General features: G+C 36.9%; 4 protein-coding genes across 6 annotated transcripts; 2 read left to right on the top strand and 2 right to left on the bottom strand.

The window, feature by feature from the left end:
* Positions 1–26,141: 26,141 nt before the first annotated feature.
* TRAPPC11 (trafficking protein particle complex subunit 11) lies at positions 26,142–49,970 on the bottom strand. The gene is made up of 28 exons (XM_072406848.1): positions 49,748–49,970; positions 47,135–47,359; positions 46,889–47,058; positions 45,983–46,053; positions 45,284–45,398; positions 44,973–45,072; positions 44,245–44,318; positions 43,289–43,385; positions 43,059–43,192; positions 42,446–42,593; positions 41,762–41,855; positions 40,993–41,072; positions 40,692–40,770; positions 39,337–39,391; positions 38,848–38,993; positions 37,750–37,811; positions 37,516–37,664; positions 35,795–35,992; positions 35,549–35,697; positions 33,771–33,892; positions 32,888–33,007; positions 32,308–32,373; positions 31,331–31,487; positions 29,923–30,034; positions 29,091–29,182; positions 28,052–28,185; positions 27,713–27,880; positions 26,142–27,008 (listed from the first exon to the last, which is right to left on the bottom strand). The coding sequence occupies exons 1-28, from the start codon at positions 49,751–49,753 to the stop codon at positions 26,964–26,966; spliced, it is 3,168 nt and encodes a 1,055-aa protein (XP_072262949.1). The 5' UTR covers positions 49,754–49,970; the 3' UTR covers positions 26,142–26,963.
* Positions 49,971–50,333: 363 nt separating this feature from the next.
* Positions 50,334–61,122, top strand: RWDD4 (RWD domain containing 4). The gene is made up of 7 exons (XM_072406119.1): positions 50,334–50,484; positions 51,933–52,013; positions 53,304–53,413; positions 53,497–53,647; positions 55,471–55,588; positions 57,509–57,702; positions 60,928–61,122. The coding sequence occupies exons 1-6, from the start codon at positions 50,461–50,463 to the stop codon at positions 57,613–57,615; spliced, it is 591 nt and encodes a 196-aa protein (XP_072262220.1). The 5' UTR covers positions 50,334–50,460; the 3' UTR covers positions 57,616–57,702; positions 60,928–61,122.
* A 150-nt stretch (positions 61,123–61,272) lies between these two features.
* On the top strand, positions 61,273–121,286 carry LOC140327003 (uncharacterized). Of its 3 annotated transcripts, XM_072406117.1 has the most exons (33): positions 61,273–61,818; positions 70,278–70,451; positions 71,965–72,152; positions 78,425–78,496; positions 79,284–79,397; positions 80,492–80,569; positions 82,607–82,708; positions 83,030–83,456; positions 84,071–84,270; positions 84,430–84,836; positions 85,477–85,631; positions 86,582–86,790; positions 88,509–88,648; positions 89,190–89,297; positions 89,756–89,914; positions 90,024–90,147; positions 90,689–90,895; positions 93,244–94,121; positions 95,342–95,481; positions 97,659–97,787; positions 98,525–98,856; positions 99,833–99,966; positions 103,254–103,382; positions 107,186–107,433; positions 108,247–108,415; positions 109,301–109,502; positions 110,649–110,779; positions 111,916–112,076; positions 112,857–113,011; positions 115,819–116,025; positions 116,853–116,947; positions 117,596–117,720; positions 120,012–121,286. In XM_072406117.1, exons 3-33 carry the CDS (start codon positions 72,018–72,020, stop codon positions 120,269–120,271), a joined length of 6,132 nt encoding a protein of 2,043 aa, XP_072262218.1. In that variant the 5' UTR covers positions 61,273–61,818; positions 70,278–70,451; positions 71,965–72,017; the 3' UTR covers positions 120,272–121,286. The 3 variants fall into 3 exon arrangements, 2 of the variants coding, with proteins under 2 accessions (XP_072262218.1, XP_072262219.1); XR_011919960.1 differs by lacking the exons at positions 111,916–112,076; positions 116,853–116,947; positions 117,596–117,720; positions 120,012–121,286 and having other exon boundaries at positions 61,273–70,451; positions 115,819–115,956; XM_072406118.1 differs by lacking the exons at positions 61,273–61,818; positions 70,278–70,451; positions 71,965–72,152; ... (3 more) ...; positions 82,607–82,708; positions 83,030–83,456 and having other exon boundaries at positions 84,135–84,270; positions 84,440–84,836.
* Positions 121,287–123,777: 2,491 nt separating this feature from the next.
* Positions 123,778–128,399, bottom strand: ING2 (inhibitor of growth family member 2). The gene is made up of 2 exons (XM_072406116.1): positions 128,031–128,399; positions 123,778–124,573 (listed from the first exon to the last, which is right to left on the bottom strand). The coding sequence occupies exons 1-2, from the start codon at positions 128,212–128,214 to the stop codon at positions 123,906–123,908; spliced, it is 852 nt and encodes a 283-aa protein (XP_072262217.1). The 5' UTR covers positions 128,215–128,399; the 3' UTR covers positions 123,778–123,905.
* Between the last annotated feature and the right edge of the window lie 15,780 nt (positions 128,400–144,179).

The following is a 144,179-nucleotide window of genomic DNA, read 5'->3' as shown; positions in this document are numbered from 1 at the left end:
TGATCTTATCCAAAAGCCCCAGAAGCAATTCCAATTGGCAAATGTTTTAGGTTACTTGGGCATCATCGGTAATAAATGGAAAACATGGCTTTAAATAGGGGTAAAAGGGAATCAAAAAATCCCCTTTGAAGGACAACACATCCTTCCTATCACATATTCCAAAATGAAAGGATTATCCCTAGTTTGAGGATAGTGGACATGACCATTCAAATATTTTTTATTATAAAGTAAAACAAATAATTACTGATGACACTTGTCCTCCAAATAATCAAGCATTAATTATTTAATAGGATCAAGAGAACTGATTAGAAAGAAATTAACTGTTTAATGTGAAGTCCCATGATCATCCTAAAAAGTAAAAGGTGGTTCTTTTTTATTCCTTCCAGAATTGGCCTACATGGTTAGTATTGGCCCATAAATGTAAATGCATATATTTATTTAATGTCTTCATCATTCCATAATAATACTATAACAACAGTAATTTCATAGGCCAATGATGTTGAATGTTTATATGGGCACAGCATAGGTGGATGCTAAATAGATTGACTCTACCTGACATTTGTTAACTTGACATTTGTTAAAATATTTTTTTATTAATTACAACATACTATATTGCTTAAAAAATACCAATTAATAACAATTTTTTTGCATAAATACAGGTTTGGCACACAGTTGACTGTTTGGCACACTGTTGTGAGGTTGACAACATGAAAACAGCTAGCTAAACCCTTGAAATAACTATATGTGTGCTATTTTATATGCAAAATTATTTGTATGTCTGACCATCAGTCCTGGGATATGCACAGTTGTAGCGGACAACAGAGCCAAATTGTCACTTACTTGTCCTCACCATCTGATTGGAAAGTGAAGACACTGCAGCCGTATAGTAATGAACCATCCCTATATATTCTCTCTACTTCTGTTGGAATATTCCCTTAGAGTGCTTGTGGACTATAGCACAAGTGATCACACTCTTCTTAGAGTCCAAGTACTGCCATATAGGGGACTACAAAACGTTGATACCAAAAGTACAAATTACATTTAAAAATATCTTTATTGAATTTTTAAACAAAAACATAAGATTTTTGATTTATACCTTATAGTTCATATATAAGTATTTAAATTTCCCCCCTCGGTGTGTCATAGATTTTTTAGTGCAAACACTTTGGAAAGTGAACCCTTAACTGAGCAGAAAATTATCTTTGAAGTTGACATTCTTGATGAAGAGATTGCACTTCTTCCCTTTTAATGACTACTTAAGATAAGGGTCAGCTAAAGAAGCATTGTTTAAATATTTATCTATATTTCTTTTCATAAAAAGTGTTGAGAGTTTTTACAGGAAAATATAAATAAAATACTCACCAAGATGATAAAGAATTGTATACACATATAAAAATGGAATGAGCTGTATATTATAAATTTGAAAATTCATTTCCTGGCCACACTCTAATAGTCTGCTGATCGCCTTTAGCTTTGGCTACAGCTTGCATTTTCTGTGGTATCATTTCAATAACTTTATGCAATGCCACAATACTTATTTCCATCCAGGGTTGCAATATTTTTTGCCAAGATCTTGTATTACATATGGGAGAGATAGACAGCTGTGTAATGTCTTCTCCAGTACATTCGAAAGATTATGAATGGGATGTACTGGTTAAGGTATGGAGTCTGTGAGGGCCAATCCACATGTGAAAATGATGTTTCATGTTCCCTAAACCACTCCTTCAAAGACTGGGCCTTATAATTGGAAAATGCCTGTGCCATTCAGAAAGTAAAAATCCATTGATGGAAAAACCTGGTCACATAGAATATATTTAGGTAGTCGACTGACTGTACTGAGTTTTGGACCCATAATTTGCTGAACCTCAACCTTTTTCATCTTCTGAACACCAGCTCCTCCATGCTGCGGAACTCTGCATAACTTTTCATTATTGAATTTTTTCTCACTCTGAAGAAAGAGTATTTTCAACCATTAGCACTACTTATCTACCATCCCTGATATATATCTGGGGTCAAACAACTAATACATATCTGCTAGCGATCTCTAAACATCCCCTGAGGAAGCAAGGGCGAAACGCGTTGGGGCAAGAGAAGTTATACTTTCACCTATTGAACCCTCTAATACTATACAGCCAGGGATTTAAACTGTCTAGCTAATTGGTCTGACTATACCCATGATGCTAATGGGTTAACACTTTTTCTACTTTTTTGTAAATTCTTATAATTGTCTGTGACAAAATATCACAATATAGGCTTACTTTGCCAGAAAAAAACAGCTTTCCTGCTCCTCTTATTTATATGCATATATTTAAACTATGGGGTGGCAATAATTATGCTTTACCAGGTGCTATTGCTTTACTATCGGTACCTGTAACGAACCTCAACCTGATCAACTGAAGCAACTCCAGATCCGGGGGGGGGTCTAATACTCCATGGTTTAAACCACTAAGCAGAGAATTCCTAACACTTTCTAAAAGTTTCATTGCCTTATAGATATTGAGATGATTAGTTGTCCAGTAGTATTGAAATGTTTGCTAACATTTGGCTAACTGTTCCTAATGTTTTCAAAGTGTAATTTTAATATATTAAATCATTATATGCCATCAAAGTCCCATTTTTCTTTTACTTTTAGGCATTCAAAATTATTTTGAATTTTAGGAGATGGAGCATTATATTAATATTAGTTTACAAATTATACCATTGACCTACAAAATACATGTATGATACATATTTATTGTGCAGTACAGTATGCAAGAGTTTCACAGACACCAAAACTGAATGGATCATTTTTCAAAAGATAACAGAATATATGCTTTGGAGTTAGCTTCAATAAAAATTACTTCTTGCTCGTGCCAGTAAGAGAAAATAACTGTTTAGTGTAAGTGGTCAGTGTAAGCAAAAAATGTTTTGGCATTGGTTGTCAGTGAATGGAAAACTTTTTGTTTGTGGTTAGAGGGAGGAAGGCTTACCAAGCATCAGTGATCATGGGGTGGTCTGTGAGAGTGGCCCAGTGTTGGTGTCAAAAGGTACAAAATGATGTACTGCTACAAGCGTGGGGGTGCCAGACAGCAAGCATGGTCACAGACAAAACTGAGGTCAGGGCACACAGCTGGCATAGTCATAAATAAACAGTTGGCAGGTAGTCAAGAACAATATGCGGGTAGGAACTGCAACTCAATATGCACTCAAGATCCAGCAATGCCTACCATATCAGAGGGGAGGCCTGACATGTGCACTTAAAGTTCTGCACAGGATTAGTTTCCATGAATAAAAAGTACAAGCACAGAGAGCTATTGCAATCGGGAGAGTAGAAGACACAGGAGGTGAACACAGAGGGAGTGCCTGAAGCATAGCCAAAATATCTGTACTGGCATAGTCAGTTTGCATCCCCATATTGGACATACAGTGCCCCTTGCCTTTGTATTCCTTGCCCTCATCTCTGTAGTCTGAATACAGGTAGTGAGTTTACATATAAGCTTCCTGTGGAAACAAGCCACGTCTCGAAAAGAAATTGTTGGCCAAGAAGATAGATATTTTCCTTTTTGCACAAACCAAAGTAACATTGCAAAGATCCCAGTGAAGATAATTTAAACAATTAATTTAATAGTATTAACAACATAAAAGTAATAAATTCATAACGTTCTTAGAAGTAAAGAACTTGTATAGCCAATGGAGACTGTGCTTAACCTTCCCATGGGCAATAAAAATTTTCCATGGCAATTTTTTTACCTTTGTGAGAAGACATGTTAACATTTGTCGCTGTGTCAAGGAGGAGTTCAAAATTGAATTTTTGGATTTGTATGTCAGGTTCACACTTCTCGTTTATTTGGAGTGTTTTAAAGCAGACAGCAAAGTAACTCAGACTCCTTTTTCACTTGTACCTTTTGTTAACCTGCTTACCATCTTGTATTAACAGCAAACACATTACAATGCATGTACTGCAGTGCTGCAATTGAATGTTGTCATTCAATTTGATCAGTACGTTAACACAATGCACTGTAGTGCACCAGGAACACACAAATGTGAATAATTTGGGTGATGCATTCCTTAAAAATGCGTGGCATGCAGCATTCTTGGTGCGTTGAGGACCATTCAAAATGAATGGAATTTTTACACAAAACACAACCTATGGGAATGAAAGGAGCCTGGTAAAAGAGCAAAGATTGGATTGTAGGGTTAAAAGTGCATATTTCATATTCTTCACATTTATGAGATAACATTTAGGCAGAAGAACAGAGACCTCAGTAAGCCTAAGTAGTATATTGTAATAAAGAGCATACACTTTATGCTGGAGGCTTGTGAATGTCATCTGTACCTTTTTTTTACACCCAATATACTTTCTAAAAATTTTGCCTTATTTGTGTCCAATTGTACACTGAAGGATGATATACAGAAGGTTGTGTTATGCAGGCGCATACACCCATACATACCTTAGAATGAATTTCCTAATTGGGTTCACTAAGACAATATTTGGATCTTGTATGGCAAAAGAAATAATGCTAGTTTCTCACACTTTTAAAAAACAGACTAAACAAATGTGGAGTCATCATTGTTTTTAATTATGCCTCGTTTTATTAGTGGCCTTTGATTTTTGGGATTTTCCCATTGTTATAGACAAAACATAATACAACATGCCCCTAGTTAGGTCATTAGACTAAAGGCTGATTTGTAATTTCCTATGCAGCAGGCAAGTAAATGTCTAAATATTTAGGCACTTAACTATAGTTTTGCAGAACCTCTTCATGTCAAAATGACATTTCTTTTAGGTGCAATGGAAGTCTGCTACTTATCCCAATTAAAGGATTACCAGTGTAAGTGGCTTGTGCTAACATGTTCATAGAAAAGGTGAGAAAATGCACCCTTTTTTTCATTGGATTCTTTAACTATTGTAAGTAGACATGGGAGGACAAGCAGGAATGATCTGACAAATATTGGATTGCTGAAGAATGTAAATTTATGTTAGTGGAAGCTTGAGTAGTATAGCAAGACCTTTTTGGAACTGACTTATCTTGAGGAGAAGGAGGTGCAATAATATCTAGGTCATTTATTTATAGTATCATTGCGTATTGATTCAATGATAATAATTGGCTGCAGAAGTGAAGATTAGTCTGCTAGTACCAATACACAAGATCACTGAGCACCTTTGAAAGTGCACCCTTAGCTGCAGTATTCAGAGTCCACAATCTAGGTATTGAAATGTTAGGTTTCTCTATGGAGAGGATCTGGACAGGCTTCCTGAACTCCAAAATAAAATATCAGCTGTTAGAAGCTGCAAGCCATTACTCTAGTGTGTTTTTTGTTGTTTGTTTAGGGGTTTTTATGAGTGAATAAGGGCTTAAGGTGCGTACACACTTCCAATTTTTATCGTTCCAATCGAACGACGAACGATCGATTGGGCAAAAAAACGTTCGTAAAAAAGTAACCAACGACGCCGACGAACGAGGAAAGTCGCTGGAAACGAACGACCCGACCGTCGGATCGGATTGGACGACGATCGTTGAACATCGTTCGTGTGTACGGTCGTTCGTTGATCGTCCATGTTCAGAGCATGCGTGATGAACGAACGTCCGTTCACTTTCCTGTCGTGCACATAGTTCCTCTATCGCTCAAACGATCGTATCTATTGTGTGTACAATATCTATGAACGATCGTGTCGTTACCTCTATGTGCAGGATCGGTGCTATACGATCGTTCGTGTATATCGTGCAGGAACGTTCGTCGTTCGTTTTCCGACGATAATAATTGGAAGTGTGTACGTAGCTTTATTCCCACTATAAAGATATAATGTGTGCTGACAACTGAACACACCACATTGCACAAAAAATGTAGTGCATGCAGCATTTTGTAAAGCCCAAAACATGTCAATGCAGCTAAGGTGTGTTTGGGGAGACAATAACAATGAACGTCTTGTGCATTGCTTTAACTCAGTCTAATGCTGTGCATTAATGGAACAAACAAGAATTTTACATTATAAGCAGCCAGGAAGGTCAGAGATGCCTTTTTTAAAGCTCTTTAACTGCATGCTAAGAATATAGAAATAGTTCAAAATACATATTCTAAGCACAGAATTGGGGCTGGTTTACGGGCACTGTGCATACAATTGAATTCCTGTTGTTCAAATGTAATATTCTAGTGTTAATGAAGGGTTACCTGGCTGTAGTCTTAACCCAAGCTCAGGTAACCTATAACAAGTGTCAGATTATATGTACATTGTAAAGTGTTGGACTAGAAATGAGGACCCATGACACAAGCAGTGCACTTAAAATGCAAACTAATACTACATGATTTTAAGTGTTTTTTCCCTTTCGGGGAGCATATAAAAAGTAGCCTTTAAAATACATACAAGCATTGAGCACCCACAGCTGAATTTAATGTTTTTTTCAATCTTAGAATGTTTGTGTTAGCAAGGAAAAGGGTCAACTGGATCTGGTCTAAAACTAAATTCAGGTAACCCATAAAAGGGATTTAGTCTTTTTGTACTTTTTACCAATATTGTCCTTGGCCGTTACAACCTCTGTTGCTGCACCATAGTGCTAACCTTTAATTTCAACATGAGATTACTGCTATTTAAGGGTCACTGCTGCCAAAAGGTGACAAACATGTCTATGTAAGCAGCAGCATTGTCAAAAATTTAATCTGCCTGTATAAAGATGACATTGGAGATAATTTCCTGACAAAGTGTAGTCATAGAGAAAGACTGCTGCAGGCTCTTATCATGTGTACCATTCTCAATAATCTGTCATTTTTAAAAGTAATATTGCCATGACACAATGATGAATTGATGTATTTCCTGACATTCTTGTATATTACACTGTCCATCACTTGTAAAAACAAATTACGACTATTTTAATAACCAGTCTAGTCCTGGGGCGGTTTCTTTCCCCTTTTACCACTGTTAAGCCCAATAACTTTGATTTTAGTTTTTTTGTTTTTATTTTGTTTTTTTCTAGCAGATTTGAATACCTAATTTTTATTTTCTTAAATTTTATTTTTTCTTAAAATTATACCCCTTGGTTACCAACCTACATTATGCAGTGTTCAGGATGACTTAGATCCTTTCCTCAGGCTCCCCTAGAAGGTCTACTTATGTCATCTGGGCCCCTTGCTCTTTTCAGACTATAAATAAGGGAAAACATACCTGTAAAGTGAAAGTTAGATTTATACCTATTCTATGTCCTCTCACAGTTAGGTCCATTGCTACCATCCTTCTGCGTAGAACCCTGTTAAACGCAAAGCAGAAAAATGTTGTCAGTAGACACCGTACTCCACTGCAAAAAGCTTCCACTTGCAAGATTTCACTTCTGAATTTTACTAAACTTTAGCCTAAGAAAAATTTCCGTTTGATTGAAATGTTTTCTTTAATATCATTATGCTTGGCAACAAACGGTATCAGCTCCAAACTTTATGCATGAATCAGTTGCTAACATAATATATCACTCTATGTCTTTTTCTATCTAATTCTATCCGATGCAACAAGGATATCAGATAAGTATGATTTGCATGTAAGAGTAGAAAGGTAAAGAGCAAAGTTAAATATTGTGTTTTAATTTTAGGGAATTTCTTTCCCTCTTTTGAAGCTGTTTTGTAATGCATGCAGGCAAAATGTGTACGTGTTGTTATAACACATAACATCAAGGGCTAAGCCACACAGCAAAATCTTGTTTGCTGACATTACTAGTTCCACTTGCACTAAAACACATAGGTGTGAATCATTTTACTGTGTTAGAAAAAAACAACAGGGCCTGTCTGTTACTAGGCTTATCATAATGTATTGGTGGTGAAGGAAAGAGTAGAGTATTTTTTAGTCCTTATCCAGTTTATCCAGATGCTTAATTTCTTCATTTGAATGCACTATGATGATCCATAAACCTTCCATAGTGGAAGAAATGATTGATATGATATTAATGGTGATGAAAATGTTTCTATTGTGATACTCATACACAATAAGAACAGAGTTGTAGGATTAGTACTTGAATTTATGGTGGGTTAGTAATGGCATAATATACAAAACTTGCTTCCCTGTAAGTATTCCATCATCACTCAGTAATGTAACAAAAAAAAGGATCTGAAAAAAAATTCAAAAGCAATGGGAGTTCCTTGGTCCAAAAAGGGAATTTGGCACATGATATATGGACAGAAAATATTAGAAAACACAGTAAGTAATAAAAAAGCAGATTAGAAAGTGCACAAAATAAAATATTGTTTCTGTAAACTAAAATAAAAAGACTCACTTTTTTAAATGACAAATATTCCAGTATTAAGGCAGAACACAAATAGTACGTATACTTATGAGGGGATACTGAAAAATCCACTTCTGAAAAACTTCTGAGTGTAATTTTGCCACAGTAGCTATAAGGGGTGTTAAATTTTGTAAGGTGGCAGTTTGCAGAACTGCATAGCTACTTTTATTTTTTGTAGATTATTTACAGAACAAAGTCAATAAAAAGTGTACAATTTTAGGTGTTGCACTTTGGGATGTCATGAGGTGGTTCCTGTTCCCACATTCCCACCTCTAAAGGTAATCCATGAGTGTAAGATATAAACCCTGAGTGACAAGTGCCCTTCATACTCATCTGCAAAAAAGTGATGTGCCAACTCTCAGCATTGGGATTTTCAGGCTGAAGTTGCAGCAAGATCCGGAAGGTCTTCAACAGTGTCAGCTCCTGAAATTGTTGATCATGTTTATGACCTGATTTTTGCGGATCAGTGAATCCCATCTGAAACAATTGCCAAGGCAGTAAAGATATCCAGGGAATGCATTGGGTTAATAATTCTGAGCATTTGGGTATTCATAAACTGTCATGTATTTTTGAAAGTTTTGGTGTTTGAGGTTACAGATCATTCACCCAATTTACTTAACATATTGAGAAACAAGACATTTTTGAATGATTCTGAGGTGATATCAGCAGCTGAGCAATATACCAGTAATACTATATACATCACTATCCAGATGTCAAAAATGTTTTTCTGGAAGGGTTAAAGAAACTTGAGAAATTGTGTGGCAAGCGTGGAGCTTTGGGAGGAATATGTGTAGCAGCATGCAAGTTTCATGGCTCTAAGCCATTCTCTTCTTGCTTGAGTCTAGAACATTTCACCACCCCTTCAAATACATTCTATATTCATGACAAAAATAATTGTTACATTGGTAATTTATATAAATTTGTAACCAACATATATACAAATTTGATTTATATTTAGCATTACATCATGTAATTTTATGTACAGAAATATTATGAACTTGATTTAATAAAACTCTCCAAGACTGGAGAATTTAGACTGTCATGGGGGAACCATGTGATCCAGCAAAGCAGGAATGTTTTTAAAAAAAATTGCATTTCAGGTTTGCTGAATCACCTAGGTTCTCCCATGAAAGTCTTTCTTTTCTCCAGTCTTTGAGAGCTTTAATAAACCAGGCCCAATATGTTTATAAAGATACATTTTACGCATTGGAAATTTCTTTTTGAACCGTAAGAACTACCTTAAAATTAACTTAATACAAAAGCCTGATAGTTTCCTATTTAAAGTCACTGTAAATTATACCTTCTTTTAGAGATAAACTACAGCCATGCCCCTTTCCATATACATATCCAAGGGCCATTTGCTAGAAAATAGCCAATGACTTTGAATGAATCCATTCCACGTTTGCTGGATCACCCAGCTTCACTGATGAAAGTGTATCCTCTCCAGCCTTGGAGAGCTTTAATAAATGAGGCCCAATGTGCTTGTTCCCAAGTTGACACTTCCAAAGAGGGGACGGCCTTATGTAACCACAAATGTTTCCCTCATTATACTAAGCAGAACCTGAAGGGATTAAGATGACAGTCACTGAAATAGTAATTTACTGCTCATGCTAAAGTGGATGGTTGATGCAACATGTCAGTTACAGAGATCATGAACAGACAATGACTGACAGACCAAATGTTACTAAGCTTAATCTCGTAACTGCTTTGTCTAAGATATGTGTCAGATATTGTATAATAACCTAAATCTGATGTAGTAAACCTGAACATTTTCAGTAATACCTAACTAATCAGATAGTGTCCTGGCTGGGATTTGAACCTAGGACCTAGCACCGCAAAGGCCGGAGTGCTAACCCCTGAGCCACCATGCTGCCCAGATGCCCTAAAATGAATGCCATAAAACCACAGAAATGTATTAAGCTTGGTCAGATTCCCTTCATGAACTTATCTCCACCTGTGTGTGTTTAGGGGCTCTTGTCTAATCTGCCAGCATTCACAGTGTACTTGCACATTATGGCACACTCCCCTACTATGTGCCCTTCTCCAGTACTGGCAGGCCCCCCACTTGCTGTTGTGTCCCCCAAAAAAATCTATGCTTCTTTTTCCAGGTCCTTCAACAATTACTGCCCTGGGTGGTAAAGAAATCTTCTAATAGAAGAAATTTGTAGGCTACTATTAAAGACCTTTCCTTCTGATGTTGCAAATTCCCTGTCATGTTGATGTGTTTAATTGAGAATTTTCTGTTACTGACCTGGATCAAGCTTAGAGATAAGGGTTACCTATTTTTGTGAAAGTTTTATATTCTTTATCCATGTTCAATGTCTGTGAATTAGAAGTATTCACCGGCATTTTCAGATGGCCAGAAATATCATCTTTGAACACCCTTCAGATATTTCCTCAATGTCCTATGCATATTAGTTGTTGAGAAAAAGTTAAAAGCCAATGTTTTCCTCGCAGGCGATAACCGACATCACAGTCCATCAGAAAAATAACTTAAATTTCAGCCTCCTGGCTTTCTCTGATACACTTGTTCAGTATTGTTGGTCCAGCAGACCCACCTTTTGAGATACCTCCTTGGTTCTCTAAGTTCCCATGCTTCACACAGTGTTTATTTTAGTTTTTACAGGCCTCAACCAGACTTTCAGCCAAAGCTACCTGGCCTCAGGCTCCAACTCCCCCAGTCTAAAAAGCCCACTACCTAATATTATCATCCACCAGGTGCTGCTTCCTAGTCACCTCCACTTCCTGGCCTGGAAGAGGGATGACGTGTTTGGCCCAAGACACCCTTGGCCTGGATCCCAAATAAAAAGCTGCAAATCTGTAGTGCCGCACTTACTTACTGCTTTATCCAGGCCCTTTATTTAAAGTTGAGGAAAACAGAAGCGCCTTCTGGATATTCCTTGATTTGTTGTTTCATATTGATTTTAAGGATTACTTTAGTAAAATGTTATTAGTTTTACCAGTACCATTTTAATTTAAATATAATTCAATCTTTACAAAAATTGAGACTAATTTCAAATCTTGTTTAAAAAGTCGCTCTGATACCTTTCTATTTTTTCAGTGTTTCACTTTACATCGAGATGTGGCTCGTAGACACCAGTCAAAGGCTCTACTATATTTAATATACTTTGTAAACATTTAATAAAGGTAATGCTTCAAACTAACATTTTACACTTGCTTCCAATGTCAGTGGGCCATTGAAAATTCTCAGAACACAGTTACACAGTTGTGTATAACATTCAATGATCAAATTGCTAATTTGCCTAGGAATAGTCAATCAAGCACATTTTGCCCAAGAGCTGACTATTTGATGCTAAAAGAAATTTCCAAGAACCCTAACAATTAGTTGTAGAATCAGCAGGTTACTCTTGCAATAGTTGTTGTCAACATGTATGCATCTACAATCAGAAATAAATTGCTATGATTTAATCTGCATAGTATGTGTCCAAAAATAACTTTTTGACCAGGGCTTCTGGACCAATGCTCTATGGAATATTGAATTAAAAATATACTTGTTTTGGACATAGTAACAGTTGACATGTTTGGGGCAAACTAAAGACAGCATTTCAGGTGAACAACCTTGTACCAAATGTGAAGCATGTTTTTGGGAATGTTATGGTTTGGGGCTGTTTTGCTACTTTATGCCCTGAGCAGCTTTTAGCCATCAAGTCAACTAATAATTGCGTATCACAACAAAGTGTACAAGATGAGACTGTGAGGACAAATGTCCTGAAATTGAACTGAAATGGATTGATCTAAAGCACACTAGCAAATCAACCAAGAATATATTTCTAAGGGAATAAATACAGGGTGTGGACAGGCCTGTGTAAAGCATAGATGTGAAATCTATTAAAATTTTGTGCAGGGATTTCAAACAAACATGCTGAAAAATCTTTATCTGTAGGAACTGTTTAAATGAAGATCTTCTGTTTGTTTAAATATATTCTTTATATAGAAAAAGTATTTTAGATGCTTACTTGCAGTGTTTTTTTACTGTTCATAAATTCATTTTCATTCATACGCAATGTACAAGTTACATTCATGGAGTTAAATTTTTAATGATACTTAATGAAGAGTCAATTCCCTAGCACAGCCCCCTCCCTCATTTACTTTATAGACCTTTTCTCTTCTAGGAATCTCTAAGTACCTTCTGTGTTGTCCCAGCTATTCCACCTTTTATATAGCTGCTGATGGATGAGCAAGGGGAACAACTATAGTGTGCCATTTGCATGACACCTCGGACCATCTGCTGACTTGTCGATCCAGCAGCATTCTTGGGGCTTTTGGATGTCTACACAAGGGAGGCTTTTACAGGTAAATACCAAGTGTAAAATCTGATAAATGCCTTTATTTTTTAAATACTTAATTAAATTACTGAAAATACAACATGTACTACCTGCAGGAGAATGTTGTTACCTGTGCAAATGAATATTTAGGCAGTCATTGTGAGAACAATCATTTTAAATATCCTTCATGGTAGTTATTTAGATGTTCAGGTCTTCAACAAGAACTCTGACCTTTGAAGACAGCAAACATCTATCAACACTGAAAGGATGTGGACACACAGGTGTCCAACATGGCCTGAATAGTCGAATAGGTTTTCTTTAAAGCCAAAAAAAAGATCAAATAACAGGCATTACTAATAAACCCACAGGCTAATGCTGACAACAAGGCCTTTAAAATGGTGTGCACATTTGTGTGTCAAAACTGTCATTAATACTTCCTGTTTGCAGAAACATAGCTATGATGGCTTGTGCAGAGCATGGAAAGATTACAACCTTCCACAATCTCCTTACCTTCATTTCACCATACATTACCCATATACCTATCTTCACACCTCACAGATTGTGTCTTTGTATGAAATAAAATAAGAATTCGCCATTGCTAGACCTCAGCCTTGCTTAACCTCAAGCTTGACCATGACTTGTCATCCATTTTTGTTTACCACCAGTCTCGTCCCCTGATTTCAAAATGTTTTTTACTGTTTACAGTTGTCCCGAATTTTCTCCTTTCAACCACTAGAGTCGAGTAAGGCAAATGAAGAAATATTACATTTATGTAACAGTCATGGCCGAATACTCAGCCGCCTAAATTGAAATATTTAAAAAATATTACTGGTATAATATTGGCAATAATCTGAGGACGCAGACCAGCATCAACACCTCTGGTGTAAAATTTTATACAAATGACAAGATTTTTTTTCTCTTAGATTTCTTCTTTTTTTGTGTTGCAAAGTGCATTTTAGGCTGTTACAATCTGTGTATGATGACAACTACAGTGGTGATGGTCTTTGTACTTAACTCTAACGCCCATACTGCAGTGCACATTTGTAATGCATGTGCTTAAACCTTTACAGCCCATTTAGACCTTAGAGGTGTATTATTGTGTTATGTAGGGTTCTAATATGCATTATAATAAAAGCAACTCATTGAAAATAAATGGGCCAGACATGCAAAAAGAACACATGATCTAATGCAAAGCACTACCATGCATTGCCTTGAATTGTGGCACTATACAATATCTTTTTATAACACCTTTTCCATTTCAACATTGTGACCATACATATTTTATGATGCTTTACCACATCACAACAACCAACAAATTGGCCCAAAAAACAGTTCCTGTGTCTTGGCAACAATATTTTTTGTGAGATTAAAACTTCCAGGTCCAGGAAGGCAATACATACTGGAATTTAAACTTCTTTAGTAGCAAGAACATCACATAGATAGTTAGTTGTGTGCTTGTAATCTTTGCCAACACTTTGGTGCTAAATGCCTGTATTTAACAAAAGTTGCTTGATACTGCAGCAAGGGGCTAAATTATAAATTAAAAAAATCTGTTCCAGCATTCTAACTAATTTTAGTACCCAGGCTGCGTGCAAAGACAACAAATTATAGTGGCAAATTGGAAAGTTTGATTCTACATGGAAAAAACCTAATGCTTCTATACAATATAAATAAATATAAATATATATTTAATATAAAAATTATAAAAAAACATTTATCTGTGTGTATTAAGATTCAAAAAATTAAATGTGAATAATGTCTTCACCTGATTGGGCACACCACTGATGGTAAGTGTAAATGATGAGTGGTCTCAGCATTTAACCTTAAGGGCTCAAGTAGAGTAGAATGATTTTTCTGAAACACTTGTTAAACTTTTTTTACGTGGTAACTGTCAACTACACCAAGACTCCCTGCTAAAGGGGCCCTCTCAATGACAAGTGTTGAGTAGTGCTATGCCTCAGCTTCCTCACCTGGACACACCTGTCAAACATCTTTATATCAGAGATAAAGGACAACCAACAAGATTTCAACCTCTGAGCTGTCAGCTCTTTGCCCAAGGGAGTAATGGATGCTGAGATGACACAGACTTGCAGTAATTGCAGAGGAAACATTGTAACTTTTCCCACTGGGTTTGTAACCACAGCTATAACCGCAGAATGCATATTTGTCAAAAGTAACCAGAGAATATTGATAATGGTATTTAAAATGTCTATGTGTATATTACCAGCTTATTTGCTTTCTACGGAAAAACAGAATTACTTTGTTCTGATTACACCAATCAAGCCAGGCAAGAAAATTGCAATTTTGAGACAAGGATACAATAACAGACTGAGTTGTAACCACATATTAATTTCAGCTATTTCCCCCATAGACATAATAATTATTGTACGCCCTACAGATGTTGGCTGCAACACTAAAACACATTCAACAACATTAGCAAAGGACCTACAGTGCAGTTCATTTGTATGGCCAGTTACAACTTATTGCTAGGCAGGTATTTAGCAACAGCAAAATACACAACTGCAATATTTTACCTACCAAATGGAGGGATTTTTATTTTGTCTATCTATTCCTGAGTTTTACATAGCTCTTACAGACATCACATGTTGGTGACCACTTTTCCCTATTGCAGCTAAGGTGGGCCACAGATGTACCTTCCATTTGACAGTGAAGGAGCATCACCAAACTGATTGCCGTCGGTCTGATTATGGTTGCCTGTGTGGGTTTATATGAGAAAAGAAAATCATCTAATAGAAATAACATTTTGGCTATAGATACACACAATGTATGTTTTTTTAGGTGGCTTTAGTCTCAGAGGTTTAGCTTAGAAGGCTCTAAGTATCTGGGTAACATAGGTTAGAGAGCTTTAGATAAGAAGTAGTTTTTTTTTTGATCACCCTAAAACAGAAACAAACCCTCTTCAAACTCACTTGTTCTTGTTCCACTGTGTACACTGCCATCTTCTTCCTATTTCTCCTTCTTGTTATGATATTGCTAACCGCTGAGCACAGTGGCTCAGTGGTTAGCACTCCAGCCTTTACAGCACTAGGTCCCAGGTACAAATCCCAGCCAGGACACTATCTGCATGAAGTTTGCAGGTTCTCCCCGTGTCTGCGTGGGTTTTCTCTGGGTACTCTGGTTTCCTCCCACATCCCAAAAACATGCAGTTAAGTTATTTAGCTTCCCTCTAAATTGACCTTACACTACATTAATGGCATATGACTATGGTAGGGACATTAGATTGTGAGCTCCTTTGAGGGACAGTTAGTGACACAACTATGGACTATGTACAGCGCTGGGTAATATGATGGTGATATATAAATACTGTGTAATAATAATAATATTAATAATCTTGGTTGGCTGGGCCAGAATGATGTAACTCCCATGCAGATGCCTGGGTATTCATTAACTCCTGGCAGGAGAACCCAGGATGTGCCGGGTACCCTGAATTGTGAGGTTGATCAGTCAGGTAAGAATGCCTATTGCAGAAGGAACATTGTATGTGTCTTTCTGCAACAAACCCCTTCCCTGACTGCAAATTTTTAAAGTTAAACTTGAGTTCTGTTTTAGGGGTCATGTACTTTGGTGGCTGTACATAAAAGGTAGGTTGAGTTTAATTACCTTAAGTGTCATGTACTTTAGAGAGCTGTAGATTAGGGGTAGGTACTTTAGTTCTGAGATCCTCAAGAATTAGGGACCTTGATTTTGGAATCTTTTTAAAGGCTTTAGGATTGGGGGCTTTGGGGGTCTGGGGTTTTAGTTTGAGGGTCTTAAAAAGTCAGGATTGGCTTACAGGCCTTTAAGGGTTTCGGACTTTAGGTGCACATGTATTTGAAGTAATTAAAGTAAAAAAGATTTAACTGAAGTTTAAAGGTCTGGAAATCACTTTAGGTGCCTAAAGCTTAAGAAGCTTCAAATAGTTAGTGAATTTACAGTAGGCATTATTGGGGTCAAGAGCTTTAGTTAGCTTTAGTTTAGAAAACTAAACCAAAATAGGCTAAGAGTAAAACAACACATACATTAATCGTGTATAGGGCTTTAGTTTTTTTTTTTTTAATTACATTTATAAAGTTAAATTTTTAATATTAACAACAACATACCTGCATAACATAACTGCATGTGTAAATTGTACCCACATTAGTATTCTACAGACAGAAGTAAAGAAAGTATTGTAGTATGCTGGGATTTGTAGCTTTATAGACCCTGGGTGGGTACCAGAGGTACATTTAAATGTTTTCACACAAGATTCATTGAGGATTTATACATATTCCAGCTGAATCAATTTAAATAGGTGCAAAACACACAGCTGTCATCTCCCAGCAGCAGTTTGGCAAACTCCACCATGTCTAATCAAATTTAATGGCAACTGCAACCATGGTGCAAATCTTCAAACACTTGGAAGGTGTGCCATTATGTGCTGAAGCAAGAAAATGCAAAAATTTTTTCCAACCTTTCCCAATGGCCTTGATTTATTAATGCTCTCCAAGGCTGGGGAGGATATACTTTCATCAGTAAAGCAAAAAGCAAATTACTTTGAATACATTTATTCCAGGTTTTATGGATCACCCAGCTTCACAGATGAAAGTGTATCCTCTCCAGACTTGGAGAACTTTATTAAATCAGGCCCATTGACTTGAAAAAGAGAAGTGGGGTTTGCTGCGGCTCACTGTGACAATACTTGCTGCAACCAGTGCTTGAAAGTCTGGTTATCATCATAACTATCAGAATTAGGAAAAATAAACCCCTTGGGCATCTTTTATTTTTATTTATATCCGTGATGGCCATTTCTTTGTGTAACAGAGTCCGAAGCAAGTAAAACAAATTACCGTATTTATTTGAATATAACGCGCAAAATTTTATACCAAAAAAAGAAATCAAAGTTTGGGTGCACGTTATAAACGAGGGCTGGGGTGGCAGTGGCGGCCGGTCCATTGAGGGCGTACGCGAATTGTGAGTTTGCACTGCGCCTTTTCCGGGCTGCAGCCGCTCACTGTACGCGACGCGGTGACGTTTTTTTTTCCTTTGCCCTCGCGTACAGTGAGCGGCTGCAGCCCGGAAAAGGCGCAGTGCAAACTCACAATTCGCGTACGCCCTCAATGGACCGGCCGCCACTGCCACCCCAGCCCTGCCACCCCCGAATTGGGTTTGCCGCTTCATTTCCTCGCCCACACGTTACGGTAAGCATTGCCGCTAATTTTATTTCGGAATTGTGTTTATATCAGTTTAAGTTGTTATTAAATGATTTTTATCATGGCCGCACGTGTTCAATAATATTTTTTGTCAATTAAAATGCTTGGTGTAAACAAAATTTTATACCGATGTTTAATCGAAAATTAGGGGTGTTATACACGAGTGCGCGTTATACTCGAATAAATACGGTAATTACAATGTAGGATTAAAATACCTGTCATAAAAATGTATTTGCATTGTTCCAGTGCAGCCGGTCTCTTTGAAGTATAATTTGCCAAACAAGTTTCACCTAGTTTTTCTGCTTTCACTATTTTGTTATAGGAGGGTTTTAGGCCCTTGAGGCTCCATTGATGCAGTAGGTGTGGACCTTGTCACCATGATGGCCCCATTTGTTTGGTGTCCATATACTTAACTCACACACCCACTGCCCTAAAGTACATGAATGGGAGCAAATGAGCCATTGTCCTGCTATTGGCAGTACTGTCTCCACCTATGATGCCTGTTAACAACAGCCGAGTGTCCTGGCCAGTAATGCAATAAGTAACAAAAAACATGAATCACAGGCATGTTGCACAGTGAGTGCTATAATATCAATCAATGCAAACAGAAACCAATTCATTTTGCCTTTGTCATTCTTGTAAAATTAAAAAAAATAGGGAATGATGACAGGTAAATCCCCACGCTGTCTACTTTGCTGATCTCCAGGTGTGTATTGGTGTAACTGTCAAACGGGACAACTATTATTCTCTTCCCTAAAACAAAAAAAGGTAACCATTCTAAACAACATTTAGAACAAACAATGCAAATGTTTTTCAGCACCCTTACCAGGTAGCTTAAAAAAACAAGCCAAACTGTAAGTAGGGTTTTAGTTGCATACATTTGCAAATATAAATGGAAGCCACACTGACACTTCTGGAGCGACTTTGATCTTTAACAGAGGAATTGGTGGCTCAGAATTATTCATTGTTTTGTATGTCCTAGGATAGGGGCTCTCATAGATCAAAGCTGCTTTTCCCCTTTTTAACGTAGGGGGAACCTTTGAAATAACTTTTAAGTATTAGAGTACCTCCTCTATATTTACTATATCCACAGTTTATAGTGCATTATCATGGTGGTCAAGGCGAAGAATGTCTCTTACATTGCTGGCCATTGTGAAGAATGTCACCCTTCGAGATAGCCAAAAACATTATTAGTGTCAGTTAAACTGACCTGAGAGGTCCAAATTGCTTATTGCTTAAGGAACACCTAGCAACCTCGGGAGGAACCCTGGTTGAGCACCATTGGATTAGTTAGGAACTACACTTTACTGAGGGTCACAGAAAACTGTGGCTTTCACATTCATTTGCAAATGTCCACATCAAAGGCTTGCTTCTTCAAAAATTGTTGAAAGAGAGGTAATTTGTTTGATTGTTACGCGAAATGTGTGTTTCTTTGTTTAGATTTAGATGTAAACTAACCAGTTTATCTACAAAATTTTATTTACAAAAGTCATAATCAACAGACACCTTTTGTAATTAATTTTACTGATCAGTATAATACAGATCTTTAGGGAAGTGTTTCTCAACCAGGGTTGCTCCAGAGGTTGCTTGGGTTTTTTTGAGCAATAAGCAATTTGTGCCTTTCAGGTCAGTTGGCACTGATACCAGTGACTTTTTTGGCTATTTATAAGGATGACATTGTTCCTACTGAGAGTTGTGGGTATAATCATTATAGCAAGGGTTCTCTAAAGACCTGAAAGTTATATCAAGTGGTCCCCCCTAAGTTAAAAATGGTCAAGAAATACTGCTCTAGGGATATAAAAATGTATCAATTTTCATATAATGGTGACGTCACACAATGATTGTCACAAGGAACTGTAAAAAAAATTGAATGGTAGTAAAATTCCTTGGTCACTTGGTGAAAACAAACAAAAATAAAGTAAGAAAGCACAACCAGAACAAAAAAAGAGGTTTTCTACTTACCTGCCACTCACTCTGGAGTAATGGGTTCATATCATTTGACAAACTTTGGAGTGTCAAATACTCGGTTTCTTTAGCACACTATGGTTCCTTTTGTCAGCTTGTAACCCACCTCAGGACACAGAAGTTGTGTAGGGAAAAAGCAATTAAAAGATTGCGCAATGAAACAGGCCTTCTTTTTATTTACCCAAGCAACAGATTGCCACTTATTCAGATAAGTATTCAAAATTATTATATTTATTCTAAAATGAATGTCTAGCTCTAAATAGAACTAACAAAAAGTAGCTTTATTCTCCTGTACCATCTGACACAAAAGCAGTTAAAGTGAAAGCAGGAGAGGATTCACCCTCCTGGATGAACTCCTCATTGTGATGCTTTTACCCTATAGCCCAGGCACAAGTTTGGGTGGACCCTGAACCAAGCCATTATGCCTAAAAGTGGAAAACACTGCAGAGAGTTGTAATAAACCACTGTGCTGTCTACCAAAGATACCTAGATATTTAACTGGGTATCTGGAGGTCCCTTTAAATTTGATGAGGTTTTTTTTCCCCAACAAATATACCCCATGGTCATTGTTAACATTAGTTTTAAAGATACAGAACAGCTAAACAGTGCTTACAGATGAAGGTGTTATACTTTAATGACAGATACAATTGATATGCTGTATTCATTCCTGTTGAGTGTTTTGTGCCTTTCCATAGGGCAGCCAATTCATTTGAATAAGCTACCTAAAGCTCCTCAGTCTCCAAAAATCAGATCTGAACTATTTTCAGGAGTGCACAGTTAATGTACTATAGTTTGTTCTGAAGAAGAAGTTGGGATGTCATCACCTTGTACCAACACAAGATGTGTTCCGTAGTAGTGCACATAGATGAATGAAACCTTAATGAAAGTGCAGAATTGTTATGTAGAAAAAAAAACACTTCTCCATTTAGCACCGCTTAAATTCTAAAAAATTAGTATTAGGTGTTCAAGATAAGCGAGTATGCTGGTGGAACCTGTCTTATCCAAACCTGATATTCTAGGGTCTGTTTCCTGCATGTGGTGTCAGCACGTCAAGATCAAAAGAGCTGTCTCAGAAAGGAGATTGTGGATACCTACAAGTCTAGCAAAGGATTTGTAAATTACTTGAACTAAGTTGTTCTACTGTAAACAAAATAATCAAATGGCAAATGACTGAACAGTACTGGCTGACCCAGAATGCAAGCCAAAAGCGTATAGTTCAATGGTAAGAGACGTCTCTAAGAACCCAAAAACTATATCATATGACCTGCATGTACCTTGTGTCAGTGAAAAAGTATATAGATCAACAATTAAAACAAATAAAACTGAAAGTAAGCAGGAAAAAAGCATTTGTTGTCTAAAAAGAGCATTCAGGCAAGAATATAGTTTGCCTTTGAATATCCAGACAAAGACTAGTCCTTCTGGAAATATGTGGTATGGAGTGGAAAATCAGAGTTGTTGTACAAAGCAAAAGTAAACATATTTGCTGCAAACCAAGATAGCTTTTTAGTAGCAAAACTCCATACTAACCTTGAAGCATGGTGTTGGAATAGTATGGTTTTGGGGTTGTTTTGTGGTTTTATGATCTAGACGGTCATACAACCAACTATGAATTATGCATAATAGCAAAGTATTTTTTTTTTTTTTTTATCCAAAGTAAACTAGCAAATCCACTAAGCAATGGATTTAAATTAAAAAAATTGAGTGTTTGATATATTGGTTTAGTCAAAGCCCTAATTTGAATCCCATTGATATGGGAAGGGGGTAAAAAAGGCAGTTCATTAAAGAATGCCAATGAAAGAATTTATGTAGGGAAAAAACACACACACAATTGCTCTCCATGGTACAAATTGGTGTATTTCGGGATCATGTGCTCCTTTGCGCTCATTTCAGGTCATGCTTGGGCACCATTGCTAATAGTAATATTGGGGTTTCAAAGACACTACAATGGCATGTGAAATATGACAGTAGGGCATGTGGATTTTGATAATTTCCTATATAATATCTTTTTTTGGCTGGGAGCATGAATTACTTCCAGTAGTTGACCAGAGTATGTCTGATAACTATGTAGATACTTATCACTTAGTTCAGTTTGAATTCCTTCCTCGCCTCCATGTGATGCACAGTTCACTCATTCAGGATTTACAAGTGGAAACAAATTTACAAAAGTGTAAATATTCACAGGATTCCAACAAAATCAGTATAGTAACTAGCAAATCACCAACTAAGTCAGTGCCTAAACCCTATACAAAACAGTGACTGACAGAAACCTTTATTCTGGCATTCGGGCTAGGGCACAGATCTGTCAGTGTTACGTGCTTTCACCATGCTGCCAGGTAGTTGGCTGTGTTTGTATACAAATGTTCCATGTATCTTACATTCAAAGCATACCATGGGTTGGTCATGCTTATTAGAATTACTGTTACAGTAACAATAATCACCAAGTAAATGAGGATCTGTCTGCAGACTTTGCTTCACTGTACATGTTGCTTTGTATTACTGTTTAGTAAAGAACACATTGTCTAATTTATAATGATTATAATAGAATAATTCCTAATGTACCTAACATTTTATTAAGCATGGGATAGGGTGCATACAGATATTTAGATTGAAAACTGTAATATTCTTGTCTGCCAAGCATTCTCATTCTATTCATAAAGACATAAACCAGCACACATAGCAAACTAAAGGTAAAAAAGGCAAATGAAAGAATGACTTAATTCTAAGATTTGTGTATCAGAACATATTAAGAAAAACAACAGCTCTTAAAATTAGGTGACTACAACCTCCACATGACATATAACACCATGTCACTATTTAACACTAGAGAGAGACTAAATCAAAGGCAGAAGTAGTATGTGAAAAAATAAGTACACTCTTTCTGCTTTAAAAGTAATGAAAAAGGAAAGTAGCAGTCAGGTGCTCCTAGTTAAATTAACTTTATTACTGATAATTAGTGTGACCAACTCTAGAAAAGCAGAACATTTGCTATTGACTGATCTCAAGCATTCATGTGTATTTTAAAACAATGAAAAAGAAAAATTATGTAAAAAAGGGAAATTATGTAAGAGAGACAATTCTTGTTTTTCAATATTTGGGAAGGGTTATAAAGCATCTACTAAACAAGTTGAAGTCCAGCATTCTACAGTGAGAAAGATTATTCACAAGTGGAAAACATTTAAAACAGATGCTTATCTTCCCAGCAAAATCACCCCAAGGTCAAATGATGAAATGACAAGTGGCAATATAAAATAAAAAACAAGAGCCACATCTCGGGCTCTACAGGCCTCAGTTTGCATGGTAAATGTAAAGAAAATGACAGTACAATTAAAATAAAGATAAAAAAGTATGGCTCATTTAGAAGGGTTGAGAGGAGAAAGCTTTCCTCTAAAAACATAGCAGCACATCTTGGGTTTGCAAAGTTGTAACTTAACAAAGCACAAGATTTCAAAAAACAATGTCCTTTGGGCAGACAAGACCAAAGTGGAGATGTTTGGCTATAATGCACAGAGCCTTGCTCAGCAAAAACTAAGCAAGGCATATCGACACAAACACTTCATACCAACTGTCAAGCATGTCGTTGGAGGGGTGATGATTTAGGCTTGCTTTGCAGCCACAGGACCTGGAAAACTTAAAAGTTTTTGAGTAAGACCATGAATTCATCCAAAGTATTTAAATCAAATGTGAGGCCATCTGTGTGACAGCTAAAGCTTGGTCGAAATTGAACCATACAACAGGACAACATCTACAACAATCTACAATGTAATGGCTGAAAATGAGAAGAATCAAGGTGTTGCAATGATCGATTCAAGGTCCAGACCACAACTTTGGGGATTGCCCAGCATTACAGTCTTTCTGGAACAGAGTGACAGATGTAATAGCAAGTTGACTGGGTTGGATATTGGAGGGAAACCTGAACCAGCCCTACTACATGTCACAAATCCCACTCAGAAACAGTATAAGCGATCCCTGGTATGCCATCTTTTAAATGCAGCGAAAGCGTGCATTCCAGCTTTCTGGGAAAAAGACACCTTCCCGGCGATTGGCTATTGGTTACTTAGAGTGGGTGACAAAATATATGGAAGAGATGATGGCAAACAGAGATAACAATTCGGAGAAGTTCACATGGATGTGGTTTTACAGGATCCATTATTGTACCACTACAGAATACAGTTTGTTACTGACTAAGCGAAATGTTGCTGACGAGGAACCTACCTCCTAGATGTATATGAACAGGAGGCACATTCCTGAAGGAGGAAGATGGCAGAATAAGACCATCCTCCTCCCTCCCCGCACCTTATCTTTCCCTGCCCCAATCCAAACCTTTTTATCTCTGTCTTTTTTCCATCCTTTCTTGATCTATCTCTTTTCTTTTATTAAAAATGAGGTTGGGTCACTTCGAACAATTGAGGCACACCGAGTTTACCGTTTGACTGTTCTCATGATTCCTGTACCTTCTTGTTTTTATGCTTTTTGTTTTCAGGCTTACATGCACTGTATGTATATTTTTTGATGTGACTCATTCAATAAAACATTATATATAATACTGTGGCAGGACCTTAGGAGAGCTGTAGATTAAGGATAGCCCCCAGACCTCTAGGAACCGTTGCAATGTTATCAAAAAGAGTGAGCTAACATTCCTCTGTGTGAGGGAAAAAAAAAGGCAAAAGAAAATGATTACTTCAAGTTATAACTGTTGAGGCTGGTTGTACAAGCTACTAAAGTATGGGGTGTACTTAGTTATTCACACATAACATAACTCCATTTTGGATTTCTTCTTGTAAATAAATTATGACTCTGTGGAATCTGCTGTGCGTTTTATATTTGGAGGTTGGATTTAAATAATTTTATAAGCTGCTAAGGACCAGATGGGATAGAAATGTAGGAGAATGTACTTTTTTTGTCATGACTCTACCCTGCTGAATAACAATTCATATACAGATTCTGCCATCTGCTGTTGAACAAAGACATTGCAGAATTTCCTTATCAGTGGTATTGGTGTAAATAAAATAATAGTCCATCTTTTACAAGCTATTCATTAAATGAGAAAAAAAAATCTTTTACACAATCACAGTAACGTTAAAATGTTTCTTAAAGTTACCGTCATTTGCATTACAACCTAACAACCATTACAAGCAGATGCTTCTGAATGTTTTGAAAGGACCACATTTCAACAAGGTATATATAGCCCGACCTTTAAATTTAAAGCAAAACAATCTTATTTGTAGGTCTTGGCTTTATATTTATGCAATGGTTCTTTTTTTTTTTTTTTAAATGAAAAAAAGAGGAGACAGCTAATTTGTCTCCTGACATTCTAATGCTTTTCTGGAATTACTGATGAGCCAGAATAATTGCTATAATTTTCCAACACTGGCTCACCTGTATTAGCCATTAGTTCTCTAAAGGGCAGAGATACTGATTTCTTACAGTCAGTGACATGTGTATAAAACAAGCTCATAAACAGATTAGCCTAACTCATAGGCCACATTTTTGGTGGTCATCTACAACTAGGGATCCTATGCAAAATTAGAAACCATGTACCAAAGAATACAGACTGCTTGACAAGACAGGGGATAAAAAGTTAAAAAAGTATTATGTTTAAAAAAGGATTATGTCACATCTCTCTTTTGATACCTAGACTCCTATGTTAATAGCTTCCTCTTTTTACTGATCTGTATCTCTTAATCCTGATCTCATTTGTATTTGATTACCTTTTTTCTATTTCCGTTTTACCTGTGTGCATAGAGGTGTGTAGTTCTTTATTTTTACAACACCATTCGTGAGTAAAACTAGATACAGACATTAGATTTCCATCGGCTGATACAAGCGTTTGTGATTGTGTGTGGCAAAAATCTAGCGTCTATAAAGCTGTTCCTTTTTCCATTACACAGCAATCCTCCTCGCTGGATCACTGTGCAATTGACATCTGCTACCATTTCCTATGATGCAACGGGGTGCCTCCAACTTATCCACCCTCCTTCTTAGGGTGAAAAGTGCCATCTGTACAGCACTCATCAGTTACTACTGTCACTGAAAATGATCACTGACAGTGATCTATTACCGTATATGTATGTAGCCAAAGATCAAAGAGTTCTCAAAAGATTGCACTACAATTCATATTTAAATAATTCAATAAGTAAAAGGAATATATTGCCTATGTTTACACTTCCATGGTAGTAATTATTGCTAACAAGTTATACTATTTTTACCAGGAGAGGAGTAGGGTAATGATATGAGAACTAATGAATCCCATAGGTGTAATCAAAACACATCTTTACACTAGGCTCCTATTGAGCAGTAAACATACAACGAGCAACTCCACTTAGAAATGGAAATCAACTTTTTTTCGTTTTTTTTTATGTTATTTTTATTGGGTTTCACATTCTGATGCATGACCACTTGCTGGCATCATCACTATGTTGGACAGTATGTTTATAAAGACATAAAAAATTTAGAAGAAAAAAAAATGTTAAACATAATTTATTATGAATAAACTCTATATAATTTAATTTATATTTAGAGATATAGATTTTAATGCACAAAAAGAAAACGGTTCTTTTTTCATCAGATGATACCATTTTTTTTTTTATCAGCATGGTTCTTTACATCCTCACAGAAGCCGCACTATAGGTTTGTTTCATCTGAAACCATTTGACCAATTACATTTTCCATTACAGTCTAAAGCGCAGCATTTTTTGTATGTTCTATAAAATTACATCACATTCTTTTACAGCTTTATGTGCTTAGCCACACTTAGCCATATTCTCATAGGAATATGTATACAAGGAGTTTTCTATGTCTTGCAGGAATCATGGGATATGCATTTTAGTCACAGTTGCTGTACCATATTCAGCCAATGATCACAAGAAGCCAAAATTCCATACAAAGGATGACTGCTTGACAGGTGACATAATAAAACACAAAGGGTTGCTGCATGTTTATGTGCATGCCAGGACCAAGATGTACATACAGTATACAGGTTAAGCCTAGCTCTTAAATGAGTTTGTGACTACTAGAAAGAATGAACAAAGCTTTGGTAGGCAAGCATTATTTTGCAGAACTCTACACAGCCATATCCTAACAATTGTTCTGGGGCTAGTGCTTTGCCGTAATCCTGATACTGCGTAACAAAATGATAAAATATATCATATAAAAAGAAAAACACATTTTCAAAGTTCTGATGATCAAAAAAAAATGTTTTCAGCATTACGAAAACATCAGCTACAAGCAGAACTTAAGAAGAGATTAACAGATATGAGTCCGAGGTAAACACTGGATTTGTCTTCCTATGCAGCTTCTATGGAGTCCTCATCCACATGACGGCCTTGAGGCTGTAACAACAAACAGGAATTTCTTAAAAGTTTGTTCTTGATGGCCATGTTTTTATTTTTGTATACAATTTTAAGACAGCTACATCTTTACAATTTTAAATGATTTTAAAAACAAAGATAATGGAAATTAGAAAACAGATTTTTAATTAAACAAAAACAATATAACAAAGTTTCATGCTAAAAGACACTATGGCCTGCTCCTAAGTACTACGGTATATAGCAGTGCCAAAACAAGCATAAGAATAATATAGTCAATACATGTATTTATGAGGATATGGGATTTGCTTAATCCTCCTCCTGCATAAGAATATTCCTATATTTATGTCTGTAAAGGTTCTCCATTATTAAGGTCATTGTGTAAATAGTAGTGGTTGCGTTGCAAGTTGCATTGAACCAGACATGTTCTTGTAATGTTAAAGACATTTTACAGCTTTTCCAAGCACCCCAGTATTTATTTCCACACAACACAAACAGCTTCATCTAATCACAATGGACACTGCAGATGTTGATTGCTTAAGACCTGCAGGGGTGAAATTTGTTGCACAACCATGTTCCAGTTACATAATTCAATCTTAGGTATTAGGAAGTTTGCAAAGGTGTTATAAATTTGAATGACATGGATGAAGGTGTGAATTGTCAATAGTCTAGGAGTAGAGACAAAACAATTTGGTAATAAAAGGATATCCCAATCTGGCTGAACTTACCTTCACAAATATATGAGTGGGTAAGAAACGCTTAAGCATATGACTGGTGTAATTTGGAAACCTCAGAAGATTGATGTTAAGAGAAGGCAACTGCTGGTATCCTGCCATAAGTGGGTAGAAATTGTACAACATCTCCTGCTCAGTTCCAGGTAGGATTTGGAGTCGAATCTACAAAACATGATGAAGAAGCCAGGTGATGCCACCACATATCCAGAATGTAGTTATTAAAGCATGATTAATTATTATTTTATAATGTTTTATGGAAAAAAAGGTTTTCAGCAGCTGAAATAAACTGTGAAAGAAAAAACTCATGAATAAACAAGAAATGACAAGGCCTACCTGCTTGAGTCCAGAAAACATGAACGCGTCACTTGGCTCCACTGCGATTTCAATATCCTGAACTAGTCCTGTCTTGTTCTGCAGATGATACTTTACTGGAAGAGACTCTCTAACTCTTCCAAAAGATGGGAGATCTAAGAAAGAATAAATGGTGAAACCTAAATCTCACACATTACGTAAAGCTGAAAACCAGAAAACGTTTCTAAGAAAAGCTGTAACGGAATGCAGGTTGTAAAAAAAATGTAATGAAACGTGACACCCCTTTTTACATCTTAAAGCTATCAGAAAAATGTAAAAATACCTTTTCATAGCTTGTGCTTTTCATTTTTGTCTGGGGTACCAATAAAAGCAGATTTCCATTTCTTATCTATCCCTCACTCATGCATTGGTCATAGGCAGTCTTAAGTCAGGAGTGAGGGTTACGGGGAGGAAAACTGTTTTTTAATGGTAGCCTAGAGGGAGAAAAGTATTAACATTTTTCAGTGTGCGTTACTTTAAGTATAGTTTTGTTATTATATCCAGGAGTTCACATTTAAATCACCAAACTGAACAAGGCAAAATCTAATTGAAGAGTAATAAGTAAATACAATCAATCAGTGTACTGACACAAAGTGGTAGACCAATATTGGTTACATGAGCCACAGCTACCCAATGGGTAAAGATCAGCTCCAAAGGTAATACTTCTACACTAAAGTAATCAACATGACAGATTTAAGGATTTGCTTGTTTAATTTAGGTTTAGTTGGGTATCAAATCGTAAAGATGGCAATCACAAGCCTTTTCTGTGCATTTGGAGGATGCAAGGCCCTTTCTCATGCTAAATGTTTTTAGTAGCCTGTGTGCCATGCGTTTTTTATATATACTTTATAGTCATAACAGGCTCACTTATAATTAAAAGGCAAATAATATACTTTTTTTGTTGTATAGATATTATACTAAGATATTTTTGAAGAAAAAAAATTAAGGCTGCTGCTCAAATGAATGTTGGGCTGAGGACAGGACAGAGATGATGTGCAGCAGAATTAATTTTGCCAAATACCTGCTTTAATATGGAGTGGAATGCTTTCTACCATCACATGTGGCAATGTTACCACAGTGTTGACAATCGGTACGTTTTCTCCAGCTGAGCTCCTTTAAAACAAAAAATATTCAACACAAAGAATGCTTGGTTAAAAAAAAAATCTCTAAACATGAGTGCTTCCCCATTTAAAAGTTCAAGGATTCTACTTATTAGCAATGGTTTTCCATACATATTTGCCAACAATGAGACTGGTAGAGAACAGTAGATGTTGATAATTAGTAAATCATGAATATGGTCTGGACTTCACATAAGCTCTACAATATAATACTGGAGACAAATAAAATCACTATTACTGTGCACATATGGACTCTGCATGTTAAACAGAAATATTTGCATCTCTACAATTACTAGAAACTAAGACATAAAAAAACTTAATCCTAATATCAACAAAAAAATGCAATCTGCACTAGTTCTGCACTAGAGTGCTCTTTCACACAAATAATTTAGACAGCATGAGCTGTATTTCTAAGCATTATGATTTCTATCATCTAATTCTGCCATTCATATCTGTATTTTAAGCAGAACAGTAAAGCAGATCTCTGACAATGTATTTATACACAATTGTCATATAGTAGCTGAAAAAAATATGTGGAGAGTTTTAAAAGACTAAAAGGGTTTTAATATTTTTAACTCAATTTACTATAGAAATCTTTGGAAAACGTTCTACTTCCCTTTTCTGGGGCAACACTCATATCTACTAAATAGCAAATTTTGTGTTTTAAATAGACAGAACCAGACCACTAAAAGACCATCACAAAAAATGTTGTCCCTAAACATTACACTCTCATACCTCTTCCAAGAAATATTATAGCTGCCAGTAGCCACAGCATTCTGAGGGTTTGCTATAGGAGGACACTGGAGGCAGAAGCATTCACTGGCACTCTCCCCAGTCTGTAAGACAACTGTAAGAATAAAAGCAGCGTTTAGAAGGATGTTGTATATACACCATGCATACAATGAATGCAACAATGAAGTTAGTTTCTTATATAAAGCTTAGGTATGAAAAAAACATGTACTCAATTGCTAAAAGTTTATTTGTATATACCTTTGGAATGTGTTGTACCGGAAGCATAAGTGACACAGAATAAAATTATTTTCGTTTTTTAACCAGAAAATTTCATAAAATCAATTTCTATTAATTGTCAAATCCTTGTCCAAATCTGTTCCATTATTGGTAAATAACCCAGGTTTACCCACGATAGGCTCTTCTCCAGTTTTAGAGCTTTAATAAATCATGCACATTGTGTCCATCTATTTTCTTAACATTTTATTTTTTTGCCTTTTTTAAAATATAAAACTAGAAAGACGATGCCACAAATATTCCGTTTTTCCCAAAGCAAAGGCACATCTGAAAAGAGTTATTGCCAAATAAATAGGCCTACAGCCAAATGGTTAGCATAACATACAATTTGTATAGTAGACCAATTACTGGGTTCAGTAACCACAAAAAAATGCAAAAGACAACAGGAAATTAAAGACTGCATTGAATGTAAATATAATTATAGGTTACTGCTTATATTACAATAAAAACCTAATAAACTTCCCAACATATTGACTTACACAGTCACGTAGGGTTGAATTCTGATGAAATAGTTTGACAAGGAACAAGCTCTGATGGCCAGACAAATGACAAGTTTTGTGTAGCACTCCCTTCATAAAGTGGTTAGTATGTAGGAAAAAAGGAAGCCCACAACTCATTCATGTGCACAGGGAAAAGAGACTAACCATGTGGTTGATCCAGAAGAAGAATTACAGTAACACAAACTGCTGTAAAGACACCTGGGTACATGAGAAAGCTTGCCATGCATGGAGGTGTGAAACAACAGATTAGTCAGAATGCCAATGCACATACAGTGGGCATTTGTGAATTAGAACTGGACCAAAAAAAAAAAAAAAAAATGAAAGAAAGTGGCCTGGCTCGATAAATTTTGTGTCACAGTGAAGCCAGTGTGACTTAAAAATTTGCTGGTGATATATACACGTGGCACTATGCCACGTACCACTGGCATATTTGAAGAGTTTTTGTAGTTTATGCCTCTGTGGGTTAGAGCAGCTTTGGAAGAACAAGGGGGGACACACAATATTAGGCAGGCTGTGGTGTGTGTATATATTTTTCTTACCAACACTGTATTCTTGCTATATGAGTGTTTCCTACAGACATGATTTACTCCTTAGCAATTCTGGTTTTACATACTAACCATTTTCCACGTGGGATTCCAGCTCATCAACAGGAGTGACAGATGAAGAGAGTTGTAACTGACTGGATAGGATGGTAAGGCCCCATGGGGAAGCACTCAAGATATCAGTCATTAACAAGAAGGGTTTATCAGCATAGACGCGATCTAAATGTTCAAACTGCAAGAAGAAAAATCATCCATCAAACACTGTTAGCATACACAATACAATAAATGTGCAATGTGGATTATATCCTGGTGTTATCAATTCATTACAAGCAGGGTAATTTTAGCACATACACTGTTGTCTATTAGAGCATACAGGGTCTGTGAAAAGTCCTCAACAACTACTTTACAATGCAATCGGAGATGCATCCAGTTCCCTGCTGTGAGGAGGTATTTAATGTAATGAAAGCAGGCAATGAGCTAACCGCTGAGTAAACAAACCATCAAGGCTATGCCTTATAGATAACCTGATCTGTAACAAAATACATTTTTCTTACTCTAAACAGAGTATGATGCAACCATGAATACCGGCTGCTCCCTGTGCCAATTTACTGTGAAACAGAGTGAACTGACACTACTTTGGGACAAAAGCAGGCAGAATAACTACATGGCCAAATCTGAGTTGTGGTAATATTGTATGTTACACCAGACTGTAATCCCACTTAGGGATTAGTGGGTTTTAATAGGCACTATATTATGTACCTTTAAGAACAAGTCAGCTCATATATTTATATTTTAACAAGCTCCTTTTGAGTGACTATGACCTCATTACAATCTACATAACAAATTGCAGGAATGCAGATTTTAAGCCTTATACCTTCTCAAAACCTACAAACTGTCACCAGACACAACAAAACAACACATTTTCTGCATTACATATTACATTATATTATATTGCTTACATATTTCTAATTGTTACTTTTTGTTCTTTAAAAGTAAATAAATACTGTTTCTCCACTTTACTATACAATTGTACGGAAATAAGCTATACTTACCTTTATAGATACAAATTTTACTGCAACATCAAATGGATACACTGTCTCAATGGTAACCGTTTCATCCTGTGGTTGAAAAAAAAAAACATTGTGCACATACTTAGATCACTGCTATATACTAATATGCAATTCCATCTTTTGCCAAAAAACATATAACATTTTTGGGAATCACAAATATACATATTTTTCATTTTAGAGAGTGTGCAGCTTTAATAGCATATTTTCTAACAAGTGACTGCATTGCAATCCGTCCTCAGAATTCTATTGATTCGTAACATACAAATTGCTGCTATAGTCTGTGCTATTGACATTAGTAATCAGAAAGAGAAGGATGTGATGATGATCGATTGGCAAACTTTGCGCTGACCTCATCCTTAAAGTGAGAAACCTTTAGAAGAAAGAACTGTTCATGTATATGGTATCTTAACTGCTCATTTGGGCTTTACAATTGGTCATACACCACTTTAATCTGCTTTGCTGGTATAACAATAACAGAATAGCAAAAACAAAGATTAATAGTAACCCATAAAAACCAAGCACTACACTGAAAAAATAGATATATGTGTGAAGAGCATCTTACCCGGTGACATCTGCAGACGATTTCCTTGCCTTCTACTGATGTATCTATCAAGTATGAAACATAAACCAAGAAAACACGTGTGCCAACAGTACCACAGCGGATGTATAGAGGCATGTCCAGCTGTAAAGAGAAATAAAAAACTAAAGCTACTGCATGGTGATCTATAAATGCATACTTTAAAACAGCAAAAGGAAAAACAGGTGTTGCCAAAACATCCCGTACTTCCTGTTTTTCTGCACGGATCCAGACAACAGATTACTGTAATGGTTATTGTACATAATAACTATTTTCTACAAGACACACGTACTATCCAAATGCTTGTTACTGGTCAGAGTAACATTTCTACATTAGGAATGCCTACCTATGTTAGCTTCATTAGTGTTTTCTGTGCGGGAAAAATAAGACAGGGACAAGAAAACATACCAAATATGGGGTTTGATTATAATATAATCCAACATGTTTCCTTCTATTAGTAAATCTGATAAAGGAAGCAATGAGGATATGGTGGCATCTTTGCCGTTTTCCTTTCAGCTACTTATAGAAATGAGGACCTTTATTTTGTTCTATATTTTGATAAGGCTGAGCATGAAATATCTTCTGGAAATAGAACTAAAGATATTTTTATTTTTTCTTTTTGAACATGAAGTGTCTGGGCATGCATGAAGATGGCATATTTATAAATTAAACGTAAAAAAAATGTTTTCGGTTACCATTTGTGTACCAGAAATAAATTACCAAAGAAATATTAGTTTTTTTTTTTTTTTACATGAATGCCACTGATTTTAAATGGGGGAAGTGTTGCTTGCCTCCCTGTGGTACAGCTGCTTGCACAGACAGAATGCACACAGCCTTAATATATGTGCTAAAAAGGTCAGAGAAGCACCTTTTCTCCGGGCTGCAGGTTTCCTACAGGGATGTCGGTGAGTAAAGCTGGGCTTGAGTCATCGCACATTTCTGCTCCCTCAAGCGTAACTAGAGTCTTCTGTGTCAGGTTGGCATCCTGCCCTGTGAAAGATATTGTTTTTCTGGGTTATAGCACAATACATACTATGCTGCAGGGTCAGTTTAGGTGATCCAAGCCTTAACAGCCCATGCCAAAAAAAATTTGATTTTTATTTAACACTATGGCTGCCACAGCATCATCAACACCATAGATGGAATGTATTAATTTAAACTGAATCAACATAAATATAACAATTTTCAGGAAATTTCCTAAATCCACAATTAAAGCGACATCGAGGAAATGTAGAAAAATGTAGAAAAATAAAATGAATGTTCACAACAACAATCTATGGGCACTGTATCTTGTTTGCCAATTTTATCAGGAGAGAGCAATCATATTCTAACAATGTTTTGTTCTCTGCAACCACAGGTCTAATGATTGGCAAATCAATAAGTCTGGTCCCTAAGTATATATCACAAACAAACCCACCAGGTAAAAAAGAAAAAAGAAAAAGGAAAAAGTTGAAGCACACAGCTGCAGTTGTAACAGTGCATTATAGTAAGTAAATAAAAAAAAAAAATCTGTTATACTGTATAAGTGTCTGCATACTGTATATACAGGTAAGTGCATGAATATTTGGACAGAGAACTTTTTTCTAATTTTGGTTCTGTACATTAACACAATTAATTTTAAATGAAACAACTCAGATGCAGTTGAACTGCAGACTGAGTTCACCAGTGCTTTGTTTCTTTCTCATGATGTACCAAACTGTAGATTTTGTCACTCCTAATATTGTAGCAATTTCTCGGATGGGTTTTTTTGGTTTTGCAGCTTAAGGATGGATTGTTTCACCTGCATGGAGAGCTCCTTTGACCGCATGTGGTCTGTTCAAAATCTTCCACATACAAGCACCTCCCCCTCAAATAAACTCCAGGCCTTTTATCTGCCTAATTGATAATAACATAGCAAACGAATTGCCCACACCAGCCCATGAAATAACCTTTGAGTCAACTGTCCAATTACTTTTGAGCCCCTGAAATGAAGAGAATTGTGTAAAAAAAAGCTTTAGCTTTAGAAGTGGAATAATCTTGAATGGCCAAGTCAGTCACCTGATCTGAACCCAATTGAGTATGCATTTCACTTGTTGAAGACCAAACTTCACACAGAAAGGCCCACAAACATCAACTGAAAGCAAAAAGCATCTGGTGATGTCCATGAGTTCAAGACTACAGGCTGTCATTGCCAGCAAAAAGTTTTCAACTAAGTATTAGAAATGAACATTTAATTTTCAGCTTTTTAATTTGTCCAATTACTTTTGAGCCCCTGAAATGAAGTGATTGTGTTAAAAAAGGCTTTAGTTCCTCACATTTTTATGCAATCTTTATTGTTCAACCCACTGAATTAAAGCTGAAAGTCTGCAGTTCAACTGCATCTGAGTTGTTTCATTTAAAATTAATTGTGGTAATGTACAGAATCAAAAATTGGAAAAAAGTTGTCTCTGTCCAATTATTTATGAACCTAACTGTACAAACATACACATATACACATACAAACTTTCATTGTTAGTGTTTAAATACACTTTAGGAGAAATTTCACTACCTGGCCAAAAGGATTGCTGAAAGACTGGTTGCTGCAAACTGTTACTCTGCTTTAGTATTTTACTTTTAAGTGTCTCATTTAAAGTTTGTTCTTTTTTTAGGCTAAAATTACAAACACACCTGGTTTAAGTCCTGCAGTCAGTTTTACATCCTTGATAACTGTGTCCTCCTGAGACTGAATCGTTATCATCAGGCAGTAGATTTCATTAGTAAGGGCAGGTGGCTCATGACGCAACTGAACACACAGCTTAGGTACTCTGGAAATAATCCTAGGAAAAAGAAAAACACAACATATAGAAGGTTAGATACTACTAGGCATCAGTTTAATTTAAGTATACATATGTGTGTTATTTATGCATTACTCACATGGTGCTGGCTTGTATTGTGATACTGTCCCAATGTACTTCAGTTTCTGGTAGTTTGGGTCTGCGCTTAAAAGAACGTGACGCCTGCACTGCCTCCTGAGCGGAGGCTGCATCTCCTCCACCCCCCCGCCAGTTCAGAATCACACAACGGCCTGTTTCACTCCCCAGGATTAAATCCACGGATGTAATCTGACAAGAAAGATATCAACTCTATAAACAGGACAATATTTTTTAAAATGGCTACGTACACACGTCAGATGATTCTCATCTGATAATCGCCTCAGGACTAGCATCTGATGTGTGTACAGCGCTCATCTGACGTCTTTCATGGATCCATCCTGGCGGATCCACAAACTACGAATGATCGTAATACAAGTGAAGGGGAGGTTCTGCTCTGTCGTTCTCCGACCTCCCCTCTCCATAGAGTTGAATGGCGCTGTATGGACAGCGCTCATTCATGTGTCTTTTAGTCTTTTGTCGTTGGAAAGGATTGTGAAAGATCTTTTCCAACGACAAAAATCTAACATGTGTACAAAGCTTTTATCAAGGCACCTAGTGGAAGGAGTCATAATATTGCTAATCCTATTAGGAAAACACAGATGTTCACATCTGAACAACCCTGATGGGCGGACCCTCACATTGTTGCTCAGGCCAAGCCAAAAGTTCATAAAGTTGTATGGTACTTTATTAATGAAACACTGGCAGCTAAATTATAGGACTGATGTCTATTGGCAAACATGGTCACCTTGGATCACACGTCACCTTATGGGAGATATTGATGTTTCATTGATAAACTTATGGGTGGTATAGTTATGTAGTGCTAATTACATGCTTACAGGACTCTTACCGTGTTTCCCCGAAAATAAGACACTGTCTTATATTTTTTTTGTAAGTCTATAAAAAAACATCTACAGATGTACAAGGTGCAAAAACCAATCACTCATTTATAAAGCACTTAGTTAGGACACCAATAAACAATGTACTTTTGGTTAACTGACAGTAACTCTTTCCTATGAAACCATTAATAAATTAATTTTTAATTACTTATTTGAGAAAGGGTCATAAGCTAACCACCCTTCAATTCTTTTGCTGCCATCTCCTATTTTTCACTTTAGCTGGCAGGAGCATAATTCACTTACAGTTTTGTAAAGATATCAGACTCCCCTTAGCAAACATTATATTTTCTGTAGAGTGGCGGACCTGTTGAATTCAGAGATGGGTCTGATAATTTTGTCTGCATTTTGATAGTTGTACAAATGTTTACCAAACAATATTTTAAAGAGAATGAACTAAAATCATTATTGGCGCACACAATTACAACATAAAATGTCAAAATGTAAATGATATAACTGTATTAAAAAGAAAATATATTAGTGCACTGTAAAAACACTAGTTGTGCTAAAAAGCTTGAAGTTTCACATCTATGCACTGAGGTAACATACATATAGTAATTTAGCTCTTTGCAGTGCGATTCTTCCTGAATGGCCCCAATGCACCTTACTAGCATTGTGGCTATCTCCACACAGCATGTGTTAAGTGTTCATTTGCCAACAACAAGGAGATTTCATCCTTTACTCCCCTAGAGACCAATGCACCTCTTCCTGGCTCTGATGCTCTATGTTGCAGGTGGGCACTCTGTGCCCCTTTACAATGCATAAATTGTGTAACAGTAAATTTACCTAAAGACTAAAAATAGCATACTGGGTCACATTATGTTAAAACCCCTTGTGATACATACCAAATGGTACAAAGTCCTGAACTTCAATGGTAAACACATTGTTACCCGCCAGAGAAACTCTGTCTGCCCACAGTCTTTGTGCTGCTTTCACCATGGAGGCATCACAATCTGGCTCTGCCTCAGGACTCTCATTCTGTACAATAAGAAGATTACAAAGTAATCTATAAACTTTTCAGTATTAGAAAACATTTTGAATTATTCTGAAGTGTTAAACTCACCATTAACACATTAATGAGGTTCTTTTCAATTCTAGACTTTTGATCATCTTTCAATGTTGAAGCTGTTTGCAAAATAAAAATCCAAAATTAAAATAGAAAAGATATGATTTTGGTTGGTTTGTTTTAGGTGAAAACTGGTTTACAAGAGGACAGACAATTTTTAGGGACTTTTTAGGGCACCAAATTCTCAAGGTTTTTGTACAAACAACCATCTTTAATTCATATATATATATATATATATATATATATATAAATCTCAACAACTCAAAATTCTTTAATAAATTTAGGATATATTAAATAAATTTAAATTATAATAAATAAATATACAAAAGTCCCATGGAATCACGGTTTCCCCAATATTTTCAGGTCCGAGACACCAGCAGGAGAGCAGTGGGATAGATCTCAGTCCAACTGATCACAACATTTTTTGTATAGCATTTGTGAATTAAAAAAATGTTGTTTGTACAAAAATATAGAGAGTTTGGTGCCTTAAAAGTCTCTAAAAATTGTCTGTTCTCTTGTAAACCTTATATTTAATATTATCAGGATGTGGCATATGTAAAAATTATAGGTATTGGTCATCACTTATTTTGCTAAATCTTGTTTTCAGTGAAAACAGAGTCACATTATCTGCCACTGTTCTCTTTCATGTCACGTGTCTACTTTAACTGGAACTTTACAGCCCAAAACATCCTACATTGCAAAACAGTACAGTACAGATACAGTTTTACTTTGCAGCATTTTCAGAATTAAGAAATATTAGGAAAAGATAAAAACATACTAGTTCAAGGTCTGTGCCTAACCATACAGTGAAAGAATAACAAGAATAAAAGCCCTGGACCTTGCACCTGCAGATCAGCCATGGGGGAGTAATTAAATTTGTTTTTTCCATGGCTCTCAACAGAGCTTAGGAGGTCTGTGTATGACAATTATTGGCAGGTATTTCCCATTTTGTTTTAGATCCAGTTTCAGATAAGCTCTGTAAGTTAAGAAAGTTTCATATAACATACTATTTCACATGTTTTTACAGTCTCACTGCGTGATTTTAAAGTGTACCATTAAGCTTTAATTGAAACAGAAGAAAAGAAAGAAAACTACCTCTTCCAAGAAGCTCCAGTGAATAGGTGATATAATCTTTAAGTTGTGCCATTAGATAAGCACATTTCAAAGCGGTGGTTAATATAGAAGTCAGCAGAGTCCACCACCTCTCACTGCGATAGTCACACATGACATAGTCCAACAACCTGACAAAACAAGACAATAGAGCCTGAAGACCAAGATCCAATATTACTTCTGCCTGTACACAAGGAACCTTATCCTTATTATATAATACATTTGTATCCAGATAGAGACCTTTCATAATATGCTAGGGAAACATGATATACAAAAAAAGATGTGTTTCACTTTTATTACACGTGAATGCACAATAATAGTGTGACGGGTTAACTGGAATAGGAGGAGCTACAATATACAAAAGTCAATTACAGCTCATTAAAAAGTTCATAATGAAAAAAAAAAAAAAAAGCACATAAGGGCTTACTGTTTAGTTTAAGTATTTAGCACAGATCACTGGACAAGGAGACTTACTTCAGGGCTTTAGTGTAGTCTTTAGCAAAGTAATACTCTTCTCCCATCTGTACCACTGTAGAGGAAAAAAAATATTTATACGCAGGAAAAAAAAATCCCCTATGGATAAAAATGACTAACCAAAAAATATTATAGAAAATAGACTTTTTTTCTTTTTGGCAGCAATGGAAGATCGCTGTTAGCAAGACTGTATAGTTTTCACTACCATTATTTTATATTCAGTGCTATGGATTAGATTATTTTCTAATGCTTTCCATTTTACTCTCATTTATCTAGGTGCTAAGGATGCCTCTCTGTAGAGAAGGTGGAGAAGGGATGATTTTTGTGCAATCATTGCAGAAATTAGCCGTTAATTTCACTTGTAATCTTATAACTTCCTGTATTCTCTACCTGGGCATAAAGATATGAAATAGAAAGTATGAGTACAGAAAGAACAAATTCCTGTGCATGTATTTTAGATGTACGGTACAATGCTTTTTTTTTGCTTTTATATTTGTATTATTTCTTTTTGTAAATACTTTTAGTAAGCCCAGCTGTGGAGTTCCTACTTGCAGTGCAATGATAAGGCATAGTGGTCTGTACATGTGCTGATATGATGAATTCATAATGCAACCAAGATAGTTGTATTTAAATTTCCAACTAAAAATCATGAACAAAAGTTATTTTAAACATTATTAAACCATAATTATTTAACAGTATTTATATAGCACCAACATGCTATGTAACGCTGTACAATAAACAGGAGTAGTTAATGACAGACAGATACAAACAACGACATAGAAGAAGGAGAGGACCCTGTCCAGAAGAGCTTACAAGAGGAGGGGGAAGTAGCAGCCAATAGGTTTTAATTGAACTAGTTTTAAACACGTGACCACGAGGGCTTTATGTAGGGAAAAAAAGCAAATGCCCATCTTACATGGCAATCATTTTTTTTTAAATATTCTGGCCAGCAAATCTTCCCCCTGACCCCCACACATTAGACTCCTGAAGTGCCGTGGAGAATCCATGACAACATTTTACGTATGCATTTTACATATAATCTGGATTTATAAACATTATGTTATGATCAGACATAGACAAACAAAGATTTTCAGAAGGAAGTTTAGGACCAATCACAAACAGTATATGAATGAACACAATAAAAAACAAAACAAAAACAACAGCATATTTTCAGAGCAATGCAAACAGAATGGATGATGTGTCAAAAGAAAAGTTCAGTTACCCATAGCAATGGAAGATTAACTTTCGTTTAGTGCATTTTTTTAAGAGACGAAGCAATTATTGACCTTTTTTTTTTTATTGTGAGACTCCTGAAAAAGCTTAATTTTAACATTAATTCTTATTGAAGTACTTACTCAAGTGACTCTTCATTCGGGGACACTTGTATTTCTTGAACTGAGCTACAGCACTGCTCAGGAGGCTGATATTAATCTCCTAACAAAGAAAGAATGAAGGAAAAGTGTTGAAAATATACAAAAAAAAAAAAAAGTATAAGATAAAGGTTCATAAATCTGTGGGTTATGCATTGCAGTTCATTGCCATGTTTCTTTAAAGTTATAGCTGGTAATAGATTTTAGGGAAATGCCAATTCACCAGATGTATACATGAGGATATTTGTGGATAGTACAGAGAAGACAAAACCAAATAGCTGCTTACCGAGTGATTGACATCTCTTTCTTTAAGTTGCAGAGCCAGAATCCCAGCTTTCTCCTTTTCTGGATCAGAAAGATCAAAGCCTGCAAACGAAACATAATATTAATTAATGAACTGTACTATGCGAGGTGATGAACAGAACTGTTGCAACATGAATGGTTGTGTGATCTTTTGTTTTGGTAATATGCACAAGGGTGAAAAACAGGTGGCAGGTTTCCTACTATACATTTGTTCAAGCCCATATTGGACAATAAACCATAAAACGTTTCAGTTTTAATTAAAAGCACTGATAATTATTCAGTTTAGCACATCCAATGAAAACTGTATATTCGTTAACTTGATGTATCAGATTTCAGGATTTATTTACACAGGGTGGTTGTGAGAAGTTGACAGGTGCCTCATGTGCTGTGGTGATATTAGACTACAATATGAATGCAAGAAGAATCACAGCTTACTGGGAGGACTGTCTGAAATATATTGAGCTGTAATGTAATGTAATCCCTATGTAATGATCCCAATTTTCAAAGTTACATGGCAAATACAACCAAAACTAAATCTCACACAAGTCAAATACAGTAGATGAGAACGGGGAAAATAAGCCCTCCTTGGTAATGGATGTACCATGTGGTCAGACCTGGAAAATCAAATGCACATATCTCTACTCCCTTATTCCCCCCACCCCCATTTTCATTTAAGGTCGGTGGGCGACTTGCCATGAAAGCTCAAGAACATTTTTACCTGTTACACAACATTGAATCAACAACTTACTTACTTAGAATTCCCTGCCTCCATGCCCTCTGGCCATAGAAATCCAGGGCTCCATTAGGGGTCTCCAGAGGGTCTGGACTAGGATATGTCACAGACGGCTGGACAAATATAAATAAAATAATTTATATACAATACCTTCCAAAAAGAGGTACATTTATCAGTAAACCTTTTAAATCAGAAAACAAAAAAAGCATAAGTTGAGTACGTAACAAGCTTCTTATTAGGATGTACAAAAACTTTCAAACATTGTTTACAGCCTGTGACAAGACTTGAGATGTCCAAAACTGTTTAGGAGACAAACATCTCATATATAATTCAAAACTTAAAGAGCAATAGGAGTATTAAAGTGGGACAACTGGAAGTAAGCCAGTTTGTAAGTGTATCTGAAGCGAATTTTGATGTGGCACTGGGTTAGAATGATATGGAAAACAGAAACACTTTTTGCAGTGACATATGTCTAAAAAAGAATTTATCTTAATTCCTTGTGTCTTGAGTGAGGATGTACAGAAAAATCTCTCCAATGGGAAACAGAAAGGTAAATAATAGCACTTCTGCTAAAAGTCTCATTCAACATTGAAAAGCAGATTTGTCATATAAAAAGGCTAGGCTCCTACAAAACTAACAAAATGTTACAGCTTAAATAGATTCAAACATTTTTAGCATGCAGAAGTTGGGACTGGAAACTTACACTATGATTACATAAGAGAGCAGCTAGGTGTTTGCGCTCCTGTGCGTAATATGCAGCTTGCTGGTAGTAGAAGCCAGGATTTTGGGTCTGAATGGCAGTCAGACCTAACTTAATTGCTTCATCAAACAAATCTCCAAAAGCCTGGAACCTTGAAAAAGGAAAGTAATTGAAAAGAAATTCAAAACAAAATATGTATTACATACAAGACAATCCGATTTACAGAACTGTGTCATCTTCTAGGACAGTCATGATGCAGACTCAAGATAATATTTAAACAATAATAGTCATCTAGGAAGAAAGCTATATTCAGGGATTGTAACTGATATTCTGATGACAAGACCCTGACTTTACTATCGTTTTATCACCCAGGATCAATCCAATACTTATATTCTTATGTCAGCATGTTTTTTCACTAGGTGTGTACTTAAGCTGTATGACAATTCATTGACAGTCTACTGGGGATCCTTACTAATAAAAAAGCATGAATACTTTTTTCTAACAAAGACATTGGAATGTAAAACTCTAAACACAGTTATCCCACAATAAGTATAACCAACATTCTGAGATAGTAGACATTTATTTATGTGCTGTAGAGTGTACAGTTTAAACATACTGTTTAGACATCCAGGCAGCATGCTCAAAGGACAGCTCAGCACTGCCTATCTTTTTCTTGCACAAATCAATGTGCTTTCTGAACTGAGCAATGGCATCTAGAGGAGTATTGTGCTGGAAACACAGGCGGCAGATCTACAGTCAAAAACGAGAAGTAACGTATGATGTTAATCAAATAAAACCAAACCTAAATATTGAACTATGCTTGTAATCAATAAGCCATGGTCTTACCTTATAGTTTATGAAGCCAGCCATGGTTTTTATCTCCAGCATGTTCGTTTCATGAGCCCTCAATTCATGTACAAGGTTATATGCTGTCCGGTAATTTCTAACAAAAACAAATGGCACATCAACAAAATTTATTTTGACCCAAGACTGCATTAACAAATCAACAAATATGTTATGTCCAATTACACTATTCCACAGATGATTTCTCAATTTAGCTTAAGCTTTTGTTTAGAATATTCTTTATTGTTAACTTAGGTTTTCAGAATTCTTGTTGTTGTATGTTAGTATTGTTCATCATATTCTGCATGTAACTCAGCCTTTCAGGACAATATTTTGATAAGACATGATGTTGTATCTATTTGGATTGGATTCCCTAGAATATATGTAACTGTATGCTCTCATTGCTTTTTATATCCCTTTAGAAACCTACATTCTAATGACATTAATTATCCTTTGTCCTTGCAACACCAAACGTTCTGATAAGTACCATGGCAAACCACTATGTTTAGGGGGGGGTAACAGTGTGACATGCAGCTGAAGTTGTTCTTGTCTTCTGTCGTCCTTAAGTTTCTATATTTGCTCTAGCTGCATTCTATGGCAAATTAACATGCTAATGAAGAAGTGTTCTATAGATTAAAGTCTTTATAAACCAAACACTTAAACTGCAACTAAAAATATTAAACAGTATGAATGCACAACTGTCCAATTAAAACAAAACATTTTATGTTTTTAAGTCATGAACAGATCGAGAGAAGTGTTTGAACATATGCCAGATTTTTAGTTGTTGGCTGTCAAACAGTAATAAAAAGGTGATGGGAGTCACAACTCTTCCCCACTCGGTCCAAACCTTTATGATACAAATTGTTTTGGGGCTTATGGATTTTTTTTTTTAACAACCGAATAAACTAACATCAATAAATTAGTATAATACTGTATATAAGAAAAGGTGATGTACTTACTTCAATGCATTCTGTGTATCCTGTTTCAATTCACTGAAGAAAGCAATTTTAAACTGATGCCGTACAAACAGCAGCTATAGAATGAAATGAAAAAAAAAAAATATTATTGGCTTCAGTTTTTAATTTTTAAATGGTAATACTATAAGGCAAAAGGACTACTATCATCCAACCAGGGATCAAGTTAAATGAAGTTGAAATTAGAGGACATGATGCATCTCAGCAGAGTGCAAGCATTCATGTCAATAAAGTGGACTGAAGAAAAGAAAAAGAAGTCCAATTTAATAACATTTCTTATCTTTTTTTAATATTAACAGCTGAATGCCGTCCGTACACTGGGGGATGGGTGCACGGCAAGCTAAACAATTTCCTCCATCTCCATGATACTGATCATTTTCCTGGAAAATACTGATCAAACTTTGATTGGGAATGGTCTGGTTTTCAATAGATTTTGATTAGATTTGATGTTTATTATTGAATCTAAAGTTTTGAAAACATCACACAGTATAAGGAAGCATTTAAAGTTTAGCTTATTCAAGCCCCAAGATAAGTCATGCAAGACCTACAAATATGACCATATCGCCCAATCCAACTGAAAACAACTGCACTGGGTGACTCATTTAGGTTGATGGGTTCCCCAATCAAAATAGAATTATGAAGAATAATAAAGTATATACGTTGTCTGCACTGTAGTAAGAGATAGAAAATCATTACAGATGATTTTACATTACCTGATGTGTGGTTTTATTTAAGAACTCTTTATGAGATTTTATTCTTCTGATTTCAGTGTAATAATAGGTCTGTGCATGCTCATAAAATGCATTTTCTAACCTATAGGGAGAGAATAATTGTAAGTGTGCAAGATCTACTCATAAAACACAAACCCTAAACTCAAGTACAAACATGTAAAATAGATGTGCACGTTCAGGTTTAGCCAATAAACTTAAAGGAAAGTGATAGTAAAAAGTGCCACACATAGAAGCCAAACAATTTTTTTCAGATTTGTGTAAAGTACCTGACGTGAACTATAAGAACTACATACCTAATAATGTAGCCCACTAAGTGATCAGTGTGTGGGAGTACAAAGAGAGACTTTCCTGAGAGATCACATGCATTACAGAGAGCAGCAGCTCGTTCTGAAGCAATCAGATCTTCACCTGGAAGACAAAGTAACAGAAATAAGAACCATTATAATTAAACATGTGTAAGAAGGAAAAGAACACAAAGAATTGGTGACTCAGCTGCAAAAGCGGTTTCCCCGGGAAGATCTTAATGGTGGGCAATGGCCCCCAGGAAAATGATGAAAAGTCCAACTATTTGAGTTGTCCCAGTAACAGAAGGTGAGGTATGTTTATGGGAGGATATCCCCTCACTTGGTCATCAGAGCAAACAGGGAGATTACTGTGATGACAATGAAGACAACAAAAGGTAAAAGAAAAGGAGGTCCTAACCCTTTACTACTCTAGTAGTAAAAAAGAAGCTTTGGCATTATATGCAAAATCATACCTTGTGAGCTACAAAAGATTAAAGATTGAACTTTATTTTTAAGTAGCATGTAGAAAAAACGAGCACTCAATAAATAACCTTTCCAAACAAGATATGAATCGGCTGAAGAGTACGAAGTAGCCATGCTATTATAACAACACATTTGAACATGTCCTTATATCAAGCCCCTGGTGAAACACAAATATTGTTATTGTCCAATAAGCTATGCAATGCAATGCACAACACAAGGAGGTACCTGGAGGTAATGGGGTTTTCTTCTGTATTAAAACCACAGCAACCTTTGTATTTCTTCCTTGCAAGCTTTGCCTAAATAAAACACAAGGTGTTACAATGCATGACACAATCATTTTCATTCACCTAAGGGGCTAAAATGCAAGTGTTGGACCTTGTCTCATTATTTGTAAATAAGATCACCAGGTTGGTGATAGATGAACCGGTAAACTAGAGTTAAACCTGGATGACTTAGGTTGTGTTGCTGGTATGGATTTAGGGTTCAAACACCTTTCTGCCTGAAGTATGTAAGGTAATATTCTCCTGCAGAGTACCCCATGTGAAAGGGAAATTGATTTTAGTTTTCTCATTTACCAGCTAAAAGCCAAAACTTTGCATTGTTCCCAGGTGTTAAATTTGTCTGCTATTGACAGTTTCAGTCACTATTACCATTACCACTGTTATCTTGAATATGTGATGTGATCTCTGTGTCTCCTATGACATTTAATGGATTTTTATTCTGCAGATGCACTGCAAAATGGCAGTGCTCCCCTTTTTAATGCTGTAACTGTAGGAAACATATACAGTATTAGGAAGATTATACTAAAAAGATGTATGTATTTTTAACGGATATTCCAATACTTATTTTACATTAGTCTCCAACTGTCAGCATGTACAATTAGGGAACCTGCACCAAATCCATATTTTACATGTGTCAAACAAATAATAAAATTTATTTAAATAGCAATCACATCTTAGGGTCAGGATGGCACAAAATTACTAATTTTGGCCTTGGCATCTATACTTTATTGCCCTCTGATTTTTAAAGAGTTAACCTTCATTTTCGACTGGAATGCACCACTAGCAATAAAATTACCATTAATTGTATAGACACAAAATGCTGCGGATAGAAACAGTCTGGGTTTTGTACCTCACAATTTCTACTCTGGTTGCACATTCTGATTGCTTCTCCTTCCACTGGGCTTCGTCCCAATCAAGTTCATAAAACACAACAACCAGAGCAGGCACCAGATTAAGATGTTTATTCATCCATCCGGTCTTCAGAATGCCTTTTGGAATGTACCATTCATAGGATGTTCTCTAAAGAAACAGAAAGACAATTTACAATTTATCCAGAATATTTGAAGGTATGTGTCAAATCACAGAATGAGCTTACCTTTGTTCTACATTTTGGATATTCATGATCACCAGGAAGGACTTTAAATGAAATGGGCACCCTGTCTGCTCTTCTGTTGGCGCAAAATGCATCCCAAATCGCCCTGTGAATGGCATTGTACGTTACGTCTAACCCAGTAAGGGTCACGAAAGCCATTGGACGACAGCATAACTCCACAGGAAAATCCCACTGTGTGGGGCTCATTTTCAAACTATGAATGCAAACCTAAAAAAGGAAAAAAGGGTGTTTAGGATACTAAAAGCACAAGTATGATCGGAGTTAAAAAAAAATCCCAGTGGGTAGCGGTCCACTATGATCAGGTAGTGGTCCTTGTTTACTTCAATAGGCTGTATCTTCAGATAATTCTCGTCCGATATGAGCTGTCAGCCTTGTCTTTGACGAGAATTGGACATGTTTACAGAGGTCTTCTGACAGAAGATGAATGACTGCAATATAAGTGAAGGGAAGAGAGAGCAGTGGGGTGCCGCTGGCCCGTTCTCACCCTCCCCTCTCCATAGAACAGAACAGTGCTCTATGTACACCGCTCGTTCATGCATCTTTCAGGTCAGTGGCTTCTGAGGACGATCATGAAAGACTATTTCTGAAGACAATAATTGAGTGTGTGTATGTAGCCTAACTCATCATATTAATAAATAAAAAAAAAAATAAAGTAAAACTCTAGGCAGAAATGACAATTAAACGCATAAAGTGACACAGCCCGCAAACAAAATACCTTTGATTCAGGCACAGCCGTAAAATGCTGAGCCACCGAGAGTCCAAAGTCAAGTTGTTGTGGGTCATTCTAGTGTGCTGGGATCACAATTTCGAAAGGCAATGGCTCTACAGCATAGGGAAACAGAAGTTGTGATCACAGCAGTTCCCAGGGTGACCACAGGACAGGAAATACGGGAAAGCCGTCTAACCAATAGGGACAAATAAAGAAAAAAAAAAAGCTAAAAGAGGATTTATACATCTCTACTCGGTCCATAATTTAAAGTTTTTTTTGGATGTCCTTTATTGTCACTTTAAGCAGGAGTATTTCCTATGTTCTTTAAAAAAGTATGATGACACCTGTAGATGTGCATGAAAACAGTATAAAAATTAAAGGGCCAGGGACAGAGTAGGAACGGCCAGGGAGAGAATCCAACAGAGGACATGCTCTGGACTTGGAGATGCTTCTTGCTTTGGAAAGTAAAAGCACCACAGATGATTTACTCATCTAACACAATCATTTATAGACCAGGACACCTTACATATTCATATTCCTGATAAATGACTCAATAATTAGTGGCGCAAGTATAAGGATGACATCTGAAGACCCTGAACCTTCCAAGTCAGCAATGTCATCCTATACTTTTAGCCTGTCAAGCTCACTGCAAGGATAATGGATATTGCTTTAAAAGAAAATACCATAGCATATGTTTGTATGTGAAAGATTTTGTTGTGAACAGACAACATGTGGTCAAAGGAGCTCGCCATGCAGGTGAAACAAACCATCCTTAAGCTGGAAAAATTGCTACAATATTAGGAGTGGCAAAATCTACAGTTTGGTACATCAAGAGAAAGAAAGCACTGGTGAACTCAGCAAAGCCAAAAGACCTGGAAGTCCACTGAAGACAACGGTGGTGGATGATCACAGAATCATTTCATTGGGGAAGAGAAACCCCTTCACAACAGCCAACCAAATGAACAACACTCTCCAGGAAGTAGGCGTATCGATATCCAAGTCTACCATAAAGACTACAGGCTGTCATTGCCAGCAAACGGTTTCCAACCAAGTATTAGAAATGAACATTTTATTTTAACACTTCTAATTTGTCCATCTACTTTGGAGCCCCTGAAATGAAGTGATTGTGTAAAAAAAGGCTTACATTTTTATGCAATCTTTTTGTTCAACCCACTGAATTAAAGCTGAAAGTCTGCAGTTCAACTGCATGTGAGTTATTTCATTTAAAATTAATTGTGGTAATGTACAGAACCAAAATTAGAAAAAAAGCTGCCTCTGTACAAATATTTATGGACCTATCTTAGTATAAACATTCACATTCCTGCCAGATAACTGTACACATTAATGTCCTGTACACATTTGCTTCGCTTGAGCTTTTTGTAGCAATCAGCTGACAACAATGCATCCAGGGTTATTACTTTTTCCACGAAACCCAAGTGTATCTGCAGAGGTCAGAGATGGCACAGAAATTTACAACTCTTCACTAAACTAAGGCTACATACACAGGTGCAATAATTGTAATTGGAAACAAACAATTAACGACTGATCGTCCCATAATCGTTGGTGCAAAGACTGCACAACAACGCCGATGAACGAGGAATGTCGCTGGAAACGAAGTTTATACCCCAACAACAGACACACAGCCTAGCAGGTGACCACTTTCCACCCTCCACAGCTGGTCTATATAGAAATAATGGATCTGTAAACTGATAAGTGACCTTAGCTCACTCTGTCCTCTCCTTATGCCTGCACATGTGTATGCAGCACAATCTGATTGGCTCTTAGAGATCCCTCTCCCACTCTGAGTGCCCCTGTGGAAGGAAGGAAGCAGGCATTTGGCTACTTCTATGTAAAACCTTTCCCAACATTGTTACAATAATACATACCTGCATTATATGGTGTTAATGGCAATCTGGACCAGGCCAGACAACACTGCAGAATGTTGCAAAATGTCCCCATAATGGCATACATTGCTTATACATCATTACCTGGTCAGACGATAGATCCTCGGTACATTATTCCACAGTGCAGGGAGGGGCTCCCCTAATACACCTCACTGAGCACCAGCTATCAGGATATGCAGCCTACTCCTCCACCGCAGCCCTGATGTCAGCTGACACAGCCGCACAGTCTGCTGGGACATCCTCCGACTCCATATTTACTTTGGGCAGAAGTCTTTATTATGTCGTACATCACTGACAGTACAACAAACTTCTTAGTAGATGTCAACTCCCATATTTCTAACAAAACAAGTATATCGTTTTTGTCGCCACTAAATAAATATTTTTGTTAAGCTTCCATTATAACTTACAGCTAATTCAAACAGACATTAGGTAGAAAGTGTTATGGAGTATACACTGTTCGCAAACGTTTCAAAGATGTACTTTTCCCTTAATAAAAATGGCTGTCTGGCATTTAACAGAACGTACATTTTTGTACTGGAACGTCATGACGTAAGACGTGTGTCCCTGGGCATGCGTAGTGCGGTGCAAATGTGGACTGGGAGCAGTGTCTGGCTATGTACCTGATAGAAGTCAGGGTGTGAGGTGTCCCCCATGCGCTAAAAAATCTTCACTGCAGCAGCCGCCTTACTCACATCATGGCTGCGAATGAGGACCAGGAGGTGAGCCCCCACACTGTGAAGTTACAGCTTCAGTAGCTTGCTATGTTGCTAAAAATAACCCTGCCAAGCACTAAGCAGCCTGCCGGACATTGCCTGTGCCAGCTTCCTGTGTGCAGCTACTTTCCCCTTATTTCTGGAGGCTGTGTCTGTCAAATCTCCTAATACACACAGCTGTCAGAGCTTGTGTCATCTCTCTTATTCTGCTTACTTCCCATTTAATCCTTTATACAGTGACAGGTTCTCTTAATAAGGCCCCAGCCCCCCACATTAACCCCTTCCCATACATTCTCTTACTTGGCATTTGGACCTTCCCAGGGCATCCAGGTGTGGAGGGTCATGTGGCCTGGCTTTCCTCTAAGGGCCCAGGTACTGGGGTCTGCGGGGCCACTGGCCTCTGCACAAAGCTACACGGGCACTGGAACCCACTGACCTGATTAGGATGACCTGGCACTTTACCACAAATATCAAAGCTGCAGATTTCTTTAGGTAGACAGAAAAATATTGGTTTCTGAGTTTCACCTTTTCCAAGCTTTGCAGAGGCAGAATAACACCTGTGGTCCATAGTGACCAGTTTTGTAGTGCTGGCCATACACTTGGCATTTTCAATTTGTTTTATTTGCAAATGGTGAAATGCTAACCGCCAATGTGAACTCTGTTTGCCTTAATCTGTTTCATTTTTAAAACTGGTTAAACCTCTTAGGGATGTTTGTGTATATGGTCAGCTGGAGGCCTTTGCACGCCTCCCCCATTCATTAGCTGCAGCTGGCATGGTATGTAAGAAGTGGGCACTTTTATAAGTTGGTTGAATGAATCCTGTGTGACTTTTTTAAAGGAAAGTTTGGTGATGGAACACATCTTGTGTTACAGAAGGATACACTTCTGCTATACTCACCGGTCTCCATTCCATTCCATTCCATTGCATCAGCAATCAGCATCTTCTTCCTTCTCTTCCTATTTGTGATCTTTGGCCATGCGAGGTTGATGTAACTCCTGTGCAGGGATGTGGGAGTTCAATCAGACTCCACAAGCACAGGAAAAGCCAGGACTGATGGGCATCCTGGCATTCAGCGTTTAGCTGCAGATGCACAGCTCACCATTTTTGCCAGTTCTACAAAGAGATCAGGCAGGTAAGAATAATTATTGCAGAAGGGACACCTGTCCCTTTCTGCAATAATATTAAAACATTTTTAAAAGTGGAACTTCAGTTCTGCTTTAAACTGATTTTAACAGGGTGAAATGAGCTGCCTTAAGGAAATACTTTTTACCCTTTACATGGACATTTTACTGCTTACCTAGTTGATGATCTGATCTGATCTTCTGCTTTTAATACTTTCTAAATCTCTTGTTTGTAGAGAAGCAGGGTCCAGTTTGCGACTCTTGTTTATGTTTTGCCTATGAGCTTTATGTCAATGAGCTGAAATTCCCCTAACCATTTTTTTTTTCCCTAGATGGAGCTGGAAGCTCTTCGGTCTATCTATGAGGGTGATGAATGTTTTAAGGAGCTTGGACCCACAGTTTTCCAATATCGGGTAAAATTTGTTTTTCTTAATTATACTAATTGGGAAGTAAAAGGAAAAAAAAGTTTAGTACATATTGCAGCTTTAAAGTTTACACATTTCTTTATTGGCTATGTAGAACAAATACACATTTCTTCCCTCTGCTCTCTATAAATCCGAATTCCTATACTAGTTTACAGATTAATGTTTGCTCATGCTGATTGCAGAGCTGTAGTAATGATAAATCAGTGAGACCACTGTAGGGGGACTGTTGCTTTGACACATCAGTCTTCAGATGCAGCCTGGAGCTGAGAAAACACCAGCAAAAAATGTAAAAAAGTGAGACAGACAGGGGTCTATTTAAAGGTGAATCTGAAGAAGAATGTGCAAATAGACTGTTATAAGTGTGGAAAGCTTTTTAGTAGCCTTTCAAATAGAAAAGTTTTTTTTTTCATGAGTTTACATTCTCAGCTTCTACTGTTTTAATTGCATTAACCTTTAATATGATTATATTTAATTTGCTGATTCCCACAGTAGTACCTATGCATACTTCAGATATTGCAACCTCTGAGGTCTATGGTAAAATCAATTACAGTTATAAACATTTGGCTATCAAATCATTGATCTAAGGCAGGGGTGTCAAACTCAGGCCCGCGTGCCAAATCTGGCTCCCCAACGTCCATTTTTTTGGCCCCCAAAAGAATTATTACAATGAATGGCAGCTGGCCCGCCGCTACTGCAATCTGTAGTAATGGCAGGCCAGCTGCAATTCATATTAAATGATGCATCTACTACAATTCCTGGCTTCACTTGCATCTATAGACCAGCGGCCTCTCTGCCTGTGCGTGGCCCTGCATTGTATAGACGCAAGTAATATCGGGAATTGTAGTAGCGGCATCACTCATGTCTGTTGAACAGCAGCCTATGCGTGGACCCCGCGGAGTTTGTACCGACAGGTAAGCTAGAGAATTGTGCCAGAGAATGCAATGTAAAACCAAATTAATGCAGCAATTCATTTGGTTTCACGTTTTATTTCCTCATTTCCCATGTAAGGAAATCCTAGACTAGTGGTGACACAGTGACAGCCATCCTCCCTGCAAAAATCTTGCTTGCTTTGGCTTTCCCCTTCATTGTCTACGTTCACTATGTAGCATTTCTAAACAGAAAGCATTAGTATATTAAAGGAACAAGTTTGGTTGCATTAATTTTATTGATTTCTGAATTGGTAATAAGCATTGCAATGTACTAATTTGATTCTTTGCATTACCTCCTCATATATACTCTATGTATAATTGTTTTTTATATTTTTGTAATATTGCATAGGTTGGTGATGTGGGGGACGGAAAGGCTTTTCTGATTGAAATATCCTGGCCAGAAACCTATCCTGAAACTGCACCAAGTATATCCATGAATGCATTTTTTAACAATCAAATGTAAGCATGTGCTTTTGACGTTCTTTTATATGTCTTTAATTGTTTTTTATATTGTTAATAATTATTTGTGAATTCTGTCCCAGTTCTCCAGCTGTCAAACAGAGTATTGCAAACCGGTTACAAGAGCAGGTGGAAGCCAACCTCGGCACATCCATGACCTATACCTTATTTGAATATGCCAAAGACAATAAGGAGGAGTTGATGGAACGTCACCAGCCATACAGTAACTCTATAGTGAGTATGCAGCACCTGGGTTAAGAGAAGTGTTCAGCAGCATGCCTGACACATTCAAGGTTTAATTTGTATATTTTCAACATGTTTGGGTTTCCTCTAATTATGCTGAGATTTCTCATACTTTGCAAATACATACTGATAGGTAATTGTCCTCTCCCAATCCTAAAATGACCCTTAGACTAAGACTATGGTAGGGACATTAAATTGTGAGCTTTCCTGAAAGTTAGTGATATGACTACGTATGCTGTTAAGCTTTTCCTAAAATGTTAAGGCTATAATAATGCTAATGATAATATTACTTAAAAGGTAAGATACTTTTCCAAATATTGAATTTATTGAGTTCTATTGGAGCAGTCTGGGCTGAAAAATGTTTTCACAAAATAGTTCCTGCAATATTTAGGTCAAAACCCTTTCATTTAGTTTTAGCTAGCAAAGAGAAAGGTTAAAACGTAGATTTATTTTTTTAAGCTGTCCTGTTGATATAAAAACATATAGGTCAGCAAAGCTTTCTTTGTAAAACAATAAACCAAAATGTTCTCCTGCTCTGCCAAATGTTTGAATTAGAATTAGCCCCCTGATGTCTGATGTGAAATCAACACTTTCAGGAATAAAAATCTCCTGGTAGATCCCTTGCAGCTCTCAGTGGTTCCTTCTGCTGACCATCAATACTGTTCCTATGTTGACATTAAGTTCCAGCACCCATATGTTATATAAAAGGTATGGCATACCAGCTTTTGATAGCCTTTGAAGCAATAATAAGCCATAGATTTTGGATTTTAGCATAGTTATTTCTAAGTATTTCTTGAATATTGGTTCTGAACTTGGACTGAACCTATTTATTGCTGCGTGTGTAAATACTGTTTAATAACAAATACCAACTACTACTTTTAACCTTGCTAGTTCTTTATTTGGCCACAAGAGATAATTATTTCTTCATACATCAGCTAGATATATTTAATTCAAATAAACAGCCACACTGGCCTGTAGCTTTGTAATCAGACACCTGGGCATTTAAATAAGGTTTTAAAATAAACCATAGTATGGTATGCAAAGTATAGTTCCCAAATTTCAGCTCATCATAGCCTGAACAGATCTCTGAATAACTGACATAATATTTGGCACTTTGCACAATGCCTTTTCTAAATAGGGTAAATATTTATTTAAAGCTGTTTAGCATATATATAGTTGTAAAATTGTCAATCACAGCTTTGGTAAAAAAAATAATGGTGATTTTTTTTTTAATTTCACAATATTTACTTTTTTATTCAACCAGCTATTATATTATGAAACCTAAAAAAAATTAGATGTTTGTGTCTTGCATGTAGGCACTCTCTGCAATCTTTGTACAGATTTATGGAAGAAATTTGACTTTCTGCTTGTGCCATTGACACAGCTCTTTTCCTACAACTCTGCTCAAAAGCTAAAGTCAAATTGCAGGACCATCTGCTATTGAAGTCTTAAAAAGTTACAAGTGGTTCTCCTTTCACAGAGAGTATTAAGGTGCTAATAAGTAGGTTACACCATCCCATTTGTAGACTATTTAAAAGGAAACCTTGTTTTTTTTTACCAGAGGTAAGAAAGAAAGTTTGTTCTGATCTTGGCTTTCCTAGCTTTTCAATCACTGACCTGGAAACAAATGATCAAAGGAGAAGTCAGTTACACTCTAAATGGTGTAGCCAGGGGTGACACCCCAAAGCCTTAATTTATAAGAACACAATTCATCACAGCAGCATCTACAGCTCTATCCTTCAGTATCCATTTAATGTAATTTGTTCAAAGGCATTGAAATAGTGTTGCATAACCTATTTTCCTTTGTTTTCCAGGCATTAGCAGGAAGTGACAGCACCATAGAAACAACAAACAAAACTTCATCTAGTAAGAAAAAAGAAAAAAAGGAGCAGTTGACAAAAGCACAAAAACGTAAACTAGCAGACAAAACAGGTACGTACCACTAGATGTGTTCATCTGGAAAATCTCACAATGACCACATAATTGCAGCAGTATGGTCACTGTACAACCTATTTTTCATACTACTTGAATGATATGATAACAATTAATTATCAAACAGAATATTCATCCATTATGCTTAACAGGGAGTCCCTTTTAAAATAATTTACATGTTTTTAGAATATGTCCCAAAACTAGGAAGTGTTAAGCCATTTTTATTTTGATATCTGCAGTCAAAGCACAGGTTTCTTTTTCTAACATTATTACGTTTTCACTTTCCTCATATCGCCTGCTCAGGAAACAATCCCTGTTTTCACTTCCAAGTAATGGTGGTAGGAAGAGTATAAACAACAAAGCTTTTGGTTACTGTAGTTATACTTGGCGCAAATTCTCTATGGTAAGTGTGGCAAAATGAGTAGAAGTATTTGGGAATGCCTGGTGCTGACTTACAATGCGAGTTGTATGTAAGTGAACCTCAACTATTTCCAAATATTCATCTGTATCTGATAAATAACATATTCCCCCAACAACCTCTGCACTGTGGAACAATTAATCCTCAAAGTTTACAGCAGAAGCACCTAAGTCATCCTGCCAGCAACTCTGCTCATCCTTCTACCTTCCCCCTTCCCAACAGCCTACTGATGTTTTGATCACACATGTGCTCAACTCACAAAGTGAGTTGATAAAGAATAACTTATATCAGTGCTTGTGTTGTATATTTATAAGGATGAATTTCTCCAAGTGCCTGTAGGTACTAAAATGGAAGGACCACTCTCATAATCTGGACTCCTACTTTCCAAATCACCTGCTAATAGTTGGTGTAAAACTCACCTAAAATGAAAAAAAAAAAATTATTACTACTTCAACTTCATCTTCTGCTTAGCTGGGTGTGATGCTATTATCCGGGGCAGACACAATCATGTTCATTTCAAGAGTGTCCTCTCATAGCATTTTGACTGTTCTGTATTTACTTGATATCGTCTTGGAAGAGTGGTGACATAGTTCTCGCCTAGGTGTTAGGATAATTGCAAGGTAAGTATATTTCCAACTTTTTGTTTTTTCTTTTCAGATGCATTTTACACCTATCAATAGTAGGTGACTGGAGAAGGGGCAGGTGGGTCCAGACTGTAAAAGAGGATCTTACATTTTAGTGGGAGTTCCAGTTTGAGCACGTGGTGCTTACCTGAAAAAATGAAGAAACACATGTAAACTTGGAAATGACACTCTTGAAAATGGCTCATTTAGAGAAGTTAAATCTGAAAATTACCATTGTTAACCACAGTTGTAAAAATGTCAATCTTCAATAATTCAAAAATAGGCAGGTGCTTATTTTTAGGTAGACAATTTTTACTTCATATTGTATAGGTAAAGGAATTAACATTAAAAAGTAATGGTAATGGTGAACCTACTGGACTTCCCAGGCTGCCACAAAACTGGTCTTACAGCAGTAATAGAGAAATACCTGTACATTCACTTTCTGCAAGTTAAAGTGAAAGCTTCTGCCTTTGAAATTAGCTATAGAATATGTTTGGCAATTGAATGTTCCGACTATGCTGTAATTACCAGAGTATACTGACTGAAGAATATTACCAAAACAAGATTTAAAGTCTCTTTTAGGCCTTGAGAGAGGGGATTACCCTGGATAGCCACTGTTTAATAAATACATAGTCTAAAAGTGTAGTACTAAAGGTTTGACTAGATTTTTGTGGGGTTTTTTTGTGTAAGTTAGAAATATTAGAACTGCACTTTGAGCAATGTAGACCCTTTTTTCTTTTTGTAGCATTTATGCAACAGCTTTAAACACTACTTGTTCACCGAAAAGGAATAAAATGTGATACGATACTTCTGTGGAATGTTAATTTTCTGTAAGATTTCTATGAATTGATAAAATAACTTGTGTGTTTCCATTTCTAGATCACAAAGGTGAACTACCAAGAGGATGGAACTGGGTTGATGTTATTAAGGTAATGACTAAAGGTTTTGTGCTGGTATTGGTTGAGGTTTTTATTTTTTGTATCTGAGTACCTAATGCAATCTTTTTTTATTTATTTTATTTTTTGGCTCACTTTTCCAATTGATGGGATCTATGATTCCTATAAATCCAGCATGTAAGTAGAAAACATTTTATTATTTTGAAAAATGTATTGTGTATTGTTGAAAAACATATGGTTTTATGAAGAGGGCTGTGGTGGAAAATATTATTTATCATGTTATTGTCAGGGGGAACCTTACAGTAGATAAATTTACCATGTTTGCTAATGAATAACACCTAGGAAATGATCATACAGACAGGACCCCCGTTGCTTGTATAAGCTTCAGTGTGGAAGACATGACGCGAGGCATGGCCACAGGACATGAATAGGGGAAATTACATCAAGAGAAGCAGTTCTGGGCTCCAAGCTTACAGGGAAATATATATTCGTATATTAATTTATACATTTTCTTGTGTGGTTGGGACTCTGTGAGTGTGCGCATAATATGTCCACATATATAAATACAAAGTAATGATAAAAAAAAAAAAAAAAAAATCAGAAATCACATCAATATCTTTTTTTTGCTCAGGCACCATCCATGGCAGATACATAATTCATAGGCTAAGATACTTTACATATATATATATATATATGTGTTTTAACATTAATATTTTGCAGAATTTATACATCGGTATCATTGTGTATACGTGTCTCCCACAGCTCGGCCTTTCTTCCTATGTATCTTCCTAATCATCCCCCTTAGTATTTGTCCTATTGGTCCTGAAATTTAAAATGTATTTTTCTTTGGATTTTCTGGTGGAAATAAAATATTGTGTATATACACCATCCCTCTCCCTCTCTCCTCTCTCTCTTTATCTCTCTATTCTTTATATTATAGAGCCGGAACTGGTCTATATACTATGAAAGATCATGTAACGTTTTGAAAACACATAGGGTAGACCCTGTGTGCATGTAAAAAATTATATACACACAGTATTTTATTTCCACCATAAAATCCAAAGAAAATTAATTTATATAACCCCTGATATCACAATATCGCTAAATAAGATGCATCAAACTGGGCAAATGCAAAGTTCAGGTGAGGTAAAGATGATTAATTGCCAAGGAGGCCATTTATCAGAGATGGAACAAGACATGAAGGGTAACATAAATGGTGTTTTTTAGAAGAATGGACCAACAAAAATACATAGTAAAAGACGTTTGGAGTTTGCCCAACAGCAGTTGGTGAACCCCACAAACATGCAGATTTTTAGATTTATTCACCTGTCAATATGACTGCATGTTCCCTGATTGCCGTTTGAATCTTCTACGTTTCTCTAAAGACTCCTTCTGCCACCCAGTGGCTAATTGCCAGCAATACACAGGAGTCACAGGAGTAAATGCTATATATTCTAAAGAATTCAGATTCAGGGGGAATCTAAGTCAGGGTAATAATTTATAAATACCCCCTTATGTGTGGTGGTACTGGCAGCCTCATGTTTTCGGGATGTTTTTTTATCAGTAGAAATGGGAAAACTGGTCTATTTTGAAGGAAAGAAAACATTTTTCAGCCTACTAGAGATTTGAGTCTGGGGAGAAGGTTTACCTTCCAGCAGTTTAATGATCAAAAACATATTCTAAAGCTACAGGGTGGTGTCTTGGAATGGCCTAGTCAAAGCCTAGACCTCAGTCCAAATAAGAATCTGTGGCATGGCATGAAGATTGTTGTACACAGCCCATGCAACTTAAAGGGTTAGAAGCCTTGGGGAATGGTTTTAAATCTCAGTGGCTAGATCTGCTAAGCTAATAAAAAAAACTTACACTAAGAGACTTGCAGCTTTAATTGCAGCAAAAGTATTGACTTTGTGGAGAGTAAATATGCAAGTGCAAACTTTTGTTTTTAGTTTTTTGAATTGCTGTGTGTATCACAAAAGTGGTAGGCATGTTGCGTAAAGGAAATAATGCTAACCCTCCAAAAATCCACTTTAGTTCCAGGATGTAATGAAACAAATCAGGACAAACATTAAGGAGAATGAATACTTTTACAAGGCATTATACATACCTCAATTCATCTCACAGTGTAAAAGTCTGTCACAGATTAGCCTCCAACGTCTTCTTCATACTCTTTGACCTGCAAGATCTCTAAACCAATCATTTTGGGAGTAGAAAAGGCTGAAAATATCTTTCCTGCTTGCAGCAGACTGATAACATCATTCTTTAGATACACTCCTCTCATGCAGGCCGTACAAGACAGTCACTTGACTGTGTTTTTTTATTTAATAACTAAAATATGAAATGTAACTCTTAATAATGAAGTTTTATACATTAAATTCTCTGCATGATAAAAATTATATGTACATTTTTTTCCTGTAAATGTAATAATTGGCATTAGATACCTGGTTATGCTAATCCTAAGCTTTCTCTTTTTTTTGAACAAACGTTTTCTGAACATACCAAGCACAAAGAAGCAGATGCATGCTGGTGTGGTTGTTTCATGTCTTAGTTTTTTGATCTGACAATGACAAGTGTACTCCTGTTAAACGATAGCAGCTTTAAGAGGGCGTGCCACTGTCAGAACCACTGCATGTCACATTGGTAAATGCAAAACTGCTAAACCACTTTCCCTGGCTAGTTATGTCTTACCAGTGCCAGCTCACTGTCTGTGTTTTCATGTGAGGACCAGCTGTAAAATGTACAATATATGTGTAACAGAAGCTTTATTTATAGCAATGTAACTAATTAAAAGACAAGCATTTTAAATAAATAGGTGTAATGTCTAATTAGTAACTTAAACTTGAAAGCTCTCTTTTCTTCTAATTATACTGATGTGTACATTTTGTCTAGTTTGTGTGAGCTTGTTTTAAATGTGATGGACAGGCCCCCAGCTTACATATAGTAACCTGATGGCTTTAAATTTGACTTATCAGTTCCTTAATTACCATGCAACCTAAAGAATAATGATATCACCAGGCCCTCCATTTTTTTTAGAAAATATATATTGTAAATTCTTATCTCTCCTGCCACTGAGACCTTCAAACACTGCTATGATCGAGCAGATTCCAGGAGTGTCAAACTTATGTGTTCCCTGCTATAGGACTATAATGGATATCTAGTAATTGTCAAAAGAAACCAGTGAATAATATAGGACCAAGACATTGAAACTGCTGGAAGTGTCAGTTTCTGAAGAGAATACAGTCTGTCCAATACTGCTGCGATAAAAAAGAAAACCATGTGGGAAGTATTTTCTCAGTTCTGTTTGCTGCTTTAGGTGAACCTGTAAATACATTTTCATGATTATATATAGCATAGTGGTGATCTGTGTTTAAGCCTTTTCTAACTAGAGGTATTTTCTATTTTTAGCTTGCTAAGACTGGCTCCCATGAAGATGACTAGAAATGAAATGGAACCTTTTAATTCTACATAACCCGGTTACTGTTCATCCTTCAAATATTTTTTATTTTACTGAAGTAATTTATTAAAGAGGCAACATTTTATAAGTGAAGCCCCTTTTTTGTAAGCTTCCTGTTTAATAAAGGGTGCAGTGTTTGTTGTAAATTCACTTGGTAAAGCATTTTGCTTACAATTTTATTGTCTTGAAACATCGGATTACTTTTTTTTTTCTTAAGGACCCATTCTTTCTCTGTACTTGTCTCTTGTCTTTATAAAATGCACAACTGTAACATTTCTTCTATATTAAGGTTTATTTAAAATACAAATACTCGTCACCATATTTTTTGTCTAGATAGCAGTTATGTGGAGCAAATGAAGATCAGGGAAAAGTCAAAATTCCTTGTCTCTGTACATGTTTAGGCTTGGTGAAAATATTAAAGCTAAAGCATCAACATGTTAGCTAGGTGAGTAGTATTTTCAGAAGGAGGTCACCACTGGCAGCCTATACATTGCATAGGTGACTTATGTAATACAACAGAATTCCTGCTGAAAGGACAGCAGTCCAATACTCTGTAAAAAGAATGGTGATTCAAATAAGAATTTCCTGGTATGTATGCCATTTTTTTCTGTAATACTGCAGTTCTGCTTTAAAATAAACTCATGGTAAGGCTGTGATAAATATTTTTTTTTTAAATATTCTTATCAAGTGGTAAGTAAGCTTTAAAACAAGCTTATAATTTCCTTATAGCAAGTAATTGTTTTAGCTCAGTTAATTAACCCTGTTTTCACCCCCTCAGGACTTCTGTTCTGAGTGTACTATAGAGATCAGAAGGCTGCTGAATCACTGGTGGGGGAAACAAGGTGAGCGGAAATATTGAAAAAACAGTTTGAATAATTTAAAATGGACCCTCCAATGAGAAATCACGTAAGCTGCCATTTCTAACCTGGTTCTAAAAATTCTGTTTGGTTGGTGTTCTGATTCTCTGTAGTTTATGAATCGCTGAACCAAAGTCCATATGCAGCTTCGGTGTCCAGATAATTATCACACTGTTCTCTGCAGTCGCACATCGGAAAAAGCATGCAGCTACTGACACCAAAACATCGGCTTTACATCCAGGCAGTTATCATTCTTTAGGATAAGTTCAAACAGACCTGCCACTGAGATTAAGTGCTTCTGCTGTAAATTTGAGGATTAAGTGCTGGCTTCAAGAACAACCATTTAGTATCAGTAAGGAAGCAAACCAACTTCCCTATATATGTGTTTTTTGGCAAACATACAGTTTTACTATTAATGAGCAATCTCTGCATTACTGCTCCTTGTAATTGAAAGATGGCCTGATAAAGAAGTCACTTAAACCACTGAAGGGGAACATTTTACTGCTACTGACACCTATAAATGGAAGATTTATTATTGCTGCCACTGACACCAATAAAGAAAGGGGAGAAAGGAAGTTTACTGCACTCACTGTCATCGAGTACTAAATCGCACTGTGCTGCAATGTGCTTGGTTTTGTGAGTTGCAGGTATGCCACAGTAGACTATTTAAAATAAATAGATTGCAATGCAACTTAATGTATGAAAAAAAGATTGGCATGCTAAATAGTGTCTGCTTTCTACTGTCTGGCCCCCAAAAAAGTCACACCATCAAATATTTTATTGGGGTGCTTGTTTTTCACACCTAAATCTTTATTGAATAAAACATGAAAACATACCATTATTACAGAGACTGGTTCTTGAGTAAAAACAAAAAGTAAAAACTTCTTGAGTAGCAAGGTAACACATTTAACAATGCTATACAAATCTCAGTTATACAGAAAGGAAAAATACCTACTTTTTGATACATTCCCAAAATAAACCAAAACATCTGGTAATATAACAAGTTCAGATTCATTTTACAATACAGACCATAATGAGTATTAATACTTAATATTGTCACAGTTAGAAAAGGGTGTATGGGAGAAGGAAAACATGTCCCTGAGATTTTAAATTCAAAATAGTAATTTTGTAAACAGCATGATACGCAGCAGTACATTTGAAAACGATCCAAGCATCCCATGTTGCAGAAAATGTCAATGTTGTCTAGGCTAATAGCTTTTGCTTCTTCCAATAAATAAACTGATTGAACTTTGCTTAACCACAGTTTTACAGTGGGAACCTCTTGAGAATTCCAAAACAACAGAATAACACTTCTCAGTGCATTACTAAATACTTTTTATATTTTTTCATATATGTGTAGGTGCAGCAAGCATACCTTGATTGGGTTGCTTTTTGCTTTGATTTACCACAGTAATCTTTCTATAGACTTATGCAATGTCGCTATATATTTTTCCAACCAGATTTCTATAAAAGTTTAAACCTTCTCAGTGGACCTAAGGTCCCGCCTCTGCGGTGGCAATCCCCATGTAAAAATGATGTCTCATGCCTCCCCAAAACTGCTTTCTCAATTTATGTCTGGCAAATCCTGGCATTGTCATCTAGGAACATATGCTTGTCCCATCAGAGAATAAAAAAAAAAAATTGAACCTAGTCATTCAGAATATTCAGGTAGTCCCCTGACCTTTTGGGCATGTAAGGTTCCCGCTAAAGCAACCCTAAACCACAATACTGCTTCCACAGGCTTGGGAACGCTTTTGTCCAGGCAGTGTAGAAGAAAAAAAAAACACTAAATCAAATGCGGCCCCCTATTAATGGCTGTTTTATGTTGAACGTCATTAATATAAATCACTCATCAAGTAATTATAAAGAGTCCAAACCTGTAGTTTTGTTACGGAAGAATAAATAGATCAACCTAAAGCTTTCCAAAGTTCAGTGTTTGTTCATAGAGGATTACACTGACAACTCTTGTTATGCTTTGTTTTTTTCCCCAAGGTAAAATACAATTACTAACAATGAATTAGAATGTTCAGAAAGCAAATACTACTCATGTCAAAGGTTTTGCTGAGATATAATTACTGTGGTTTAATTAATTTGCGGTGTATATTGCACAACATTCAATTGTTTTCTTTACATTGCACCTGTTACTTCTATACGTTTCATATGCCTCTGGTGGTATAGCTAATGCTTCAATGACTTAAATTGGTGGGCTGGAGGGATTAGAAGGATTCGTTATGTTAATAAGTTGAACATTTTCTTCAACTCAGTAAGGATTAGGTTGACAACAGGTTTAAGCACTTTGTGTAAACTAAGAAAGTACACATTTTAAAGGCATGTGCATTACGGTAGATAAGTAATATTACATGAATGTTTAGCACTTAACAATAGGAACAAACAAATACTTATATATTTATAAATACTTATAAATACAAATACAGGCATATATATATTCTAGATATTTATTCTAGTTATAGGTGTATGTGTATTACTCTTTATCATATTATCTATATGTAAGGATACAATAGGCTATCTTGGAAAATGTGTTGGAAAACTTGTTTGAAAATGTTACCCTTACTCTGTTTTTATTTTCATAATTGTGAAGTTTTGTGAAATACTTAAAGTGGACATTAACCTAAAAAGTGAAAAAAATTGATCCTTTGGGAAACATCTATAAATGGTAATTGTGCAGTACCCTGAACTATTTATCTCCTGAAGAACTTCAGTGTGATTTCATCTAAGGATGATATTAAGACAAGATTTGTTGTTTATTTTTTCTCCTTTGTGGTGAGACACTATACATGGGGACCTGCAGTGCTCTGATCTTCCTGTTTTTGCTTTATTTATATTGTGGATCTGTAATTTTTAAATTTTGTATTATACCACTCCCAATGCTTCTCAAAACAGAACTAAACCCATGATACACACCTGTTCTCGCTCTGTCATCATCTTCCTTCTCCTTCAGAATATCGTCTTTAGCCGTCTTGATGGCTTGGCCAGGATGATAGTAACTCTTTCTCACTCCTCTATTCCTGGTATTGCTGGGTATCCATAGAAAGAAATGTTGTATGCACAGTTCAGCCAAATTTGACAACTTGAGTGTTGATCAGGCAGATCACCAGTCCCTTTCTGCAATAAACACCTGCCTGATTGAAGTGGGGGACTTTGACTTACTGTGCTATGATGAATCTTGTATTGAAAAAGATTCAACCTTTTGAGCAGTGATTTATATAGTGCTAACATAGTGTAAAGCTACCCATGTCAGATGATTGTTGCCTGAAACATGCATGTCCCAGGTTGAATTTCTAGCATGTGTACAGCAGTCCCCTAATGCCGTTCTTCAATACACCCTGGTAGATTGATGAATGACTGCTGTGCTTTCCCATTTCCACATTGGCGTGTTGCTTGCCCCCCCCCCCCTTGTTTATATAAGACCGAATGACCCTGTGTTTAAAGCACTTGTTCGTTCATCTGTCACTGGACTTGATCACAAGAGATTGTTTCCAGCAATCATAATATGTCTGTAGAGGGCTTAAAAGCAATTTGCTTGTGTGGGAGGTGGAGACAATTACCCTATCATCAAAGCTAGCCACCAGGCAGACTATCCAAAATTAATGATATTTTAGCTAAATATTAATCATAGCCAGTTATATCATAGCCATAGGGCAGTTATCATACATATCTTAGATGCCCCCCTGATTATTCAATTATACAATTTTCCCCAAATGAGTAGGGAAGCACGGTGGCTTAGAGTTTAGCACCCTGACAGTTGCAGCACTTGTTCCCAACTTAGAATCTCAGACAGGTCAAAAACTTCCTGGGTTTCCATGTACTCCCTGTGTTTGCGTGGGTTTCAACCGTCATTAGACTACAAGCATTTTAGTTAATAATAGGTAGAAAATATTTACTGAAATAATGTATGTAGCTTTTAGAAACTAAAATGAACAACCTATTGTAACAGTTATGTAAAATCATGTAGGTGTCAATAAAGTCGGTGGTATTTCCAGTCATCCATCATTCTAACATGCTACATGTACAGTAATTACAGTCCTTGTCTTCAAAGATAGACATACATAGCCCTATAGGTGTTAATTAGTCATAGTACATTGTTTCCTGGTATTCAAAACTGTTTTGTACTTGAAAACTTTATATCTGCTTTGTTTCTAAGAGATGTTGGTTTTTAAGAAGGCTATAGGTGTCAAACTCTGGCCCGGCACATCCATTTTTTTTGGCCCCCAAAAGTATTCCTAATATGAATTGCAGCTGGAATTGCAACTGCAATCCGTAGAAATGGCGAGCCAGCTGCAATTCATATTAAGCTGCCGTTCTATAGACACGAGTACAATGCCGCTACTACAATTCCCAGCATCACTCACGTATCTAGACCAGGGACCTCTGCCTATGCGTGGCCCCGCATTTTATAGATGCAAGTGATGCCGGGAATTGTAGTAGTGACATCACTTGTGTCTATTGAACAGCAGCCTATGCGTGGACACTGCAGAGTTTATACTGACCGTTAAGCTCAATAATCAGGAATTATCATGGAGCTATTGCTATATTAATTATTTTACTGTACCAGAGAATGCAATGTGAAACCAAATGAATGCAGCAATGAATGCAGCAAGGTGAAATAATTAATCTCAATAGGAGGAGACAAGAACCCATGAGAAGAGCATGCATTATTATGCAGTGGATCGATCTAAAAAATTTAGATCAATCCACTGCATATTACTGCATGATCTTCTCTTGTGTTCTTTTTTCTTCCTATTGAGATTATTTGTTTTTTTTTCAATAAATTTAAAGCTTGGCCCGTGAGTTGGTCCAAGTTTTTAATTTTGGCCCTCTGTGTATTTGAGTTTGACACCCCTACTATAGATGATCAGAACCAGCTACTAATTCATAGGCTCAAGGCAATGCTTTGTAAGGACTGGGTCTATTAGTGAGAAAGGTGGACTGACAACGAATAACCTCAACTGACAAAAAGTATATATTGTCTACCACCACTTGCAGTGTGCTTTATTTAGGCAAGTTGCATAAAACTAATGGAGCTGAATACATTACAGAATGCTGGTGAATGGCTCCTTGCCACTACAGAGGCCTCATTAATTACAGCATACCTATCAGAGATTGCGATCCATTAAAATAGCTGTATTGTAAATAAGTGCTAATTAAGGCAGGTGGAAGCTTTGGTGTGCTTTTGAGGAATGTCTTGCAACTGAGCTGTCATAATTCTGGTGACTTTATAATAAACAGCGAATGGGGAGAGAGACTGTAACGCTCCTGAAAGTAAAGCCTTTTTTTCTTTTTTTTACACAATCACTTCATTTCAGCGGCTCAAAAGTAATTGGACAAATTAAAAAGCTGAAAATAAAATGTTCATTTCTAATACTTGGTTGAAAACCCTTTGCTGGCAATGACAACCTGTAGTCTTGAATTCATGGATATCACCAGATGCTGGGTTTACTCCTTTTTAATGCTCTGCCAGGCCTTTACTGCAGCGGCTTTCAGTTGATGTTTGTGGGCTTTTCTGTCCGAAGTTTAGTATGCAACAAGAGAAATACATGCTCAATTGGGATCAGATCAGGTGAGTGACTTGGCCATTCAAGAATATTCAACTTTGCTTTATTAAACTCCTGGGTTGCTTTGGCTGTATGTTTTGGGTCATTGTCCATCTGTTTTATGAAACGCCTCCCAATCAATGTGACTGCATTTAGCTGGATTTGAGCAGACAGTATGTCTCTGAACACCTCAGAATTTATTAGGCTGTCTCTGACCTGTGTCACATCATCAATAAACACTAGTGTCCCAGTGCCACTGGCAGCCATGCACGCCCAAGCCATCACACTGCCTCCGCCATGTTTTACAGATGATGTGGTATGCTTTGGATCATGAGCTGTTCCATGCATTCTCCATACTTTTTCTTGCCATCATTCTGGTAAAGGTTGATCTTGGTTTCCTTTTGTCCAAAGAATGTTTTTCCAGAACTGTGCTGGCTTTTTTAGATGTTTTTGAGCAAAGTCCAATCTAGCCTTTCTATTCTTGAGGCTTATGTGTGGCTTGCACCTTGCTGTGCACCCTCTGTATTTACTTTCATGCAGTCTTCTCTTTATGGTGGACTTGGATATCGATACGCCTACTTCCTGGAGAGTGTTGTTCACTTGGTTGGCTGTTGTGAAGGGGTTTCTCGTCAGCATGGAAATGATTCTGCGATCATCCACCACCGTTGTCTTCCATGGACGTCCAGGTCTTTTGGCGTTGCTGAGTTCACCGGTGCGTTCTCATTTTTTTTTCTCATGATGTACCAAACTGTAGATTTCTTGGATGGGTTTTTTCTGTTTTTGCAGCTTAAGTATGGCTTATTTCACCTGCATGGAGAGCTTCTTTTGGCCGCATGTTGTCTGTTCACAGCAAAATCTTCCACATACAAGCACCTCCCCCTCAAATCAACTCCAGGCCATTTATCTGCTCAATTGATAATGACATAACAAAAGAATTACCCACACCAGCCCATGAAATACCCTTTGAGTCCATTGTCCAATTACTTTTGAGCCCCGGAAATGAAGTGATTGTGTAAAAAAAAAAAAAAGGCTTTATTTCCTCACATTTTTATGCAATCTTTTTTGTTCAACCCACTGAAATAAAGCTGAAAGTCTGCAGTTCAACTGCATCTGAATTGTTTCATTTCAAATTAATTGTGGTAATGTACAGAATGAAAATTAGAAAAAAAAGTTATCTCTGTCCAAATATTTATTGACCTAACTGTATGTTCAATCTTTGCCGTCTTAGAGCAGTACATTGCAGTTGGTCATATAAATGTAGCAGTTGAATGCAGGGTTGGTGCAGAGCATCTGTTTTAGAATTGTAAACCCCAAAGCACATGCCTTGCCATTCTTAGCTCAGATTTTTAACCCATGTGTAAACACAACATATGATGTGGCGTGATGTATTGTGCACTTTTGCATTGGGAAATGTCTAGCGTTTTGCTTCACAAATTGCTTCAACAAATTGCCAAAATTAGAAAACGGTTATTAAAACAATGAAGATGTGTTATGAAACAGTAATTGAGGGACAGCATGGTGGATCAGTGGTAAGTTCTCTTGGCTCCCAGGCTCAGGGCCCAGAGCACTATTTGCATGGAGTTTTCTTCCTATGTTTATGGGGTGGATAAATTGGATAAACTACTCCAGACTATGTAATAGAGCAGTTTAGGGTGCATGAGACATCATTTTCCCAATGGGATTGAACCATAGAGTAAAGACCTTGGCCCCATTGAGAATCTTTGGGATGTGCTGGAGAAGACTTTATGCCTTGGTCCAACATTCCGATCATTAATACAAGATCTTGGTAAAAAATAATGCAACTTTGAATTGAAATAAATGTTGTGACAAAGCATAAATGTATTGAAACAATACCATAACGAATGTGTGTCACAATTAAAGCTAAAGGCGGACCAACACAATAATAATGTGTGTGGCTTTTTTAGCCAGGCTGTGTATGTTTGAATAATATTTATTTAAAAAAGTAACTGCACTAAAGGTTGCACCAAACTCCTCTTAAAAATTTCAATGGTTGCTAAAAAGACTATCCTACATAATTGGATTCTATCAAAGTCGCCCTTACTCAAATTATTTCTTGAAAAATAATGGTATTTCAAAAGGAATGGATAGGGGCCACCTTATCTAAGAAATCTCGGGTGGGGGGTGTCTTTGAAGTCTGGGAATCATATATAGCTACCCTACTAATTGACATACGAAAAAGAGTTCTTTCTATTTTTGAAATGACTGCCTGGTACGCCTATCGCCTTTTGGGCAACAATCCCTAATTCTCTGTTGGTTTCATATCGTTCCTCGGCTAATTTGAGCCAATGGTAGTCCAATACAATACACAGTTTAGTAAGATTTATGTTTATTGAATCACTATATTCTCTACAAGAAAATTTTGTGGTTATGATTTATATAACATTATTTTTATTCTTGATCACCAATTTAACCATATTTGTTTTGAATTATTTTTGTTTCTTACATTGGACTGGCAAGGGGGAGAGGATTGCTGTTGACTACATTATGTAACTGTATTATACCATGTTGTACTATACTGGGTGCATTGTAATATTCATCTTGATCCCAATAATTCTCTACTGTTATTTTCTTTATTACTGCAATTTTGTGTCCAATTCATTACTTTCTGTTACAATGTTGTTATTATAAAACAAAAACTAATAACATATTTTTTTTTAAAAGTTAACTGTTTTTGTTATTAATTTACAAGATTGTGTCATTGCACTTCTTGTTATTTGTTGAATTGAACACAATGAGAAGGATAACCAAATTTTGTAAGACCTTTCACTTACATGAGCAAGATGTAGCAGAGCCTGAAAGAGATTTTTACTAAGCATAGCCTTTACCCTCCCCAAATCTTTCCCCTCCAGTGTATTACTTGTGTTTCCATAGGAATGAATAAGCCAGGGCTGCTCAGCCTACTGCTGTTTTCACATCACCCAGCAAGTTCCTGCCTCTTGGTGTAAGCAACAAGAAGTGTCTTTCACCAGCAGAGCACAATAGGACTGCAATCATTGCTCATCTGAGGACAGGTCATAACTGCTACCGCTATCCACAGGCAGAAAGGTAAAATATGTTCAGAGATTCTCATTAACTAGTTTAGCAATTTATGTTATCTGACGACATTGTTAATGCTTCAAAAATAACAATTGATTATTTTATTGTGATTTTGTGAAACCTATTAAACAAAGTTAAACATTGAGTATTAATTGTTATGTAAATCCTAACCAGAGTCATCTAGTAGAGGTATGACCTTGTGACAGATACTAACTGAGCTTTTGTCAGATGTAATTAGAATAAATATCCAATCTATGAACAAAGGTAATACAATAAAACACCGTATTTACAACCTAATCAGCATTCGGATCTGGAAATCTTTGCCTAATTTTTGGTCTTTTAAAAGCCACGGAAAAAAATGTAGTCTGAATGAGCATTTTAGCTTATGTGCTCATGTTTGGACTTCAGTTAAAGTGCTATGCACAAACTTACACCATTCTACAATGCACATTCAGAAATTGCCTTTTATTGATCGGGCTATGTTAAATAAATGGACTATTCAGAATGAATAATGAAAACAAATGTCTGAGATTTTATTTTGCTTATTGTACTTTATATGATGCTGTATGGTAAGTGGTTGCAGTTTGCCTTTTTTTCAGGGTTATATTGAATTTTCAGTAAGCACATTTCACATCACTAAATTTCAAATCTCGAACTTAGATTAGAAAATCTAAATGTGGTGGCATATCTGAGTTCTGTTGAAAAATATTTATCTTCTTTCAAAATCCTTTTTTAGTCATCAGCGACTTCCATACTTTTCGACTTTTATTTGCATTGTATGTCTAGGCAAAACAAAATAAATGTAGTACATATCTGCAATAAATGCAGCTTTCTGTGATGCACTATTTATTATGCTCTGTTGTGGACTGACAGCATTATCTGATGTGTAGACAGCCTTCCCTCTTGTTTTTTTGCTAAAATACTGAATACCATCTGCTCTCATATCTTCACAAGAGAAGGGTTACCTATTTTGTGGTCCAGATTTAAGCTAGGAGGGCTCATTGAGAGAACAAAGCAAGAGTGTGAAGGACACAGGACACTTCTGATGTACCTGTCCACTCTTTGTAATTATACACTTACGTGGCTTTTTCCAATGTAAATGTATAATTACAAAGTGTAGCGACAGTTTTTAAATCATTGTCTAGTAAAAGGGGGCACGGTTGTACACCTACTACTGCAAATTTAATAAATTTACTGTATATACTAGGTGGCAGCATATTCATCCAGCATTGCCATTTAATAACATTTTGTCCCTAGTCTGATGCTGGCATAGTGCAATACTATACACATAATAATGAACATAAAAATAACCTAACTAAATAGAGGTAATGTCCAGCTATAATAACTTTATATACATTGTATATATATACATTTGAATTACTGGGAATATTTTATCTGCTTTGGCATATTGTAGTGTACAGACAATGTAAACTGCACAACTCTTAACAGCAACAACAAACAGGTTACTGGTTTATTATTATTTCCCTATTGAATTTTCTTTTGTAATGGCATTTTGTTCTAGACTGTCCACAGCTTTGATCGATATAGATAAATCAAGAAAGCAAACAGGAAAAAATGGATCCTATGAAAAGAAGTCAAACTGCAAATTTACAAAACAGGAAGAACAATGAAGTCAAACTAAAACATTTCAGAGAGAATACCGTTATTGGAATGCGGAGATGCTTCACTTCATCTGGTAGACTGATACAAGTATGTTCTGTGAATTGTGGCTCCATTATTTTTAGCTTGATTTTCATTCGATATATTTGTAACATGTAACAGAGGGGAGTAGAGAGAATTCATAACAAGATTACCAATGTACCTAAAACATTCTGGTTTGACATTGTATAACCAAAGATAATGGAAAGATATTATTACTAGATTCTTTTCAGTTTACAGAAGTTTCACATTTTTCTTCTGAAGGCCTTGGATAAATGTGTGATCCTTAATCTTAAGGTTGAACATCTCCTTTTACCTGAGATACCCGAATTCATATAATTTGTGGCACATTTAAAGCACAATTATAACCCAAAAAGTCTTCATTGGAAAATACTTGGCATGGTGCTAGTACAGTTATGTAAAATGTTAGTATATCTCATGGAAATAGTTGATATAAGGTGCATGCAATCAGAAACAGTGTATCATGCAACCATTCACTCATTCATTCATGTGCCTTGACAGGTGATGGATGTCTGCTCAGGAAGGAGTCATAAGCTTGTCTCTTATTTCATCTTTGTTGGAGGTTTTTGTATCTATATGTGGGTATGTGGTCATCTCAGTGGCTTTTCCTGATGTACCCTGCTTGGCTACATTTGTATGTGGCATTTTTCAAATAAAACCTTTTTAGTCACCTGTTCAGACATCCTATTTAATGTGTTGCATTACACACTGTTTCTATTTACACAAGCCCTTTATCATTTCTCAAAGAGGTGGCAATTTTTTTGCCACAAAATCTGTCATGATTTTTAACCTGTAAAGATTTATTGGAAAACCAAGACATGTTATGCATATATAATTAATGCCTTTGTTTTGTTGGGCCCCGAACAGTGTCATCATTTGTAGTACCATGTAATACACACATTTATGTTCATTTTTAAATATGAGTTTAGTAAATAGAAAAAGTACATATGAAATAAATGGTGTAGTCTTTATGAATTTGTAATTGTGGGACTTTCTAGAGGCAACATTCAAAGATTATGTTAAAAACACAAATTTTATTGTTCAAAACTGTTAAATTGTTAAAATCAACAATAAAAACATACATAGTTGTGCAACATTATGTTACAAAGTATATTGTTATGAACCTTTAAACGTGCAATAGATCACCCCTCTAGAAGTATCTCTTGTGGAAAAAATTTTCACTGGAGGGGGGAATTTTTCATTTGACGCATTTCACAGAACTAAGGCTGCTTCCTCAGGAATGAATTATATAAATAAATAGGGTCAGAATAGAAACATTCAGTAATAGTTGTATGAACATACAATTAATCCGGGGAAAAATACAAATACAGAACACATCAATGTAGTACTCACTCAAAAGATTCCTTGTATCCAAGAAATATAAGTTGTTATATTGCACACAACACCACCACGGAGCAGGAAAAAAAAGGCTGAAACAGCAACAGGAGGACTCAGAAGTTTACAAATTTGTGATCAGGCAGGTATGGATTGCAGAAAGGGATTGGCAACTTCTCCTTTGCAATAAAACATACCTACCTGCCTGACTGCTGAATGCTGAGCTGCGCATGCTAGGGGTCTGCTGAGATTTAATTATCTACTGGGAGCCTAGAGGTTATGTTGCAGGAGTGATGTCATCCTGGTCTGGTCAATTAAGATGAAGGAGATTGAAACCAGGAAGAGGAGAAAAAAATGACGGCACCTGTGACATTATGGGAACATATATTTGCAATCAGGCAGATAAGGTGGAAAAAACTGCACTAAAAGACTTGCCTGATTGCAATGTTTTATTTCTAGTGTTTAGTCCAGCTATAAATTCAGTACAATTACTAGAGAAAATCTGGTCATGCTATCATGGCTTTAATAGTATGAAAAGCTTTTGAAATGTGTTATTGGTTTTTGCTGCCACTTTGCCAGTTTCTTAGAATCATACTACAACAAAGTAATAATTAAGCATTTTTTTGTTGTATCTTCTGGTATCCATATAAAGCGGTCCTGTATTCAGTAAACAATAGTGTTAATTTGATTGGCTTTCAGATATGGAAATTTTGGAGTCAAACTTTATATACCACCATATATATATATATATATATATACCACCATTTTTAACCCTTTAAATTGTTTAAAGTTTATCTGTTGCGTATGTGATTGGTTTATCAATGTTATACCTGGTATGTCTGTATATAACTATACAAAAAGTTATTCCTATTAGATGTAAACAAGCTGAATGGTTCATTCATGCCAGCTGAGCTTAGAGTTTTATTTGTAAGGTGTAAGCAATGCATAGAATTGTAATTATCCTACTTCCTTGGTTGTGGCTATGATGAGTGACAGCTCTGATGTGCTGTTAAATAAATGCAGGGAGGGGTGTGTAATTAACAGGAGAGCTGTCATTCCCTCCAGGGGAGAACACAAACAGGTAAAGTGTTTGTTGCTAAGGGGACCTCAGTTTGGCTTTGGCTGAAGGACTTCCTTGGACCTTCTCCATGAAGTAAGCTTCAGCAGAGTCAACAGAGTCTGGTCTCTTATCCTTATGGGGATTCAGCAGGATTCTTCCTACCAAGTACATCAAGTGTTTTCCCAAAAAAGAGCGATTCTGCTTAGAGGGCATTGATTAAGCGTCTGTCTGTCTGGATCATTAGTTGGCACCTGACATCATTCATTTACAGCGCTGGACAGAGATATTCATGGCAAGACCAAATCTGCTATCTTGAACCCTATAGTGTATTCCTTTAGTCTACCCCTCTTTTGGGTTTTGTGACATTGAGTAACACCAGCACTTCCAGCCGTGCTTTGTTGATGGCGCATACTTTACAGGACCTGGTCAATCATAAGAAGAGCTTTAACATTTCCTTCCCCTGGATTGCACATTTTTGATGTTTTACATTTCTGAACTATTCTATAAATAATTATGGTGTTAAAATAGTGGCAATTCTGTAAGTGAAACACAAGAATGTGGACTCTGTATATGAAAGATATTACTCCTCGCAAAAATGTACGAAAAGTAAGTATTCCAAGTCATTTTATAATTTTTTCTATAAAGCACTTAAAGTACGTTTGAAGTTAATACTTTTTTGGTGTTGATGTCAGTTGTTGTTGATGTGGTTTGATGTCAGTTTTTCTCAGTTTTACTCTCAAGTTTACAATCTGTGACCCATGGGGAGATTTCTCTTCCTGCCCTAAATACACAAAAAGAAAGTAAGGGCAAATCTCTGCAAAGTAAGATGATTTTTTCTGCAGCTCTTGTTACGGAAACAGTGTATAAAGAATATGCAATATGGGATAGTTGAAACACCCGTTTTTTTGTTTTTTTTTGCCATCTGTGTCCCATTTGGGAGATTTCCCTTTACTATACGTCATGAAGGCGCAAGAGGAAATTTATACAAGTAAGGGAAATAGTGTCTTCAACTTTAGTCAATGGACATGGTACCCGTATTAAAAGATTTTACTTTCTTTTTTTTTTACCTTCCTTTGACAATGCTAACATGATACTTTGTTAGAAAGTTTTCATTGGGAAAGTAGTTCCAAGGACAAATCTCCCCATCTTGGACACAGACAAGGTTCTAATCCTTTTTAAGATAAATAAATAAATAAAGGTTCTAGTGAGAAATCACTATCAAAGAGAAATGTTTTAGTAGAGCAAGGAAGGGATAAAACTTCTGACAGGGATAGAAATTTAAGAAAAATATTCAGAATGGAGTCCTACATAGGAATCAAAATTTGTGACATAACATAATAATGGAGTAGGTGTATGTAAGTTATATAATGTATGTTATTAGTACATTCATTATCTGCTGCAGGTTTATCTCAGAAGATACACCTATAAAATTACATACTACATCATTAACAGAAAAAGTGTGCTTCGTCTTTTTACAGTATGTTTTCATTGACTCTATCTTACTGTAACATTATTAACCTAACCAGCTATATATATATATATATATATATATATATATATATATATATATTGAAAGGTTAGATAAATAATTTTACAGTATTTATGAGTTCCATTCGACAATCTGATACTGGAACATTTACTAGGAAAGAATACAGTTACATGGATTAAGTGGAAACAATGTCACAGAAAAACTTGTTCCACACTGAGAATGTTTGCAGTTATTAACAGCTTATTAAACTGTAACTGTGTCCTTTTCCTGTTTGGATATCACAATCTCGTTTACGGTATTCACTTTAATCTCAAATAAGCGTCATTTGAAAGCCTGGGAGTGCATTTTTTCTCTCTCATAAAAGCATATGTAACATACAGCAATACTTTCAGAGATAGGACAAGGATCACAAAATATGCATGCACTAGCTGCCCAGTTACACAAAACATTTTCCACCAATATGCAAAAAATATGCTTCATGTTAAGCCAACAATTGTTTGTTTTTTTCAACTATCCTTTTTTTCCCCAGTTTTCAAATGAATAAATGCAAAGACCCAGAGGCTGACTTATGTGTTTAATGTATAATACTTTTTTTTAGCTAAATGGTGAATTTTATTACAGGCACTAGTAAATCAGGTCAAAACTGAAGAAAAATAGGAGGAATAGTTGCTTCCAATAGGAGATAGTAAGGAGTGCTATAACTTATATTTTAAGTTCCATTTTACTAAGGCAGATTGCTGTAGGAGATGCTTCTGCACTCCAGGCACTGACATGGCCACTGTATCTTGGTGTTCCCATATTGAGCCAGAACCTTTGGAAGAAGTGCCCTTGCAGGTGAAATGCTTCAGAGGATGCATGGCCAGGAGTTCCCCACCAGCCATACTGGGGGCTAAATCCACCAAACTTAATTCTGCTTGCCCTATATACTTTATTAAAAACACAGCTTGCAGTAATACCATTCTTTTTCATGTACAACACTGAATTAATCACATACACATTGCATGACAATATGTTCAAGTGTTTTATGCTATAAATATAACTGATTTATAAGGTTATACGACATAAATTGTCAGGAATTGAAACACAAATTGGTGTAATAAAATGTACAATGCAGAATGAAATGTTGAACAAATTGTGTAATAAAGGTACATCATATTTTAACATGAGTTTGTGCAATAGACTGTGGGATAGACTGTGACCCATGATCCACTTTTTGTAATATATCACTTTTTTTTTTATTATTTGTTGGTGGTATTCAAATACCTGTAATACCAGGTATTACCTATCTTTACTTTAGGCTGGCCAGGCCTTGTATAGATATTTATTTACATCTAATTGATCTACTTCTAGTCAATTCATCTCAATATGTGTGGGGAATAAAATAGCACAAATAACGCTAAAATAGCATTCACATTGATTCTGGGGTAAATCATCATCTTACTGAACCTGCAACTCATCCATATTTATTGAATGTTTATTGCGGTTTAATATACCAGCAACAAAGTTACCAGTGAAGGAGTATCCTACAATAATATAGATTTGTAGACATACAGGTACACTACAGGAATAGCCAAAAAGAAAGAGGCAAATATGATCAATAACTTTTTTATATAAAACCTTGGCTTATTTAGAAGGTGTAAATGAAATATAGTGGATTCTATTATGTCGTGTTACAGTGGTTGTATCTCCATAGATCAGATAATCAGTATGTTTACTCTACTTGGGCAACTTACTTGGGCAACACCCGGTGGTTTTGAGTTTTAAAGAATTGATTGTAACTTGTTTAGTTGAAATAAAATGTTGATAGGTTTTTAAGATATGATAAGATTCATGTTAAAATGCATGTTTTTGTAATATTTATTTTGTTAACTACAGAAATTTGGTGGCCCCCACTAATATAGGGGAATTTTCTGCTACATTCGATAGAAAGATCAACCACCCAACAGTAATACATACAAAGAACATATTCTTCCTGGTTTGTAGTTTACATCATACAGATCAGACAGGGTATATGACATGCATCTAAGACTGAATACCACCAAATATCTTCTATTAGTATAAATGTATTTTTCAACATGCTGGAGTCAATTGGGTGGGTGAATCTGTAATGGACAGCAGAGACTACCAGTTAAACTCAGGAGATATGAATACATCAGGCTTTGGAACTAGTATGCCTATAGAAACAAGGCATGTAAAACAAACAAAGACAACAAAAGGGCTGGTATTTTCTCAGCACTTAACCACAAACAAAAGCAGTGCTTTCGACAGAGTGGGTTTGTGCTTACATCAGTGAAAGTTTATTTCTTCTTTATTATGGATACCTCTATGATTAAATTACTTCTGGGTCATGTAACTGAAGCATTAATCTAACCAAAAAGTTTCTGTTTTGTTTCATTACCTATGCCTTTTTTTTCCCAGGAAAAGAAAGAGACCATTGCTTTCCCTCCTATTAGCAAAACAACTTCTACAATTATATCACATTCAATAAGGGTAAGTATAGAATCTAGTTGAATCTTACTACAAGATCTTTGTATCCTAATCATATGAAAAAGCCTTTTTTTGTTTGTTTCAATAACTTTTTATTACATTTTTCAAAACTTTTTTAACACAACACACTTGTATTCCAGACAGAGGTACCTAAATACATATACAACGTATACAGTACAATAAGGAAAAGAACAAAAACATAAAAAGAGAATAGAGAACATAACAGAAAGGGATCCAATGAGACTTCTTTGATCTGTAGTAAAGTCACTCATTGCCCGTGAAAAATTACCCAGTATAGAACACAGTTTAATGTCCACAGTACGGACATTTGTAACATGAGGCATGAAATCAAGTGAAAGCCTAAGCTTAAATAAATTAATTACTTTCCATGTTTGTAAAGTTAACAATTATTTTATTATTTATTTATTTAATTATATATGGCTAAGCAGCCACAACCTGAATGAGCAATAGGCCTGTCCCTGGCAGGGGTCATACTCATTCACCATAGTCCCCTTCTAATACTTCTTGCTTTGATGCACTTGGAATATATTAGGCTTATTTAAAGTAAAGACACTTTTGGGCTTTTTCATGTTTTGTACCACATGTTTTAGTAAGGACACCTCCAGTGTACAATGCAATTACATTCTATAATTTGAATAGAGTTGCCAGTGCACAAGAAGAGTGCAAAGATGTCTTTAAGTATGATTGCCTTTAAGTATGAATGTACAATAATGCTACAATCATTTATGTGCATATTTACATACTCATTGTTTTTATTTATCTTTTGCAGAGGAGCAGTTGGGCTGGCCCAGGAACTAAATCTGTTCAGGACCTGTTCTTTTCTATGCAGATTTCTGATGCTCAGAAGTCACTTAACAAAAACAATAGCCTGCGAGATGTCAGTGTAAGTGCAGATGATTCCTATATATTAAGAGTATTGAGCACCTTGTAACTCAACATATACATTTTTGTATCTAGTATAAACCGATATTTACTGTAGATAAAAAACATTATGCAATCAGTTATTTTAAGGAAAAATAACTTCTTAGTTAAGTAGCTTTAGTATTTGCTTTCCAAACACATCCACTGAGATCAGAAACCTAGAGACTGCCATTGATGATCCTATTGTTTGTTTTTCATATGTTTATGTTTTATTATTTAGTCCTATATGCAACTTTGACTTTCCTAGTCCGCAAACTTTTTTCTGGTTCAGCAGAACAGCATACCAGTCGGACAACAGAAGTGTTCAGCAATGGCATGCAGTCCTCATATGACAAGCATACTATAAATTGCCTACTGACATAACATGACCATTGCAGAAAGGTTTATCTGGGTTCCTGCAGCTATTCAGCTTCCTTCTCCTCTCCTTTCCTTCCCTCTTTTTTCATATTCTCTTCTCCTTTCTTCATATCATATTTCCTTTCTACTTTCTTTGTTTCCCTGGGAAAATATTTAAACATAAAATGATGTTTTTATGTCCTATTTCACAGAAATATTTTGTATCTTTTCTGTTCAAACTGTAGAGGATAAATAGAAAATAAGTCTAATCTAAACTAGTATTGATGTCAGTGGTGGGTCAATATAGTGTGGTACAAATGCAGGACTATATTACTTTCATGGTATTAGTAAATAACTATGTATATTAGGCCGTGATACCATTCTTCCACTGTTACTCATCTTTGCTATGGCAATCTGTTTAAAAGAGAATTCATAGCATGTATCACTATCGGTGCTGTCTACAGTACTGTTGAAGATGTCAGGGGCAAATGTGATTACCATCTTCACCCCTAATAGTCATAGCTAGACAAAAGGAATTTAAAGTAAGTGGCCATATTTACAGTGCTTCTAGCTTTTAAATGAAATTTATGGCATACTATACATAACACAAAGAAAATATATATTTTTTGAATTTTCTTAATAGACTAGGTATTTGATGTCATGTCAGAAACACTGATTTTTGCTTTCCTTTTCTATTTACTCCTTTATGTATTTTGGTAGCTGGAAGACTGCCATTGGAATATTCCTTACAAGAAAATAAGTGGAGAGACTAGTACACAGATTAAGGAGCATTTAAAGGTAACTAGTGTTTTTATTTTCTACTACTAACAATGACTTGGCATACTGTTTGTGTGTTTTATTGCTAGGTGGCTGTTACATGCTATGCACACATATTGACTTTTAATCATTTCTGTAAGCTTTGGAAAAAACAAGCAATAAATGATTCACTATATTTTCATTGTGGATATTTTAAATTGCTATTTGGTCTCTTTTTCTGTTTAATTGGATTTTTTCCTTACTAGCTTACACCCTTTACCCATACATGTTGGATTTGAGATCAATGATGGATTCTTATGTGGGAAAATATAATACTCTTTCATCCTATATAAACAAATACTCTGACAAATAAAGCAAAGGTAATGTTAACATGGCGACTGCCTAACTGCTTTCAATGGAAAGCTAGAGGACAATGCTAACCAAGACCAGGGGAGGCCAATTTGCTCAGGCTCTCTTCTAGGACAATGGTGCATAAGAAGAGGTTATGAGGGTGAAAGTCATTAGCAGGTCATTGAGGAAAGAGAGAGGGTGGCCAAGAGTATACATGTGTATCAGATCAGAAGTGTAGGTAGGACAAGGTGGAATAGGCTTGGTAGGTAAAACAAATTAGCATCCCTGAGAAAAGGCTAGTGAGTTAAAAACCTAAAATCTCAGTTCATGCTATTGTGCATGTTAACGTTAAATAAATTCCTGAGTTTCTGTACAGTAATATCTTGTATTAGTACATACAAATAATTCAAAGTACATAAGTAAATAGTAACAGCTGTACAAAAATTCTGTTGGTTTCAGTGGTGTTTCAAAAGTGTCTCTGGCTAATCTTATAGTCTTAATAAAATTCTTTTATATTAGTCTGTCTATAATTGGATGGGCAGACATGATGAATACATTCTAACAAAGCGTTCCAGTTCACTGAGTAAAAAGAATATACTATATTAATTGCACTTAGAGTAGAGGCTGCTTTTATATTAACATGTACAGTTTCTACAGGAGGGATTAGCAATGGTCAGTTGTTAGTCATCACCTATTTTTTTGCATTTACAGGTTCTCTTGACTTTATTTGCAATTAATATTTGTTCAGTAAATATGTCTGTGGTATTTATCACATAACATATGAGTTACAAGGCTTTAGGTATAGTTTTACTTTATCCTGTAGACATTTAATCACATAATGTAATTATTTGTCAAGGTTTCCAAACATAATACTGTGTACAGTGTTATTTCATTTAGATGATTTTTTATATATTTTAAAGTTTAGTTTTTAGTTTCAGGAAGTGATTTAACATTAATGTGTTAGTACTAATTACTTTAATATGTGAGTACAAGAGTTTAATTTTAGGCCACGAAAACCCTTCTAAAATTTTACCTTGGCTTACATCTGGGTCTTTTTAATAATCTCATCACTTTTACTATGTCCACTGGTTCCCCATATTAAGAGCGACCCACCCTTGCTTGACTCTCCCAAAGATGCCACTGTTATGCTATGGTTGGATAGGTTGGAGTGGGGTCTTCGGCTACTGGAATAGATAGGAAAATAATGGTATGTGTATACTGTAATTTATTGATTTCCTGCTGAACTACTCTGCACATTGAGGACCAGGTACACAGTGACAGTAACTTCTGACCACGGCTATAAATATGAGGTGAGGGTTATGGAGCAAGGGGGAAATGCCTCACTGTCAGTGACCACAACCATGGAGGGCATTAGGAGATGTTGCTGGGGTTAAGGGGGTTATCATTTGTAGTGTGTGTGTAAGTTCCCCTGCAGTCTTCTTTTTAGCAGTAATTAGCAGTGGTAGATCACTGCTCACTGCTTCAGAGTCAAGAAGTTTCCTAGTTTCTTAGGTAAAATAGGTTTATATTTAGATTGGCTTATACTCAGGTATAAATAGTAAACTATAAAAGAAATTGAAAATTCTAGGTTGTGTTAGGATTTATTTTTTAAGATTATGGTTTTATAGTTAAAGTATTTTTATTGTAATTGGAAAGAGACTCCACTTTTCATTGCACTCTGTTTTTCTAATAAATGATCTCTAATATAGAACGTTTTTATTTTTTTAGAATAGCATGTATCACCGGAGAGTGAAAAGAGTTAGTAATGAAGTTGGCACAGACGATGAAAACCAATACATTCTGGAGAGTACAGAATCCTTTTTCTTAAAGGTAGACTTTTATTGTTTGTATGGTCATTCAGCATTTTGCAGAGATGAACTTTTAAATCTGATTTCCTTGTTTCCCGAAGCACTGGTGAAAAAAAAAAGGAAAAGTTGTGTTGTTGACCATTTACTTAGTAATTATGTTTCATAGGTAACTAAATTAGATTAGTGACAAATAGGCACTTTTGTCATCAGGTGATAATTACATGCATGTCTATGCATATAATTAAAAAATGGTATACTATAATGATGAATATCGATTATTAATTTATAGTAAAGTAAGCAGAATGTTTCTAATAAATGTTACTTTTTCACACTTGTCCTGCAGTCTCGGCAAAGACTAGCTGTACAAGAAGAGGAAAATACTTCTCCTGCTCACAATGCCTCCTCCAGCTCAGATGGTGAACTGGAAACTAGAAGTCCATTTATTGGAGAAGATAGCTCAAAAGCTTGGACTTTATCAACATATGACACTACACAACCTGAACAAACATCAACATCAGTTGACTCATTACAAGAAAGAACTTGTGCAAAAGAGGCTATAGAAATTTCCCTTGGTGAACATGGCAATGGCAGCAGTGCACCAGATGAATCTGTCAGAACAGAGAAACACTTTGAATATTATGACATGGATGAGGAAGAAGTGCTTGAACATTTTTCTGAAACAGAGCACAAAATTAATCTGGGACTTATAAATGTACCCTATACATCAAAGAAGAAGATTTTCATGGTGTATATCAGTGGAGGGTATCAAGGTATCCGTATATAGAAGATTGGTAGTTCTTTCAGTTATGTTCTATATAATCATATCAAAAATATAATCTCTAAAAAATAATTTAAAAAACACAGGTTAGAACAACACTTAGGGCTCTATTTATAAAACAGGGGATCTGACTGTCCGTCAAACATTCCCTGGTGGGAATCAATTACTTCTATTGAAACACATGAAACCTGTAAGTTTCCCATGAGAGAATGTTTGAGGGAATGTCTGATTCCCTGTTTTAAAAATAGAGCCCTTAGAGATCTATTTATAAATGTTTTAATGCAAGTTTTAAACTTCATCTAGTGAAATATTTCTGTCTTCATGTCTCCTAGGGGTTCTGTTCAGAAATGTGGAGCTAATAGCATTTATAACCCATTACAGGTTTTTAGGTATTTGTACCCTATAAAATGTACATGGATACTGTATTCCATAGTAGGCAGAGATTCTATATCTTGTAATTCTGTACACACACTGTATGGCATATGTGCATATACGTAGCTCAAATAAGCCCTGTAATGCTCTGAATATGGAATGTCAACATTTTAAATAAAGAATATCAGCCATTTAGAATGATAATAATTGATAATTTTTATGACTTTTTTTTAGATTCCTTCCCAGAACGCAATGCTTTGTTCATGAAGTCATATCCAGAGCTCTATATTTACTTTAAGAAGAGAGACATTGAATTCCGCATGATTGATCTTAGATGGGGCTTGAAGGATGGATTCAGTAATGATCATGTTATGGCCTCTTTACACCTGAATACTCTACAGAAATGCCAAAATGCAGGACACACAGCTTTCTTTGTAAGACCAACTTTTTACTTCCTAGGAGAGTCATATTCCATATCTAGCATTGATAGGACTATTAAGTAAATATTTGATGATAGCATGGAAGTAGATCAGATAATTTATTGCTTGTTTTATTATATTTGATTTGAAAGTTTAACCCCTACATATTGTTAGTGCTTTTTAGGACAGAAATATGACCACCTGAACATTCCCTCTACATTAGACAAGAAATCATTTGAAGACATCAAAGCTACATTAGAGAAAATGAAGTTAGAAGCAGCCAAGCAAAAGCTGGGCGGAACCAATGGAAATTATTCAACTGGTGGAGATGAAACTCTACCCTCTGAAAAAGATAATGGTGCTTCCCTTGATTCACCGAGTCAGCAAAATTCCACAGAAGTCAAAACTTTAGCCGATGCTGCAAATATTACAATTTCTAAAGACCAAGATGAGAAGGACTTGTTTGATCCCATTCAGAAAAAAACATATCCTAAATATGATAAAGACCTTGCACTCCTTAACCAATGGTTTAAGTTGGATGAGAATGTTATACCCAGTTTATATAGACTACAAGCCATTAGGTAGGTATGTTAAAGCTGCACAGGGAAACATCACATGTACTGTCAGATGTTTGTATTTGTTATAATTGTATTATTAACCAATAGGTGTCAGAGTTTTAGACAAATACTGACAATCTTCTATTGTCATTATCAGATGTTTAGCATTTTTTGGCTGAAATAACTGCAGAAAAAAACTACAATATTTGAAACATTATTCTCCTACTATAAACTTTAATAATGAGTTATGAATGCATGTTAGGATTCTGTACACAACTCCTAAATACACCAATGGTGCTGTCAGTTAAAATGGACATCACTGAAAAAATACAAAAACCCCAAAGATGTTCCAAATCAGCAGATGCTCAAACCATAGTATACCCCCATAGTATGCAAATATAAATCAGATATACTTTTAGACTTAGGATAAATGGTTCAATGCTTTCATGAGATAGTAAGCCAAGCAAAGCTGAAACATGACTGGTCTTACCAATGTTTGGTTGCCTAAGATTAAAAAGTAAAGCAGAAAAAGTTGGATTTACGGAAGGACTCCATGTAATATTGGGGTTCTACATGCTCCTACAGTACCCTTTTCTTTATGACTAATTTAATATTTACTAAAATATATATGCACCTAGTTATCATTCTTTTCTTCAATTTGCAGCACTTACTATGGAGACATATTTAGCCGGGATCCTGTACGCAGACAACAGGCTAAGAGTAAATGGTTGGGTACAATGCAAAGACTGTACAGTATACTACAAGAATACAGCCTGCTTGCACTTGGTAAAGAGGCAGCAGAAAAGCTTCTGAAACCAGGTAAAAAAACATGCAACATCATACAGTGTTTACTGCTGCCAAAGTAGGAGGTAGGTATACAGAACAAAGAATTAATTTGGTGTCCATAAACAACAGGAAGGGAATGGAAATATCCCCAAAGTAAGTGAAAATCCTGTCCTAGACAGTTGTTATCAGAAGAAGCAGAAAGAGGACCTGGCATGTTGAATGTACTATCTCATAATATCCTGACAGTCTCTTTGTAACAGTAATAAAGTTAAGTGAAAAAATATTAAGGAAGCTTTAAAATAAATTTTAAATAAATATTAAAGATAAATCCCCCCCACCCCAGAAAAAAAATATAGGAGACAATGTACAGATGCATGTACGTAGAACTACTGCTTGTATGTAAACATTGATCGGGTACCACATATTAGTTATCACATTGCTCATTAGAGGGATGGAATCAATGAACCTTGGGCAATCATGTATTGTTATCTTTGAACTAATAAGCTGTAAAGGTTTTTAAAGCTTCGCTTTATTATTTTAATGTGAATTGTATTGCTTTTGTGTGCATTAGTTGTATATGCAATAATTTGCCACTATCATGTTTTTAATCATCAATATTTTTGATTTTTGAAAACACATAAAATGTTTTGAGTTATAAATAGTTTTAGACCTAAAATTTTTACATTTGGTAAAAATAATTTGACATTTTTGTAACTTTTTTCTGAAGATAAATATAACAATTAGGTGGTAAAACCGTAGGTTAACGGTTAAGTGTTCAAAGGGATTTCTTAGTATTAGGGGCCCAAGCTGGGGGTGGGGGGTAGGGTTCAGTGTTATCAGGTGATACTGTCTGAAATGTCAAGTTTGAGAAAGACTAGTAGACTAGAGTCACACAATCCAATTGCTTTTAACGTGTAGTTTGTACATGAATATTAACATACTTTTTAACAATTTTAACAATTTAACAATTTTAACAATTAAAGTTGTTCAGCAAGAAATAGACCAAGCTTTTCAAGTTGGTGGAAACCCTGAAGATCACTTTCATTGCTTTAAAAGGATTATTAGTGACATCAAATATAACCTGTCCAGTAATCAAGCCTCAGACTACATTGATATCCTTCCCCTCAAGCCTGAATTAAATCTGGCTCTTCATGATGCCCAACAGACTCTGATCAAAGGAATCCATCAGAGGGTGAGTAAGCTGCCATTTGGGCATCCAGATATTCTCCTCCAGAGTGTTAAGTGATGTTTCAATATATTTGCAGTATATATTACTGTAATTGTTTTTTCAAAACTTTAGAACATTATAAAAAAATTCTCTAGGTGTAAATCCCATGTTAGGAAAATGATGCATACTTTGGATTCTGGTCCCTTATGCACCATGACTAAAAGGATTTTGTATAGCCCATGCTTTTGTGAAGTGTATTATATAAAGAAGTACATCCTAACCATCTAACCTTTTACTATCAATATTATTATTATTACTTATACCTGAATATTACTCTTTGTAAAATGACAGCATTTATGTGCTTTATATGTCAAATTAGGAAAAGGGGCAGATTACAATTTCACTCTTTCTGGCTTTAAACATATGATTGGGGAGATAACCATGGCTTAAAATGATGGGTGTAGATAAATCAGTAAGAATCAGTAGTATTGAGAAAAGTCAGTTTAAGAGGAGAGACATTCTGGTGTTGTGTGGGCGGTTGGGAAAAAGATTTTGAAATAGTAAAAAGCAAACATAATAATCTGAATTTTATTTTTAAGTTGACTGGAAGCCAGAAAAAAAAGTTAAAGAGGGGTTATGAGAGGGAGAAAAAGTCTTATAGAAACATTAATAATAGGTTGCAATAGTTGAAATGAGATATTAATATTACATGGGTTACAGCTTTGGGGGTATAGTCTGGATTTTAGGGAATGAAGGAGCAAAAATATTTAACAGTGACACTAAGGTAACAACTCTTTAAAATAATTAGAATTTATTTTAAATAACAGAAAAATATCAGGACATTGTCTGGAACAAGAGAAGTTCTGTTATGTCTAGCTTACATTTTAGGTTTTTTCTCAAAATAACTGTTAATGATTGTTAAACAATAGTTGATGCATTCTGGCAGGACTAAAGGCCATAGATAGGCATACCCCTACACAGTCTGTTGTTACTGTAGGGGGAAAAAAGACAATGGGGCTGTCAGATTGTTATAAAGGGAGGATAGTCAGGAAAGGGAGCAACCAACTCTGTGTTGCTGCAATTGGGACTCATATATACCCAGAAACAAACTCTAAAAGATGTCTTCAAATTATGTTAAGTTTCCCTTAGTGTGAGCAATATGACAGGAAGTGACTTGAGGCATCAACAGTTAAATGAAAAAAAAAAATAAATAAATCTATCTTTCATTAGCATATTGTGTGCTACTAACTGTTGGAATTTGTCCATTTTACAGGTCAGTATGGAGTGGCATTTTGCAAATCCTAAATTTACCAGAAGAAATGAAATAGCAATGCTTACTTCACTATTTTCATATTTTGCTGCTGACCCCAAATACTTTGTATAATTCATGTTTATTACAGTGAAAAACATTGTTTCATGACTGAATACAACGTACATCAAACACTGTGGGCTTTTGCTCCTAATGATTTCCACCTGACAAGCAAACTAGTCGTCCTTTAAAATGTTGTATGGTATTTTTAATTTAGATTGTGTATAGCTCTTGAGTATGTGAGTTTACGTTTGAGTATTTTAATGAATTTGATTGGAGCATTAAATGATATGCAGGGACTGAATGGTTTTCTGTGTTTAGTGTATAATGTATAATGCATTATGCTGCTATAAAAATATGGGAATTAAATAAAAGAAAATAAATCTTCTCTTTGTGTATATTTAGAATAAATTGTCCAACTTTTATCTTTCAGTTGCGCCACACAAACATCTACGAGTACAACATTAGCTGGGGATGGGATGGGATAAATCCTGTTAGTAACAGGTCCCATGCATATTATCTCGAACGTCTTTGCAGTGACTTCCAAAGAAAGGTCATTGGTCATTTCAACAGGTCAGTGCAAGAGCACTACAAAGATGACAATGTACATACAATGTTTTATTTTGGAAATGTTACTTTTGTTTTCTGAATTTCAGATTGACCACAATTTTATTTTCCTTCAAAACAATGCTGGCAAAAATATCCTTTTAATTTTAATTTTTTATCCTTTCAATACAAATATTATTATGCGCAGCATAGTGGCTTAGTGGTTATCATTCTGTCCTATTTAGTGCTAGGTCCCAGGCTCGAATCTTGGCCACGACACTATCTGCATAGAGTTTGCATGTTCTCTCCATGTTAACGTGGGTTTCCCCTGGGTACTCCGGTTTTCATCCCACATGCCAAAAACATGCAGTTAGATTAATTGGCTTCGCCCCAAAATTGACTGTAGACTGTAATAAAGACATATGACTATGGTGGGGACATTAAAATGCGAGCCCCTTTTGAGGGCTATGGACTTTGTAAAGCGCTGCGTAAAATGCACTATATAAATACTGTATAATAATATTAATATTGTTTGTCCACAGCTAATACTTTCTTGTTTGTTCCTTAGTATGACAAATGTACCTAACTTTCAAGAGAACAGTTGGACTAGAAGGCAATTGTTCAGAAACCAGAGGGTTGAAGAGATTTTGGAACATGCCAGGCACTGCCACACTCTGTAAGTTTTGCCGTGTTGTGCTAAGTATAGGAATAGGTATGAGTAGAACATTTTGCAAAATTTTACAAAAAAATTGTTTTGTCTGGAAAATTTCATTTGGATGGAAAATGAACAATTTCTGCACCCTTACTTTATTGTTAAATGTCATACATTCTGCAAGTGGCATGCATTAGTACATATGTATTTACTTGTTTTTTTGTTTTTGTTTTAAATAAAGCAAATAAAAACCTCAGCTTCAAAAATGTAAATTCCAGTAGTCAGTCAAGTTCATGGGTGTATCTTGCTGTTACCTAAACAAAACTATAGGAATAATAAATAGAACAATGCTATTCATTCTGGTCCAATTTAAATAAATCTGACTACAAATGTGAACTAGAGCATATGTAACCAATATTGATTATACATGATAGATATTCATCTCTCTTTTATTAACTATTACTGAATTTCTTGTACTGTAGTGTCAGCTGTTTTCTTGGTCGGCAGTCTTTACTATCGGATCTTCGAGAGAGAATAAGGTTTGGTAACAAACACCTAATTGTTCTTCATGGGCAGCCTGGAAGTGGCAAGAGTGTTCTTATGGCAAAACTGGCAGTATCAGCCACACAGTGGATTGATGGGTAAGTTGTACTAATAAATTCATATGCCTACTGCTACATTCATTTCTCTTTTTTTTTCCCCTTTAATGATCCTAAAAGTTGATTGTGCTTTTTTACTCTAATTATGCAGAGATATCAGGGTTGTGACCCGATTTATAGGAGCTACTGGTGAGAGCAGAACCATTCGCCTGTTGCTGCAAAGTCTTTGCTATCAGATTGCAGATATTTATAACCTGCCAACATGCTTCTCAGAGGTAATTCCTACACATGTATCTGGCTTTGCGGTTGATTTTAATTATTCCATGAGCATTTACCAGCCCTAATTTAACTAGGAAAAAGGTAATATTATAAACCTTTTGTTGTTTCAAATGAATCCAATAACACAATAAATTCATGTATAACATTCCAAAAGAAAAATGTAAGACATTTGCTTTTTGACATGCCATACATTGTGTATGTGGTTTGCCTTTGTATACATGTAAAGGAGTGAAATATATTACCTTTACCTACAATATCGGGCAAAAAAGACTACTTTATAAACCTAAGATTTAGAAGCCTTAGACCCTAATTACGTGTGGCAGTCATTCCAAGAATAAATTTATATATAAGCATACTTCCATCTTTGGTGACTTTTTCCTGTTAAATTATGTGTGTGTATATTATGTGAGAATGGGAATCTGTTACTTTAAATGAATTACTGAATTTCTATTTTACCTGTAGTTTATAACGTATACAGTATTTTCTTATTAATGCTGAATCCAGAGTGAATGAAAACTTTTTTTGTCTTTTTTTTAGAATATTAATGGGCTAATAAATGAGTTTTCAGCAGTGCTGGAGTTTGTTCCTCAGAATAGGCCTCTAATGGTTATCCTAGATGGCTTAGATGCGTTATCAGACACAAAACTTTCTTGGATACCCACTGAACTGCCTCCACATGTCTACTTCATTTTGTCTGTTCCCAGTGGAAGTGAGTCAGATTGCACATCCTTTAAACATTTGCAGGTAATATAGTTTTTTATGTTTGTTTTTCTAAAGTTAGAGAGTGGTCAAATATAAAATAAAATCAGTTAGTCAAACAGTTTAATTAATTTCCCTCTTAATTTACATTCTGGCAAGGTTATCTGTCATGGACTTCAAACTATACTTTTTCAGAATTTTAAAATGAGAATTATTATTTAATGTTGTGTTTTTCCAATTGCCAATTAAATGGCAGATTGAGTGGCTGAATGACTGAGAAGCTGGAGCTCACTGTATTACCAACAATAGCATAGAAATAATTTTGACTTATTGAGACCCTAAAGTTGCTGAGTGTCCAGCACTTATAGGGACTTTTTATTTATACACAAGACTAGATACATTGTTTTGTGGGTTGAATTCTAACAAATCTGAATTTAGAGGCAAATCCTAATGAGTAAATACTGTTATAAAATTCTTGGCATTTTTAGGACTAATAAGCAGTTACGTTTAAAAAGAAAAAATGGGAACAGTATAATTTCCAGATTCATTTTGTTGCACGTACCTCCTTCTGCCGAAAGTGCAAGCGCCTCTCTCCTGCACGTGCCTGCAGTTCTGACCTCGGGCATGCCTGCTCTTCCAGATTTAACCAGTATCCCCCCTCCCACTGGCTAATCAGAAAATAGCCTCTTAGTCACCCTTGGCTATTTAGCTAGCTCAGACACAGCACTCAGCGTTTCTGCAACGTGTCTCCACTAGTGCCGGGCCCCTGGTTCTGTTAAACTAGTTCCTGTACGCCTGTTGGTTAATTCAGCATTCCCTCTTCTCCTTATGCATTGCGGAGGAGAGGGATTTCCCTTCAGGGGGCGTTCCCGGTGGGGGGCAGAGCCATTAGGGCAGGACTTGAGAGAGAGTCTGGCCTAGTGTGCTCCTGCCTACCCCTCAAATGGGCTTGTGGACAAAAAAGATTGCTGACCTCTGGCTTAGACTCAACGCCTTGGCCCTTCTCAGGGCTCACACCACTTCTGTGCAAACCATAGCGCCCCCTAGTGGCCCTGTCTCCCCAAGCGTGACACATTTCAGTAGAAAAAAATGTAATTTTGCGTGGACACAAGCATTTTCATCAAATGGTCAATTGCATGCTTTGACCTGCAGATAGAAAATTGTCTTGCCAGTTTTTATGTCATTAGGAATTAAGAAACTGCATAATACAGCAGTTTAAAATTTGTCAGGATAGTTTTAATCAGGGATAATAAACCTAACTAGTATATACCTAACTTATATTTTATGAATATAAAATAGTAGGGGGTAGTAAGGTGCAGCTAATGTGAAGGATATATTGTGGGACGGCTTGGACGCAAATGTTGGTGCACATTATTTTTCATTCAAATAATGCAGTCATGTTCCATTGGTGAATAAAAGACAGTTCCAAAAAATAGTCAGTAACAAGTAATTGCTGTGCTGTGAAAACCCAAAACTGAAATAAAACCTTAACAAAATAAAATAAAAATTGAAATCTGTAAAAGGAATAAAACCCCCAAAATACTATTCTTATACAAAAAAAAAGCTTTAAACAAAGTTTTAAATAGAATGCTTTGCAGAAGATTAAAAAGTTTAACCTAAAAAAAATTGAACAGTACAAAAACAATAAACCCTAAACTAATATTCCCTGAAACAAAACACATATAAATACGATTAATGATTATTAATTGTATATTATGGGAGCTGGCTTATCCAAAATCTACTTTATTGGCTCTTCTGAGCCTGTTGGTTTTAGAACAATGCAGTGTAATATAGTTTAAAAAATCCCTTGGGACTATGAATCTTGAAACCTGGAAATTCACCTCAGACATGTGGTAGCAATGAACCCTAACTTCATCCCTTAAGTCAAACAGATTCGATATTTGTTTCCATGTGACATCCAAAAGGGTATTTTTGTTTTTATACTTGCTAAAAACTACAACTGCATGAAATTATGTAGAGAATACAGTTAATCATAATGACTTTAAGTCTTTTACATAGACTTAGTCTCCTAGGGCTCTTTTTTATAAAACAGGGTATCTGACATTCCCTCATACATTCCCTCGTGAGAATTAATTACTGGCATTAAAACACATGGACCTGGAAGATTTCCATGGGAATGTTTGAGAGAATGTCTGATTCCATGTTTTATAAATAGAGCCCCTAAAGTAGATAAAAAGGTTTACTGTTTGGAAACTTGGTCCCATAATTGGTTCTAAGGCAGTATGGAGTACAGCTTACATTTTCCTAAATAAATGCAAAGAATGCTATAACACAAACAAACTACACGTGGGAAGGTTAGAATTCTTTTAAATCCTGACATGATCTGAAAAGTTGATTTTTGATTTATTATAACAATAGATTTTCTTTTTTAGAAACTTACAGTAGAACAGAATATCATCCAAATACCACCACTGAGCTCAGCAGAAATAAGTGAAATGATAGATTTTTGCTTGAGTAAGGATCAGCGTAAACTTACCAGTAACCAAAGAAAGATATTAATTCAGACCTGTGAAGCCTGTCCTCTTCCATTGTTTGTGTCCTGCTCATATATGGAGTCTCAGCTCTGGACATCATATACCCCAGACCAAAATATTTCTCTGTATCCTAATATCTCAAAAATGTACTCCTGGATTCTAGGAAGACTGGAGAGAGTTCATGGAGAGCAAATGGTAAAGAAAACTGCGTCTTACATTTCCTTGTCTAGAAATGGCATCACACGTGAAGAGCTGCTGGACTTGTTATCTCTAGACCAGAGTGTCATGGATGAGATTAGACAATACCAGGGTATTACAGTGCCAGTATTCCCAGAAGCACTTTGGGAAAAGCTGCGCATGGATTTTGGGGTTCACTTGATTGAGCAAAGGACAGATAACAGTTATGTAATTAACTGGGCTCACAACCAGTTCAGGTCAGTTTGTTTGAATAGATATATGAAATCAAAGGATTATCAGATAGCCATCCATTCTGCATTTTCAAATTACTACCTGGAGAGTTGGAGCCGCAATAAACTCAATAAAAGTGAGTTGCCCATGATGCCACTCTCATGGCTGGTTAGGGAAGAAAACAGAACATTTCAAGTTTTTAACCTGCGTAAACTCCTTGGGATATCTTATCATCTGGTCCAGTCTAACCAGATTTCACGACTGATAACAGAATGCATATTTAATTATGAGTACCTTCTCCATAAAGCATGGGCCACATCCATTGTAGAGATCCAAGAAGACATTAAGGCTGCCATAAATCCTGAAAGGTAAGATGATAAATAAATGTGGTATCCAAACATTGGGGCGGAAGAATTTGATTGCATCCACTAGCAAATGTACCATTTTTTTGTTATTAACTTCATAAAATGTTTCTTGTAAATGTTAGTTCAGTTCTTGTATTACAGGTAAACCCTAGCTCTTTTTTTTACACTAAGTTGGTTACTTCAGGCTCTTTCTGGATAAAAGTGATAAAAGCTAATGTGCAAACTAATCGTACTTAACGGGTCCAAAAAAAAGATTATACAAATTTGCAACAGCCTTTTCTTAGGTTGCAAGTGAGTTCCTACAGCCAAAAGTTGTACAAAAAAATGGTTTACTTGAATCATCTAATATATTCCACCAGGGGTCACTATCCCTATCGGTCCTGCTCATGGCAATTCTCCACAGTTACAAATTAGGATTGACAAATTAGGGTAATCTAATATATAATATAATATATAAAAAGACTTAGCGTGCATACAGAAGGTAAAAAAAAACTCTTTGGGGAAGAGTAAAAATGTGTGTAGACTTCTTTCTTAGTTTTGACTCCTGACTTATTTATGTTTGTGACCCCATTGGGAAGATTTCTCAACATTTTTTGACCTTATGGCACCTGTAAAAGAAATGGGGGTTTCCCTGAACCTTTTACTTTTTATTTAATGTTTGTGTACATTTGTTATGTCATTTTTACCCTGGTTTTTGTTATTGTTTTATACTCTTTTTTCATTTTTTAATATTTTTATTTTTTCTTCTCTTTTACACTTTTATTGTTATTATGTTTATTAAAAAATTGAAACGTAAAATAAATGGAGTTACTAACATCGCCCCAATGGGAATACAATGACAGCAAATAAAAACCTTGTCAAAAAAGGCTAACAGGAATTCAAAAATGTTCTATAGCTGAACTAATTACCTTATATATGGTCATTGTATGAAGTAAAATCCCAAAAATGGATAAATTTACTTTGTATAGTGAATATATATTCTACTTTTGTTCTATTCTTTTATTGTGGATATTCCAATATGATGTTTCATACTTTTGTATAATGTTTGTAATGAAAAGCTATTACTTTTTTGGTCTTGGAAAGCTTTTAGTAAAATCTGAAAATTAGATTAGAAAGCTCTAGTTTTGAGTTGGCCAAGGTTAAATTGTATTATACTATCTGTTTATCAGTATACTTGTTATCCTTCTAATCATCATACCCTAGTGACTTTTTATGCCTAACAGACCAACGCTTGATTTGAATCTGCTGTTGGAAACTCTCCAGCTGTCTACTAAAGTTCTGCTGAGAGATCCTTGTCAACTGGCTTCTCAGCTGAAAGGACGCCTGCACCAGATAGAAGCTACAGATAAGCCTGTAGCTCCTGGTAAGATATACATTTTTTTACAAATTGTTGAAAAGAAGAAGTTAATATTTATAAACTAATTAAATGTATGCAAATGGTCCCAGGGATGCCTTAATTACTATAGCACTTTAAACAACTTGTATGAGTAAATGATATACAGCATTGTCCTATCATACTCCTGCCCTGTGCAAGACCAGTTAATGCCTAATGCCAGTTAATGCCAGGAAGAGTGCACTAGGTTGGTGATGTAAAAAGCAAGTACACTGTCTTTTTGTGTATCAGAACACAATAAAAAATCATCTAAATCTAAACAGGTCTTAAAGTTAGGCAAATAAAACCTCAGATGAACAGTAACACATAATGTATTCAACCTTACCACTTCCATAGGAATTAAGAGGGCAAAGAGCACTGCTAATCAAATGCACTTGATTAAGCTATCATCAGCAAGTGTGACCACCTTTAAAAAAGCAGAAGTTCTGGCAGTTTGGAGGTGTGGAAAATGAAGATGTGTGTCCAAGGAGGAAAATAATTTGCAATGCCCTTAGAGAGGAAATTGTTGCTGCTCATCAATCTGTGTAGGGTTATAAAACCATTTCCAAATAATCTGAAGTCCATAATTCTACAGTGATAAGAAAAATTATTCACAAGTGGAAAACATTCAAGACACCTGCAAGATTTTCCAGGAGTGGATGTCCCAGCAAATTTAACCCAAGGCCAGAGCGTGCAATACTCCTAGATTGTAAGCTCTTCGGGGCAGGCTCCTCTCCTCCTCCTGTGTCACTGTCTGCATTTGTGTGTCATTTGCAACTCCTATTTAATGTACAGCACTGGAAAACATGTTGGCGCTATATAACAATTTAACTATAATATAATATTAAATTACAAAAAACCTAACAACTACATCTCAGACTCTTCAGTCCTCATTTAGCATGTTAAATGTTTAAGTTCATAACAGTACAATTAGAAAATTACTATGTAAGCATAACTTGTTTGAAAGGTTGTCAGGAAAAAGCCTTTTTTCTCTAAAAGAACATGGCAGCATGACAAACCACAATACTGGAATAATTTCCCTTGGTCAGACAGGACCAAACTAGCAATGTTTGGCTATAATGCACAGAGCCACGTTTTGTGAAAACCAACACAGCATATCAGCATGGTGATTTGGGCTTATTGTCCAGCCACAAGCCCTGAACACCTTGTAGTCATTAAATTATATACCAAGGTATTTTGGAGTCAAATGGCAAGCTATTTGTACAAGAGTTGAAGCTTGACAAAAATAGGGTCATGCAACAGGACAATGAGCCCATGCACACCAGCAAATCTACAACAGAATGGAAAAAGAATAAAAGCAAGGTGTTGCAATTGCCAATACTGTGGTGGGACCTTAAGAGATATGTGCATAAATGAAAACCCAACAATGTTGTAAAGAAGACTGGTATGTTGTAAAGAAGATAAAAAATTCCTCCACAATGATGTGAGCGAATAATAAAGTCTTTCAGAAAATGATTACATCAAAACAAGGTGATTCTATAAGCTATGGGATGTACTTTTGGGGTATATGTTTTTCGCACATGGCTTCCTCATTTTGGCTTCTGTTTTGTTAAATAAATAATGGATTGGTAGAATCTGTTGTTTCATGTTAGATTTAAATATTTTAGAACCTGCTAAGATATTATATATATATATATATATATATATATTTTTTTTTTTTTTATATTATTATGCCCTGATTTGTAAAACTTTGCAATTAAAAGAGGGTGTACTTTCTTTTTCCTATGACTGTATGTATTACATAAATATTAGTTTGTATACAGAGACTATGCTGTATTAGTTCCTCCTATTACTGCATGTTGTTGGAGGATTTTTGGTAGCCTGTTTACTAATTCATAGGGCTCTATTTATAAAACAGAGAATCAGACATTCCCTCAAACATTCCCTAGTGGGAATCTTCCAAATCCATGTGTTTCAATATCAGTAAATATCAGTAAATGTTTCCCACCAGGAAATTTTTAAGGGAAGACCAGATTCCCTGTTTTGAAAATAGATCCCTAAATGTGAAATGTAAAAGTCCAGGTTCTCATTAGTAGTAGTTTTCTGGTGCTTGCTAATATTTGCAGTTGTGAGCTGGCTGCTAGTTACATGCTTCATTCATTGGTATATTACATCATGCCTAATACCCTTCTATTTATTGATCTTAGGTGATCCCAGAAAATATCCCTTACTGCCGTTGCTATTATCCCAGTGCCAACAATCCTCAGTAGCCACATTTGTGCCTTCTTTCACTTGTCTTGTGCCACCTGGAGGCATTCTCTACGATTCAATAGCAGGTATGTTTTGCTACAATGTGTTTGTGGGAACAAATATTTTGTGGGAAGAGAATTGATAACTAAAACCCCTTGTTAAAGAGGTCTTCCAGATTTCATGAGTTCTTCCAAAAAAAATACTTTTTTTGGGGTTGTAAATGTGTGAAAAAATCTCTGTCCCCCAACATTGGTTGTGGTAGTTTTGAGCTGTCTCAGATATTTGTGAACTGCATAGGCACAAAAATTTACAGGATTATGTGTTAGCCATCATCTGATAATAGGTAATGCCTAAACAAAGGTGGTACTGTCTTTCTGGTGACAAAAGTAGATAATGGCATTGCCAAGGAGAATACCGTGATCTGTAGTTGTAATAGGTATCTGTAAGTGTTACACTTAAGCTATGTAGTATGTCAAATTTCTGTTGCTGGAAAAAATCTTTTGCATTAATTTCCAGTCACAGTAAAACAAGTGTTTTATAGACAGTTCTATGGAGAAGTGATGGGAAAGGCATCCTTCCTCCATAGGAAATGACAGCAGTCGCCTCTGGTTGTTTTTTTACTAATCTGCTGAGGAGGGTTGCTAAAAGATGTTGGGGGAACACTGTACACATGCTAGTCAATTATTTAGTGTGTTAACATGGGTTACTTTTTTATGTAGTATGCATGCAGAATAAAAAAAAATTCTGATGCTAGGTCCACTTTAATGTTTAGGAAACCCTTTTCTAATTCTAATGTATTTACTGATGTCATTTTTTCCCACAGGTCACACAGGAAGCATCACTGCAGTTGCAGAGTCTCAGACTGGCCTTCAGGCAGTCACAGCATCAAGAGATGGAACTTTGAAAGTTTGGAACTTGGAGACTGGCAAAACATTGTTCACTCTCCATGGAGTTGGAAAGAAAATTGTATCCATAACTGTGGGCTTGCAGAATAAAATGGTTGCTGTTACTGAGGAGCATGGCTTCCAAGTATGGGACCTGTGCCAACCAAAATTGGTATATGCACTGCATGATTCCTTAGATGCACCTATTCTTACCACTGCCATGGATGGACAGCTGCTTTTGGCATTTTTTGATGGAAGCCATTTGGTTAAGGTTAGTTGTTCATATATTAACAGGGATGCTATCTTTGACAAAAGTGTGTGGTGTTAAGGGAGCCTATTAATTTTGAATAGAAGGATTGATCATCTATACATTATGTAATCAAGGAACCATTAACTAAAAGATTAGAGCAAACTTTCACCTTTTTTTTACTAGTAATATTCAACCAAAAACTTTGCAGGGATAACAAAAAAAGCCACTGTCAGATTGCCAGATGTCAGATTGCTCTGACGGAAAAAATGTAGTCCAAAGAAAGCCTTTATTTAGATATAACACATAAATCCATTGTGTTTCAGGAGTAGGGTTTCTTCAGTGTGTAGAGGGTTGGAAACCAGAAGAAAAAATTCTGGACCATCTTAAAATATTTATGGAAAAAATTGTTATAGAAAAATCATACTAAAAACAACCTGATTTGTCATTGATTGTTCAATCATATTATTCATCCTATGCTTGTCTAAAATCTAAGTTAAGAACCTAAACATGAAAAGCTGCTACTTCCTATCTCCAGGGACCAACCAGCATTGCTAACTTACATAGCACTCCCTAGGTACATTCACTTTGTATCAATAGTATTGTATTTCCCTGGCAGTCAGGTCTGCAGCCAAAACCTCTTTGTTATTCACACAAATGTGTTACTGACAGTGAGCAACAAGTATGGGTGGCTAAGTACCCCTGGCATCCTCACCACTGTAGTCCATGGTCTTTGTTGCCTATACAGAAGTCCAGCCCTGTAGAAACACATTACTTACACGATAATGTGTGAATAATCATAGGGGTCAAACTATAAATCAGGAAGTCATACAGATCAGAATACACACATATGTGATACAAAAATGTTTATATTACATTCATTATAGAATTTATATTAATTTTAGACGTAAATATGTATCTGTGATGATAGCAGCTTTCACATAACTGAAACCTAACCCTAAAATGTATTTGTGTTAATATTTGGCTCTGTATGTTTTAGATATTTGACTTGGCAGATTCCTGCAAGCTGATATGTCAGGTGGACATTCCTGCTGATGAGACCCCAGTTCATAAAAATCACTCTATACTGGTCTCTAAAAATTCAGTGAAAGACTACATTGTTTTCGCCTACAGGTAAATAGAGAGAGCTTATATTGAGAAAAGCTAAAGCTAGTATCTCAGCAACATAGAAATTAGAATGTGTGAAACACTGTTATATTCACTGTTGGTTAAAATTATTATTAACCATAAATGCATGTTTCTTAGGATATATTATATTTTTTTTTTATTTCTGCAATTTGATTTTTTTAAAATTATATTCAGTGTGTTTTGTATGATTTTTCTAATGTGTATGTGTGTATATATATTATTCCAACATCACCTGAGTATTATGGTTTTAACATGATATTTTTGAACATTTTGGTTATTATACTTTTGAACACGTGGTAAAGCTGTAGCAAAAAACACTTGAAACACATTAAAGATTAGAAATGTCCCTTTCTGCTGTCTGTACTAAAGAAATAAATAATGAATCAGTTGGCCAATAGGTTACTTATTTCTCATTCCCATCGGGATTATCTTGTTTTTATCTCTTTTAAATTGTGTACTGTAATTTATGGGTTAAATTACTGATTTACGGGTTTGCAAGTTAAGGTAAACTTAATTTATTGATATGATATGCGCTATATGTAGAGTGCTCGGTCATTCATCGTACAGTCTTTTGTGCATTCCTATGATCCTTTCCTACGACAATTATTGGAAGTGTGTATCCAGCCTAAGAGTGACTCCTTTCTGGTGGTGCTAGTTAGCACATGTATAATGTAAATTTGAAAATGGCTTGATAAAAAAAAACTAATTAGGCAAAGTATATAGTTATAATTTAGTGAAAGATGCATGACATACAGCACCATTCTGTCCTGGAGGGGGGAGAACAAGCGAGCTGCACCCTGCTGCTCTCTCTTCCCTTTAATTACATTACGGCCGTTTCGTTGATCGTGGAACCCCCAGAACAGATCCATGAATGATGACTGTTGTAAACACGCCAGATTCTCATATGATACTAGCCCTGAAGCGATAATTTGGACGAGAATCATCTGACGTGTGTACATAGCCTAATGTCTTTTACTTGTATTCCAAGTTTTATTAGTATTTGTATTTTTCCATAACAATCATAATGCATATAATACAGATTTTACAATACGGAAAAAATAGATGTAAATGTTACAAATATATGCATAATTACACATACATATATATATTATATAATGATAAGGGTTGAATTACTAATTAAGTTTAGGCAATTCACTTAGCAAAGTGAATGATTATTCTGCAAGAGATAATTTACTTTTTACTTGGCTTGGTGAATAGGTGAAGCTCTTACTTCAGCCATCTAATCATGTTCAAGCAAAACTCAATTCCTTGTGTGTTTGGGTATTCTTTGCTAAATAGGTTTTCACTGCTTTCACAAAGATACCGTGAAGGAAATAAGTATCTGATCCCCTGCTGATTTTGTACCTTTGTCCTCTTACAAAGAAATGACCAATCTATATTTGTAATGGTAAGTTTATTGTAGGTGTGAGAGACAGAATACCAACAAAAGAACCCTCAAAAACCCAGTGCTCAAAAGTCAGAGCTTGATGTGCATTGTAATGAGTGAAATAAGCATTTGATCCCTTTGCAAAAGATGACTTAGTACTTGGTGGCAAACCCCTTGTTGGCAATCACAGAAGTCATACGTTTCTTGTAGTTGGCCACTAGGTTTGCACACATCTCAGGAGGCATTTTGTCCCACTCCTCTTTGCAGATCCTCTCCATGTTAGTAAGATTTCAAGCAAGCCCTCATTTAACCTCTAGTGCCCGGGGATCGAGCACAGGAGGATTTGCACGGCTGCATTAAAAAATGCAGCCGCGGTACTCCTCCTGTAATGATTTCCTTGATCTTCCTATGGGTCCGCGAAATCGGTTCACCAAACTTTTGCGGACCCATAAGAAGTTTGAGGACATTTTTGCGATTCTCGCTCATTCCTAGCAGTGAAGGTGTTCTGTGCCCTTAGCAGAAAAACACCCCCAAAGCATAATGTGTCCACCTTCATGTTTGACGTTGGGGATAGTGTTCTTGGGGTCATAGGCAGCATTCCTCTTCCTCCAAACACAGCGAGTTGAGTGGATGCCAAAGAGCTCAATTTTGGTCTCTTTTGACCACAACACTTTCACCCAGTACTCCTCTGGATCATTCAGATGTTTATTGGCAAACTGCAGACGGGCCTGTACATGTGCTGTCTTGAGCAGGGAGCTCTGCAAGTTTTCTTGCGCAGTGTGTTACCAATTGTTTTTTTGGTGACTATGGTCCCAGCTGCTCTGAGATCATTGACAAGTTCCCCCCGTGTAGTTCTGGGCTGCTTCATCGTTCTCATGATCACTGCAACTCCACAAGGGGAGATCTTGCATGGAGCCCCAGACCGAGGGAGACTGACAGTTATTTGGTGTTTCTTCCATTTGCGAATTATCGTGCCAACTGTTGTCACCTTCTCACCAAGCGGCATGGTGATAGTCTTGTAGCCCAGTCCAGCCTTGTGTAGGTCGAAAATCTTGTCCCTGACTTCCTTAGACAGCTCTTTGGTCTTGGTCATGGTGGCTAGTTTGGAATCTGATTGATTGATTGCTTCTGTAGACAGGTGTCTTTTATACAGGTACTGTAACAAGCTTGGATTAGGAGCACGCCCTTACAGAGGGGGCTCCTAATCTCAGCTTGTTACCTGCATACAGTAAAGACACCTGGGAGCCTGAAATCTTGCTGGTTGATAGGGGATGAAATACTTCTTTCACTAATTACAATGCACATCAAGCTCTGATTATTAAGCACTGTTTTTTTGAGGGTTCTTTTGTTGGTATTCTGTCTCTCACACCTACAATAAACCTACCATTACAATTATAGACTGGTCATTTCTTTGTCAGAAGGCAAACATACAAAATCAATAGGGGATGAAATACTTTTTTCCCTCTTTGTAAGTGAACTGTCCTTTTAGGAAGTGATAATTTACTTTGGTGAGTGAAAAGCCTAAAGTCTTTGAATTTCTAAAGTCAATCAACCTCATAGTCTGCACAGATACTGTGACTTTGCAACTGATGCTAAAAGAGGCATAGAACCAGAACAATTCGACTTCTTGGAGATAATATTTGTTTTCATATAGTCCTATACATGATAATATATGGGATAAGATAGGAAATACACACATATATGAATCATTTCATACTCGGGCAGTACAGGGGAAGTACTGGTAAATGTAAAAGATAAGTTTAAAACAAACAAGTACTTATTTTGCAGCACAGCATGGTTTTCTCAGGGTCACGGTGCAGCATGACTATGCGGAGAAGAATGTGCAATGGAGACATTATTCTTTGTTTTTCCTTTTTTGTGACAGGAGTGGGAAGGAAGCCATGGTGCTGAGTGCCAGACGAGGGGCTGTTGTTGCCAAACTCACAGCACAAGACCCGGTGGCTTCAGTTCAGGGTGTTGCTGTAACCAAGGAGTATTTTGTAGTCATCTGCAGGTATACAGTGACCAATGAGACCTACTGACATGTGATATGTTATCCTATTTGTGAATATAGAAAACACTACATAGGTTTATGTAAGATCTTATTCCAAAGAACGGCTATGTGCTGTAACTGATCAGAAGACATGGCTTGCCCATTTGATTGAATCGTTATACAGCTAATTGTATAACGATTGTACTGGATTTCCGCACATCATCTCTCTTTGCAGTGGGTATTACATAAAGCTGTAAAGCCTATGCCTTGTGACATGATACACCTATTATTATAGACATTAACATATAGTAAATTACCAGTATATAATATAAACATTAAAATTATCTTTTCCATAGTTATTTATGTTAATTATGTAATGAAGAAAATGTTATATATTCTTATTCTTATGTAATATAGTTTGATCGCTTCAACTAAAAAAGCAGAAAGTGGCAATTTTTAAGGATATTGTAAGGCTCAATAATCATTTTATTTTGTTGTTTTGTTCCTGATAATTAGTAACACTAACGCTGTGTGGTACTTTAGTTATTATTAGGTATAGAAATCCAGGTCTTATAGGTAGCAGAGTTAAAATGGAAGCTTTTTATTGGATACATTTCACTACACATTTCCTTCCATCATCACTTCCAATATAAGAATAATTACTCAATCGTGAAATATTCTGAACCAGGTTAAAATAAGTAAAGCAATAAAATGTTCTGGGTTAAATAGGGGTGTTTTTTTCCACACAAGATTATGGATACATATGGGATACAGTAAAGAAAGACTTAAAAAACAGAAAAGATAATTTATTGGATGTTATCATCTGTTTAATTACGCATACTTGTGAAATACACTAAAAGACATCTTATCAGATATCTTCGAGTTAGCTGCATGTTTCTTGATCTAAGAGAGATCCTTTGTAATACAAAGGAAGAAGTGTTTATAGTCCAAATCAGGAGAGAAGACTAAAGCTACGTACACACTTCCAATTATTATCGTTGGAGAACGAACGACGAACGATCCTGCACGATATCTACGAACGATCGTATAGCACCGATCCTGCACATAGAGATAACGACACGATCGTTCGTAGATATTGTACACACAATAGATACGATCGTTTGAGCGATAGAGGAACTATGTGCACGTCAGGAAAGTGAACGAACGTTCGTTCATTACGCATGCTCAGCCCATGGACGATCAACGAACGACCGTACACACGAACGATGTTCAACGATCGTCGTCCAATCCGATCCGCCGGTCCGGTCGTTCGTTTCCAACGACTTTCCTCGTTCGTCGGCGTCGTTGGTTACTTTTATACGAACGATTTTTTGCCCAATCGATCGTTCATCGTTCGTTTTGAACAATAAAAATTGGAAGTGTGTACGCACCTTTAGGTGACAACATAGCATAGATGCTGTGCAGCGAGACAACATTTTCACCCAGGTCAAAAAGTTTGTTGTTGGTAGGATAATTAGAAAAATATGAAGGGAAAAAAATATAATCTGCAATAGAATACTTTTTTTATTTTGGTTTAGATCAGCTTTAGGACCTGTATACATTTTACCTTCTGTCAGTATCCCCTCCCTACTCCATGCCTTCATTTAGTAGGAAGGTCACCAAGGTAAGGGAATTTCACATTTCAGACTGTTGCCTTCTTGTCAGGTTTGCTCTTTGGAAAAGTGACCTTTGTTCCTACTACAATCAAAACATTTTGGATTTGCCATCATTTCCCCTGCCACAGACAATGGTCAGTGGGGACAGTAGCAAAAACAACTTGAGATTTCTTAAGAGACAATCCATGACAGAAAGGGTTAAATCAGTGGCTATAACTTTATACATCACTCCACCGAGCAAAGAAAGAAAATACATTAACACAAAAAAGGCATGAAAATACATTAGTACACATGAATCCCTGTAGCCAAAATAAAATTGTCCTATTTACACAACTGTCTTTTGGATTTAGGCATCTGTTTAATTGTATGTGTGCTTTAGCTATTTTTTCTACTATACACATTTTTTTTACAATTTCTCCTGATGATGAATCTGTACTAAATGGCTCCAGTGTCCAAGAGATATTCACCTGGATAATTAGCATAGACAATACACAAAAATAATTGCATCTTTGTATGTATAATTTTTGCACATGACTAAAAAAAAGGACAATTAGGTTTGTAGCATATGGTAGTGACTACAGTGTTAGTACAGTCTATAGATATGTAGTGGTAAAGTAAAGCCATGGTAATGACACCAGTGCCCAGCCAATATTCGCATAGTCATCAGTTAGGCAGAATGGGTGTTTCAACCACAGGACAGAGAATCAATGTCTCATTACAATGAAAACGCATAGCTCGGCATCTAATAAAACAATAGCACAAGAAGAAGGAGGCTTCATATGTGTACACTTCACAGTCTCTTATACTCCTTATCTTTTGCACCTACACAATAAACTTGCACCATGTGGGATCTGTCAATGGTAAGTTGACAATTATTCACAACAACTTCTGAGGTATAGTAAAAGAATCAAGGTTTTATTCACGCGTGGGAAACTCACAACAGACAAGGCAATAGAGGTCAGGACTGTCCTTTCCTCTGTCTAAAGGAGTCTCTGAAAACGTAAGCAAAATTCTATATTTTATCTACTTCAGTTCCTTGCATCACTGGTCATCCAATTCTGGGCTGGTCTCTTCTTTAATTTGCCTGGAGACAGACTAATTATTATTATTTTGCTTTTTTACTGCCGCTGTACATTCCACTTTTAATTGGCTTTCTTGAGGGGGTTGCAGTTTTCATGGTCTCCTTATCTGCTGGCAGTTTCTATCATCTTCTTATCTGGTTTCACTTGACCAGGTGCAAGGCCAAGGCGCCTCCAGGAACCGAAGTAAAGAACACAAATAACTGAGTTAGTCATTTTAAAACAGAATAATATAGTTTGAGTTAATTCTTACTTTACCTAAGGCTAATATATATGCTATATACTTTCACAGGACTGTGTGCGAACATCCAATGCTTGACAGTTTCTTGGATAACTTGAATGTCTATTGACCTATTAAACACTTGGGGGCATTGATTAGGTACTGAAGTCACGAGAAGTCAGTGCATGCGCTGATTGTCAGCAGACATAAGCTGCGTACACACGGCAAATTTTTCTCGCCCGATAATCGGTATCGGCCAATTATCGGGCGAAAATCTGCCGTGTGTACAGTCGGTCGTCGTCCATCGTCCGACGACCGTCCTGGCGGATCCATGGACGATGGACGACGACCGATCCTAATGAAAGGGAAGGGGAGAGCGTGCAGCAGGGTGCCGCTCCGTCGCTCTCCCCCTCCCCTCTCCATAGAGCATGAACGGTGCTGTATGTACAGCATCGTTCATGCATCGTGCAGTCTTTTCTCGTTGGAAAGGATCGTGAAAGATCCTTTCCAACGAGAAAAATTGCAGGTGTGTACGCAGCTATAGTCTAGAAAGACCTATTTAATACACAGACAATAGTCTGCCTTAGGCTGCCCTATCACTGTCAGTTTCAGAGTGTTCATATATCTCTAGGTCTCACTTTCTACAGATATTCTTTGTCTGATCCTTGTCAATAGAAAAACGAAATTACTGGTATTATTCTTTCACACCAGGAGTATCTCCTGAACATTGGTCCTATTTTCATAAGAAAGTTGTCAGTGTGCATATTTGTACATTTTATTAGACAGGGTATTTCCCATCCTACAGCATATGGTAATATTGATAAAACTAATAATTTTTTAGCATTTTTTGTTGACTAGTTGACCTTGTTGCTTTTTTCTAAAACCTCCTTATGTATCTGTATGTTGCAGGTATCCGTCATTGAAGTCACATGACATAGTGCACATCGAGCTGTTCAGTGTAAACACATTTGCATATATTCGTACTGTGAAAGGCTGCGGCAATGACTTTATCGCCAAGTTTGCAGTTAACCGTCAAGGATCTCACGTGATTGCTTTTTCAAGCCTGCCTAATACCAACACCACAGAGATAGTGGTGTGGAATTTGGAAACTGAGGACCACAAACACATGGTTAAGTTTTCTTCTGTGCCCACAGGAGGTTAGTGGAGTTCTCTAAACATAAACAAAGTATAATTACCAAATTGACCTAATTTACCATAGGTCTTGAAGTCCTTTAGCATACACCTTGCTTGAAAATCATTAAACATAGCTTCCATTCAGTCCCAGGAGCTGTATTCCCCTGGATGGCTGGGTCTTCAATGAGTAGGGATGAGTTTTAAGCCTGCTGCAACTTGAGTTTGTGCTTGCTGCTCACAAAGTTTACAAACTCATGTGGATGTTTACAAGCCGCAAACTTTAAAGCGGATGTCAAAGTAACAAATAGTTTTTACCAGTTGTTTTATGTTGCTAATTACATTCTGAATTTTATCTGTCAGAGGCGGTACATATAGCAAGATGTACCTTTACATTTTTAAGTAGACTTTTGAAATTAACATTTTTTTGAGATTGTAATTATTTGGGTTACTTCCTGTTGTGATGATTTAGACTTTATTAAGTAGTGACACTGATAAGATGTCTTATTGATAAATCCTTTACTGACAGCTCTTGGTATGCTTGTTAGTTGGTGTGTGAAGTCAGCCAATAATTTAATTTCCAAAACTCTCACTAGATTTCAGAAACAATTAGGGAAATATATAACATGGCAATACCATTTTTCTTGGAAGGTATATTTAAAAATAGCAGCTTGAATACAATCTAGATAATGCATAATTGTTTGTCCTATACAGTAGCACTAACGACTTTGGTTTGCTTGTATAATATTTTAAAAAGGTATTATTTTCAGACTGTATTTTTTACAAATAGATTATAATAAAATGTCCTTTAATGCATCATATTTATTTTATTGTTATAGGAATATGTTTTGATCTTCGCTACTGTCTAGCTTTCAGTGATGGGGAAAACTTTCTGAAGTCATGGAACCTGGCAAATCGTTTAAATGACCAGACACTGACTGTCAACGTCAACAGGAATAAAAAAACTGATGGGATACAAGAGATTGTTGCAATGAAGTACTTTCCTAGGTGAGGAATTGACACCAGAGATTTTTTCCAAAGATTTTGGCCAATATATATAAGTGTTGGAGAAATGCCAGGCAGTTTATAATTAATATAGTTTTGGTAGTCACAAACAGAAATCCCAGCACCATGTTTAAACATTTAGTTTGTGATATGATGTTGTAAGCTTTTCACCACTTTTTTACTGACTGTGACAAGTCAGGCAAAGTAGATTGTTGTTTTATAAAATTGTAGTTAAACACTGAAAGAGTTGCAGTGTTACACATATGAATGTATTACTTAGTACAGCGTTTTTCAACCTTTTTGGAGCCACGGGACATTTTTTACATTGAAAAAATCCTGCGGCACACCACAAACCAAAAATGTTACAAAATGGCACTCTGTAGCTTAATACAGTATATATAATGACAATATAGTTTCCCAATTTATTTACCCACTCATTGCGAAACCTGGGCCTGTTTAGAAATGTTGGATCAGGGGTGCCCACAGTTTTTTGGCTTGCAAGCTACTTTTAAAATGACCAAAAGTCAAAATGATCTACCAACAATAACAATGCTAAACATATATTCATATATATATATATATATATATATATATACCATGTATACTTTATATTTAAAATATTTATTGTTTATCTTGCATAACAGCATGAACATGTATGGCACAATACAATTGTTTTGGCACAACCATACTGTGACATGTGTTGGTGAGCTTTACTGAAGATATTATATTGCACACATGTGCACCCTCCGCGAGGGTGTCTGTGATAATGCACACATTATTCGTTTTTGCTATGTTCTCACATAAAAAAAATCAAGTTTAATAGGGTTGTGAAATAAGACTTCAATATAAACTTTGCTCTATGAATATATTGTGCTTTTGTCGGCTTAGGTATGTGGTCTGCAGAAGTGTGAGACCCGGAGTGGTCACTGTGTGGAATATTGTAAAGTCAAAATGTAAAGGCAGCGCAGTGCGTGTGGAGCGAGGCCTGATGGAGAGCAATGATGTTGTTTTGGTCAGGGACATGAAGCTCTACATCCTCACTGACAGGGGAATGGCTTCTTTCACTGACACACCCCGCCCTATATTTCAGGTATGGCGCAGAATAACTTGTCTTTTACCATGCAATTTATTAAAGTTGCTGCATAAGTTTGGAGAGTTTGATTGAATTTAAAAGGATGTTTATATACAGGGTTGACATACATTCTGAAGGATAAGACTCTTTTGGATGTATAGGCTGCATTCTTAAAAACCATGATTAGCCCATTTTGCTTTAAGATGAACCAAGCACAAAAATGTAAGTTTACATATATTCTTTAGTATACACAGGGATATAAATAAACTTTGTGAGCTCTAAATGCCTTTACAAACACAGTTATTGCTCTTTAGGAGTAGAAGTGACATTATCTACTCCTAAAACAACATGTAACATTTCAGATTACTGTGCACTTAGGAGCAACTACAGGTCATAAGTCACTAAACTTTTTGTGACATGGCTAAATTAGATCAAACTGATGGTGGACTGTAGTGAGAATGTAACACAGCTAATGTGCCCTATAGTGTTACTCAAGCAAAATTATGTTTTGCTGCACAAATTCTCGTTGTTTATTGACTGCCTTTATTTCAATTGCAAAAACAAACAGAAAAATGTAATTTTATTCTTTTTTTGCCCGGTTTCATTAGACTTCCTAATTTCCATATGCAGGTTGACAACACTGCTAGAAAGCTGCTGACATTCCATCAGTATTGTCACCCATTCTCTACAGTGCTATCACTGAATGTAGTCCTGCGTAATTAGGTATTAGGTAATTAGGTCTAATGATATTATTAATTATTCCTAAGACATGCAAACATTGTCTGTCTGTTGTAAGTGATGACACTTTTGGAACTTGAGCAGGAAATTACTTAATGGGGCCAAAGGGTCCATGTAACTAACTGCTACTGTAAAATACCAGTGCCAAAGCAGTCATATGACAACTAAAGAGAAAAAGAATATTTTGGATGATATTGGAGTGTGAATCTTTGCGTAACTTTGATTTTAAATTTAGGATTACATATTTATTTATAAAGAAACCCCACTAAAAATACACTGTCTGTATTTGTCTGTCATTTGCAACCCCTATTTAATGTACAGCGCTGCGTAATATGTTGGCGATTTATAAATCCTGTTTATTAATAATAATAATAATAATAATAATAATAATAATAATGAAATTTATACATTTTTTTAACTCCACAGACTCTTTTGATATATGACCTGCTTAAGAAGAAATATATCAGCAGAAAGACAGGTCTCTACATCATTCCATGTCCAAAGCATGAATACAGAATCCTGGATGGAGGGTTACTTCTGGGGCTTTCGGAAAAAAGGTAAAACAGGAATCTACAAAGGAAACAAGAATACCTTTCAACTCAGAAACTTATCCTAATAAAAAAGAGGCTTTAGTTTTTGCAAAGATATCCCACTTACCAGGTGTTTAAAATAATAATAAATCAAGATATTGATGTTTAATATAACATATGCCTAATGCTACAGTCTTATCTATGCTCAGAAGATTTTATTTTCCACTTTTCTAGAGTTTTAAATTGTCTACTCTTTGATTGGGCTATAGGTTTGAACTAACACTTCCTAAATGGAAAGAATGGCCAAGATACTTTATTCTGAGTGATAACCACAGTCACTAGCTTTTTAAAAGTTTAACAATCTTGTAAAAAAGAACAGAACATGAAAATGGTACGAGATTCTCTTAGTACTGATTTCACCTGTATCAGTACTAAGTACTAGCATCAGTAAAATGAATGAGAGCTGTACAGACAGCACTGTTTTCTTCCATGGAGAAGGAATGACAAGTATGGGAACCCTGCTGTTTCTGTCCTAAAAGAAAATAATAGCTGTTGTTTAGATTTGACTAGTTTATCCACATTCCAAATATATTCACAGTAAAATGTCAGGGAAGAAAAATTTTCCTCCTGTTTTCTTCCTGCAAATTTAGAGATACCTGTTAGAATATGCCAAGTCCTATGCCATGCTAAATCTTTGCTGATAAGTATATTTAATTTTTAAACATGCCAATGTCTTGTCTTCTGTTAAAGTAAAATTTCAAGTAAACACTCATTTTTTTACATGCCAAATTTTTTTCTGTACAAAAAGTCAATTTATATCTGCAGCTGCACAGTTCCTATGTCACCTGTCTCTTGACTTTCCTTAAGTTTTGATTTAGCAAAACCACCTCAATTTAATTAACAGAAATAACATATATAATTTTGGTAACCGCAAAGCTTGACAATGATATATTGGTGTCCTCCTTCTCACCGCATTCTGTAAATCACAAGGCTAGCTGTAGGAAATTACAAATCATTACATAACAAAATAGTAAACTGTTTGCTTAAACTTTCTCAATAAACAGAGTTTTTAAATATATATATATATATATATATATATATATATATATATATATATTATTTTGTTTATAACTTTGTCATTAAGCTCCCCCCTAATTTTGCAGAGATCATTTTGTTATCTGGAATATGGATACAGGCTTTATAAAGGATCGGCTTAGGCCACAGTTTAAGGACTTGGCACTTAATCTATTGACAGAACGTGACACCTACAAAGAGAATACAAACAAGCAACTACTACAGCAGAAGAACAAAGTAAAAGAGACAGGTAGAAATCTACTCTTAGAAGCATCAGTAATTATGTGCCTTATTTTGCACTCTTGTTTCTGTGCGGAGATGGCACTCTTGGGTTTCGCTTCATCATGTCAGAACCTCCAGCAAGGAGAACGATGAACATATCAATACTGACACCAATCCATCGTAAATCTTTTCAGTATTGCAGTCAGAGGCAGAAGTTCCTTAAATCTCACACTGCAGATATACAGCTGTGAAGGTAAAGGAAAGCCTAGGCATAACAGAAAGTGCAATATATTTCAGTGGGAATATCAGGCAAACAATACATGTTAAAAGCTACTGCTTTAGTACAGTAAAAATTATCAAGTTTCCCTATAACATAGCATATGTGTTCTGTTTTAGTCCAATTCTACTTTAAAATTTGTTTTACTTTTTCTTTTTCTTCTCTGGCTTAAAATCCATGAAAAAAAAATAAGTGGCTGAAAGAGACTGGAAAAGATCAGCATTAAAACGCAGCAAAGGATGAAACCAGTTAATATGTTGTCATTCTGTTAGCGTTTAGTGCTATTTTTGAAAATAAAGAGAGGAATACCCAGAGAGTCTAAAAGGACCATTGCACTTCTGCCAGTCTCTTGTGTGTTTTAAAAAAATCATTCCAACTACAGCATTAAAAAATTTTATACAAATAAAACTACCAGCAAAAATACCAGCATAATTTATAGATCAAAATATTGCGCCACGTACTTGTGAATCACTTCTTCTGCAAGAAATTTCTTCTCTGATTAGTCAATAAGGGTTATTTTGTACTTTTCAGTTCTTCTGACACCATGGGAAAGACGCAATGAGACCAAAACTGCAAAGAGACGCAGAAGGGAAAAAGAAATGAAGAAGGAGTTAGAAAGATTACAGCACCTGGCAAATGAAAAGAATAATGCAATCGATCAGTACTTGCTGAGTGATAATGAGAAGGTAACATTGTGTACATCATGTGAAATCAGGGAGAATTATTATCAGGATTCCATTACAGTGGGGAAAATGTGCATGCAAGGAATATTTGGAGTGGCTAATTCTTTTAGCTACAGTATCCTGCAATGGTTTTTTGTATCCTAAAAAGGAAACCTCTCAGGACAGAAATGTCTGATTTGTTTGGTAAGGTTTATGCTCCAGGGCTGTCATTCTCATGATATTTTTTTACAGAGCTATGTGTCAGTGTATGTATCAGGTGTTGGGACATTTGACATCCAACTGCTTGTTCTAGGTCAGTCACTAACTAAACATTAAAATGTAGAACAGTCTTAACCTTCCTATGCCTATGCCTTCCAAAACAAATTGACAATGGTAACAATTCATCATTTCAGTCTTCTTCTCCTTCATCTATCTCCGTGTAACTGTTGTGTTGCTCAACGGTGATTTAAAATGAACCGTGTGTTAAATATCTGCTCATAGTAACAAGAGGATTAAGATTTAAATCTATCACAAACTTGGGTAATTTAAACTAAACATATTATAAGAAGATATCTTAAAAGAAAAAAAAATAAGCACAGGGAGTAGTAATTAAAAAAAATATCCATAGAGGAGCAAGAAGTGGTATATTTAAAAGAAGACACTTTATTCAACACATTAAAATGATGCCAAAAATCCCTTATATTCCTTCCTGGTAATACATGACAAGGTTACCAAGGCCTTAACTTGTCCAGACAACATGTTAGCTTTTTTAATTAAAATTTCTAGTATATCACATATTCATTATAAACAAACTCATATTACTCTTATAAGTTTTCTGTAAAGAACTCTTCAGGAAGCAAACCCCAATCACTCAATGCCTGGTTCTTGGAGAAAGTGAAAATCATTATTGTTTAAAGTCCATCCAGATCCAGTACCAGCTCTATCCTCTGCTAGTACAGGCAATAAACCAACTATTAATCAAGTTTGTGTAGAAGTGTTTATAAGAACGCTAACATGTTATCTAGCAAAGTTATAGCCTTGGCAACCTTGTCATGTTTTTAAAAGAGAGGAATATGAGCATTTTCTATAGAAATATTTATGTGTTGAAATAAGGTGTCCGCAGTAGTAACCTTCTCTGATGCTTTTTCGTGAGAGAATATATTAGTAGAAGTTACTTCTACTGAGAACAGAGCTTAGCCCATCATATTTGTTTCTGTTTCTTAGTAAATAACCCTTTGAAAAAGAGACTAAATTCGAGGTTATCCATTAGCTACCCCACACTGTATAATTTCTCAGCATGCCGCATTCTGTTGCAGTTCTATATGTGTTGCGATGCATTTACAAAATTAAGTACATTTGCTTTGCCAGTGACTGAATTAGTGTGTCAAAATAAATAGCACCCCTGTACATACCTTGGCATGTTTTGTGGTTATGTATGAGGACCATTAGTGGAAATCCTGAGCTGTTCCTCCTGGGCCAATACCAGTGTAACACATGACATTATACCACACAAGCTCTGGAGGTTTCATAATCAAGAAACATAATATATCCCCTGAAAAATTATACTGATCCTGACCTGGAATAAAAAATGCAGAAAGAGACAGCTTCTTTTCAAAATTAAGGCAGCAGGTTTGCTAAAAGTGTGAGGTTCTAAGTACAAAGCCAATTCTTAATTTTTTCTACAGAACAGTTTGAACCATTTGCTGGCAATAATTTCAAAACACTGAAATCAATAAAAACTTTCAATTCATTGACATACCTAAATCTCGTAGCAGCAGAAGATGAAAATCATCTTTGTTGTCCTAACTTTAGGAAAAGTTATTATTAGAAAAATATGTAGACTGTCATTGCTCTTTGTTTCAAAATGCTAGTTGCCTTACTTATGTTGATCCAGTGGCTTAAGTACTTCCTAAGATTTGGAACCCAAAACCAGATTGCAGATTAGAATTTGAACTTTAATGTCACTCACCCTGATAAATCCTTGTCCCAGAACAATGGTTAAAACCAGACAGCCAAGTAACTAGCATTACTAATTAGAGAAAAGGACTCGGCAATGGTTGTGTTCATCAGGGGTCGGCAAAATATTTGGACTACTAGGCCATTTCAGAAGATCAAGAAGGCACACTAGGTCAGAAGAAACAAGGTGTCCAAAGAAAGTTTTTTTATTTAAAAATACAGTATGATCAATGGGAAACATGATGTTGCATGTTCTTAGAGACAGATACAATTTCAGGTTCTAATGATGAGGAGTTCAGCAGCAGAATGTCATTAAGGTGATTGTCAGTGAGCTGAGAGCGCAGCTTGTTTTTACAAAACTTCATCTTGGAGAACAGCTGCTCACATGAATAATTGCTGCCAAACATTGTGATCACACACTTGGCATGCGCTAACAACATTGGAAACTGAGCATGTGGCAGCTAACGGTAGAAGATAATAAAAGTGTCTGTATGTGTATGTATCGAAATGCCCCGAGATTCGACCGCTTGAAAGTGCTGTTGGTGTCGTTGCACACTAAACACTGTGTGGGGTTATCAATGATCGATATCAATGATATTGCGGGAACTCGCAATAACGCAACAATTCATCTAGGCCGGATCCAACAATAAATAACTAGGGGGGCGTTAGGCCGGACTGGGATACTGGCTATGCCGTATCCGGCCTAAAGGCCGGAGTTTGCCTACCTCTGGTCTACATGTTTTCTTTACCACAGGTTTCTATTTCATAGTATTTTATAACCCTATAGAAATGTGATGATTTATGCCTTTGCCTACGATATAATTTGGAAAATAAACAGTTATTCAGCGGTCTCTCTGTGTTGTTTTGTTTTGCAGGTGATTGTATGTTCATATTACGCACATCATCTTTGTGTGTTTCGTTTGGACACAATGAGCCACCTGCATACTTTAGAAGACAAGACATCGATGCTGTTCTTGCACAATGCTGCACTGACATACAATGGCAGCTACCTTGCTCTATCCAACTACTGTGATGCTGAAAAAATTAGTTATGTAACTCTCTGGGACCTTGAAAATGGGCTGGTAATATATATTTTGTTTTACTTTAATAGTTTTTATTAAAAATAGCCAAAGTCTAGGCAAACAGCTTGAAGCAGAACTAACCCTTGAAAATAAAAAATGGGACTAGACAAATCCTAAATTGCAGAAGGATCTGCAATAAAAATATGTATCTGCCTGATTGCAATTTATTTTTGCATTCACCCATTCTTGCTGTATTGTGGGCACTGCCATCTTCAGCTGGTTTTCTTCCGGGTGCCAAATCATGGACCATCTTGACTGGCAAGGCTGGGACAATGTAACTCTTGCACATGTGTGCAGGAGTTCATTCAGTCTGGGCAGCTCCAGGCCGCATGCACAGCTCAGTGTACCCCAAGAAAAAAAAAAGACTGTGAATAGACAGGTAAGTATGTTTAATTGGAAAAGAGATATTGCTTGTCCCATCTGCCTGCCTGCTCGCAGTTTTCAATTGCGGAACAATAGTTCCTCTTTTACCTTAAGTGCCCTACAGTGATGATAGGTCCAGGATCCTGTCACTACTGCATCCCCTGAAATGGTCATCTTTGCCTTCTTCTGGGTCCACCACGATCTGCTTCTGCCATTGGGTGGCCACTGATGATGTATGTCCTGTGCAAGAGTTTTATTGTCTCTGACATCTAGGTCTATTCTTGGCACTACCAAGAACAGAGACAGGCTCTACAATGCATTGCGCATGCACTGTGCAGTGTAAGCAAATAAAACAAAAAGTCACTAGGAGCCAGGGAAAATATTTCTTTGGCAAAAGAAACTTTTTCTTTGAGTTGACTTGTTTGCATAATTTCTTCTTTGTGACATTGATTTTTAATTTACAGGTCAAAAAACGACTAAAAAATGAGCCAAATATTTGTTGCATGGGTATTACTGACACAGCTGACAGAATTGTTTTTGGAGTCACCTCAGGAAACAAGTAAGTGATTTACTTGTATTGTGAATATAAATGTAGTGGTATTAAAGGAAACCTACACCAAAGAAGAATTGCAAGGAGGTTGTATATATTGTCTAAAGAGGAAGTGTTTATGTGGCTTTTTTCAGCCAGATACAAATATAAACTTGAGTATAAACTGAGGTGGTTTTACCCTCAAAATTAGAGTCTTGGTTTATACTTGGGTCAAATCACTAGATGGCACTAGTAAAGTGTATAACAAACTCTTGCTGTGAGGCATTTTTTGGTATGGTGGAATTTATAGTAAGAAACATGTTTCTACAAGTTGTATGCAACACACCACTTCATGTCTTGAGATAAACACAGCTCTGCCTAGCAGGGAAAAGATCTAATTTTTTGTGTTGCAGTTAAATAACACCTATAGATCTGGTCTGTCCCCCAGACTGTGACTGGACAGCAAACTCATGAGCTCATCATTCTGCCAGAAAAGCTTCTGGGTGACAGAATACCCATATGAAAAACTGTTAATTTCTGGCCTGCTTACCAATAAAATTTCTGGTCCAGATATTTGTGACTGTGTTTCTTTAAAATGTATGCAAGTTTACACACAAACACATCAGTTTTGAGTTATGTCAGATTAAATGGATGTTCTGTTTCTTTCTTGATTTTTAGAATAAAGGTCTGGGATCCCTTCAAGCATAAACACAAAGTAATTCCGGGATATGAAAACCTTAACCTCACAGTTGACAGCAGAATACAAATCATAGAAGGAGGGTCAAAGGCAGTTTTACTGTCTGGTAGGTATCTATATCACTTCCAGCTCAGTGCTTACAGCATATTGTTGCTTTCAAGGACAACTTTTTTTTTTTCCTAATTCAGTTTTCATGGAGTACACATGACCATATATGCTGCCAATTTTGCACTCAAAAAACTTATCTGATCAATTTTCAGATCTGTCAGACGCCCCAAATGCTACAAAAAAACAAACTTGTACCATAGTCTGCTGCACCCTTCACTATAAACAACATTACAGAGCGCACATTGCACATATAATTAGAAAATTATAAATATACCCTGGCGCTATTATAATCACATGGTAATATATTTTGAAATTTACCCCAGTGTCATCTGAATCTGTTTAAATGTAATCCTTTGTACACACAGCACACCATATATAGTCTAGATCATGGATTTACCAACATCACCGCTTGTCTTGCTGACAAACTGAAGTGTGGAAAATCAGTTGGAAGTACATCTTTGTTTACGTTCACTTTATTGGATCGGAAATCAATTTGACGTGAAGGTCTGCCCATGTGTATCAGCCCCTCACACATCAATGTGAAAGGGCCCCAACACTGTCGTGTGGTAAAAACTGAGTAAAGTACAACTATTGTGTAGCAAAACAAAGATTTAAGAATATGAGTAAATAGCGACTGACCCCCCACATTGGTACAACTGAGTACAGGTGTTACATTTCTGTCACTGGAAATGTTCTTTCATGATTGTTACCAGCAACAGTAAAACAAACTAGTGCTGTACACAGATTTCTGTTCTGTGGGGAAGAGGTTGGACTGCCACCCCCCATGCTTCATAGAAAAGGACATCAGTCATACCCACTTGATTGTTTAGTTAGTGGCTGCAGCTACTAAATGATTTCTAGGGACTGTTGTAGAGATGGTGGAATGAGATTCATCCGGATGGTGGTTTTACTAGCCAAAGGATCTGCATTATGGTCCGTGTATTGTGTATATTTACATACTCCAACTTCAGCCTGGAGACATTGCATTTAAGTAAAACTTGCAGGTCCCTAGCTGTATCCTGTTATTGAACAATGGCGGAGAAGCAGCAAACAGATAAGCTCATTCTATAAAGCTGCGTACACACGGCAAATTTTTCTCGCCCGATAATCGGTATCGGCCAATTATCGGGCGAAAATCTGCCGTGTGTACAGTCGGTCGTCGTCCATCGTCCGACGACCGTCCTGGCGGATCCATGGACGATGGACGACAACCGATCCTAATGAAAGGGAAGGGGAGAGCGTGCAGCAGGGTGCCGCTCCGTCGCTCTCCCCCTCCCCTCTCCATAGAGCATGAACGGTGCTGTATGTACAGCATCGTTCGTGCATCGTGCAGTCTTTTCTCTTTGGAAAGGATCGTGAAAGATCCTTTCCAACGAGAAAAATTGCAGGTGTGTACGCAGCTTTAGCTCTGCTTTTATCAGCTTACTTAGTATGCACACACTGTAGAACCACTCATGTGCAACCCCCTATTATTATTATCCAGTATTTATACAGCATCGGCAAATTTACACAGCGCTTTACTAAGTCCAAAAACAAGTCACTATACAGTAGAACTCAAACTGGTAGAGAAGCACAGGGATCAAATCAGGCACTTTTAATGATACAATGATTTGTTATGAACACATGCCAAATGTATGACACTAGAAATAAGCACTATACACATGGTGCTGTTCAGTTTTTCTACAGGGGAGGACAAGCGGGTGGCACCCCCGTGTCATCCCTGGATGGTTGTTTAGTGATCCACTGCAGTAGATCACTAGACGGTGCCCGGGGACTGTCGTACACATGCTAGATTTTTGCCTAAAAGGGTTTACAACACTTTTGCCAAATTGTTGTACATACCATAGCTGAATTAATTAATGTTTTATTTTTTTCTTATTTGTCTACAGTCCATCTTAGGCTGCATACACATGTGCAATTTTTGTTGCTGGAAACTATTTTTCGAGATCATTTTCAGCGACAAAAGAGTGACAGATGAACAAACAAGTGCTGTACAGAAGGGAGAACGAGCAAGGGGCACCCTGCTGTGCTCTTCTCCATTGACTTGTACAGCAGTTGTTCTCAGATCAGTCAGGACAGATTCATGAATGACGATAGGCAACAGCTGTACATGTCAGATTCTCTCCCGAGATGAGCCGAACCATTATGTGTGTACAAAGCCTAAGGTGTGTTATGTTGGCTACTTTATAGAACTCTTGTGGTAGACCTTTACTAAGAAATTATGGAGGCTGACACTTTTAAACATCTCTAATAGACCATTTTATTTGCTCTGTCTTTTTTTTGTTATAGGCGATGTCAGTTTATGGAACCTAGCCGACGGCACGGTAGTCTCTGTGTTCACCCCCGACAGTAAAATTTGCTGCCTGACCTTAGCTGCGGATAGAAAGACTATTCTTGTCGGGATGAGTGATACTCCATCACTAATCACCTTGAAGGTTGCATCAAGGGATAAAGATGTAAACTTCACAATAGGTGCTGATTTGTTTGGCGAGGAATCTACAAGTAGTGAAGATGAACCTGATGACAAAGAACAACCTCTAAAGATTTAAACATGTAGAATGAATAATGCAGATTCAATTACAACTTACAACTACTAAAAATATCAGCCTTCATTAGAGCACCTATCTAGCAACCTCAAGAGTTTTTACCACCATGCACAGGCTTTGACGGTACATTGCTTTAATGCTTGCTTAGGCCAGATGGTCATGTTAAATAATATGGGTGTGTGTGAATATCCTGTAAGGTCCACCCTTTGTCATAGTATCCCATTGTATAATCCTGGAGCAGCCATGAGGCTCAAATCACAAAGCTAACACACCAGTATAAAAATATTTATTTAAAAGTTCAAAAATTTTCAACTGAGATTTTAAACTTGTCACATTGAACAGTCATATTGTTAAAAATAAAAATCCTTTATGTAAAAGCTTAGTGAAACGAGCCTCTGGTAATATATATTCAATCCTAATGCCTTACTAAAATTATTGTTTATACGGTACTGTACTAGAACATACTACCTAAACCACATGGCACATAATGCTTTCAACTCATCATCCCACACCAGCAACTCACAAATTGGGCATGTTTTGCTCATAATAAAGGCATTGATAGTAATGAATATTCTCATTCAACAGTAGAAGGCCTTTTCTTTAACAGAAATTTTCATCTATTGTAAACAAGCTCATTAATCTTTGTCTAACTTATAGCAACCATTTATAGCTCTCCCTTCAAATGACACAATTGGTATGATTGGTTGCCATGGACAATACTGCCCACTTTTGCATTTCTAGAAGCCAGCTCCACTAAATTATATTGTAACAATTCCTTTATATTTGTATGCCCACTCAGTAGCAGCAACCATTATAGGAGTCTGTGCAGCATGTAATAGGAATCTATATTCACACTTGCCTCCTACACCAACTGCTAGGATGCTTATTGGTTTACACCACAAACCCAGTTATGCAGGCTTTATTAGACTTGATATTGTATCAATTGTGTCTTTGTTTAGTAACTTCTGTAACATTACACTGTCTAATAAAGAAAATCTCACCAAACCCAGTGCTTACAGTTAAGGTTCCGATTACTTACTTTTCTGTACCATGTTTATAATTATTAACACTTTTGAAAATACAGTTTTCACTTTCTTTTTGCATCCAAGTTTTAATGATCTCCCCCTAATAAATCTTACTCATTTCTTTTCTACGTATATGCCCTCCAACAATGGCTGGATGTCAATAGTATGAATAAACTTTCTGATGGTAACTGCAGTAAAACTGTGCCTGCAAGTGGCATGGAAGTCTGAAAGTGTATGTCCTATGGTGACAATACAGGGGAGGATTTAGAGCCAAACAGTGTTGTTAGATGATAATAGGAAGCACATTCTTCAATGCAGGATTGCAAGGCATTTTACCGAAAGCTGCACAATTAAAAAGATTGAAAACTACAATAATAAAACTGACTGTTCTGTGAGTGTCAATTCCCAGGTAACCCCCCCCCCCCCACACACACACAGCTTTCAGTGGTTTCTCCTACTGACCCACACATTGTCAGTCTCCCCTGTAGTGATAAGGACAGTGAAAGAACACAAATTATCATCCTACAGAAGCTAGTAATATTAAGTAGTTACAGTATTTTACACATCTGACTTGCCTTAGTAGCAGAACTGCTTTAAATACAGAAAAGAATAATGATGTAAAGTAAAACATTGTTAGGAATGTCATAAATCCTGCATCTGGTTTATGTGGCTGTGTGGGATACTATACAACATTTTGTATTCTAGGCCAAGACCATTGTTAACTCCCTGAGCAGTAATGCCGAGTGTGGCTCGGGTAAAAAAAAAAAAAAACAGGCTGAAAGTGGTAATCCCAAGCAACACTCGGAGTAGCAAAAAACATAAAAAAAACACTTACCTGGTCCTACTGGCATCCCATCCTTGGGTTGCGTCCTTCTCTTCCGATCTCCAGCTGGCGAGTGCACAGAGCTTCCCCGGGAGTTCCCGGTGATGTTGGTGCGTGCACGAGGCACGTCGGAAAATTCAAATAATTTTGTATTGGATTCAAGACTAGATAACTGCAATAAATCCAATACAAGGAAATCATTTTATATATATATATATATATATATATATATATAAAATATGCTACTGTACAGTTATTATAGGTTTTAGTATTTTATGCACCCTTGTTTTAACAGATTTTTTTTAAATTAAAGTTTATTATTAAATATTGGACATAATTGGTTATGCCTAAGAATTAAATTACCATGCAAAACAATTTACCGCTTTTGGCATTAAAATACTGACATAATTAGACCGCCAGGGGGTTAAACAAAAATTGCTTATCCCATGGCCTCATCCCCCAAATAACTATGCTTACCTTAGAAGGGGGAGGAAGATAATTTTTCCCCCTCTAATGCAGGTGTGGCTTATGGTAATAAAAAATTGGATGCTTACAGTTATTTAGTAACACGTCATTAGCTTTAAACAGAAAGAATAGATCTAAATTTTATATGCCAACAGCACTAATGTCCGCCAGAATGTGACTAGATGGTGTGTTTCTCAAACATATTTCCCCCTTGTAATGTAAAGTTAAAAAAAAAAAAAAAACCTGAAGTTTCACTTTGTATGGTATCTACAGTTTGTTTATTTAGATAAACATTGTGCATAATTACTTACATACAATATACAGCCATCAGTTAACACACTACTGAAATAACTTTGATGGCTCATTTACATCTATGCATCCTGATCAATCACGTTAGTGCGTGGCAGTGTTTTTAGTGGCACCCAAATGCACTAAGAATGCATGTTCATTATAGTGCACCACAGCACACAGTAATGCACTATTATGTGCTGCAGTGCAGTGCTTAGCCAAAAAAAAAAAAAGGTGCTGGTTAAAGCAACTATAATGGTAAAATGGAACAATGTGGAAGGGTCCTGAGAGATCTTTCTGCAGCTGTGCTTCCCGCTGTTCTCTATTTTTGCCACCCTCCATCTTAAAAGATTCACCTACACACACCAGGTATGCTTTACAGATGTCCTGCAAGCAACAGTATCAGCAGTGTTTTGTAGTAAGGGTGACAGCAGGATACAAACAAAAATGCAACCCGCCTCCCCCCAAAAAAACCCCTAGAGCCAACCTAAGATAAATATGTAGTATATAATGCTACTGCTGATCTCATTCAAAAAATGGTCAGGTCCTTGAGGCACTCAAGCCAGAAGAACAGCAGGAAAGCCAAAGCAAAAGTTGAGAAAATTAAAAAAAAAGGTTGACAAAAAAAATAAATAAAAAAAACCCAGTAAAAAAGGAAAAACGCAAAAATTCAAACAGGATACTAAACTGTGAAATTAAGCCAATGCACGACCAGCATACCACCCTTAGAACACCTCAAAATACAATCAAGTGTTAGCAACATTGTTGAGTTCAGCATTCAAAGAACATGTATTATAGAGATCAGTTCACCTTACTGCACATAGAACTATAATGTGCAATCCTTCCAAGAACAAAATAAAACATAGGATTGTTCTAACCTGAAAAATGTTGCCAAGACAAAATGTAACTACAGCCATAACAAATTTTTAATATTGCAATGCTATTAAAATTAGTAACACTTATACCTAAAACATCGTTCCCACATACAAAAAAAAGTCCAGAAAACTATACAATAAACCCACTTAAAAAAAATATATTATCTCGACCTTCGGTCTCTTTTTGTTTTTTCTGTGTTTTTGTTCATGGTTTTCTCATTGTCCCCTCTGCAATCAGGACAGTACCATTTGCCCTTTGGTTTGTAGGTAAGTCCGACACAGGAGAAATGGAACCACTCTATGGCACATTCCTCATTGTCACATCCTATCATTTCCCCATAGGACACCTGATTGCACAAGCAGTATGTTGGCTCATTGGGATCAACTACAAATGGAATTGGGGACACCTCCCTTTCCTGCTTGGCCTTGGTTCTTTTCTTCTTCTTGGAAGACTTGGCCTTCTTTTCTTTGGGTGGTTCATCACCATCATCCGTTCCATTGATCATGTGACACAAGTCCCGACTTTCGCTATTACGCTGTCTGCGAGGTCTTCGAGTAGAACGATCTGCTGAATTGAGATCGGATTTGGATTTTTCAGAAGGTTTATCACTTTCATCAAGATCAAAAAAGCCGTTGCAGAGTGAATCAATCTGCTTAGTCCTGTTTTCTACCGATTCCAGCACCTGTGTGACAAGCTGAATTTTGTCATCGCCAAGTTCCTGGGTCACAATCAGAGCTCTCTGAAGTTGCTGCAGTAAACGTTTTTTCTGGTGTGGATCACTTTCGTTTGAATGCTTCTCCGAGACCTCATCTATCTCTTTCAGTGCCTCTGTCGATAAGAAAAAAGCCCAATAAACATCTTAAGGCATCAAAATCTTTCGAGATAGACAAACAGACTATTACAGTAGGTAAAGTATAACTGAAAGCATTTAAATAAACTGCTGAGTGCTTAGAACCACAGTTAGAATAAATCTTCAAGGCGACATGTACTGTAACAAAAACCTCTCTCTTAATAAAGCAGGGAATCTGACATTCCCTCAAACATTGCCTGGCAGAGAATATTCTAGGTCCATGTGTTTCAATAGTAGTAATTGAATGTTTGAAGGTATGCCAGATCCCGTTTAATAAATAGAGCCATAATTGTCCTAATCACCAATGTCACCAACAACAAAACCAAGTTACCAGCAATGGGAGCAGCTGATTCAGCAGTGTACATGAGGAGACAGGCTTTGCTTCACTGAACGTTCACCGTCATGACATAACCCCGGCCACTCTCCCATCACAGATCTGAGCCTGCGATGGGAGAGTAGGCAGGTTGTTCCCTGAGCCTAGGATTTTTACAGGAACATGGTCTACGGGTCTGGTTGGTGCAGACCCCCAGCGGGGTCCTTCTCCCTCTACTTCAGTGAAGTCGCTGAAGTAGAAAGAGTTCAACCGGCCAGATAAAAAATAGACTCAGGTCTGGGGATTTCACTGTGGGCGCCCAAACAATATATGGCAGCTCTCTGGCCTCTGTGATTGACTTTCTGACAGGGTGGGTAAAAGGATCTATGCATCAGTATTCATGTATGTATGGGGCAAACTATGAAAACAGCAGCAGATTTTATTTTAAACTGTGGCAAGCTTTCTACATGAATGATATATACATTTTGCAGCTACATGTCTATATGTTGCCGCCGAGATTAAGACTTAATGGGAGAGCAGAGCTGACTTGGGTATCCCGGGAGGCTCTGCTTTTTTTCCCCCCCTTCACAGCAGCTACCTCACCTGATCACGCACCTGCGCAGTGCGAGATCGTGTGACGGGGCAAGAAGACCAGACGAGAAGGAAGAAGATGGCGGCGCCTGGCGCTTCCTCTGCGGTGGGACGAAGATGAATCCCAGGATAACGCCTGACTGGATCGCAAAAAGGACCAGCGCCATCAAGGGATCTGACGGATTAAAGGTAATTGTCATTTTTTTGTTTTTAGTTTACTTCTGCTTTAAAATGTGTGAATTGCTTGTCTCACTAGGGTTTGACATTTTTTTAATTAAACTGGCTTTACTCAGTTCAGTTTTTGTAGATTTTACATAATCTGTTTTTGCGATACCTAATGAAGATTTTTGTTTATTGTAGAACTGCGTTGGAATTATTTCCTTCTCCTTGTATTTTAGTTTGTTTCAATATGGCTACTCTGTTTACAAACAGCTATTTCAATGTATCTAACCACAGAGGAAGCGCCAGGCGCCGCCATCTTCTTCCTTCTCTTCTGGTCTAACCTTGCATTGCTTTTTTTCCTTATTCATACTGGATAAAAGTTGCCTACCAGTCCTCTTCTGTCTTTTGAAATCCTCACAACTTCCCACCACTCCATATCCCCCTTCTATTGTGTGTTAATTCCCCCACCTCCTAGATTGTAAGCTCTTCAGGAAAGGGTCCTCTCCTTTCCTCCTGTGTCACTGTCTGTATTTGTCTGTCATTTGCAACCCCTATTTAATGTGAAGCACTGAGTAATATGTTGTGGCTATATAAATCCTGTATAATATTAATGACATTCTTATCTCCCTCGTGTGACTGCCTTATGGCCTGGCCATTGGCTGCTCATATATATTATACACATTTATACCCAATTATTTAGGGGACTTGGGAATACGAGACAAAAATTGTGCTGACACAGACTTCCCTATTGCACAATTTATCTACTTGTGTTGTTGTTTTGTGTATTAGATTTGTGTTTAATTTTCTTTCCTAGGTCCTAACTGCAGAGTGGTCAGTCAGGAGGTAATAAGATCTGGTTACAGCAAATGAACAAGAACTGACTCTAATTACATGAGGACGACAGTCCAGATACTAACTATTAAGGAAACTTTTCTCCAGAATTAACTTGTGTGACCACACTGCACTAAGTGACGGATCAAACAGGAAGTATCACTAGCAAACCATCATCCAGTTTTCAGTGATGGAGCGAGTTATTAGTCATGGCAGTTTTTACAAATGACCACGCTGAGAAGATTTCACTTTGTATAACAGCAGTGCACACACAGATACAAGTCTTTATATTTATTAGAATGTTCTGTACCCTCATTCCGTGTGGTCACCAAACTGCTGCCATAGCCAAAAAATAAACAAACATGGCTGTACAGTTACAGCAACAACAAGGCAATGCACTCTACATCTCATGTGTGTAAGGGGGGGGACCAACTATACTTTGCAAATTACACAGAAGTGTAAACTACAAAACAAACCCTTCATTACATATTACCAATGAATGTTCACAACACATTATCATGCTTGCACAAGTAATAGTCACCCCCCACCCCGTTTCGTGGTTATTTATCACGTGTCCATACAAATAAACAGGAGCTGGGTACACACGTTGGGGGTGGGGGAGCAACTGCCGTGTCCAGCCCGCTCAACATGAATGGACCATGACACAACCGTCTCCAAGTGACATGGCCGATAAAAGGAAGGCGGGGTTTGCAGAGAGGGCGTGTTTAAATAGCCCCATTGGCAGCTAGCTCCAGAGTGGGCGGGTCATGTTGTACAGATGGGCGTGCTATGACAGTCCGGGTGGATGACATGACGTGATCTATCTGGTATGCAGGCTCTGCCTATAGGAGGCCGGACATGGCACGGAACCAGTGCGCCGTCTTCCTGGGCAGAGCCGAGCCCCGGAAATGATGGCCCTGTCACTATACAGCCTTCACACGGTCCATAAAAACTAAAATAATGTAAAACACGGTGACAGGAGTTTCTTGATGCCCTCTTACATGTTAATGTCCGCCCCCCCGTTACACACAAGCCATAAGACCCACAGCCCTTCCACCCCGTATTCCCGTCTATAAAGTACTACTAGTCCTCCCTGTGATCAGTAACAATGCTTCCAGTAACAGAGCTGGAGAGGCAGAGTGTACACTGGGGCCACCACAAGCTGTCAGGGAGTGCTGCAACCTGTAGTGCCACCACACATAAAACCTTCACTGCAGTCCAGCTTCCAAAATGGCTGAATATGGCACATAGGTGACACATAGGCACACTCCTGCTGCAGCACAGTGCCTTGCTGTCTGATCCCAGGGGGAGAACATGTCACCCGGCTTGGGCACCCAGATAAGCAGCCTGTGCTGGAATTCACCACAGCCCTGCCACTACCGAACGTTACCCGATACGAGGCGATGACGCACCAATACCCCGGCTGCAGGCTTGTAGCAGCCATCGGAGCAGTAATGTGGCTCGGTGCCTAGGCTGACCCCGGGGGGCGTCACATGCTTGTGTCCCCGGGACCCCCGGCCACGTGTGGGGCCACTCACCTATGTACTTGGTGTCAATCTCCCGCAGTAAGGAGATGGTCCTCTGGATGTCCAGGGGAAGGGACTCGGTACACTCCAGATACTCCTCCACATAAGTCACCAGCTGGCTCTCCTCCAGACCCCCGCTGCTGCTTCCCGGGGAGTAATAGAAACCCTGCGGCGGCGGCTGCTGTTGCCCCAACATTGTTCTGATGATAACAGCATCCAGCAAAGTTCCGGGAGTGCCTCGGATCCGGGGCGCTGACTTCTCGTCTCGTAGGGAGGGCGGAGTTGTTCGGTGCTCCGGTCCCTTGCTGCTTCTCGCCGTCTCCTGCGATCTATCTCTGGGGCCGCATTCCAATTTGGAACCCGGCGGCCCGAGCTGAAGTTCTGCGCATGCGCGCACATTACCTTATATGGCAGGACGCCCCTTTTTTTCTCGCTTTTATTGTGTTTGGATTTTCCCGCATTTCCCCAAGCTCATGTTGATTGGGGGAATGTATCGAATGGAGGTGTGTCTGGTTAGTGGGCGGGGTTTTAGCGTCAGTTCACGCCCACAGGATTAAATCTTCCGCTTGTAGAAGCTCTCGTTGCTGATTTGCTTGTGGCGAGCTGGGCCTCAAAGATTTCTATATAGTGCTGAGGCAGTATGAGAGGAGACGGCGACTGAAGGCTGCCCGCTGAGGAGGCTGTTTATTCAAGGTTTCATCCAAGATTCACACATTGGATCCATGAGAGAAATGTGGGAATCCTGGGTAAATGTTCTGTCAAAAACATTTATAAATAGACTCTGTATGTCAGCTCTTTGAAAAATTGGGCCTTCAACTGAAATAGGGCGCTTAAGATAGCTGACCACCCTCCCTAATCCTTATACAAATCATCTGCTTAATGTAGGTGTACATATACAGAACATATACCCAAGAGAAAATTAGGATTTAAACTTTACCCCATGTCTTCCACAGCACAGGCCAATAATGACATCCCAACCCTTCTCTTTCTATGGAATGCAGAGCAATCTATTGCAACTGTGTCTTCTCTGAAAATTTCCCTTGTTTTTACCTATTGGGGCAGAGGGTAATCTTCCATTTTAAACACCCTGCATTGCCAAAAAATACATACTGTTTTGTCAGAAATGCATTCAGCTCCTTATTACCTATTTCAGGCTGACAGGACATTGAGTTTTAGTGGAGTGATGTCAGCCTAGTACAGATTTCCTTTGCTAAAGTACTTATTCATCCCACTCAAACATTCTTTCACGTGTTACTGCTTCAACAGTGCCTTGTAATTTTCCTCTCACTTTCTGTTCTGGGGAAAACCGTTTACCAGAGAGGAAGTGACAGGTTTTAGCAATCCCCTTATTAAAAAAAAAACATTTGTACTTCTTGTGCTTCCATCGGGGAAATTGTACCCTGCTTTCTTTCTTTAGTTTGTGAGTGACTAGATAACTAGGGACCCATTGGATTTTAGGTTAGATGGTATAAAAAAAATTCAACATTAAGTGTACCAGAACATAGAATCATTTTAAGGTCTATCTGTAGGAAATCCAATAATTTTCATGTTCTTAGCTCTGCAAAATAGTTTGTAGATGATTCTTTGCACTAAATAGGGTGGGGGCTGTGATTGTTAATCATTCTTTGTTATAGAGATTTTGCATCTAAATTTTTATTGCCATTTGTAATCATTTGAGAGATTTATGGAAATACTGGTTTTGATATGGTAGGACAGGTATGAGTGTCAGGGAAACTCATAGTTCCATATTGTAGTAACATGGGAAACCACAGCCTTTTCAGTCAATGTAAAATTATGGCTATTGCTGTCATCAAATTTTTCCTGCGTTTTACTAAATACTTGTATATTATATATAGGGGTTGTAGGAACGCCTAGATAAAAGGTTTATGGATGGTGTAAGAAGTCCATTTCTTTCTGATGTGAAGTATGATGCCTGTGCAAAGAATCTGGAATGCTTCATGTTCCACTGAGATGTTACTAGGTCACTTTTGCCATCACTCGACTGTTAGGATTGTTGGTCACAGATCCCCACAGGGCTCACCTTGCACTCCTCTGCTGCCTGCATCAACTCTTCTTAGGGATCCCAGTCTCTGCTCACTTCCTAATCTAGGTCATGTGACTCATGTTTCAAAAATGCACTTCATCTGCTGGCAGAAATGTGAACACCACCTGAACTGCCTCTTCTCCAGCATCACCTCTGGTGGTGGGTTAGGTTGCCTGCAGGTCACATGGCCTCCATCCATCACATAATCAGGTACTCATAATGCCCTACCTGGTATTAAATACAGTCTTCCACTCATCCCCCTGCCTTATTCTGATGAGGTTGTAAGCTCACCTTAGGTCTAGTTTGGTAAAAATTTGGGCATCTACAACCTGGCTCAACAAGTCATTGATACGAAGTAAAGGGTACCTGTTTTTGACAGTAATTTTGTTTAACCCTCTGTAGTCTATACATAGCCTTAGGCTTCCATCTTTTTTATCGACAAAAAAAAAAGCCCCAGCAGGGGATGTAGATGGGCCGATAAAGCCTTTTTCCAAATTTTCTTTATTATAAGCTTTAATGGCTACATTTTTTCTGTGAGATTGTAGAGGCGTCCTTAGGGTGGCATTGTACCTGGGAGCAAATATATTGAGCAGTCATAGGACCGGGGAGGTGGAAGGACATTAAGCAGCCTGAGGAGAGAATACATCAGAAAAAGCTGAATATAGAATGGGCAGCTTCTCCATAGATGTACCAGAAACACAGAAAGATAATGAGTCTACCAAACATTTTTCTACACACATTTCACCCTATTTTAATCTGCCCAGATTCTCAGTCAACTATAGGATTATGTCTGCCCAACCATGGTAGTGCCAAAATTACAAGTGAGGAAGGAATATTTAGCAGGAAAAATTTTACCATTTCAGAGTGGACAGCACCCACCTTCACCGAAATCTTAAGGGTAACTGTTATAGGTTTACCCTGCTGCAAAGGAGAATTGTCTATTGCTAACAACATAAACACTCAGGATGATTACCATTGGGAAGTCCCAAAGAACGTGGCAGAGCTGGTGCAGGAAGTCTCTCCAAACAGCGCTCGCAAAGTCTGTGATCAATTCTAATCACTAACAAGATTGTTTTATCCAGAGTCTCTGGCATGGGATGGCTAAAAGATGTTCTTGATGGCATCAGATAGACTCCAACAAAACTGGCATTTAAGTGCAGGATTATTATATTAGGAATTGACAGCCCAGCAACAGAACTCTGCAGCATATTCCTCTGCCTGTCTGTGACCTTGTCGGAAACTACATAATTTTGCTTCTGCTGTAAAAGCTAGGTACAAGTCTGCATACAGGATTCCCATGGCTTTGAAAAAGTTGTCCACAGAGGAGAGGGCTAGTTCCTCTTGTGGCAGGTTATACGACCATGTCTGAGAGTACCCTTGGAGAAGAGACATGACTAGACCAACTCTCTGAGTCTCTTTTGTTGAGATGAGAGTGATTGCAGCTGGAAATATAGTTTACGGGAATGCATAAAGTTGTCAAATTGTTGGTGCTCACTGGAAAAATTCTCTGGCAATGGCATTTCGGGTTCTGCAGTAGTGGCAGCTGCCACAGCAGGAGCAGTCTTGTCTTTGAATCTCCTGCATGGTTACTCGCTGTGCCAGTTGGCTCCATCACAATGGACAGTTTATTTGTTGGGCCTGTTGTATTGCCCGCTGCCAGGGGCAATAGGTCGAACGTGCTCTACTGTGGTGGGACACCACCTGGGATTGTCGGCCCAGAGAAGGGAGAGGGGAGGCCCTGGCTTGGGCTTCACCCCCTGGGAAAAAGGGTGATCCTGTTTCAATACCTTTCTGCAGTGTTTTTTCCTTTCTTTTGCAAGGTATGTGATGAACCTGGCCATGCCTCCTCCAGTATCAGAAATCCTGCCCCTACATCAGGCTTCTCTCTGTTAGCGGTAACATTTTGAACCCCAGCCACGAAATAGAATTGGTTTCTGTCGAGCTTTGCAAGCTGTATCATCCACCCGGGCGGTAAGCCCGACCTTGGTTCGGGCTAAGTAAACTTGCTACAATCGTTTACCCCGAACCAAGGTCGGGGTAGCTAAAAGTATAAACATGCGTTATGCGTTGTATTATATATATATTATATAAGCTACTATACAGTTACATTACATTATACACTATTTTTTTTTTAAAGATTTTTTTTGTTATTTTTTATAAAAAAAAATTTAATTATTAAATTTATAAAATTTTGGACATATTTTGGTGGGTTATGCGGTAATTCGGTGAATTATAAGTAATTATTGAGTAATTTGGTGAATTATAGCCTACAATCTAAAATAAATTTCCATGCAAAAAATTTAACACTTTTTGCATTGAAGTACAGAAGTTCGAAAAGAATTAGAACACCCGGCGTTTGCGTATGCCTCCCTTGGCGATTCCTGATGATGTCCGTGCGTGTGCCCGTCGATGGGGGTCGTAGCGGAATATTCAAATATTTTGTATTGGATTCAATACAAAGTGCTGTATCCAATCCAATCCAAAATAATACAAAATATATTTATGTGGTTTTGTCTATAGGTATGTGACGTTGGACACTAGGGAGGTGTTTTAGATTGTTCTTTTTATATCCATTACCAAGAAGGGGTGCAAGTCTGTTCAGAGGCTCTCTAGGCCTTTCAGCTACTGAAAAAAGCCTTTGCATCTGCTCCTGCTTTGGTTCACCCAAACAGCTCACAGCCTTTCTTCTTAGAAGTGGATGCTTCTTTACTTGGGGTTGGTGTGCTTCTTTCACAGAGGAATGCTTCTGGCAAGCTCAGGTCCTCCAATTTCTTCTCTAAAACAATTCTGTCCTGCTAAGAAAAACTATTCTGTTGGAGGTCGCAAATTCCTTGCAGTCAAGCTTTCCCTAGAAGAATGGTGCTATTTGCTAAAGGGAGCTCGTCACCCAGTGACTGTATACTCTGATCATAAGAATCAGCAATATTTACAGACAGCCTAACACTTGAATCCCTGCCAAGCCTAACTGGCACTCTTCTTCTCCAGATTTGACTTCATACTTCTTTATCGTCTGGGTTCCAAGAATGTAAAAGCAGATGTCCTGTCTTGTTTCTTTGAAAAAGAGGATCCAGAATTGGAACTCACCTTTGTCATATACACGGCTTCAATTGTACCTATGGCCCAGTCTATCTGAATTAAATTCCTCCACAGAAGTTTTTTGTTTAAAAGGTCTAGTGCCCTTTGGTCCTTCAATGCAGACATGCCTCCAAGTTTGCTGGGCATCCTGGGTGAAGGAAAATGTCCAACAGGTTCAGGACATGTCCAACAGGTTTGAAAAAAAATATGTGTAGGTAGAGAGAAAGAAAGAGGTTGAGGCTTGTGGTTTTTCAATCAAAAATTACTTGTAATACATAATACATATACATATATATACAGTGTTTCCCTCTGTCCTGTTAACAACTCACAGGACAGGGGTTTGACATACCATACATGGTTATTCTGGTAGATTACAAGTAATAGAAACAAAAACAATTAATTTTTGATCGTGTCGCGTAAGAATCCGACACGTCCTGCCTCGATGGGCTTCTTCAGGGATAGGTTTATAAGCGTACTAAACAGTCTGAATGTGCATACAAGAATGCACAGTATAAGAAATATATAATAACATACAGCATACATTAGAAAATTTCATAATTAGTGTTTTTTATCCAATAGTGGTTAATGATGTACATTCTGTTAATTTATCATCATATTTTACTTAGAATGTGTTCATAATATTAGTGTAGGGCAAAAGGGTATATAGTGCTGTTACTTACATACCTGTCACTTGAATTAGTAACAGTGAAGATATATATGCACATATTGGATGTCAGTAGAATCACAGCTGTGGAAATTGCTGTATGTGAATAAACAATATAATAATGTAAATACTCTATAGTATCCAAAGGGTAAATTTAAATAGGGGTATAGTATAATGGTACATACTGCATGAGTATTGAAGCTTTTAAATATAACAGAGGGTATTTGGTTAATATTGGCTTCTCTGGGACCAACCTTGTGTTTACAAGCAATCATCCATCAAAGGTTGTTGGAATGGAAGGATAGAGAAGAGCCTTCTCAAGTTCCTGTAAATAATTTGTGTATTCTGATATAAATACACTGTATATAAAATGGGCATGTAAGGGCGTAGGAGGATGCTATCGATTGCAGTGTTAAAGTAAATAAAACCTGCTAGGGTAAACGCCTTTTTAAGCCATCCTCTTAGCTGTGGTGGGAGTGTCTGGCGCATCCGCACTGTGTGCAATGTCACTGGGGCTCCACAACAACCCTGTGATGTCACTGGGGCTCCGCATACAGAGGGCAGACGAAGCAGCTTTGTCCTTACTGTGTGTGAAGGGTGACACAACCAACAGGGACATGTCATACAGGGAGAAGTTGGCCAGTGCAGAGGGATCTGCACATATGCCAGAAAGAGCCATATGGCAGTGGCGCCCCCATCCCCTGCAAGCTCCAATGCTTAGTAGGGGGATTCAGATAGTTTGATGGATGGATGGTCACAGAGCCTCTCATTATTTAAAACCGTATACAGTATACGGAGTAGTAAAATCGAGGTATACATGTTTTTAACAAAAAAGACATCAGTTCAATTCACTTATCAACATTAAACATGAATAAAATAAAGGAAAATAACATTGAATGCCGTATTTGAGAATAGATAAAGGTTCATACATGCATATTTCATAAAGTTAAAATAATCAGCTGCTTAAATGTCAGTATATGTAGGGTGCAAAATGTATCACATATGTGTATGTATATATAGGGGCTGTTAAGTAATGATGTTATGGATAGGCTTAGGAATGTCCAATTATTTGTTTGGGTCTAAAGAATAAGAGTATCCTGTTTGAACTGGGCGTGTATTGACCATTTGGCCTGGTTTGAAGGGGATCCTAAATGAGAGGGTAATAATGATGACCAGGATCAGTTATAAGAAAGACTTATAGCTAACTGCCTCATTTAGACCAGGTGGAAACATTGCTTTTAGAGTTACTATCCATTTAGTTTCCAGTTGTAAGTTTCTTTTCGGGATCACCCCCTCTGGGGTTTGGGTGTATGTGTTCAAGGCCAAAAAAAGTTTGTAAAACTTGGAGTGGAGTACTTATGTTTTGTGCCTAAATGATGGCATACTGGTGTCAAAATTGTACCCACTTCAATTGAGTGTATATGTTCATATATTCTTTTTTTGAAGGGTCTTTTCGCTTTCCCTATGTAAAACGAACCACAACTGCATGTTATGATGTAAATCCCACATTCAGTGTTGCAATCTATATTAGAGTTTGGTCTATGGTTACTGCCATTTGGAAAAGTGATCAAAAAAGGATTCCTTTATCCATATGCATTGTCTACAATGTCCGCACTTAAAGTACCTTTCATCATGGACCTATGGGGGCCGGGTTCGGTACTTGGTTGGTAATGGCTGGAGATTAATTGGTCTTTTAGAGATCTTGATTTTCTGAAGGTTATCATAAGTTTTTTGCCTATGAATTTATTTACTTTAGGATCGGCCTGTTGAATATGCCAATTTAGCACAAAAGTATTGATAATGAATTTGTGATTTTCATTGAATTCCTCCACTGATGAGTATTTTCATTGAATTCCTCCACTGATGGGGAGGTACGGCGTGCCTGCACACAGTGCGGACGCCCCAGACACTTCCACCACATCTGAGAGGACACCTTAAAAAGGCGCAATTCTCTGCACACAGCCCATCCGGCTGTCTCCATGCTACTCACGCTCTGCTGCATTCTGCATTTGATCCCAGCAATCTCTATAACCCACGCAACCACTTCTCAACAATTGACTTTCCTTCTCTGCCCAAGACATTGCCACCTACTTTAGAGATAAAATAGGCAAGATCAAACATGATGTCTCTGCTCACCAGCCACTCCAACCATACCCACCCCTTCCACCTGTAAATTATCATTGGCCTTCCTCAGCCCTGTTACTGTGGATAAAGTCTCTTCTCTTGTCTCATCATCTCATGTACTACCTGTCCCCTTGACCTGATTCCCTCTGTTCTACTCTTTGCCCATTCCTCCACCCTGGCCCCTACCCTAACCGAACTATTCAACCTCTCCCTTTCTGCTGGTAAATACCCCTCAGCATATATCTAACTGTTAACAGCACTGTTATTTGGCCCTCCCCTCAGGCACGTTGTCTTGGTGTCACCTTTGACTTTGCCCCCATATTTAGAACTTTTCCAGGTCCTGTCACTTTCATCTATGCAACATCTCCAAAATCTGCCCCTACCTGTCCCCTGAGACCACCAAACTCCTTGTACACGCTCTTATCATCTCTCGTCTGGACAACTGTAACATCCTCCCCTCTGGTATTCCACTAACCCGACTCTCTCCTCTACAATCTAATATAAATGCTGCAGCCAGGCTCAACCATCCTTCCCACCCCTCCTCTTCCGCTCCATCTCTTTGCAGATTTCTACACTGGCTTCAATTTCACCTTGGAATCAAGTTCAAGCTCCTGTGCTTTGCCTTCAAATCCCTCAACAGTTATTGTGCCACTTACATTTCTGACCTGGTAAAAAAGTACTCCCCCAGCCGCTCCTCCAATGGACCTACTAATGACTTCCTCACTCATAACCTCATCACATGCACATCACACAAGACTTCTCTAGAGCTGCCCCAACTCTCTGGAATGGTCTTCCTTGTCCTATTTGGATTGTTCCTACTTTCTGCTCATTTAAAAGAGCACTCAAAACCCATTTTTTCAAACTTGCCTACCCATCTTCTTCTGTCTTTTGAAACCATCACTACTTCCCACCACTACATATCTCTCATCCTATTGTGTGTAAATTCCCCTACCTACTAGATTGTAAGCTCTTCTGGGGAAGGTTCCTTTCCTCCTGTATCACTGTATTCGTCTCTCATTTGCAACCCCTATTTAATGTACAGTGCTGCGTAATATGTTGGCGCAATATAAATCCTGTTTATTAATAATAATAATAATAATAATAATAATATTAATAATAATCTACTTCTATTATCATTTAACCTAGCAGGTTTTAATGTACTTTAACACTGCAATCGATAGCATCCTCCTAAGTCCTTGCATGCCCAGTTTATATATACAGTGTATGTATATGGGAATACACAACTTATTTACAGGAACGTGAGAAGGCTCTTCTCTATCCTTCCATTCCAACAAACTTTGATGGATGAATGCTTGTCAACACAAGGTTAGTCCCAGAGAAGCCAACAACAACCAAATACCCTCTGAGATATAAAAGCATCAATACTCATGCGTTATGTACCATCCTACTATACCCCTATATAGATTTACCCTTTGGATACTATAGAGTATTTACATTATTATATGGTTTATTCACATACAGCAATTTCCACAGCTGTGATCCTACTCACATCCAATTTGTGCATCTATATATATTCACTGTGACTAATTTGAGTTACTATTCAAGTGACAGGTACGTTAGTAACATACCCTTTTGCCCTACACTAGTATTATGAACACATTCTAAGTAAAATATGGTGATAAATTAACAGATTGTAACCAGATTAACCACTAATGGATAAAAAGCAATAGCACTAATTATATTTTCTAATGTATGCTGTATGTTATTATATATTTCCTATACTGTGCATTATTATATATTTCTTATATATTTCTTATACTGTGCATCCTTGTATGTACATTCAGACCATTTAGTATGCTTATAAACCTATCCCTGAAGAGGCGAAATGCGTCAGATTCTTACGTGGCACGATACAGTCAAAAATGATTATTATTTTTTTTTTTCTCTTGCTATTACTTATAATCTGCCAGAATAATCATGTATAGTATGCCAAACCCCTTTCCTGTGAGTTGGTAACAGGACAGAGGGAAATACTGTATATATATATACAAGTCATACAAATACTACACAAGTCATTTTTGAATGAAAAACCACGAGCCTCAAACCTCTTTCTTTCTCTCTACCTACACATATTTGCTTGATTTCTAGAGGTGGCTCATAAACTATCCACTATTGGAAGTGAGGTGCGGAGTATCTCCTGAATTATTCCATTGTTTCCACAAAATATGTTCAATTGCAAATGCCCTCTCCCAAGTTTGTTTTACACTTCTAGGGTTCCATGGTTCTTTTCCTATCTTGTCTCAGGTTAACTATGTCACCTACAAGCTGATACTGCCTCCATCTCTGAAAATCCATAACTCCTTCCATGTTTCACTTCTCAAACTAGAAATTTTTAACAGGTTCTTTAAAAAGTTTATATCTCCTGGCCCTGTTCCTGGGTTCCTTTAAAGGACCTCCATGCTCCCCTCCTACTCAAAAAGTTCCATGCTAAATTTCCTGACAAACCAGGTGGGGCAGCCAAGTTTATACCTCCTGGCCCTGTTCCTGGGTTCCTATATTTCCTGACAAACCAGGACGGGACCAGGTCAACATGGGCCCTGGGAAGGGGGGGGGGGGTACTGTCACAGATTCCCTCTTGGCCCTGTTTCAAGGTTCTAGTTGTTCCTGGTTGTGTCTCCTGGTATTGAGACTCTGGTATACTGACCCTGACAACTCCTGATCCCCATCTGCTCTGACCCTTGGCTCTGCCTGACTACTGTTTGCTGCTTGTCTGACCAGGCTTCTGCCTCACATTCCTGTACCACGCTTTGTACCTACTTGTCAGCAGTTACCTGCCTCTGTGTGCAAGGGGGCACCTGGCAACAGCCTTCAGCACAACATCCTCACCTCTAAAGGCTCTTGAGAAACCAGCCTGTTGCTTAGACTTTGCACCCCATATAGGTCTCTGCCAACCAGGCTGGTGACAGGGAGGGTCCACTATCCCGCCCTGAGACACAATGACAGTTGGATAGGAAAGAGCAATGACTGACTAATTGATTTTGAACTTGTTATATTGTACAATGATTTTGATGATCAGTTAAAGTTTTACCAAAAATGTTCAAAATATACTTTGTTGTCCTGTGGAGTAGTTCACCTTCACCTTCTGATACAGTCAGCTTTGTATGTGTCTGAGAGCTCTGGGACATTTATGCAACCATCTGTGAGTTGAATTCCAACTGACCATGAATTGCTCAATCCTTAAAATTGGCTTCCTGGTTTTTGAGGCAAAAGAGTGATCAATAAGAAGAAATGGTCCAGGTGTCTAACAAATGAAGAAGATTCCATATTGTGTGTCAAGTTGTACCAAGTATTATACAAATTTATGTGGTGCTATGAAGGTTCTATGTGAAATCTTTCATGAGCCTTATCTCCTGTACATAGCCATGTGCCAGTGGAAGGTGGGGGTGGGGAGTCACAGAAGAATCTGTGGGTAAAATTTCTATCCAGTAGAGCCTGATTAATTAAAGTTCACCAAGAATGGAGAGGATATACTTTCATCAGTGAACTTTGGTGATCCAGCAAAACTGGAATGGATTTTGGTATTTGTTAGCAAATGTTTTCGATCCTGGACCAAATCCATTCCAGGTTTGCTGGATCACCCATGTTCACTGATTAAACTGTATCTTTTCCAGTCTTGAAGAGCTTTAAAAAACTAGGCCCGCTTTTTGCACTACAACAAAAAAATCATTGGTAGATATGAATACAAAGCGCCCCCTGCACTGCAAGAGGCGGCAGCAGAATTCCCCTTTTTTGAGATGAACAGGGTACATTTTTATGCATCTACAATCATATACCTCAACAGTGTTGAAATCTCTATCTGCTATGGACTGAAAAAAACCTCTGGATAGCCTACTCTCAAAGGGTAATCCCCCCTTTCATTTATTCCACCAGGAGAAAGGTCTTGTTAAATGGTACAACCGTTTTCTTTATAAAGTTGATGCGCATATTCCCACATCTTTTTCCAGGGCATGGACAGCTCTCACCTAGGCCATGTATAGAGAGATGACCCTTAGGGTGTACCACCAGGTATATATATCTCTACACCACACATATGTTATCGCTTTGAACCCCTCTGCAAAGTGGCCCAAATGTACACATGAACGAGCAGATTTATACCATGACTTTTGGAACTGCCCAAAAATAAAACGATTCTGGCGCTCATTGTCACATTACATCACTTCCTATTTAGTCTATGTACATTTGACCCCTGAATAGGCATATTTGATTTACATGGAGTGTGAATAACTAGGGGAAGTCAAAATCTGTTATCCGTTATCTCTTTAGTGGCTAACAAAAAAATTTTGCATTAATGGCTCGATCCTGATCAACTTACACTCCGGCTCTTTAAAGAAAAGTTTGAACATGTTTTTCGAATGGCTTGAATAGAGCAGGAGAAAGAAGCCAAGGTCTCAAAACTTTTGAGATATGGGAGTCATATATAGAGACCCAAACTCCCTCAATAAAACGTCAGATAATAAAAACCATTGAACATACATCATGAGATACTTGAGATCATGAGATACTAAGAATGTTATGACAACATTTATTCTGTTTAAAAGAATGTTTATATTCCTTTAAACAGCATAATAATGTTTCCACACATTTTTGTAACCTTATTTTGTAAATTGTCAAATACATCCTTAAATAAAAATATTTAAAAAAAGGCCCAAAGTCTGAAGCCCAGGAAGTAAGCAGTACATCTGTATTCAGGAGGACATAACATAACACCCTAACTTTTAAAGGAGGAAAGGATTTTAAAAAAATGGAATGCAAACAACTGGATAATTGAGTAGTCCTCTAAAAATCTAGTTTATATTGTGAGTGTAAGGAAGGGGCATCCTCTATTCCTGGTGGGAAAGATAGGTTTCACCTTATTGATAAAAGTGGAATTAGAAAGGGTGAAAGGACGGGGTTGATTAAAGTTTTTGCAGATGGTCCATGTAGGAAGGATAGTGGGAAGAAGTTTAAGCCCTGGGCAATGTGACAGAAGCAGTCAAGGCCAGGAGTGTAATAAGGTTTTAATAAATGACTGTTCAATAGATTTCATTGCTAAACTCACAAAACCCCAACCAAATGTATAGCAGGATAGCAAGGTGCAAAGTTCAGAATGCCCAGCCCTCCCATTCTTTTGAAATAGTGTGGTAGATGTGTTTTAAGTCTAGGGCCCTCATTCCCTCCACAAAAGGTAAAAGTATTAGAAAGTAGTGTTTTGAAAAAGCCTTGGAATTCTTTTTGGAAGGGTCTACAATAAATAGAGACAAAATGTTCATTTCACTTATATTAGTACAACCAAATCAAGAAAATGCAGATGCAGAGCATCTTTCCAGATACCAAGATACAGAAGTCAGCAGAGGGGGAAAATTTTGCTGATAAGTTTGAGATACATCATAGAGAATGAAGGTACCCAACTATTTAATGCTCCCAATTAAAGAGATATGGTTAAGCTTATTAAGGGATTAGTGATAAAAAAAATCAGATCACCTGTGTAAGGAGCAACCTTCTGATCGTAATTACATAATTAGTTAGGTTCACATAAGTCCATCAAGTTTAACCAATAGGAAAATTAACATATTCCAGATAAAATCCCTATAGACATTGGTTAATCCAAAGGAAGCTAAAAAAAAACCCGATTTAATTTGCTTTAACGCAAACAAATTCCTTCCTGATCTCGTAGGCAATCAAATGTAATTATGTGTTTCTAGAAAAGCATCAAGCTTTTTCTTGGAGCAATCTATAGAAGTTGCTGAAACTACTTCCAGAGGGAACCTATTTCAATTTTTCACAGACCTTACTGGGAAGAATCCCTTACTTATCTGGAGATTACATTTCTTTTTCTCCAGACTCCAAGCATGCCCCCTTGTTCTTTGTAATGATCCTAAAGTGAAAAATTGGGAAGAGAGTTTTCTATATGGACTATTTATATATTTATTTAGGATGAATAGATTCAGTTTAGCTTATCTTTTCTTCCCATATAAACTCCTCCATTCCATTCATTAAGTTTAGTTGCCCTTTTCTGCATTCTCTGCAATTCCATAATATCCTCTTTGTGAGCTGGTGCCCAAAACTGGACTGCATATTCCAGATGTGGTCTGACCAATGCTTTGTACAGTGCAGGAATATGTATCGATCTCTGCAGTCTACTCCTTTTTTAATACAAGAAAGTACTTTGCTAGCTTTAGATATTGCAGCTTGGCATTGCATGCTATTATTAAAGGTGCGTACACACTTCCAATTTTTATCGTTCCAATCGAACGACGAACGATCGATTGGGCAAAAAATCGTTCGTAAAAAAGTAACCAACGACGCCGACGAACGAGGAAAATTGTTGGAAACGAACGACCGGCCCGGCGGATCGGATTGGACGACGATCGTTGAACATCGTTCGTGTGTACGGTCGTTCGTTGATCGTCCATGTTCAGAGCATGCGTGATGAACGAACGTCCGTTCACTTTCCTGTCGTGCACATAGTTTCTCTATCGCTTAAATGATCGTATCTATTGTGTGTACAATATCTACGAACGATCGTGTCGTTACCTCTATGTGCAGGATCGGTGCTATACGATCGTTCATATATATCGTGCAGGAACGTTCGTCGTTCGTTTTCCGACGATAATAATTGGAAGTGTGTACGTAGCTTAAGTCTATGATCTATCATCATACCCCCTAATCCTTTTCCATTTTTGACTCCCCCAAATGTATTCATCCTAGACAGTATGAAGCATGCATGTTGTTAGCCAGGTGTCCATTCAAACAGTACATCAAGGTCTGCTTGTATTATAGATTAATGTATTATTTTATTTTATTATTGTAATATAGATTATAGACCATTCAGAGTATCAATCATTAACCTCTACTTTCTGGATGACCACTATGTGGAATGCCAGTGAAATCCAGAAAGGAGTGGATGGATCTTGGTAAGGGCTCCAAGGTCAAGTTAAATATTATTGGCCAAAAGGGATATCCCTGTCACATTCCAAAAATGAAATTGAAGGAAATGGCTCAGATATAGCTCCAATAACTCGACATTGGGTGTGGCTAGGAGAAAAAAGTAAGGTCCCTAGACGAGAAGTCCATGACTTGCCACATGCCCTCCAGCTGATGCTCTCTTCAGTTTGCTCTAACTCAGAGAAGTGACCCTCCATTGTGGGCAAGATATGTCTATGTTTTGATTGAGAACAAAAGTAACAAAGACCCTGTCTAAAATCTTCCAGCTGCACCAGAGCCTGCTCCGAATATACTGTTACTGTATACTGTTCTTTTTTCAAATATCTTATTGAGTTTGCAAGAGAAGTTAACACATATAATTTTCGTAAAGTGACAAAATGAAACGTAAAAGCAAATAATAGCAAATAATCAATAGAAAAAGACCTGGGTGATGCAAACCGTCATACCCTTAGCATGATAGGCATAACTAAAAATAACTCATACCAAACACAAAGGTAAACAAAGGAAAGGGGACAGGGGGTGGGGGTGTGTATGGTAGGAGACAAGGGAGGAAAGGAAGGCAACGTTTAGGAAGTTAATTCTAAAAGTGACATCACAATAAATGAAATCACAATAACAAAACAAGCTGTGAAATATTTTGCCTATCAGCCAAAATAGCTGTAAGCTTTTCATTAGTACAAATACCTCTCATACAATCTTTCACTTTACTAAAACATAGCGGTGGGGACTAGGGATGAGCGAGAAGGCCTCTGACAGTCTCGCGAAAATTTCCTCAAACTTCTGATGGGTCCGTGAAATTTTGGCAAACCAATTTTGCGAATTCCATTAAAGTCAATAGACCGACTAAACATTATTAGCAAAGCCCCTATACATGTTAGAATCACCAAATTTGCTAGGTATGTGTAGGAGAACAGTGGCAACAAGGGACAATACAAAAGTTCCAAAAGACCGTGGGGCTTTCCAGAAAATGTCAGGTAAAGTGACAGCAGGCAAATAGGGTTCTTGCGTGATGGACAGCGTACAGAAGGCAGCATAAACAGAACATTGAGAAAGGGTGGTGCTACGTGTGAACTCAACCCACTAGCAGCAGTCTCTGCTGTCAAAAAAGCAGGAGACCGCATTGCTAGCTGGCAGTATGACCTGGATGGCGTGTTGGGAATGCCATCCATAAAGTTGTGGAGAAGTAGCGTGGTGACATTAGGCAAAAGAATGGAGGACCAGAGACGGAGCGTGGGTCAGCGAGAGCAGTAGCAGTGTCTGGCCACTGGTCAGCTATCACCAGGGAGACCGCATTGGTAAGTGTGTGAGC

The sequence above is a fragment of the Pyxicephalus adspersus genome, chromosome 3, assembly GCF_032062135.1.
Source record: "Pyxicephalus adspersus chromosome 3, UCB_Pads_2.0, whole genome shotgun sequence".
NCBI lineage: Eukaryota > Metazoa > Chordata > Amphibia > Anura > Pyxicephalidae > Pyxicephalus > Pyxicephalus adspersus.
The sequence above is the reverse complement of the archived record's forward strand: the minus strand, read 5'-3'. Positions and strand labels throughout refer to the sequence as shown.

Bases quoted from the DNA above. Each gene is read 5' to 3' on its own strand.
- TRAPPC11 (XM_072406848.1), bottom strand. The intron at 43,386-44,244 runs GTAAGTACATCA...TGTTTTTGTTAG, and splicing joins GATACACAGAATGCATTGAA to AAATTACCGGACAGCATATA. The intron at 30,035-31,330 runs GTTAGTATGTAA...TTATTCTTACAG, and splicing joins GGAATCCCACGTGGAAAATG to TTGTCTTACAGACTGGGGAG.
- RWDD4 (XM_072406119.1), top strand. From the start codon at position 50,461: ATGGCTGCGAATGAGGACCAGGAG. The intron at 52,014-53,303 runs GTAAAATTTGTT...AATATTGCATAG, and splicing joins CCACAGTTTTCCAATATCGG to GTTGGTGATGTGGGGGACGG. The intron at 55,589-57,508 runs GTACGTACCACT...TTCCATTTCTAG, and splicing joins TAAACTAGCAGACAAAACAG to ATCACAAAGGTGAACTACCA.
- LOC140327003 (XM_072406117.1), top strand. From the start codon at position 72,018: ATGGATCCTATGAAAAGAAGTCAAACTGCAAATTTACAAAACAGGAAG. The intron at 78,497-79,283 runs GTAAGTATAGAA...TATCTTTTGCAG, and splicing joins TTATATCACATTCAATAAGG to AGGAGCAGTTGGGCTGGCCC. The intron at 103,383-107,185 runs GTATACAGTGAC...TGTATGTTGCAG, and splicing joins TATTTTGTAGTCATCTGCAG to GTATCCGTCATTGAAGTCAC.
- ING2 (XM_072406116.1), bottom strand. From the start codon at position 128,214: ATGTTGGGGCAACAGCAGCCGCCGCCGCAGGGTTTCTATTACTCCCCG. The intron at 124,574-128,030 runs GTGAGTGGCCCC...TCTTATCGACAG, and splicing joins GATTGACACCAAGTACATAG to AGGCACTGAAAGAGATAGAT.